At 36.2% G+C, this 105,727-nt stretch overlaps 6 protein-coding genes and 1 long non-coding RNA gene across 14 annotated transcripts; 3 read left to right on the top strand and 4 right to left on the bottom strand.

Annotated features, from left to right (window-relative positions):
* Window positions 1-2,892: 2,892 nt before the first annotated feature.
* On the bottom strand, window positions 2,893-23,369 carry LOC117420060 (tetraspanin-33-like). 2 transcript variants are annotated; one of them, XM_034033574.3, is made up of 8 exons: window positions 23,027-23,369; window positions 14,610-14,667; window positions 12,225-12,352; window positions 10,951-10,989; window positions 8,131-8,226; window positions 7,034-7,162; window positions 5,833-5,994; window positions 2,893-5,567 (listed from the first exon to the last, which is right to left on the bottom strand). In XM_034033574.3, exons 1-8 carry the CDS (start codon window positions 23,120-23,122, stop codon window positions 5,466-5,468), a joined length of 810 nt encoding a protein of 269 aa, XP_033889465.1. In that variant the 5' UTR covers window positions 23,123-23,369; the 3' UTR covers window positions 2,893-5,465. The 2 variants fall into 2 exon arrangements, with proteins under 2 accessions (XP_033889465.1, XP_033889464.1); XM_034033573.3 differs by having other exon boundaries at window positions 10,951-11,025; window positions 23,027-23,368.
* Window positions 23,370-33,994: 10,625 nt separating this feature from the next.
* Window positions 33,995-37,872, bottom strand: LOC131697426 (uncharacterized). Of its 2 annotated transcripts, none has more exons than XR_009307269.1 (3): window positions 37,674-37,872; window positions 35,800-35,887; window positions 33,995-34,225 (listed from the first exon to the last, which is right to left on the bottom strand). It is a non-coding gene; the product is annotated as an uncharacterized LOC131697426 (long non-coding RNA). The 2 variants fall into 2 exon arrangements; XR_009307268.1 differs by lacking the exon at window positions 37,674-37,872 and adding an exon at window positions 36,229-36,964.
* On the top strand, window positions 37,087-52,274 carry LOC117419867 (prestin-like). Of its 4 annotated transcripts, none has more exons than XM_058986133.1 (19): window positions 37,087-37,279; window positions 38,544-38,785; window positions 40,611-40,750; window positions 42,332-42,442; window positions 44,666-44,841; window positions 45,264-45,428; window positions 45,625-45,777; window positions 46,390-46,472; window positions 46,823-46,970; window positions 47,071-47,184; window positions 47,478-47,555; window positions 47,668-47,763; window positions 48,598-48,704; window positions 49,482-49,551; window positions 49,848-49,940; window positions 50,101-50,217; window positions 50,940-51,161; window positions 51,678-51,732; window positions 51,990-52,274. In XM_058986133.1, exons 2-19 carry the CDS (start codon window positions 38,631-38,633, stop codon window positions 52,118-52,120), a joined length of 2,214 nt encoding a protein of 737 aa, XP_058842116.1. In that variant the 5' UTR covers window positions 37,087-37,279; window positions 38,544-38,630; the 3' UTR covers window positions 52,121-52,274. The 4 variants fall into 4 exon arrangements, with proteins under 4 accessions (XP_058842116.1, XP_033889064.3, XP_058842117.1 ...); XM_034033173.3 differs by lacking the exon at window positions 37,087-37,279 and adding an exon at window positions 37,286-37,422; XM_058986134.1 differs by lacking the exons at window positions 37,087-37,279; window positions 51,678-51,732; window positions 51,990-52,274 and adding exons at window positions 37,286-37,422; window positions 50,328-50,353 and having other exon boundaries at window positions 50,940-51,057.
* A 3,804-nt stretch (window positions 52,275-56,078) lies between these two features.
* Window positions 56,079-61,968, bottom strand: LOC117419518 (26S proteasome regulatory subunit 7). The gene is made up of 12 exons (XM_034032312.3): window positions 61,754-61,968; window positions 61,217-61,254; window positions 60,743-60,824; window positions 60,227-60,326; window positions 59,917-60,048; window positions 59,445-59,517; window positions 59,259-59,354; window positions 58,745-58,909; window positions 58,460-58,547; window positions 57,722-57,924; window positions 57,417-57,513; window positions 56,079-56,399 (listed from the first exon to the last, which is right to left on the bottom strand). The coding sequence occupies exons 1-12, from the start codon at window positions 61,821-61,823 to the stop codon at window positions 56,242-56,244; spliced, it is 1,302 nt and encodes a 433-aa protein (XP_033888203.1). The 5' UTR covers window positions 61,824-61,968; the 3' UTR covers window positions 56,079-56,241.
* A 116-nt stretch (window positions 61,969-62,084) lies between these two features.
* On the top strand, window positions 62,085-81,671 carry LOC117420035 (dnaJ homolog subfamily C member 2-like). The gene is made up of 17 exons (XM_034033535.3): window positions 62,085-62,553; window positions 64,009-64,199; window positions 64,638-64,713; window positions 65,259-65,357; window positions 65,535-65,676; window positions 65,931-66,011; window positions 66,515-66,580; window positions 67,493-67,584; window positions 68,394-68,515; window positions 72,320-72,469; window positions 74,569-74,657; window positions 74,801-74,870; window positions 75,439-75,623; window positions 76,139-76,239; window positions 76,983-77,093; window positions 77,312-77,472; window positions 81,529-81,671. Exons 1-17 carry the CDS (start codon window positions 62,499-62,501, stop codon window positions 81,595-81,597), a joined length of 1,860 nt encoding a protein of 619 aa, XP_033889426.2. The 5' UTR covers window positions 62,085-62,498; the 3' UTR covers window positions 81,598-81,671.
* LOC117420036 (mitochondrial-processing peptidase subunit beta-like) lies at window positions 81,614-87,693 on the bottom strand. The gene is made up of 13 exons (XM_034033537.3): window positions 87,563-87,693; window positions 87,146-87,283; window positions 86,515-86,601; window positions 86,240-86,369; window positions 85,965-86,163; window positions 85,750-85,829; window positions 85,380-85,492; window positions 84,163-84,306; window positions 83,759-83,919; window positions 83,083-83,168; window positions 82,732-82,820; window positions 81,910-81,985; window positions 81,614-81,812 (listed from the first exon to the last, which is right to left on the bottom strand). Exons 1-13 carry the CDS (start codon window positions 87,647-87,649, stop codon window positions 81,748-81,750), a joined length of 1,455 nt encoding a protein of 484 aa, XP_033889428.1. The 5' UTR covers window positions 87,650-87,693; the 3' UTR covers window positions 81,614-81,747.
* Window positions 87,694-87,804: 111 nt separating this feature from the next.
* On the top strand, window positions 87,805-105,162 carry LOC117419443 (N-acyl-phosphatidylethanolamine-hydrolyzing phospholipase D-like). Of its 3 annotated transcripts, none has more exons than XM_058986132.1 (5): window positions 87,805-88,322; window positions 94,207-94,537; window positions 98,269-98,915; window positions 100,202-100,316; window positions 103,481-103,916. In XM_058986132.1, the coding sequence occupies exons 1-5, from the start codon at window positions 88,144-88,146 to the stop codon at window positions 103,544-103,546; spliced, it is 1,338 nt and encodes a 445-aa protein (XP_058842115.1). In that variant the 5' UTR covers window positions 87,805-88,143; the 3' UTR covers window positions 103,547-103,916. The 3 variants fall into 3 exon arrangements, with proteins under 3 accessions (XP_058842115.1, XP_033888077.3, XP_033888079.3); XM_034032186.3 differs by lacking the exon at window positions 103,481-103,916 and adding an exon at window positions 103,930-105,162 and having other exon boundaries at window positions 87,818-88,322; XM_034032188.3 differs by lacking the exons at window positions 87,805-88,322; window positions 103,481-103,916 and adding exons at window positions 92,012-92,148; window positions 103,930-105,162.
* The last annotated feature ends 565 nt before the right edge of the window (window positions 105,163-105,727 follow it).

Below are 105,727 nucleotides of genomic sequence, written 5' to 3'. Positions count from 1 at the left end.
TTCCGCCTTATAACGAGTATAAAAGGGCTACTGTAATGGCATTATGAAGCAAATGAGAGCCACGACTATCCCTGTGTTATAACCGATTCCGCACTATAATGAGGCGCGTTATAACTGCATTTATGTATTTTATGAATTTTCACATGTGGAAGTAAGACCTTTATTACATAGCAGGTATTAAGGTGAGCTTCAATAGATTAAGTAGTGTGTATAAACTCAGTATCAGTATATTACTGTATGTTATATGTCTAAAAAGGGCATTCACAAGTCACACCCAATCAGAAAGCTGAATTCTAAAATTTCAATTCACAGGGTGTCAGTTGAGGTTCATAGTGAATTAGCAGTAGCAGTTAGCATCAACTGTATTTCAATGGTCAGATTCCAAAACTCCATTCTGAAGGAACTGTCTGCCCAATTACTGTCGAAATTGTGTAGAAATCTGATGCACATATAATGTGTTCCTAGCTAGTGAAGCTATAATATAAAACATCTGAGACATCCAAGTGTTTGCTTGGCCCCTCAAGTAAGTTTATGTCCTGCTACAAGAGCAGTGTGTTTTATTTGTCCTTTATGAAAAACACATTCAGTAATGGAAAAAAAAGAACAAGCCATCACGGAAAATATTTTTAGTCTGTTAAAATACAACAGTTTGAGTAGTGCTATAACACTGCTGCCACACGTCCTCCTGTAGATTTTAAACCATTGTACTATGATAATGTTTTTATTGACTTTTGAGAAATGTTCGGTTTTCCAATTTTCTCTGTTTATTATCTAAATAGCGTTGGATCTTAATATTGCTGCCATAAAATGTGCAAATCTGCTCTGTCTCAAGGGAGGGGGGGTTGCAGGAAGGTGTTTTGCGAAACAACCACATCAGAAGCAGACCATAAGCAATGTACTATGCTTACCTTTTATTTTGTTATACTTTCACCTGGCTATACAGCAGTAAACATTTATAAAAAGCAAACTGTTATAACATTTATAAACAGCACTTCAGTCAGTTCAAAAAGATGAGGTTAGAAGGTAAAAGAAAAACATAAAAGGGCAAAACCAGAACTCCTTTTCTCCATTAGTACCACATATACATACTTATGCATATTTTTAGTCTTTAATACAGTAAAGATTAAATAACTATTTAAGTTTACACAGTTTTGTCTAAATGTGACCTCTGGGAACAGATAAAAAATTGCTGAATACATTAATCCAGCTGTCTAAAACAGACTTTGTTATGCTATGTTTGGTATTGGTTATTTCCCGCAGCATCAACATATAATTCGTCTACATAGGGAAATGTGATGATGAAAATAATCTCCCTTTGTTTAATTTAAGGTGGAATCTCAACTGCTTAACACGGAGTGAATTAATCAGAGAAAGAAACACCCCTGTGTTATATTCTTTTGGTTTATGGTTTATTGAACCCATGAGCCTGTACACCATCTTCAAAGAGGCTGGGGATCACGTTTGCAAAAATAATCTCTGCTTATGCTTCTCTTCAGAGGAATAGCACCTCCAACAGCCCAGCACCTCACATCTGATCCAGGATTTCCCCTTTGGTGGTTGGCAAATACAGAACCACAGAATAATCCAAATTTTTGTGGTTAAAAAAATAAACACTAATTAGGTTAAAGTATAATAAACCTTTGAGAAACACATTTGTGGGTACCGTCCTTCACCAATATCAGGGTTGTTGCAGATAATGTGAAGTAACCTCACAAAACGATGTGAAATAGCCTCGATTGCACACTTTAAAAGATTCCTGCAATACAATCCTTTTTTTGTGCCACAGTTGACCAGTAAACACAGGCATGTCGTGGATAATAGTGTTATAATAAGTTCAGAAAGCCCAATTCTCCACCAGTTTGGCCTGTGTAGTGAATTGCTACCTTAAATGTAGTTGCAGTTTGGCTTCTGGGGAATGAGTCACCCAGAGCCAGGCAGACAGTCAGGACCACACACACAGCAGAGACCCACCAGTTAGCTCCTTTCGGCCTTACTCTGCAAGGAGAGGCTTTCCCACACTGCTAAAAAATACTGGGCCCTATTCACATTTTAACAGCCTGTTGGGTACTCGTAACTCAAAACTTTCTCAACCATTTCTTAAGAGGGTTGTGTTACATTTCATTTCAACACAAGATTACAAATTCTCTTATAAAAAAAAAAACTTTAATGAAGCTGCTGTTTATTTTAATGTATTTAAACAAGGGCTTTTAACTGATTAAATGCTGAACTGTATACTTCAAACAAGTTAGCTTTAACCGATTAAGTTTTATAAATGCATTCATGCACACCAGTCATGCGACTACATGATTTTGCATTTTAAGTTTCAGACCAAAGATATCCCTAGGTAACCGATAATAGCTGGGATTTTATATTTAGGAAGTGGTAAAGAGTGTACTTCGATGTAAGATTCTGAAGGCAGACATTAGCCCTGGAGTTGCATTTGAATTATGTAGTGTGTAATGAGACATTGCTAACAGTGCATAAATGCCATAAACAAGCAGGTTAACTTTTCAGTTGTTGTTATCTGGTACATATTAAAAGTCACTATATAAGTATAGCAGTGCCATAATTATATTGTAATTCTAGGGTTAGTGGTTTCTTACTTGTTTATTCCATTGTTTCATTCCTCTCAGAAAATGTGCCCCTGCACATGCCTTTGTAAACAGAGACCTTGGAGTTTATCTTCCTGGGAATCTTCACTGATGATCTGACAAGTTTGTTATTTGTTTGTTATTCTGGTCCTTTTATTGCTTCTCCCCTTCACCACTCTACTTATTTCTGACCTGTATCAAACTAATATAATTACACTAAAAAGCTTTACCATATGCAAAATGGTACAGTATTGTGATGCAATCTGCATGTGCAAAAACCAATGTGCTGTGAAATAATAAATTATTTTGAAATACTTTATTGGTATGAGTTATGCCCTACACATTTAAACCAATAGGTTTTGAAGCACCTACCACAAAAATACTTTAAAAACTATGTAAAAGAAGAGTAAGCCATTGTTTAAAAAACAGACGACACATTAAATAAAATAAAAAATCTCAACAATCATTTACAATGAAAAACATTGTGTTAAATCACATAATGGAAAGACAACCACTTTAAATGATACCAAGTTTTTTATATTTTTTGTCCGTTGTAAATGTGGAAGACCAAACTGCTGCCAACTACCCTTCAAGCAGGCTTAAAAACTCACACTAGAACCGTTTCAAAATGCCCCATTGTTTAGTTATTACTGAAATGACCAGGTACCAGGAATTTGAGCAATCCGCTATCTAGTCAGAACCGATCACACATCACAGCATGAATAACGCCCCACCTGAGGCTTTACTATGAAATAGTCTTTACTATTTTAAAGGAATTAAAGGGGAGGAACAGTTTATTTAACATTTTCCTGATTGCCCAAAGTCCTTATCATTTAATGTCATTGTGGGAAGCAGAGCTGTGTGAGTTTCTAACTCTGCTTCAAGTGAATGAAACAAGAACTTTCATAACTTGTAAATTGTGGACAGACCCTTTTTCACAGTCCTTTAAAACATAGACGGTTATATTTTTTCTGGTTTGGTCCGATATACTATATAAAACTGCCAGATAAAAGTGACTTTAAAAAAAAAAAACATTTACCGACACACTCTGCTACTGTAGGAGGGCACTTAGTTTATACCACTGCACTGACACATGTTTTGGTGAACAACCTAATCTACAGGTTTCAGATGCAGACAATATTATGTTCATTAAGCCATATATTTCATAGATACAAACAGGATCTTTTTTATATACAGTGATCGATTTTCCCCTTTAATAATTCCACTTTAATACCAGATACAGACAGAATTACAAAAATAATCAAATTAACACCTTCTACAACACCTGATAACCAATATAACAGAATTCAAGCAAAAAAACAGTAAGATTTTACAATACTGTTGCAAAGCACATATATTTAATAGCCTTGTACAGATAAAAGACAGATGTACATCAACGACATAAAAGACACCTTAAATTAATAACTGAATTATCATTTTAAATCTATTAGGATTTCATAGTATTTTAAAATCTAAATAAAATCCTTATAATCTCACCATATGCATTTTAGGCACTTAAAGGAGTACTTGTTCTATAGAAAATCAGAAATATTGTAGCAAGTGCCTCTTCATTTTGTGCCCAGACTGTGTAGGAAGGAGCAAACTAAAGTACAATTTGCATTATTTATTTTTTTATGAAAGAAAAATCTGTCAATGTTACAAAATTACTACTCAAGTAGCAGGCACAGTTTTTAGTCCTTAAATTAACACTTTGGGTTACTTGTTACTGTACTAGTTTAGTACCATTAGCAATTTATTTTCTTTGACATAAAATGGACCCCAGGCCTACCAATTAGTTCATATAAAAGCACTAAAGATTATAACCTTGAAGAGGCACGTACTGTAAAGTGTCACAGAATAATACAATGCACTGGTCTAGTGCTTACAGACCCTTCCCTTTTCTTTCTTGCCCATTACAATGTTATTTGATTGTCATTTTCAATTTGTATCCACATTACATAAATAAGTATGTTCCCATTTTTTCCAGCTGAGTAAGGAAAGTAAAAAAGAAAACAACTTATCCATAATGAGCTGCATTATTTATTTTTTTAAACTGGGTCTTTTAAATAAACATCAGTGTAACAGATGGTTCCTCTTTTAAAATATCAGGTTTTTCAATGTTTTTATGAATAGACTAAGTATTAAAATATTCAGTATCATACAGTGCTATGTAACCCTTTTGGGAGTGCTGATATTTAATGGACCTAGGGTTCACAAACAACCACTATTCTAATATCGATGTCACACGGAACACAAGTAGGTAAACAAATCCAGACATCAAGAACAACTCCTCTCTTGTGTCATTGATCTACAGTGAATAGAGGGTCAGCACACGTTTGATATTCAGATCTCTGATCACCAGCATGCCTCAAATTAATATACTACATACATACACTTACTGTGTATGTATAGGTATACATATAAGCCAAATACATGTATATATAGTACAGGGTGAGGTAAATGTAAAACACCATAAGAACATTTTTACTTTTTAATTTACATTTCAAATTGAAGAGTTGAGAAAAGTGTCTGACAAACTGTATGTTGCCAAGCTTATTGAAATAGTCTTTTTGTGTACTAGGGTGGGAGATATTGTTCCATGTGAAATATCAACTACTGCCACCAACCACAGGTGCAAGTGCATCGACACCTACCAATAGCAGAATAGTGGCTTTGAACAGGGACTTTGTCCCCACCCTGCACAGCCTTCATAGCCTTTGTGACTCCGAGCCTTCAACACTGAATTTTAATTTCTAGGCATAGCCGAATGAACAAACCTCTGTACTGAAAAGTTAATCTTAACAAAAAGTACAGCAGTCTCCAACAGCACCCCCCTGACAGTGCTCACAGTGTTCTCAAGCAGCGCTCGCCACGTCAGCTCCAGGGATCCGATCGGTGCTGCAGGTTGTACCGTTGCAACTCTATCTGGTCTTTTATCTGGTTGATCAGTATTTGGGAGAGAAGGATCCCAACCAACTGTGTGGATAAAGAAACAAATAAAATCAAGGTTGGACTAGTTTTGGTGGTTTCGTTTTTCTTCAGATCAATGTCAAAACTGAACATATTCAAGGGGGAAAAGCTTTCTTGAAATGAATGGCATTCACCATAGGGTGACAAAACAAAAGTCTATATATTTTAAATACATAATACACTACAGCATAAATAAACCTGAAGTTCCCAAGGAAGGTAAAGAATCCTGAAGTTTGGTGCAATTGCTCTGGTAAGAAGCTTTCCTGTTTACCTGTGGAATGGCGAGGCCCAGCGCTATCCCTCCCAGTAGGAAGAGATTCCCATGGATCCAGTTCACCAGCTTGTCGATGCAGCCGTTGGTGTTGATGAACACTCCTGCCTTCAAGTAATCCAGGTCCTGCATTCCCTGGCCACACATTGTATTGATCACAGCCTGCAGAAAGAAGCACAGTGTTTTCTTTTTTTATAGATTTTTAAAAGAAGCACATCTTTTTACAACTGCTAAAACATTACAGTGCTACATGCTAGAAGAGGCAGGTACTACAAGTTAATACACTGTGATGACGCTACCACTGAAGCTATGTTATACACAGGTTGCCATCCTGATGTCTTAATGATTTTTTGAATGGTACTGATCTGCATGGATGTTAACAGCAACTGGCATTTAAGTACTGACCTCCAGTGGTTGCATTATACATAGGGCTTGAATTTTTTATTCTTTTATTTTTGCCGAGTAGGATTGAGGACAGAAAACCCAAGTCCCATTGCAAACTGAACAAAGGTAAACAGATCCCACGCAGGTAAACTATGTATATTTATGTAACTTTTCTCAGGAATTACAACTCTACAGTACAGTACTTGCATACTATTTCTGTCTTTCCATTTATGGTTTCTTTAACCAAATCCTCATTTTCCTTTACATACCAGCTAACTGATTTTGTTTTACACACCATTGTAGCTTCACAAAACACACGGTTCAGTTTTAAAATCAACGATAAGTACGCCTGTGTTTCCATCATATACAAACGTATTGTACCATCTGCACAATGCAAAAATGATGATTGGACTGTTACAATGCCTTTCCATACTGTCGGCCCGCTGCAAAAAATAGTATGATTACGTTTTTTAAAATAAATTGACGATACATTTCTGTGGTTTATCGTCACTGTTTTATCAGGGTGGGGTGGTTACAGGTTACAATCAGTTACAGTAAAACCAAAAAGTGCAAGCCCTAGTTATACATGAACCTTATAAACCAGGGAATGGTTTTACTATTGTGTGTTTGTTCCCTCAGCTTTCATTACCTGGCACAACACTACACCCACCTGGGTCAATGTTTCAGTGATGTGTTTTTGAGTACTGCTTATGGACTGGATAAGTGGAAACATGTCCTCCAAACTCTGTGCCGTTGCTCTTTGATTTAGAATTACAAGCATTACAATTAGGTAACTTATTTCAGGCTCAGCCTTTACCTCATCTTCCGGGTGGAGACAGCAGGAGTACGGGACAGAGCAGCGCTCCCTGCTGGGATTGTCAGGAGTGCAGTTGAAGTACATGTTCTGAGACCAGTCCTTGTACGATATCCCACCGCAGCAGCTGAACTGGAAAAATAAGTGAGCCCTGATAAGAATCTCAGACTGTAGTCATGTACATAATCTTATTCTCATTAATTATATAAAAAAAAGGTATCCAGAAGGCTGTTGGTCAGAGTTGAGAACTGGAACCACTGTTTTTATACCTCACCTCACCCATAAGTTGCAGAGCCTGCTGTGAAACTGGGCTGTGAGGAACATTTACTCTGATAATATATCTGGTACTTCACTAGGTTAAATAAATCTGTTTGCAACACTTCTTTAGCCATTTCACCTGGACAGTAATATTGCCTGCACCCCTATCAGAACTTTTTTCCCTGTCATTAACCAGTCAGATGATTCCTCTATAGACTGACGTGCTTTGCAACCAGAAACATGGTAGACTTCAAAGACACTGCTGGGTGAAATGACTAAAGAAGTGAAACAGTAACAGCCTTCCTGAAAGGCAGGGCAAGCATAATGTTAGCTACAGCTACTTCTTAGTGTTGAATCTTTGCCCTAGTTAAAAGAAACAAAATAAAAAATAAATAAAAATGGAAAAACCCTAATAGACCTGGACAAAGTCCTGCAAAGGAATGAACCGGAGGACCAAAAGTTGGCTGCCCCTGTTCTAGAAGAAGATATAGGTAATAAACTGTAATCAGCTAATTAATTTACTACTTTATGATCAATGGCTGTCATTTACTAGCCTAGTTACTACAAAGGAGGTCCAATAAAAACATGTTAGGCGGTCACTCCAAGGAAAGCAATACATTATTTATTGTATAAATGTTTTAACAGAATAAACAAATCACTTAAGAACTGATTTATAACATGATTGGAAATAAAAACTGCCCATTCTTGAAAATGATTTGTGATCTTTACATATCCTCCTGTTAAATGTGAAATAAATTGCATTTGTACAAAAATAAAACAATTGTAATATCAGCTTGTCTAATATTCTTTTCTTTGCACTGACTAATACATGGTTTCTTTACCTCTTGCTGTCCGTAATCAATTAGGTTTTGGAGATCAAGGTCATCCCTGTAATGAATGATGGCATTGTTGATAATCTCACTCACTTTCCCCCGCGCCTGTCAGACAGAATAAAGCAGCAGTTAATACACAAGGTAGCAAAGCCAAGTCATTGCCAAAATCACAGTTCAGACATAAGCATTTCAACTTTTAATATTAAGGAGGCATAACTCATAGACAGTGGTATCTCATTTGTGATAATGTTCAGTGACAATGTTCTTGTGCAAACTGTCTCACCTATGTAGTAAATCATGAATCCTGATGTCCAACTTAAATCAGCAATATGTGCAGTCTTTGATACAAAAGTACCTGACAACTATCTACTATCGGTCTTATACAGTCTGACAGATCTGTCTTACCCATGATGCCTACAATTTATCTTTCAACAGAGAGATGCAGATTATTTTCGTCACATATGTCAGGGATACCATTTGCATTAGAGCCTTTCTACAAGATCCGAGCCCGACAGACCCTGACAACAAGTGTTGGTAGTTTGTATATTATGGTTCGTGATCAGGTCGGGTCGGGTCGGGTTAGTGTTATCAATGAGTGGATTATAGCATTTTTAATTTTAAGTGAGTATTTTCTTTCTTTCTCTGTGTGCAAGTGCTTCGTAAAACTCACTTCCTGCTTCACGATTTTTGAAAAACCACTCGCCATACACCATAGGTTCTTTGAGAAATGACCTCTCTTAATATCATCTTATTCGTTTTGTGCAGCCTGTCAAATGTTGCGTTGCTGGGCTTTACTAAGTAACCACAGGATATAATTAATTTCCAACGCAACTAACAATCAATAATCATCTTGGCTGATAAACTGACATTTTGTGCAGCCTGTCAACAAATGCTGCGTGGGTGGTCTTAACAGGATACAGTTCAGTTGCAAAACACCAACGTTAACAAATTTTAATAGTCTTATACTAATGCTGTTTTGTTCCAGTTAATGATGCAAAATGTATTTGCCCTGTAGTAAACTATGCATTTGTTTAAATGTAAAGAATGATTAAATGTACAGTATTGAAACACGGCTCTTTAATTCAACGTTAGTTTTTTTTTCTTTTTTTCTCGCACTCGTAATGTGCTGTCATAGGCAAATTGAAACCCGGTTTATATCATGACCCCCTTTATATCACGAATTATGTCTGCATGACATCATGATATAAAGCGGGTTCATCTGTATATAGGCTGATGGAGTTTAAAAAAAAAAAAACTATCAACAGAAGAATGTGTAGCACTGGAACGTTCCGTTTGGAAAAATTACAACATTGTTGTGTTCAGCGATAATAAAAGTCCATGTGGCTTTCTACAATGCAAATCTTGCAAAATATTAATGAAATATGACTGCAAAAAGACAGGACATTCATCTCTGCAGAGGCACACTGAAGTATTCATCCTGTAGCTGTTTTAAAAGCCATAGTTGTGGTGTAGTATTTGTTGTTGAACGTTAATTTAGCGGTTTGATATGATATAGGCTTGTCCAAAATGAGTATGCAAGAAGCCTGTTGCTGTCTTCTTTTAAATCATGCAGTGTTGGATTACTAGGAAAAGAAGAAAATTAGATATGCTTAACTGAGAGTGATTTTTTCTTTATTTATTTACATTTTAACTGGAAACCAGGAATACTCGGTCTATACTGAAGGTACTTAGTTGCAATAGTGTATGTTAGGAATATATTTGTGGAGATGGCCGGGTTGGGTATGCAAATATTTCAAAGGTCTCAGACTCAGGTCGGGTTCAGATTTTGTTTGGTTGGGTCGGGTTCGGATCGGGTTTTAAATTTAAGCCAGAGCAGACCTCTAATTTGCATGATGAATTAAATCAGTAATATTGGGGACATCACATTTACAATAAAATGAGATTTAATAAATTTCTATTAAATCTCTCAGCAGGGGGCAGTAGAAAGCAAAGAAATGAGTTAATTGAAAACTCTTGTTCCCCTCACATGCATTCAAGATTAAAGAGCTAAAAGGCAAGGCAAACTACAGCTGACAATTGCAAACATTTCTTTCTTGGGGGACATATTGGAGGTCACTACTTTTCTTGTTTTCATTTAAAAAAACTGATAAATTACTTATTGTAAATAGTAAACAACATTTTTTCAGTATTACACAATATTACTTCTCAATGACACACTTTGCACTGAGACACAAATTGAATCGTATTACTATTTATAGTCAAAATATATACAATTACTTTTTACAAGATCTGGAGTTCCATTTTCCATTATTTATTACATTAAAAAGGTCCTGGTGATAAGCTGGTCTCAGTATTTAACTGATCTCAAGCTTACTACATATTTTTTGCAGAGAGGAAAACTAATGTTATGTTTGCTTTGTTATATACTAGATATCCAAGATGTAATAATACAGACAGTTTGCTTATACGTGTTAGCATTAGCAATTCAAGTCTTTGCAGTATTTTGACCTTGACGAACAGTGGACTGTGTGGATTTTTAACTAGCAAGCAGCACTCTCCAACCCCCTCTTGGATTTCACCAAATAAATATATGGATGCCACATTCTGTATAGAAAGTGTATAATAAAAGGATGCAACTAGGTCTAATCACACAAGTCTAATTTTGCGCAGCCACTGCAATTTCAGAATGCAATAGGATTGTCATCAGAGTGATATATAGTGAGGAAGCTAATTAAAAAAAATACATTCAGAGGCTGATGTTTCTGCAGAAGCAGGGACCCTGCAAACTTAATAGAGGCGTCCATTACAGACATCAACTAGGGAACAAGGCACCTTTAATCTGATTATGAGGGTAATGAAAACCTGTACCTTATCAGAGAAGACAAATCCCAGGACTCCAGCTGCCAGCTGCAGCAGAAAGATTATGGTCAAACAGATGGAAAACTGAAAAAGGAAAAAGCCTATCACTTAATAAGGATTTTTATTGTTTTAAGACTTTCAAACAGCAAATGTGATTTGTTTGAGCAAGCTGCATGGCTACAAAGTTGAGTTTCATTAGTGTTAAAGCATGTTAAAATTATCAGTCTCCTGTTTTGCTGAAAAATAACATTCATTATTTTGGAAAAAGAACAACATTGACCCACACAATTGTTTATGTAAGCATTACTAGTTCAGCTGATCACATAGTAACAGCCCATATGCTGGTCTTAGCTTTAAAGGATACACCCAGTTTGATCCTTTATTTATTCCTCAAAAAACATAATTTGCATATATTTGCTGCCAAATTCTATTTAGATGGTCTCCATTAGAATAACTGTGCATTAAAGGGCATTCCAGGAAATACTGAATGCAAGGGAGTACTCAGCTCATGTAAAATGCAGGATATATTCCACTGCCACACTGTAATGTGTTTAAACCCTACTGTCAATATACAAGGCATCAGAAATCTTTTGTCACACAGTCCTTTCTATAGGAGTACACACCATGCCATCTGCATAGCACAGACACAGTGGGTTAATTTAATGCAATTCCTGCAGAACACTTAGTGTTACAGAACCCCCTGCAGCATGAACCCCCTGCAGCATTTTTAACATGTTCACAATAGTTTTGAAAGTGTTTTATTCACACATCAGAGGTAAATAACCATGCCTTTTTTTCAACTTGGGGATGTTCACCAGAAGAGAGATATTTTCTACTAAACACCCCGGTGTATGTAGTTCATGCTGCTTCCTGCAACCCTGCTTGCGCTCTAATTGAAATGAGCAGCGTATCGTGGGAACAGAAAACCTGCATTGTTGTGGGAGAGAGTGTGATCTGGATACACTGCAGTCCTCAGAAGACTTTTTTTTTCTCCTGGCAAACACTGTGATGCGGTCAACACCGGACACAACAAAAGGTAACATACTGCAATGCATTTCCTGTAAACTTTGCAGAGTGTTCTGTAACACTTTAAGATGGAGATGTCTTTCTTTCTAAGGTCATGAAAGGCAAGCAGGGAAGGGTTTCCTATTGCCATTCTGACATGAGGACCTTGTGCTAACTTTACCTGAGCCACAGTGATCTGTTGGAGTGTCAGATTTGCCTTTCTAGTTCTAGTGATAATTGAATGGACTATCTGCAGTGCATCTCATTTTAAAACTCACCGTTTGTAAGAGGCAGATATTTTCTCGTACAGAGCCAATACACCCACAGAAAGTTATTAGAAACATTAATACTCCAATGACCATTAACATGACTGCAGGGTCTACAGCTAGACATGCCATAGCAGCTTCTGCAAAAGAAAAAAAAAACATATCTTTAGAATGAAAAGCAGAGATATTACTGTTCCAGTATGTCTTACCAATAACAATTCATTCAATTCAAATCATATAGTCTGCAATTTCCTCATTTGTTATTGTCTTATGATTCTCAACTGTTTGCCGTGCTTTCTATTCCAGGGAAAATTGCTTATGAAAACACTTCAAGGCTGATAGCGAGGAAGTAAGGTAGAGATGCATGTTAGTGTTGCGCGGTCTACTGAAGCCAATAGGTTGCCTGTGCAACATTGATATGCTTCCCCAACTCACTCTGGTAAAAATGGTTTTTGATTAAGTATCCCTTTAAGTCAATGGTTATGATGCCAAAATCCTAATTCCTATTCTTTGGACTATTACAGTTAATCATGCTGTCAAGTTTGTTTGTAAATTATATATGTAAGATGTTAAGGCCAAATGAATTTATGGAACACACTGTTATGGCTTTCAATCAAGGACAGGACAATAAGTGATTTCTGAAGCATTTCTATCCACCCTTACAAATCCCAAGCAAAATTTCTAATACAGTATATTCTGAGATATGTGGTCCTCTAAAAAGGCATATGGTACAGTACAGATAAGAATAACAGTATTTTGTGAACAAAATGTTTGAAAATGGATATCATGTACTGTATTATGTTGTGTCAATGAAACCAAATGCAAGAAAGAGGGCATATACTACTGTAAAATGTACTGTAGGAGAAGATAATGCCACTGTAAAGGCAGGACTTAGCAAAAAAAAGCATCCTTTCTGACGTGAAAATGATCACCTCTACTGTATATATCATTACATTTTATGGTGTTTAATTACTTGTTTATTTCTTTAAAATTTCACATAAACTCACAAACTGAAAAGGTTAGACCTTAACTGTATTCACTGTAAGTGCATGGTGTGGTTAAATATTTAGCACTCAGTCTGCTGCATCACATTGTAAATCTCCAAATGGAATTAGTTGGCTACAGAATCCCATTAAGGAGTGTTCTATAAACCTGTATCGAGTCAAAGAGCGAGCATGTCGTTTTGTGCTTGATTTCACAGTAAATCAAATCAATTCCTGGTAGGTTAGTTTTTCTAGGAAAGTGTATGAGTACAAATACATTCAATTAGTGAGTGACATACAATGTATGGGAAATGCAATCAACAAGCTAGGGGGGATTACAAAACCTAATATATTTGCTTTCAATTAGACTTATTAAGCACAAACACCCAGGTGAACAAAAAGGTATTAGGATATTTTTCTCCTGAGGTACATGTAATCAGTGAATCTGGGCATAACTGAAAAAAGCTATCCTATCCAAATAGGCCAGCAGCATTTTCTGTAATTCAGAAAATGAAGACTAAAAGTATGCAGACTGTACTGTATAAGTGCAGTTGAATATAATAAGGTAAAGGAAGTCATAGTTTAAATCTGGTAAACTCCCATACACCATGTAAAAGAGAACACCAGAGGCATGATGATGTCAAAATATATATTCACACCCTAAAGCTTCACATACCATTGATGAAAAGAAATGCTGCTTTAAACACCCCAAGGCATATGCGGTCTAATCTGTGGGCCTGTAAGGAAAAATGGTGCAGAATGTCCTGCCAAATTCTCAGTGTCTCTGCCCAAGGACTTCTGATATCTGTGCAAAGGTTTCTGACAAGAGAACAGCCAGAAATAAGCACGGCCCAGCCACATCAACATGATTGCCAGATAATACACTTTGCTTCAGCCAATAACAGAAAAGTCCCACTGGTCCTTGTTTAGACCATTACAATGGCACTGTTTATGCCACTCACTCTTGCCAACACAGGACTGAAGCAGCTACAGTATTCACCCACAACTGCTGCTGGCCACTGCCAAGTCCCTGCATTATAGGTCCAATAGGATTTATATAGTGAACTCCCTCCTTGTGATCATCTTGAAACACTAGCTTACCATAATGCCACTCCGTTAAACCTGAAATCTCAACTTCATGCTCTATTAGGGCCACTCTCGAGCATGGATATCCTTGTTAGTCTATTTGATGGTTGTAAGAGAGAGATTTCATTGTAACTTTGCTCTTGATTGTACTGTGAGTACATGAAGACGGCAGATAGATTACGCAACCCTCCAACAAGTATTGGACAGTGTTTGAGGGCTTTGTATTTGTACAGTAAGTATGATCTCTCAAGTATCAAATGGAACCTAGAAAAAAAAAATCATAACTAGTCTGATCATAACTACTGTTAATAAAGACAATATTACCCACCTGCATGCTTCATTACTCTGGCGTAAACTCCAATTGAAATCATGACCATTGAAATCACCTGTAAAGAAAAGAAGGCAACTATTATTTATACAGTAAAAACATGTGCTACCACATTTCCAACCATTCCTCTATCAACATTGGTTTGTTGCAGTTGACCTGATATATAAAAATCTGTTTCTTCTTGCCCTCAGTTGTTTTGGCCCTGTATCACCTTGTGTCAGAAATAACAGTATTGAATTGATGATAATAACAACGTCATACTGCAACTAATGGTGTGGGTGTAATATTCTTTATGCTTTATTGGAATTTGGAAACTGCTAAGCCTGTCAGAACCTGTCATGCAGCTTTCACTTATGACAGGTGGGTGCATTCCAAGCAAGACAGGGGCTGGAGCTTACTGACTTCTGTACACTTTGGAACCGACAGATACAAAGGCCTTCAGCTCAGACAGAAATATCCTGTTGCAGTGCAAGACAAACAACTGTTGTCCAGAATAGGGCGTGTGTCTTTTAAGAAACAAAAAGTAGCTATACTGTACAAGTGTTGCCTTGTTTGCCAAGCCCTGAATTGCTTTTTTTATTCACTATTCTGATACCATTTCTACTGTAAGGTGATGAGAATGTCATGGTATTTGTGGAGGGCAAAGGTTCAAAACTTTGTAATCACAATTCAGTTTTATTGACTGGTTATTTGAGACACATGCCACATACTTCAATAAAACCTATGGTAATAAAACATGAGTACATTCTTCTAGATCATTTGTTTTGCTCATCAATAGCACCTTTTATTCAGTGACATGGAATTACCCTTCAGTAGGTTAAATGGAAAATATAACCCCCTCTCTAAATATATTAGAGCAAGAATTCAAAGCAATACTAATACTACATTCTTTGATGCTACTGCAAGCAATTCTTCATACTTCATGTTGAGGAAATATAGCATATTGTTTTTTAATTTTATTTGCTTTGCAGTCCTATTATACTGAAAATGTTAAATGGTTATGCACAACTTGTACCGCCAATTTTAATGTAAAATGGGAACCATTTTCTTTGGCATCTTTTTTATTTGTCTGGTAACCTAAAGCCATTAAAACAGCACTTCATGTAGGGAGCTGTGTTGCTCATTCCTGTTTTAATTTTGGTCATGGTTGGTTGGCTGGTTTGCCCTAGACAGAATACTGGGTCTTTGTCTGTCTGCAAGTGAATACTGCTATACCATTTAAAATAAAAAGTGCACAGGTACTTCAATCTTATTCAGCTTTGCAGGGTTATCTTTAGTATAATGTAATTGAAATTGTACAGATCTGCACTGCTGTAGAATAGATGCAGTGAGTGGACGGACCCCCAAAAACAAGTTCTTAATTAAAACTAGCCAGACTGATTATAGAATGACACCAAGGTTTTTTGTACAGTAAACAACATGTCACTGTTAATTCGAGGAAATCTCTTAAAATTTTGAAAACTATCTCTGTACTTTTTGAAGGTCAATTTGAGTTTGTTCCTGTACTTTCCATTCTCATTACATTATCATTTTAACATGGAAAGGGTAACTTTTCCACTTTCAAACTGAAAGCGAAAACATAATGGCCACCAAAAAGAAATTTAAAACATCCTCAGAAAGTCCCTGGTGACAAAGTTCATATTTTATGTAACTGTAAATAGCAACTTGGTATAGGCATGGAACATCATAGTTATTGACACTAATGTATTATTTTTGATGTTTTTTTATTTCAATCATCACATCCTGGTCACCTTTTAAAGCACCCCTGTGGCATTAATACAGCCCTCAAAATGATTTCTAACCTTTAAGTACATGTGGTCTAAATTACACTAGTTACGACACCTCTGATTTTTCATATCCATTCCAAGTACCTTTTAAGTGCATTTAGAAAAGCTTTATCCAAATGCACAGATCGGTGAAGAGACTACATTAGGCCACAAACCCAGTCATCCCAGTCCATTCACATGGATTGAAGACAGAAGACTGTCTTCAATAGCTCATTCATTGCTAACCTGGAGCCACTGCAACATTTAGGTAAGACTATACATTTGCAGAAACATTTTTCAAAATGAACCAATAAAAACAGAAATACAGTACTTTTGAACCCAATTACAGGATTAGCAACTGGTCCATACTGACTTGGGGGAGCAACATATGTCGTTGGCTGTAATACAACCACATATAGACAGAACTGAATCATAGAATTGTACCTGGATAATATAAAACACCACGTATCCATGCAAATGTATTTCTATTTAAAAACACCAATATGGGTTAAGCTGTTCAACAGGGATTTTAAACTGCATTTTAACACTGCTACAATAAGGAATTATGCCTTTAAACAAAATAACAGGCTAATATAGGGTAATAAATTATAGATGAAAAGCGCCATTCATCATTCAGATAAAAGTATCATGTTGTATTGGCACAGTGTTACAAAGCAATGGTCCACCTGTGGTCCCTTACAAACAATACAGGTTTTATTTACTAAGGGCTTGGAGTTCATTGTTATTCCTAAAATCAACTACAGCCTAAAAAGAAAAAAGCAGACATTCAGACAACCCCACATTCAGACAACCTCCAAACTGGATTGCAGTGCATTGTAGTACCTACTGTATGGTTGTTTAGTTTTATTCAGATAGCTAGCGAATCACTACACTGAAGTGTGTGTCACCCGGAACACAAACACACAAATTGGATGTGACAGGCATCTGCTCTTCAACTGTTTCAGACTACCATAGGATATCTAATTAAATACTGTCCTTTTTCTGAATAAAATGGAAAAGATATAGATATCAGTATATTGGATTAGTTTACTTGTCTGCTGTTTTCAGTGGTTATCCTACCTACTGTATACTGTAGTACGAGAGTGAACTGTAGTTTTCAGTGGCAGGCTGGCATATTCTTCACCTGAGGATTCACTGCTAATTGATTATGAACAGAATTCACCTCCTTCTACTTCGTAATCGTAATTCGTAATCGTAATTTGAAAATGCCTGCTTCTAAGATGGCCAGTGAGGAATGTGAGCATGGAAGTCATGTTTCAAAAGCGAAAAGTCGGAAATATGACGAATAATATTGAGGTGGGGTTTACATATGTTGTATCCGTGACTGACCTGCAACCGTAGTGTTCTTTGTGGTGAAATACTTGCTCATGAAAATATGAAGCCTTCAAAAATGCGCCAAGAAACCAAGCATCCTTCCCTGAAGTACAAACCAATTTACTTCATCCAGAGGAAGTTAATGAATGTGAATAAACAACAGGATGTCATTTTTCAAGCAAGCAGTGTGAATACTAAAGCTTTCCAAGCAGGGGCGCTGGAACTAGGGGTGCTGGCTTTGCATGGCTTCCATCATATACAGGGGTTACAGTTGTTCAATGGCTTTCAGCAACCCAACTTTAAAAATTCTTCCAGTGCCACTGTCTCCATGCATCCTACGTGGTGGCTTTAAGGATAGCAAAAAACGGTAAGCCCCACACCATTGTTGAATCACTATAGCAACTATTATGTTGGGACCTGATTCCGCAAGTAAATTAAAAGTTATACCCCTTTCAAATGATTCGGTTGCACGCTGCATTCATGAAATGGCTGCTGACATTTGTGAACAGCTTTACATGAAAGTGAAAAACAGTGATCTTTTTTGCTGTCCAACTCGATGAATCGCATCGTCAGGGAATGCACAGCTCTTTGCTTTTGTAAGACAGATTTGCTAGTGGGGAAAGCATTCATGCCACTTTTTCTAAGACAGTTAAATATGCTGGACTGGACTGGGATCAGTGTATGTACTAATGGTGCCAGAGCTATGATGGGAAAGAACAGTGGCCTGGTGACTCGAATTCAGCATGTTGCACTCAATGCTTCTTGGACTCATTCTTCAGTGCATTGTGAAGCTTTAGCTGCTCAGAATATGCCTGCTGATCTTCACAAGGTGCTTGATGAGGCTGTAAAAGTGGTGAACTTCATCAAAGGTTGACTAATGCAGGGTTGTTTTCTGTGCTTTGCGAAGAAATGGGTTCTGAACATCAGCAATTGCTGTTTCATACTGAAGTACGATGGCTTTCCCGTGGGAAGGTTTTGACACGTTTGTTTGAGACGAGAAGCAGTGGTTTTTCTGGAGAAACAACAAATTCCTTGTTCTGGGCTTCTCCAAGATTCACAGTGACTTGCAATGCTTGCTTATCTCACGGATGTATTTGATTGGCTAAATGAGCTCAATAAAAGTATACAGGGATGGGATACAAACCTTCTTTTTTATGAATGACAAGATCGAAGCATTCATTCAAAAGCTAACTTAATACCTGGTGTTCACGTGTGCAGGATGGCAGTTTTGAAACTTTCTCTCTGATGATAGATTTCATCAGAGAAAATTAATTCTATGAGTTGAAGATAAAGGACATCGTCCTGTCACACTTGCAAGGCCTACAAAACCAGCTGCAGCATTATTTTCCTCAAGTTACAGCAACAGGTAGCCTTTGGATAAGAAACCCATTTGAAGAAGATGCTGTTAAAAATGCAGCCTTGATCCCAGCAGTACACAACAAGCTCGTGGATTTATCATGTGATAATACCCTGAAGCTCACTTTTCCAAAACAAATTACTTTGTGATTTGCATCAACATACCTTTGTGAGTCAGAATTTTTGAATCTGGTTGCAATCAAAAGCAAATAGCATAACCGTCTCAATGTTGAAGATGATCTGCGAATGTGTATTACCAGCATAGAGCCTCACCTGGCAGTCCTTTGTTCACTACTGAAAAGGTAGGATATATTATGTTTTTGCATTTCAATGTTTTTTGAAATTGAAAATGTGTAGATTACTAAATTAGTCTTTGACTGCCAATGCACCTTAAGTGTGTGATTTAAATGTTTTGAAAGCATTCATTAGTTTAAAAATATAGCTGTGTATGTTTAAATTTTACTTGCATGGAAATTGGGGGTCGCGAGTTCTTCCCAAAAAGGGGGGCCCAAACTGAAAAAGTCTGAGAACCCCTGTTCTATGGCAACATTCAAATCAAAATTTTCACACACCAGTAGTCACATATCAGATTTAAATATGTGTGTTTTTGTGAACAAAAACAAACCATACCCTATATCAAGATGGAAACAGTAGTTAAGCACGGGACTTTAATTTGCATACAGTGCAGTTTACAAACTAGTGACCTGCAACGGGAACTTGGTCTGACCGGCTTAAATTAGAACAAGTCCCCAGGGATCACAAACTGTTTCAAAAGAGGGCGTGTAGGAAAACACTGCAATGCAACAATAAGCATGTCTGACTCAAATGCAAAGCACAAAGCAAGTTTAGGCAACACCAAATTCTGCTTAGCTGTTCCGCACAACTTCAGCCTTTATTATTATTATTTGTTTATTTAGCAGACGCCTTTATCCAAGGCGACTTACAGAGACTAGGGTTTGTGAACTATGCATCAGCTGCACAGTCACTTACAATTACGTCTCACCCGAAAGACGGAGCACAAGGAGGTTAAGTGATTTGCTCAGGGTCACTCAATGAGTCAGTGGCTGAGGTGGGATTTGAACCGGGGACCTCTTGGTTACAAGCCTGTTTCTTTAACCACTGGACCACACAGCCTTTGGTTAAAGGATTAGGGTTTTGTGGGACTCAAGTACATTTCTTTAAAGGTGTATTGCTGAACTATATTTTCTATCAAAATGCATATATGATTAGTAATTAACTCAAATAAGTTTTATATGTTCGATGCCCATAACTGATTATTTAAAAAAAATTACAAATGTCTAATGGTACATATTTGTACATATCCGATGGACCCCTTGAACCAATTAAAACCGGATAGGATAGGTTCTACTGTAGCATGTTCTCATTAATCTGGAAACCCGCTAGCACACTACAAAACAAATGTTACCTGTCCCAAGGCACAAAACCTATTGTAATGCAAGTAAAAGAGTCTATCCTTAAGGGAAATAAAATAATGACTGGAATCATATAATACTGATTTGTAATACATGGATATTACCTCTACTGTAGTTATAGACTGACCCATGCAATCTGGCCATAGCCTAATTCACAGTTCTGCTCTAATTACGGTATCACTTCCCTTTAATAAAATGTAACACAGAATTTATAATTATCTTCTGTTGTAAAAATTACTAGCATGGTCCACTTTTGTCAAGATCCAAAGCAAGAAAACAATTAAACTGCAGTTCACACAGTCTAGTGTAACCTGATTATCATCATTTTGAATACACTTTGGGCTACGCAACAGTGGGTTTAAATGAAGTTTGAATGCCTGAGAACTGCAGAAAATGTCCAAAGAACACACAAACTGTGAAGCTCCCTTTAAATGTATAAACTGCAATTTAAAATGTTATTCCATTATTGTTTTTATGTTTGTGTATATGGTATATATTTTACACAAAGTTAGTAAAAATGTGTTTGGTCATACATCCTGTTTTCGTGCTAAGAAATTGCTGTGGCAAACTGCAGTCATATAAAAGAAACAGACATCAAAACCTACAAAAATCACAAAGACAGATTCTGATCTGCCTTACATAATGCTAGCCATATCGTTAACTGTGATGGTTTAGATCATAAGAACATAAGAAAGTTTACAAACGAGAGGAGGCAATTCGGCCCATCTTGCTCGTTTGGTTGTTAGTAGCTTATTGATCCCAGAATCTCGTCAAGCAGCTTCTTGAAGGATCCCAGGGTGTCAGCTTCAACAACATTACTGGGGAGTAGGTTCCAGACCCTCACAATTCTCTGTGTAAAAAAGTGCCTCCTATTTTCTGTTCTGAATGCCCCTCATTTTAGTAGCCTTCATAACTGTACAATAGAAGGTAGATATTTTATAAGGTTAAGCAGTTGGGAATATCATTACATAAACTGTTGAACGGAGTGCAATAGTTCTGCAATCTGGTCAGAAGAAAATATTATTACAAAAGCTGTATTTTGGATTTCAAATAAAAAAAATTACAGAAATCCCAAGCTTGCTTTGTTCCTCTGGCAAGTGTCACTGAAGCCCAGTTTCTCTCAACAGTACCAGACATTTTTCAGGTAATTATTACTAATGCCTGTAACAGTTCTAAATAATTGGCTTATGCATCATATTATGAATCACAAGTTCATCAAAACCAGACCAAAACTTTACTATCCAGTTTGTGAACTTATGATATCTTCCCTATCAAATGACTTTTTCGTGAAAAGCAGCACTATATATATTTCTTATATTTATTGTACAATGCATTATATATAGTAGTAGTATTTTTATATATATATATATATATATATATATATATATATATATATATATATATATATATATATATCCGTCCAGAAAAAAACCTCTGTTCTTATTACATTTCTTTTACCTCGCCTTATCCGATCAGCGGCTATGACAAAACAAACTCCACTGATCTTAGCCAAGAGGCTATGAAGCAGTACACCTTATCTTAGTAGTAGTACAGTAGTATTAACCTCTGGACCGTCATATTAATTTTATAATAACAAAGTTTACAATTCTAGACTATATGCCATTTCTGGGAATTCTCAAATGGTTCACCAGGCCCATTTAGAATGGATCAGATGAACATGAATACAAGGGACGTTTTTAACCCTGAGATTTAAGCGATAGCATTTGTTTTAAGTGTCATTTAAACAACCCTTGTGGTTTATCTTCAGTTTGGAAAATCCAAAACATAAAGTTCATCGGTGAATGTTTATACATTACAGCACATTTATTAACATGTCTCTAAAATACAGTACAGGTATTTGTGACAAGTTTTTGTTATATATTACTGGTTTTTATGTGTGAAACAAAAATATGTACACCCTCCTTCAAAAAAGAAAATCGTATGTATTTACGACTAATTCAATTAATTGCACGCCACTGTCATCAGCCTATATCATGTCTTACACCGTACAGTATACTCTGTATGCACGGCATCGTGTGTTCAGCACTGCTACTGTATTGACACTGCCTGCCAACTCTACGCCTTAACTCACGTTAAATATGAAGCGCGTACACTAGTTGCAGAATGCCCACAGTCATGTGGAACTGTATACACTGATTACAGGTAAAAAAAAAAAAAAAAAAGAAATGGGCTGGTAAGTGTACAGGAAACTACTGTATTGCATGTGAATCGGTAGCTTTTTACATAGAAACCACCTATTCATAATTAATTGTATTTAAAACAGTACTAGGCGGTGAATATAAACTAGTAGTTGCTGTGGCGAGGTTTTCTATTTTCAATCATCTTTTGTTCGTACCGTATCAGTACGGCATACCAGTGCAGTCCGTCATTTATTTACAGGTAATTTAAAACGTCAGGTCAAAGTTTCTTTAAATGCAAAAGCACTGACTGGTGTTTTCATTTCGAATGTGCATTACTGTATTATTCTGAACACATCTCAAAATTCAAATGGAATAAGACAACTTACCCAGAAGAGCATGTTAAAGATAAAGAGCAGATATTTGACCACGGGACTGACAAAGCTGAAGTCTTCACCGTATTCAGGTACAGGTCTTCTTGCCATGGCTGCATAAAATAATAATACAAAATTTAGTAAACAGGAATGTAACAAATGCCTCAGTCTCCGCTAATTCAACGAATATGACTTCTGGCGTTGCCTTCTTATTTCCAATATGTCAAAATATTAGCGTTACTGCACAAAAACCGGGATTCCCCGAAAAAGATCATTTCAATCTATAACACACCACTTCAAGATTGATTGAATTCTGAAACTGTAATGTACGGTACTTGCTTGGGTGCTAAAGCCACTGCTGGAAGATAACCGCCTTTCCCATTCTAATTGGAGAATCGTCAAAAGAAGGCGGTACATCTCGTTGTCATTGAAAGGCATGAAAGCCAATCCGAGCCATCGCACCAAACAGATGGGATTGGTTGCGTTGGGAACTGTTCCGCCCAAGGGTCGCTGCTGTCAGAAAACAACCATACCAATGACGGTCAGTAACATGGCGTTGAGTGTTTTATAGTTTCTAAGTGTGTGTATATATATATATATATATATATATATATATATATATATATATATATATATATATATATATATATATATATATACACCTAAACTATTAAACTCTCAATGGTATGTGGTAGGTTATACAAATATCGAAATGTCGAAACTTTCTTCAGTTCCAACTTTAGTCTGTAGTATTTCTGGAACATTCTATATTCTGCAGTGTACGACGACCCAATATATATAACACTTTTTTTTATTATTATTATTTATTTCTTAGCAGACGACCTTATCTACAATCGTAAGCAAATACATTTCAAGTATTACAGTACAAGTAATAATACAATTAAGAGCAAGATAAATACAATGACTTTGGTTCAAGCAAGTACAAGTGTGACAAAATACAATTCAATAATACAGCAGATAACAATGTCAGTGATAGTTACATCAGGATATGATTAAATACAAAATACTACATATTAAACACTTGGCAGATTACAGTACTCTGAAGTACAGGATTAAATGCAGTAAAATAGGGAGGCAGATGAAAGCAAATAAAAGCGCATTTAAGGAAGGGTGATAAGTGTCCCAGGGGAAAAACAGAGGAGTTCTACAGGTGCTGTCTGAAGAGGTGAGTCTTAAGGAGGTGCCGGAATGTGGTCTGGGACTGGGCAGTCCTGACATCTGTAGGAAGGTCATTCCACCACTGCGGCGCGAAGGTGGAGAAGGAGCGGGCTGTGGAGGCAGGGAAGCGTAGAGGAGGTAGAGCCAGTCTTCTAGTGCAGGCGGAGCGGAGAGGTCGAGTGGGGGTGTAGGGAGAGATGAGGGTCTGGAGGGAGCTGGGTGCAGTCTGGTCAAGGCATCTGTAGGCTAGTACAAGAGTCTTGAACTGGATGCGAGCGGTGATCGGGAGCCAGTGGAGTGAGCGGAGTAGTGGAGTTACGTGGGAGAAGCGAGGCAGAGAGAACACCTTTTACAATTTATTTACACCCTTTTACCAATATGGCTTGTGTTTGTGCTATTACCATTGAAAGGATAGAAAAAGATTATTCATGAGACAGAACGGAAATTGGAATCAAATCATGGGTAGTACATAGAAAATATGATACAGGCAATTGAAGAAAAATTAATATTTCACCCTATTTACTAAATATTCACTTATTTCATCTTTGTGATCAAACACATACAGTTTACATATTGATATATATTATTTAAGTTATTGGATATAGATTCTAGTTTCAATACAAGCCTTGCAACATCTATTATCTTGTGATATTACAAAGCAAAAAATATTTTGTACCAGCCTTTGTGTTCTGGTGGCAGCTACCAGCCAACTGGACATGGGCACCTTCTTTTGTTCTTTCTTTTGGAAAAGCAGAGCATGAAAATGGTGAACCCATCCCAACCAGACTGTGGTGTAAGAAGAGGATCTCAGTGAAGGTTATGCCAGAACAAACTATTCTCCAAAATGTAGGACTTTGTGAAGCTTATTGTGATTGTTGTTTTCGCTGCTGTTTGCCAGTGTGTTTGGTGAATTTGGTTTAAAACCGATGATTTTTGATTTAGTGGCATACTGTAATACCATCCTAGTCTAAATAAGGACACAGTTGTAAATAAGATGTTACCTCTAAACAGGAGATTTCTGTCCTGGTTAAACATCTTTGTTCATAATAAATACAAATGTGAACTTCTAAAAATGGAATAAACAGGAAATTAACCAAAAATGAAACTTATAAGCAATGGGTTTAATAAACCCATAGCTTCCTCTAAGTGGTGTATTTTTAATACTCAGCTGATTGTACAGTATTAGTGATCTCGTGTACCTCTGTACTGGTGCTAGGGGCTGTGGGCTGGGGGACAGTTCAGGGCACCAAATGCACAATAACAGTTGCTATGGTTGTCAGCTGCAATGCTTCATTTCCACCAAACTAGTCTGTAACTTGAATCAGCAGCTCAAAGTCTCTGGGATTTTTAATGCCCTCAAACACGTTGTATTGAAAGCTCTGTGCTGTAGCAACAGAAGGGGGGAGCTGCTTAGCCTCAGTAATTGGAAAACGTTATCAGTGTTTCCAAAGAGCAGAAATAACTAAAGTAAGTTTAACAATCCCAACTCTACATCTTAAGAACAAGCTACATCTAACATTCCCCTTAAGGATGTCATGTTTTTTTAATGTCATTTGTATTCTAAATAACTGAAGACATTATTTAGAATCCTCTTATACATTTAAACTGGTATTCTAATTACAATCCACTACCATGGCTAATGCTTACTGGTTCTAGTCCATATGAATATTTTCAAACCTTATGATTGGTCCTAATTGCACATCTACCAGCCATTATGGTATAGTTGAGTTGGGTGTTGTGTTAGTTTTAGTCTGAACACCTCAGCTGAACAAAGGGGGTAGAGATTGTGGAGTAGGTGCTGAACAAAAATTACTGATTTGATTTTAGGTTGCCTTCTGTCAAGGAATTTAGAATTTGCATAGTTTTAGCAAACCTTTTTTTTTTTTTTTTTTACATGTAGTTGTGAGGACCGCAGTTTCCCTAAACAGCGTGTCAAAAACTGCTGCATTGGTTTTTAAGATCATTTCCATTTTTTAAGATTAAACATTTTTTGCAAATGCTTAAAACTGGTCACTTATTGTGGTTGACATTACCCACATGTGTGTACTTCAATTGCTTTACATTTGTTGCGTGGTATATTTTCTAAATGAATTTTTCCCAGCTTCTATTGCTTGAGCCCAAGTCTATTGAAATCGTCACACCTCCTTACTATGACAAGGACAGTGGCTGTGGTTGTGCCGGTGCTCTGTCCCGTGGGGTCAGGCTGGCTGTCATTATGAAGGTCCACTGCTTGCACTGTGAGTATGTGGCTTTGCGCTCCCTGTCCACCAAGTTCAGCAGTTTAATCATACCTGATTACACAAAGGATCATTAGCAGTTAGGACAATGCAAGCAGTTTAAAATATAACCAGAAGACGAAATGCCAAGACTTCTTATAACAAAACATGGTTGGAATTGTGAGACTGTGAATTGGGAGTTTTATTTCACCACACAACAAAGACATTCTTGCACCAAAACAAAGTGGATCACAATGAGAGGCAATGCTAATAATGAAAACAACCCATACAGGTGGAATAAAAGCAAATGTAACTGGTTTACTAAACTCAGACTTGCAAAAAGTGGTGGAGAAAAACACATATGCAGAAAAAACTAAACTGCTGAGATTACAAAGTTTAAGGTGACCTATGGGTCTGGTCTGTAGTTTAGCCTTCCGTGTTCTGTGGCTTTTTAAGTGCTTTCATTCATAATACAGCACAGTAGTTTCAGCTTGGATTAAGAGGAGAGTTGAGTTTATTTATGCCTCAAATGCAAACACTGTGGATCTCATATTTAAAATGGCACCTAAGCCATTTTCAGGCATATTTTTTTTCTTGCTGGCATGGCTATATTACATGGTAAAGCAGATCCCTGGATCAACAGAAATGGGCTGTTAAGTTATCGGTTTTGAAAATAATGCTACCAACACCACATAAACAAAGCATGGGAGGAGAGTGAATGTAAAGAAAAAATGGATAAACATCTAGACAACAATGCAGGATAACAAATAAATAGGGTTACCACAGGATGACATTGTAAAGGCAGCAATTCCATTATCCTGGACTTTGACAAACAATGACAATTCTGAAATAATTGAGATTGTATGTGATGCTTAATGATGGTACACATGAACTGTTAAACTGTACTGTAAGTAGATTGGACAGTAGTAGTTTAAAAACATATTCAATCTGATGATTGAAAATTGAAGCAGAAAGAGCTGACAGTCATTAGTGCTGAATCAGAGATTAAAGGCACATTTTGTTAATTAAGCATTAATGTCTGATGCAGTGGTCAATTATCTACAGAAACACAGAATTCGGTAGTTGAGGAATAACCAAGACACAGTAAGATAACTGATAAAAGGTATTCATTTCTAAAAACATTGCATACTTTACACATCTGCCTAATATCCCAAGAACCACACATAGCACAAAGAAACTACTACTGCGAAAAAAAAATCATTTAAAAGTCATTTAAAATAAAAAATAAAAAATAAAGCAGAAATAAAATACACATATCATGGAATTAACAGCCTGTAATCTGTGGTGATTCACTTTTTTGCTGTTTTTCTATCCTGCAGGATGAAAGAACCAGTGCAGGATTTGGGGTTTGCTTTTCTGAATGCAGATACAGTATCACAACCTTCATATGAGATTTATGTTAACAGACAACAGTAACATTGATTTGACATAGACCGGAAAAGAAAAGGTTAATTTTCAAATATGTATTCTACTCACACTGAAAGTGCTTGACTCACATCACAGGCATAATGTTAGAGTGTGAAATCTCATCTGAGATTAATGGATGTTGACGTCTGAGGCCAAAATCCCTCATTCCCATTTCTATTTCAGCTGCAAAGCCAGTCTCCCAAAGAAGCTGGTGTACAAGTGCTGAATGTATCAACCAGCGTCAGTCCCAACGAGTAGAGAAAGGACATTTTTAAGAGATTCTTATGTAACCTGCTAATGTGCAGAATGAACATTTTATATTAAAGTGCTGAGAATCATTTGGAAGGTCTAGTGCAGGACATCTTTGGAGGTGGTCCCTTGATCTTCAGCTGTAACATTTAGCAGAAATGTCTGCAGGGAGAAAATAAAACTAAAGGAAGAATAGTGAATGCAATGAAGGGTTGTTTTCTGCTGGGTGCTAACAAATGAACAGAAGAGTATGATAGCTTCAATCTCCCTTCACTAACTTTCAGGCTATGTGTCCCTGTATGGCTTCAATAGCTGGAGCAGTGGGGGTGGTTTTAGCTATTTAAGAAACTACTGACATATGCAATATTAGAAGAAGGATTTAAAAAACAGTGCTGTGAGCTTCATTTTGGGCAATGTATAAAGAATTGTATATATCTGTTAGGAGGGAAATTAAATGAATTGGATGTGACTACTTAATTAGCTGATAAACACTCTGGAAAACAACAGGGATGTATGTCTTTGATTATTATTTTTAGTAATGTTAAACTAAAAGTAGCGAGAACCAAAGATACATGGAATCTAGGGGTGATGGCACCCTGTAAATTACTACAGTCAAAGGGGCAATGTTAAAAAAAATGTCCCTCCTAAAGTTGTGCCCAATTCCTGACACGTTCCAATGTTGAACTGGGGTAATGAAACATGGAAAAAATGTACAATCAATAAGCCACAACATCTATTTGTGATTTTGCCATTGGAAATGACGGTAGCTCTTTTTTAAAAGGACCATAGGCCCAACGTACAACAGGGATTCTAAGCCATATCAAGTCCCACATTTGATCTCGGCAGGCTATTTCCAGTATAACTAAAGATTTATTTTTAAAAGGCAAAGTAATAACATTGTTACGTTGTATTTTCAGGCTTAAGGTGTATCTGTAGTTTCAGAGCAAAATCAGCACATTTACAATGAGTAGATATCAGGTTCCACACCTAGTAAAACATCCAAAATCTATTTTGAAGCAGGGTGTTCCGCATCTATTGTAATGTAAGCTGACATTTAAAATGTGTAAAAAGATGTTTCCATATGAATATTTATATAGAGCCATGGTATTTAGATCTGTCTCGGTTTAGATAATTAAAATAGACCCCACAAAAAATCCATTGACAAAGTGGGGATCTGTACACAATGGAGCTTAATTTACTGGTTCCACTATGACTGTAAGGGTGACTGTGGCAGCATTTGAACCATTGTCAACTGCAAAAACTTCCAGTATGTACTTCCTCTGCATTGGTGTCATCATAGTCAAGCATCCTTGCTGTTGTGATTTTGCCTGTAACTGTAAGAACAATACACACTTGATAAATAAGTTCCTTGGTCTACTGTTTGCTTATTCTATAAATGTTGCTCTTTATTTAGTTCATACATTCAGTACTAGAGCTGTTTTGAATGGGATCTTATTTTGAACCATGTGAATCTGAAAAGGGAGGCTTGGCATTCATCCCATGAAGTAGTGAGACCATGCTAGACAGAAGAATGCTATCTCAGCAGTTAGCTATCTAAAAACCTGGGAGTTTAAAGGATGAATGGGAGGATATAGTTTCCATTATTTAGTTTTTAATGTGGGTTATGGTTGAGGTTGAAATTTATCCAAGACACTCCTTATAGACTCGATTGATTTTTAAGTCATTTGCTAATTTGTTAATCAATTAGTACGGGCTCAATGCACTTCTAAAAGTTGAATGGCTTTAATAAAATGCACCTCCAATACTTAAACCCGTCTTGTCAACATGGATTTGGCGGTTGCTTTGGTGCAAGGCACACAAATATAAATATGTATTATGGGAAGGAAAAACAAGCGATCCATTGAAAATGAAACAGCAGAGCTGAGGAGGATCAAAGGAGGAGCAAGATCAGTGTAAAAAAAAAAAGAATATTTTCTCATTCAAACACACCATGTCTGTTTTTGAGTCTGTTCTTGATTTTTAACAATAATTCTCATGAATATTAAGCAAAAAAAATCAACACAGAATCTTTAGAACGTTACACTATGCAGGACTCTTTGTACAATGTACGCTTTGAAACAATACTGTATGCCCGAATGAGAAGAAAAATTATATATATATATATATATATATATATATATATATATATATATATATATATATATATTATACACACACACACTGTATATGTTTTTTTAAAATCCTGCATATGTGTTTTAGAAGGTTGTTTTTGGCAGTAGAGAAAGATGGATTATGAGCAAAGTCACTTTCGTTGTTTGCAAACCTGTAAACCACCATATATCATTGGTATCTCTGTCTGTAAAATTCATCTGAGGTATATAGGGTTTGGGGGGCTGAAGCCATAGTAAAAGGATACAGAAAAAGACAGTATGCCCAGTGGTGCGAAGGCTTGATCGCTTTCTACTAACATTTGTTTAAACAATCATGTTGTCATAAAACTTTGACAGAAGCCAAGCATACCATGTACTATAAGAACAACATTTCAAGCATACTGGGATAGAGTCAGATTGACAGTGGCAGTGCCATCCCAGATATGAACTCTGATGTACCGTTGTCAATGAAATTGACTAGACCAGAGCGATTTCTCTCAGTCCTTAATCCAAACTCATGCCCAGTTCAGATTGCAGTGATATTTCTGTGCTGCTGAGGCAGACTAACTGGATTGATTTGAAACTGATTTCAGCTCAATCCCAGTGGTAGATGGATCATAGAAGTAGATCGGTGGCACTCACATGGCTCTTTCAGTCCATTCTGGCACCTTGTTCCAACCAAGTCCTTAATAATTAATTGAACACCTAAATTCAATTGAACCATGTATGTTAGTTGGAACAAAGTCCCTGTTCTGTTCAATTGCTCACTTCCACAGACCTATGTACATAACAGTACATATCTAGGCATACCAATGAAAATCTTTTCTTGAACAGGTTCATAGATTGATGTTTTTGGTTAATAATTAGTGGTGAAGGATGTATTGGTATGGCGTTTCAGCCGTGTTACACCACAATTTTTAGTTCAGTTAAAACCATGAACTACTATATTAATGTAACGGGGGCGGGGCAACAAAGCCAAACCAGCATAGGAGTGTGCACAGCTATAGCGGGGGGCAACTACGCTCAGGCTAAGCCACCACCATGCCGTGCAGTAATCCGACTACGCCAGCTCTAGAAAGAAAGAGCAACTGAAATGTAAATGTTTCACAATTTTGTCCTAGTTTAACAGTACAGGTTATTTTATTGGGAAGGAGCAATGCCTGAACCACAAGGAAAGTAGAGGACAAGCAAAATGGAGTTCAATGTTTTTATTTATAAGAGAAAATATGCTTTTCACATTTACAAAAATAAAATATATCAAATGGATCCTTTTCTCCCCAGGGCTTCGCAAAAACAGAGGCATATTTGATGGCCATATTAAAGTGTACATGTCCTTCACTGTATAAGAGCCTTCACTAATTATGTGCTCTGTGAGTCAGATACAGTAGTGATATAGCAAGCGACCACTGTGCTATATGTGTTTGGGAGAAAGATAATTTTTTATTCTCACAATGTTCATGCAGAGCTTTCATTACAGCCAGCCTCAAAGTCCAGTGATATAGTGGATTGCTTGTAGACAATTCCAGCAACAGGATCAATGCTGAAGAAACTCCCTCCAGCTAGTGGACTGAATTTTTAAGATTTCATATTAAACTACAGAGAATAAAGAGATGTTTCCTCTTTAAAATTTTACCTCCAGCCATCCAATACTCTTATTACTTGTATTAGCCTCCAGAAATACTCATGAGCACATAGAGAGAAAATTGTAACACAGTTCTGTGGGTTTACACAAAGGGTTGCAATAAAATGGAGACTACTACTACTTGTTCTATGTAGTTCTGGTTATCCTTTATCATTGAATGATAATATATTTCCTGAAAAGTCCTGGTGATGGCCAGTTTGTCGTTGGGAAGAGGTTGTCTCAGATTGCATTGTGAATGACTGACAAGGCTAGCGTTGGAAACATTACTTCCTGATTACCGGTCCTCATAATATCTATCATATGATTTTCCCATTATAGTTTTCATGATATGCCAACAATATTGATATCTGTGACTTTGATAGTTACAATGCCAGTGCAAGACAGACCCCAGACGGCAACATGCATTAGATGCTGCAGGACTGATTTCTGAAGTGTTGCATGAGACAGGCATGATCTTCCCCAACTTCAGCTGTGTCAGTGTGCTTTCATCAGTAACATGCTTCTATTGTAAATGCAAAAATCACTTTGAATTTGTCTTTCTAAATTTTAATAAACTGACTGACAAGCCAGTTAGCAATACAATGAATTAGATCCACACATTAAGATAACAGTTCAGATAAAAGGAAATGAGTATGTAGAATACAAATGTTTATCTACACAGAAATATACATATTACAAGTTAATCCACAGATAATCAAAGCATTGTACTCCCAAAGAGTAACTTACTCAAAGGAGAAAAACTAGAAATAAAAACAGCAGCTATTTAATTTAAGGCAGTTTAAAAAAAAAACTTTCAAGGTTGTGTTTTGGAATAAAATGTGGTTTGCTGTATATAAAAAAAGTGTGTTTCATATATTCACCACCATGTGTCACTGTTGCATGTTCTGCATTGTAAGCTTCTACCTCAGAGCATGTTTGCAGTTGAAATTTCTTTCTTTCTGTTTTAAGTAATGTAATGTGGAAAATGAATGAGACCTTTGGAAAATGCATGTTTATTCAAATTAAGTTAAAAGTAACTAAGGGTCCAATTCATTTAACTTTTAGCTAGAAAAAAGGTTTTAGGAAACTGAATGCATGCCATAAACAAAGTCCTCAGGGAACCATTCTAATTTTGATTTGCCATTGTGATGTGTCCATCAAATAAAGATAAAAATATACTTTTAATAATTAAAGCAAAGTGTAGTAAAGCATAAAAGGAGTCAAATTAAGTGAATGCCCAGAGAAGACATTTGCTATAATGCATTGAAAATAATAAAAATCTGAAGCTTATACTAGGCATATGCTAATCTTAAAGTTATTGCAGGTACAAACCCCAGAGACGGGACACAGTCTATAATGCTCCCTCATTGTTTCTCTATCGAAGTGATAGATAAAAAATCATGAAATAGTGCAAACAGTAAAGCACCTGCACAAATCACTGTCAACAATTTTGGTTGTGCCTTCATCATTGTGATGAAGTCAATACCAGTCCTTACTATATACTGCATTTTAACAATTAGAACCAAAATTGATTAAATGATTAGTATTTTTTAATTGCAATACTAGTCAAAAAAGATTTCAGAAGAACATCCTTCAAAAATGTATTTGTTGGTTATCTTCTTCGCATAAGCAATATCTTTTAGCCTAACACTACTTTATGGTATGTTAAATAAGTGTTAAAAGGAGCCATTGCCAACAAGAGCCTTTGTATTGAATCCTGATCTGAATGAATTTGAATTAATTCAGATCATAATCTTGCCATTTGTATTTCACACGATAAAGGTGCAGGAAATCTTCATACCCTTTTGAGTTGCATGTGTGCTTTTCTAATCTGTTTATTATGCCATGATATGTGTATTTATTCAATACTGTATTACTGTTTCAATTCCGGTACCCCCACCCCCCTTAAGCAATGACTTTGTTAGATATTTTCGATTGCAAATCAAATAATTATCTTCCTGGGCAAGGGGGCAGGGGGGAGAATATACAGAGGCACACTTAGTAGTCATTTGAATACCAGCCTCATTACATATATATATATATATATATATATATATATATATATATATATATATATATATATAGTGAACAAGTGGTAGTGTAGTGCTTGCGGTCTTTGGCGTTTCCCTCTCAATCACAGTGAATGGACAGACTCTGTAGTCAGGTGCGTACTCTTTATTTACAATAATCACCCATATATTTTCAGTAAATACTTTTATGCCCTGTACGGGCCATTAGCTATCTCACTTCTTCAGCCCTCACTATACTATTTCTTTCACGTTTAAACTCCCTCCGCTGGAGTACACTGGAAATGCTGGTAATCTGAAGGGTTCCCTCTGCTGTGGAGAACTGCAAACGCTGGTAATCTGAAGAGTTCCCTCTGCTGTGGAGAACTGCAAATGCTGGTAATCTGAAGAGAAAATAAAAACAAAACGTCTCATCCAGAGAACAGCAGCTCACCCGACACTCTTATCAACAAAATAAACAAATCGCCCTGCAAGCAGGTTACTACTCCAAGCGAGTTTCAAAACTCAATCAAACAACATCATGTACTTACTAAACTCACAGTTGAAAATACGAACGGCATCCACTAAGGTCGAACAGGACAATCCAACTGGTGCTCCCCACGATCACCCCGATTGTTCTGCCTGGACTCTTTTTTAAAGGCCTCTAACCCCACCTTCGAATTTAACCTCGGCCCTCTGGGCCATGTAGTTTTTATCACTGCGACGCCATTCCTTAAAGGCGCCGCTACCCCTATCTTCACAATATATATATATATATATATATATATATATATATATATATATATATATATATATATATATATATATATATATATATATATATATATTGCTGAGAGACTGCCCCAAAGGCAAAGTAAGCTGGTTACTTGATAACACATGCATTACATCCATGTGACGGTAATACATCATGCGTAACAACACATATCATAGAATAATAAACACAAAAATATATAATTAAATAGCAGATTCAGGTGGCATAAAGTATTATTTTTATTTAGACTGCATTGTTAATTACGATTTCCACAGCTCACCTACAAGGAGTCACTGTTCTGTGTGTTTTGTCATCTAAACAGTGGAAGATGCAAATATTGCTGCTCTTAAACTCAGGCTTATAAATGCATAAAATGAAAACCGTTGCACGGAAACTCTTGAAATTTCACAGTCGTAGACACCAATGGGAACAAATGTCCACAGCTGAATGAACGCGATTGGTTACATGGTTTGGCAGCCATTTGGGATTTCATGACAAATTTTGGACAATTTACAAACATCATCTTGTCGGAAACCACTTATCGCAGAGTTCTGAAACTTGGTATACATGGTTAGAGATTATCCAAGATGCACATGCTCGAAATTAAGCAGATTGGTTCAGTGGGAGGGTGGCCATGTTGGATAACCTAATTAACACACAAATGTCTTCTTCTCCAAAACCGCTAATCTGATCAAAGCAAAACTTGGCACACATGATCCAAGTATGGTTTTCATTAAAGTTTTCCCAAATGAAGTTGCTACAGTAAAAAACATGGCTGCTGTGGGCCAATCAAATCTCAGCATTGCTCAAGTTGCATATATTGCGCATAAAATGAACACCATTGAACAAAAACTCTTGAAACTTCACAGAGTAGTGGAGGCCTATGGGAATTAATGCATGCTCTATTAAAAAAATACCTTGATATTGACCTTGACTGTTGACCTCTCCTTAAGGTCAAATATAAAACTAGCTTATACCTCATTACAGAGTGTAGATAGAGTCATGGTTACTATGGAACACAGATACAAACCCATATGGGCGGTATTCAAAAATTACCTTGATCGTGACCTTTAAGGTCAAATATTTTGTTATAATTAATATCAAGTTTATAAAATAAAAAAAAACAATAAAAAAAGGCCTATGTAAAGTGATGTCTACAACTGACTGAATGGCAACCAATGGATGACAACCAATCAAAATGCTTACATTTCACTCCTTGGAAGCCGTAAAGTTGCTTGCAACTTTTAGTTACTCTTATTCGTCTCCCGTCCTCACGTTGTTAAATATGGAGGATCTGAAATGTACGAATGCTGTTAAATAATTAAATAATAGTAAGAAAAAAAAGTGTTGCTGGATTAAACAGACACTGGAATCAATTCATATATATATATATATATATATATATATATATATATATATATATATATATATATATATATATATATATATATATATATATATATATAAATGTTTGAATGATTGAGGGGAAAACAGAAAACACGACCGAACCTTTTTGAATCCATGAGCATCAGTTAAACATCAGAAATAAACTGTAAAACTAGCCACACACACTTTTCTGATACTGCTTTTTTGTGTAAATTATGGTGCACTTGATTTGGTTTCTTGTAGTATTACCTCTGTGCTAACGATTCGTATCCAAGGCTATTTGAGCAGGGAAGGGTGCGCAACACTGCATCGCTATGAATTAGTCCTTTTCATTGCCGAATCAGTATGACCATCACGTTCATAATTTTCCCAGGCGAGCTGCACACTGCTCTTGGTGTATTTCAGAAGTACAACTCTATAAGACAAGTGTGTTCCAGCAGACTGGTCCTTAATAGCTTAAACAGTTCTTGCCAGGAATTATATACGCTGTTTTCTTATTGTGAAACAAAGAATCATACTTTGTTTCACCCCATGGCAATTCAATATGTTACAAAGCTGTAAAGATTTTGCCTTTGTTGATTCTCAAGATAACAAGAGCTTGCTTGGTTCTGTTCTTACTATACTTAATTTATTTGGTGTTACTTTTTTTTCACTGCTGCTTTTTTGTCCACCTAAAGAAATAACATTATGTGCACAGCTACTCCATTTCTATGCATTAAAAAAAAAAAAAAAAAAAAAAGATTTAAAAATAAGAAACAAACATACAAACATTCTGGTTCTTACCGTTCTGCATAATAAGCTACAGGTACATGCAGGTACATTCTCATGCTAATTAACTACTGTACTGTCAAGCAGGTTTCCAGAGAGAACATCTAAAAATACCTTGGGATAACCTAAACAAACTAGAGTGAACACAGTGTCGTAACATTTTTAACATTAATCACGTAATCATTGGTACCACCGCACAAGCCGTATTACGACACGACAGAAGCACCATGCTACATTATTGCAATACTAAACTGCTGTTGTAACATATACAATACAATATTGAAACATAATGATAACCCTTCGACATGCGTCACACGCAAAGTAGATTTTAAGCTAAACATGTGTGGCTCTTTTCCAAGCTGCGTGTATTTCCTTGTTTCTATAGAAACTTTGGAAAAATACAGGCAGAGCGAGTGCGTCAGACACCCATCAACATGTTTCATTCTGGGTTGTGTAGTTCTTTGTGTACCCGATGGCTCTCCGTGTACAGGAGGTAGAAATACAAGGCCCATAATCCTCAGCGACTGTTTCGGTGAGTTTGCAACATGGAATGATAAGACTTCTTCCAGTAATCATTCAGTTAAGCTCATTTCAGAGTAAAACTGTAACTAGAAATTGGGTGTGCGGGTACATTTAATTCTTGTCGAGTAGTGATATTCTAGTACGTGAAAAAAGGTAAGGTAATATTTGGTGAACTATATTTTCATAATATTTCAATAAGGAAAGTGCTTACATGTATGTAGCACAGAGACTACTTAAACAAAACGATGCTTTACAGTACCAATTCTACTAGTTCTGTAGTGTTAAGAAATGGATTAATCTTATAAAAATTAAGTACTAATATATATATATATATATATATATATATATATATATATATATATATATATATATATATATATATATAATATGAAATACGTACTTACCCTGGTATTTGTCCAGGCGTTAAGCAACTTACCGTACTTGCTCACTTTTTCGCGGTTTCAGGGACATTGTAAGTTTAAAATAAGCGTAAACGAATGATGTTGTGACACTACCACAGCTGTAGTAGACAGTAGTTTTTACTTTAGATTGGTTTCACCCATGTCATTTATAGTGTTGTCTTCATTATCAAACCCTGTGCGAGACGGGCAACTGCATAGGTTGCTGTATTAAAGACGACTTTGTCTGGGCTTCCGTAACGGTTAATCGTATCACAGTATTATTACATGGTAATGCTTTACTTTAGGCCTACGCCATGCTTATTGTCAGGTTAACAACGGTTTTAAAAGTACTTTACCAGATGTATTTTGAAATGATTATGCTTAACTGTGCTTTACCCCTACTTCCCTATAATTATGCGATGTTTACCCTGAGTCACCTGTTTTCCAAATGAGCTTCAACCTAGTTATGTATATATTTTAATGTATATATGTAGTGTTTTGGGTTTGTGTCAAATCAGCCTATCAAGGCATCAAAACAATTTCATATTTTAATAAGTTATGTTTACATTTATGGCTCACAGCTTAGCCTACACCAATGTAAAGCTAAATACACATACTTTGCATAATACAGAAATACTGTACAGTACAACTTGACAGTGGTTCTGTTCATACAAATTAGGCCTAGTTCGCTTTTTGAAACCGTTCTTCATCTCATAAAAGTTTGTTGATTCAACAATGCATAGCCATTACCATTGAACGGTTTGACATATTGTAGTTGTATTATTATTATTATTATTATTACTTATTTCTTTCTATTCTCAATAACCTGTGAAATATAATCAAAAACATGTATCTTGTCTGCTTTTTTAACAGAATTACACATTTGATAGGGAGAAGTCAAAGTTCTGGTTCTCTTCCTTGTACTGTGTGCATTTCTGAAATGTACAGTAACTTTTCGATATGGAATACGAATCAGAAGCTGAGAATATTTCCAGGACATTAATGTACCACGTGGACCGACCTGTATATAATGAGGGGTGCATCGAAACAGAGCTGCTGCATAGGAAACAAAAGAAAACCCAGACAATAAAGCAAAAGTTATCTCAGAGTCTTCGGTATGTATGTCCGTATTTACATAACTTTACATAAAAAAAATATTGATATAATGCTCTTTCCAATGATTGCTATGCAGTAATGTGTGTGTTACACTATACAGATACTTAATATGTAATGTTCGGAAAGTTGTTTTTCTTTCTTGTATGCACTATGTGCATGACTCCAGATGCGTCCAGTTTACTACTGGTAAGTTGTTTTAATAAAAGTAATTTGCTTTAATAAAAAAAGAAAATGGGGTGCTATTTTGATTTTTTTATATATATATAAGTTCTAAGTTTTGAGAGTTAAAACCTGGCAATAATCTTTTCAAGATTGTTGGATTTTCTGATTGGTGGTATACACCTGGAACGCATGCTAAACAGTCAGTTAAAAAGAAACCACAGAACTTTCAAAATAGAGGAAGAACACATGGGGAGGGGGGGTCATAAAAAAAAAAGTTTTACATTTAGCAATAATTACCTCCACACGCCTCTATCTCTAGTATTACACAGTCAGCAGGGTGGTTGCTGTTACCAACAATGAGCTTTCAAATGTGTGTAAGATGTACACATACTTCAGTGGGTTGGTCCCTACAAAAGATAATGATCAGAACCAGATGGTTTTGTATTTGTTTAATACAATTTCCTGTTGTAATCCGGGAATTTTTTATTTTTTTTTAAATTCTATATTGGCACCCACATATTCAGTTGTAGTAATTGTTTGAAAGTGCTGTAGTTTAATATTAATGTATTAGAAATAACAGAAAAATCTATATACATAGGGAGTTGTACAGTAGTTTTTATAATGCCATAAATTCACCAGGAAGGTGTATTTTGGGCTACACCTTAGATGAATAAATATTTGTTTTCCATTATGTGGAAATAAATTAAAATCCATGTTCAGGTTGTACTTTGTCACACTCTTGTGAAATACATATTGTTTTAACACTGGGAAAAATGTTATAAAATTAAAAAAGTAACTTGCTCAAGACCTCTTTGCTGCTGATTTACTGACTGCCCTCTTTAGATTTTGTTATGTTTTGTAGACCTCCGGAATCAGTTGCAGTTTACTTAAATTAGTCCACTTGATGCGTCCAACAGGAGAATTAAATGAGTTTCATCTACTTGATTGGGCTAACCTTAGTACCACTGATGACCCCAGTTTCAGCTTACCAAAAGTTGATAAGCTCATTGTGATCAGGAGTTACACTAAGTTTGGTACTGATTGGAGAATACTAAACTAGTATTCTGTCACAGTATTCTGCTGTCACAAAAAGGTCCACTTTAAGTTGATTAAATGTAAAAGAAAAAATGTTTTAATGTATCTTTGTTTTTCTTGGTAGACTGTGTGTATTTTACACTGCTGATTCGTACACTGCAATTGGACCTCATTATTCTAGTCAAACCACTGCTATTAACCCCTGCAGTCTTTTTGGCAAAACATTGTACTGGGATGTAGGCAGCGAATAACAAAAACGTGTATTTTGCAATGGATGCCAGACAGACCTAACAAGAAAAAGAGAATAACAGATTATCTATCCAATGTGCCCACTTCCCTTTGAAATATTGCCCAGTGTCTAGTGACTTACGTGGTGTTGTGGGTGTCTCATGGATATCAGATTGTTATTCTCTCATACTCCATTCTAATGTAGTAGCCTTTCCATTAAATCCCATTATCCAATTCATTGCACTTAGGTCACAAAATATTTTTTTTATTGTATCTGTTTACTTAAGAAACACTGTTTTATTTGTTATTTGTACTGTAGCTTCAAGTTTTACAAGGTTGTCTGATGCTGGATTGAAAAGGAATATAAATACTGAAAGCTTATCATTTAATGTTTTTCAGCTGTTCTTCCAAGAAATTGCAGTCAGCTGTGTACAGTTTCTTACCGATTCTGACATGGTTACCCTCGTATCCAGTAAAGAAATATTTGTTGGGAGATATTATTTCTGGTTTGAGTACTGGAGTAATGCAACTACCTCAAGGTTAGTTGAAATTTACAAGAAACATCTGATTCTTATATGAAACAAGTCACTCAAGATTGTAAAGATTTAATGTATAATTTATAGCAGAAAGAATGAAAACAGGTTGCGGTTGTTCATATGGCACACACTTAGCATCTATTTCTATACAAATGTTGTATAGATGTTTGTGGGCAGAAAGTGAATAAACTAAAATAAACCTGCATTAAAGATCACTTCTCTGTAGATCACTCTGATTAATCTCTATGTATATGTGGTACATTACACTTATTAAATCGCCTGTAAGTAAAGGCCACCTGTCCATAAAGAAGTCTGGAATCACAGTTAGTTATTGAACTTCAAAAACACAATTTCACCATTTGTACAAACACTGTCAAAAGACCAGCTCAGTCACTGAGCATTCATTGTATTGTGTGGACAGAAACTAAGAACTCTTGTGTTACTAAGTATTTTACAACTCTTTATCCATGTTATATCTGTTAAACTGATACCATAAATTGCCTCTTGCAAAGAGATAACTAGCCCACGCTTTCGTACTGTAGCTGATAAGAATGTAGTTCCTGAAAATGTACGGCAGATTTCTCATCGAGTTGAAATGACTCAGGAAGAGCAAGTGTAACATTGGTGCAGTTTCCATGGAAAACACCAGAGAATGCAAAAAACGTAATTAATAGTAAATATGGGAGGGTATAGTTCCAATTTGGCCTTGCGTGACTATTAATATTGTACAGCTTTCTTAAACTGGTTTCCATTTAAAAAAAAAAAACAAACAAAAAAAAAACATTCCATAAGAAAGCGCAGCTGCCGTTGTATTATTTGCTAAACATTTTTTGACTGCATATATAATATATGTATGTATTATAAACCTATTATACACATGTATATGTAATGTATACAAGTTTTCCTACGGAGTCATATCTTCAGCAATTCTGATCCTTATAGTATATGAAAAGAGCTAAAACATCAGCACTTTAGATAATTTTTTTTTTTATCATTAACCTAAAGTCAAAATGTTCAGTACAGTACATTTTTTAAATACTGGTAGTAAATCTGCAATAGGCTACCCTACTCACCCACATTTCCCACTACTCCCATCAACTTTGTTAGCTCCCTCTTAGCTTTGAGGGTGTTAATTTGAATTTTTGCACCAGTTGTCTTTTGACAGCTGGTGAGGGACACCTATTGGTGTTTTATTGATATTTAAATAGGACTACTACTACGACTACTACTACTACTACTCGAGGGTGCTGCATGGAGCACTCACGTCGGGAGAGATCCTGCGTCACTTGACCGACTGACTTTTTTTTTTTTGTGCACCAGACAGCAGCCGTTCTTCCTTCTGCTGCAGTTCTGGCTGCATTTCTCCCCCACCCTGTTTATTTTTGGGCATCCTGATCATGGCTCCACCAAGAAGAGAGACCTAATAAATATTAATACTTAAATGCAACTGGTAGTAATCGCAATAACATTAATGTGGGTGTTGTTAATCTAGATGGAAAAAAATATATATTCTACATTTTATATTAAAAGATTTGTAATCTTTGTGAAAGTGATGTTAACAGTTTTTTTTTTTTTTTTTTTCAGGTTTAGCTTATGCAATGCTGGCAGCTGTGCCACCTGTCTATGGCCTTTATTCATCTTTCTATCCAGTCCTACTGTACACTTTCTTTGGAACCTCAAGACACGTATCTATAGGTATTAATTTGCAGCGACTAACTGTGTCTTTCTTTTTTTCTTGGTTTGTATCTTGCTGTAGGCTACATTATTTTAATTTGAAAGTAAGCATTGTTTATTTTGTGTGGCCTTCTCATATGTACTATCAATCACTTTGTGGGCTCCTGAGTATTTGAGTATTTGGTATGAAATTGCAATAAAAAATGTATAATCAAATAGAAAAAATATGAATCATTAGGTGCTTGGGGCAAAAATGAAATGAATTAAAGAATCGATTAATACAGCATATTTGATGAAAAATCAATGTCACAGGTAAAAAAAAAAAAAAAAAATACTTGAATTAATTTGTTGAATTGTTTGCATTACCTGAGAAATTATTCACATCTGAAGATTTCACAGATATATACAGAACTTGATCTATTTTAAAAAGTGTTGAAGAGGGTATAGTATCTGTTTTCATATGTATATGTGGCGGATCCTTTGTTAATGTTTTCGGTTCCCCTACGGCACTTCAGGAAAGGGATTTCTTTTAACTTAAATCATGTGCTCCTCTCAACGGCCCTCCCCCGTCTTCATTGCTCTCTTGCAATGGAATTTTCCAGTGACTCTGTATCACCTGCCAGCATCTTATAGGAGGCTGTGGGGTCCAGTGGTTAAAGAAAAGGGCTTGTAACCAGGAGGTCCCCGGTTCAAATCCCATGTCAACCACTGACTCATTGTGTGACCCTGAGCAAGTCACTTAACCTCCTTGTGCGCCGTCTTTCGGGTGAGACGTAATTGTAAGTGACTCTGCAGCTGATGCATAGTTTACACAGCCTGCTGATCCAGGAAATGGAATGTGCCCTGCTGCACATCAGCAGGGGTGTCCCCTCCACTGAACATCTGGGTGTGCCACCATATGTTTAACACTGTCTCTCAGTTTGCATTTTTTTAACTTGTTAATGTGTAAAAAACTCCATAAAAACTTTTAAACTTATATTTTTACCCAAAACAAGTTACTTATAGGGTTACCTAACAGTTGTATCCCTGTTTTTCTACACAATTTGAAATGCCCAACCCACTTCAGGATTCATTTTAGTCTCTGGTTGTATCAATGATGTACTACTGTCAATATTTCAGAAACACCTTGCGAAACATACCTTATAATTATAACATACTTCAAATTATTCAGCAATGCTATTCTCTTACTTTTTGCCTCCAGAATGCTTTACAGTATTTGTTCACAAATCACACATGTCTGTTTGTACATCAAACAGATTTTATTCTTTAAAACAACAGTGAATCAGCACCTATTACAACAGTACTTCCTACACACCAACCATGTCATCCATGGCTTGGCACCAGATTACCTTAAATGACCTTCTGAAGATACCAGGCATAGCTCATGCCATTTTATCTATCAGGTTTACATGAGTGGCAGCTGGGGCAGTCTGTTGCTTGGCACTTATGGAACTCCCCAGTAAGTGCATTTGTGTAAGTCTTAAGTGTTTTCTCTGGGTTTTTTTTTTTTTTCCATGGTTTTATTTTAATGTTGAGTTCTTTTGAGGAGCTGTTGCTATGCAAATAAAATAATCTATTGGCTCGTGAATGCTGACTGTCATTTTCAAATAAGGGATTGCTTCCTCTTGCAGTTCAGTGCTGCAGTACATGACTCAGCCCACACTCAAGTCTATAGTGCATGCTGTGACCTGTTCATGGCAATGTCAGCACTAGTGAGACAGATAGAAGTTCCATGTACCAGACATGGGGGTCAGTTATATAATTACAATTAGAGCAGAATTGAGGGTGGAAATTGCCATTACAATTACAGTTATACAACAGTAATTACAATTAGAATTACACTAAAAAGGAACATAAACAAGTACACACATTAACCAAGCAATAATCACAGGTACAACTACAGTAACATACTACAGTATATAACTATTTTCAAACACATGGGGTCACCAAAAGTGATTATAAATACAAGAATAATGATCAAATGACAAATAAATGTGTAATTGAAATGTAATCAATCAATTATATGGTATAATTACAAATCCAGTTATGCAGATGTGTGCCAAGGTTCAACTGCAATTACATTGTAATTGCAATTAATTACGAATTGCACAATTACAATTGTGATTGACCTCAGGTCTGCCCTGTGCTATTAAAGTTGGATTTTCTTAATCTTTCTTTACTGTTAGAGTTAATATATGTATATCTTGCTCTTGTGTTAAAATAGTCTGTTTTCTTCCCCTGTAGGCACTTTTGCAGTGATAAGCCTCATGATCGGTGGAATTGTGGTTCGGGAAGTACCTGATTCAATGTTTGACATTACAACAGTTAATGGAACCAATAACACAGACAATCAACTGGCACGGGATGCCATGAGAGTAAAGGTAGCGGTGGCTGTTACTTTCCTTACAGGAATCATTCAGGTAAGCCAAAAGTTTGCATATTTGTTTATTTGTTTGTTGCTATTTAAAGCAGCTTTAAAGATATGTTTAAGTACATCTGCCTCAGCGGCTGTCATAAACTATTTAAGATGACATTATGTAGTAGAATCTCTTTGGGCTCAGTCTATAATAGACAAGCTTTATTTACTCATTTAATTTCCAGTAATGAAAAATGGCGGGGATGCCTTGTGTTTGCTTTTTGGTCGGTATTTTCATAGTGCAGTTTGTACCTTTTATTGTGAAAGGAAAATAAACTTGTAACAAGATAAATAAGCCTTTCTGTGTAAATTGGAAAAGTTAGTTAACAGGTATGTATTGTACACACAGTGGAAAGGATGCCATGCTGCTTTCTAATGTGGTCAGTCTAGCAAATGAGAAAAACAAACCAATTCTCTCTGTTGCAGTTTTGCTTGGGTCTTCTTCGGTTTGGCTTTGTTGCCATCTACCTGACAGAGCCCCTGGTCCGAGGGTTCACAACAGCAGCTGCCGTGCATGTGGTGGTGTCACAGCTAAAGTACCTCTTCGGGATAGAAACAAAACGTTACAGCGGGCCTTTATCAGTCATATATGTGAGTGTCTACAACCTACTTCTATTCATTTCTGAGAAGGCTCTCTTCTTCACGAGAGACAAAAAGTTCAATTTTATTAATTTGCAGCACAGGAAATGTAATTCAAGATCCTAATTGAATATTGTTCTGTAAGATCACTGCTCTGAAACTGATTTCAGGATATTAATTTGTTTTTATTTTGCTCTTTCTTTTGCAGAGCTTCATCGCAGTAGTTTCGAAAATTACAACAACCAATACTACAGCAATAACTGTTGCATTAATTTGTATTGTGTTTCTGGTGGGGGTAAAAGAAATCAACGAACGCTTTAAAAAGAAGCTGCCAGTTCCAATACCTGGGGAGATCATTGTGGTAAATTCTTAATATGATCCGTAAAATATACAGAACCCTGAATACATTATATCATTTTGATCATCATTTTGCTTAGCAAACAGTGCTGTGAAACATGCAACTTACATAAGAAATAAAAAAAAAAACTGTGTAGCTGTAACTTAACACTAGATTTTGTAAATGTGTCTTAAAATATCTTTGTAATGTAAACAATCTTTTAAAGAATAGACGGGACAATCTTAAAAAAAAAAAATAAAAAAAAATTGGCATATTTCACTAACAAAAATAAAAATCAGTTACATTCTATTTACAAAGGCAACCATTCGTATGTCATACAGTTTTGTTTGTAGGTCAAGAACCGCTTGGGATGAAACTTGGTTTGGAAATATTATTATTATAGATGATGAGAATTAGAGATTCGTGGAGGAAACTTTGTCTATCTGTTCATCTCTACATATGTTACACTTATATTTTTACTTGATAGCTCTTTTTAATAACAGCCTTAGTGGGGTGTACATTAACATAATGTTTGTTTTAAATTAAATCTTTTAAACACATTTCAGTATACAGTACATGTTTCATAACTTGACTTCCCATTTTTGCTAAAGAGTACATGTTCATGATTTTGCACAGGTGATCATTTCAACTGGTGTCTCATATGGGATGAAACTCCATGAGAACTATAGGGTAGATGTTGTTGGAGAAATACCTGTTGGGTAAGAAAAACATTTCTAAATACCTGCATTACTGTTTATGAATACATTATGATTTCATGTTAATGGCAAACAATTGGTAAATAAATTGAAAAATTACCCTCTTTTTTATATGTATTTTTTACAGGTAGAAATACAAGGCTTAAATAATTTATTTTTCAGTAGTTTTTTTAAAATGCATTTAACCTTGACCCTTGACTCTAAAAGACCGGCTGTAAACAGTAGCGATATTTTGATCTGCAACTTTTAAGTACTGTACTACATTTTATACATTTCATGTGAAGCATCATTATTCTTAAACATCAAAACCAGTTGTAACTTTACAAATTAGGTTTTTTAATTCTATTTTTCAGGCTCCTTCCTCCTGTTGTTCCAGATTTCAGCATATTTGCTGCCGTAATAACAGATTCCTTCGCCATTGCAATTGTTAGCTTTTCTATGGCTGCATCAATGTCCAAAATCTTTGCTCTTAAACATGGCTACACTGTTAATGGCAATCAGGTACAATATTACGCATATCTATTTACTTATCAACAGCTCCCCCCCCCCCAAACGTTACCTGGGTCTGATTTTGTGTCTGCTTGTTTGTTTCTTAACCCAGGAGCTGATCGCTTTAGGCTTGTGTAATTTTTCAGGATCGTTTTTCCAGACATTTGCCGTCACCTGCTCAATGTCCCGTAGCCTTGTCCAGGAGAGCACAGGAGGGAAAACTCAGGTACGAATTGGAATTGAACTCCAGCTTGCTTTGTACTACAGTATGTTGACAAACTCAGAACCTGCCATTTGTATTGAGTATTTTGCAGTGAATATTTAAACCTTTAATGATGATTCCAAATTGAAGATTCTAGTCGGCTGGTGGCTGATTTGATGGGCCAGGTTTTGGGAGATATGAGAGTTTTGATACACTGTAATACAGTAACAACAAATGTTTGAGCACCAAAATTGTTAGATGGACTGCTAAACTACCCTAAAATCATCATTGTGTAAACATGTTTTTTTTTCTTGCAGATTGCAGGTTTATTGGCCTCCGTTGTGGTTCTCCTAGTTATTGTGGCTTTCGGTTTTGTCTTTGAAACATTACCTCAGGTAAGAAATTAGTGTAATTTCTTGAATAATACAAATACCAACATTTAATGTGTGTGTTTTTTGTTTTTTTTTAAAGCTAAATACATTTTTTGTTATTTCTCCCCCATTGTAGACGGTTCTGGCGGCGATTATTATGGTGAATTTGATAGGGATGTTTAAACAGTTCAGAGACATCCCTTTGCTCTGGATAACCAGCAGGATTGAACTTGTAAGTTACTTTTTGGTGCCCAACTGATTTTTTTTAAAACAAAGTTCTATTATTCCAGTGGAGATGGAGTGTCTTCATATCACAGTATGTTTATTAATCTGAAGTACATTTTTTTTAATCTGTTGTGAAATTCACACTTATTTGTGAAAAGGTAGAAGACAATGATGAAAAGGATCTACCAACTTCATTAGTCATTCTAATAGTTATCATTTTCTTTTGCAATATGATCATGGTCTTGACCTCCCTGGTCCTCTCGTCACAACACTAGAGTGATGGAGGAATTCTGGTTTGTACAAACCTCTACTGACAATATTCTGTGCATTGGGATTTCCATTTAGTCCTCTGATTGTGTGCAACTCAATAAACCTGCCCTGAAGATTAAATCTTGCATTTGTATAGAGTATGTGCATCATATATACATCCAATTTAAAGTATGACTTTGATCTAATACATACACACTTTTATATTGTCAAAAATAGTGGCAATTCCTGTTAATTTTGTGCTTGCTGGGGCTGGTTATAACAGGTGTAATCATTGCCTTCGATTGCTTAACTTTGTGTAGATTACATTTAATTTCTTTAACTCTACAACTGTAGTTAAACTTGTTTTAAGTTGAAAGTGCTCTTGCTAACAGATATTTTGGCATGCAGTTTGACAACTGTTAAATGTTTTAGCAAAACAATGAACATTTAGTTCTTCATTAACTTTTTAATGTTTAAACTATCCTAATATTATCAATCTTAATTCCATGTAGTTGAAAGGGTGATCAGGGTATTTTTAATGCTGGTTTATTGAGAGGAAGGATTGTTTAATAATGTTCTGCTTGACATCTAGGCAATATGGTTTGTGGCTTTTGTTGCATCTGTTCTCCTGGGATTAGATTATGGACTGCTTGTGGCTGTTGCATTTGCAATCATCTCTGTTATTTACAGAACTCAAAGGTATGTACTGAAGTTATAAAATGGGTTTATATACTGACTAGCAATTGTAATGCAATAGACAATTCTGCACAAAGTGCAAGATCTAATCTCTGATAAAGGGGAGGAGCTGCGTCACCAACAGATCCAGTCCTGTCCACCTCTCAATTACCTGGTGATTCAGTACAACAAATTGGAATACTTAATGTATTTGTAGTTAAGAATACATGTAAAGCAAATTGCATCTTGTACCAAGTGATTTACTTTTGCTGGCCAGAATTAATAACTAAAATTGGCTAACGTATCTTGCATTCTTTTCCTTACTTCCCATTGAAGGAACACATTCTCGACATACGTAACTTACTTCTGGGAGTTTGACGCTTTGTAGGAAAAAAAATTCTACCTGATTTGCATTTTTTCAAAATATATATTTCTCCATTCTAAATGTTTGCCATTTATTTTCATTAAAATAACTCAAAATCCCAGAAGCTAGGCGCATTGGCTCACATTTGAGTAACATGTTTTCAATTGCGAGTTAAGTTGACCGGGAGTACAACATTGAATTATCTGCTAGTAGTGTTCGATAAATGTTATTCTCCAACAGCAAATAAATTGCTATTAAAAAAATGTAATTCACCTTTACCATGTGTGTGCTTTTCATATAGAAATCTGAGACCAACTATTTTGTTAGCAGCATGTACTTTAACCTTTCTTGAAAAACATGCTGTGTAAAATACAAATTCTATAATCCATAGTAATTTGTTCCATTAAAAGAAGTGTGTTTTTTATTCTCTTTTCCAGTCCAAAATATACAATTCTTGGCCAGATCCCAAAGACTGATTTATACTGTGATACTGAAGAGTACGAGGAGGTAAAGTCTTTAACATTTTTCACTTAATGTTTCCTTTTTGGTTATTAATGTACATTTCTTGGTTAACCATGCAATTGCTTCAATTAATCAATATTGTAATTGTGTCATATTAATTAGATGCGTGAGATGTATTTTTTTCTATTCTGGGTCTGGCATTTCTGTTTCACTCGACTTGAACCAGGAAACCAAATGGACAAATCTTAAAATAGACACATTTTGGGTTTATTCTTTTTGTTTTTTACTTCAGTAAAAAGTATGAGGATCTATTATTTGTATTTGTTTGTCTGTTTGTTTAGGTAATGGAGCTTTCTGGTATTAAAATATTCCAAGCAAATAGCCCGCTGTACTTTGCCAATAGTGAACTTTATGTTAATGCCCTCAAAAAAAAGGTAAGCTGTATTTCAAAATTTACAATTGATAATATTTGAATTAGTGCGTACAAAATATTTACTATTTACACTGTATACAGTACTGAATAAAATCAAAACACAACAAAAAACTACATAAAAGTCTTGTGATGGCTAACTCTGGTCAATATGTTTACTACAGACAGGAGTGGATCCTGTTGCGTTACTAGCAGTGAAGAAAAAAGGTCAGAAGAAACAAGAAAAGGCAAAAAATCAAACAAAGACAACTAATAAGAAAATAAACTCGGTTGTTAAACTTGTGAGTAGATAAATCTAAATTAGAGATGTGGTGTTTTCATTATTTCTTTCTTTTGTATTCATATGTATAACTTGAAGTACAACTGATGTGTTTATTAATTTAACCCACAGGGCAAAGTGGCAGTACTGTAAGATTGGTAAATTAATCATTATTTTTATTTCCTGATATGTACTGTACGGGAGAGGGAATGGTACTCTAACTAGCTCTCTTTCCTGAGGCTTTGGTGGTATTGTTGGTATGTGGCACACTTTTTACATATAGCACAATAACAAGGGAGACCAGAAACAATGTTAAAGGTCAAGTTCATAACTGTTTCAATTGAATTGAGAGACAACCTATTGAATCAATTATCGCTGTGTTCAAGTGTCTTCAGAAGCTGCTAAAATGCCCTTGTTACATTCCCCTTCATTTATTGATATCAAAACTACCTGAGCAGTGATAGACACGTAAGTTACATGAAAACAACAAAACACCGTATATGAAAGAATAAGATTCAGTCCACATATTTATAGCTTATACTGATTGTTGGGTGTTATAAGTCTGTCTGTGTGACTTCCGTGAGTGTTTGGTGGAAGGTCTTGCCTTGCAGGTTTTAGTGTGGGAAGTTGAAGTCCACTGGTTTATGCATCCAGTATGTGTTTGTTTATCATCATCAGCAGCAGCAGAAGCACCGATTAATAGGAATGATGATAATGATTTATTGTGCATCTTTTATCAAACAGACCAACGGTCAGGAGATGGGTGTTAAACATGAGCTTATGGACGGAGAGACTCACACAGACTTAGTCAGGAATGGTCAGTTTGTAACTGCTAACGGAGATGGAGAGGCAGACTGCGAGCAATCCTTGAGCTTTTTGGACCGGCTGACGGGTGTTCACTCTATTATTTTAGACTTCACTCCTGTCACCTTTATAGATTCCGTTGGAGCAAAGGCACTTAAATCTGTAAGTATCATATTATACTACAAATGCATGCATGCATTCTGGATCCCTATATCACCCACATATGCTGTTGTTTGATGCTGAAATCAAATAAAAAAAGAAAAGTCAAGAGAGTGAGAGGTGCCCCGATGAGTATCCCACAACAGCTACTGTATGTGTAAGTCAGTTAGTGCTTTTTTATTCATTTTCTTATACAGAAATTCAAAGCTCTCAAGGATATTAACATTTTACCATATTTATGGTGTGTGTGTGTCCTCAAATATTCATAATTTTTCATCTATATCCCTTGGATCACTGCATGCACAGCAGTACCATGTTGAGTTTCCTATCTATGTATCTATTTTATAATGCATATATAAAAAATTCTAAAAACAAAAAACAACCAAAAAAAACTGAGCCAAAGCGGTTTTAAGCTCCACATAGACTCTAATAACTAAGTTGTCAGTACTTTCACATACGCCCAATAAACTGTACATATATACAAAAAAAAATGCAACAAATTCAATTTGCTTTCTGCAGATCATGAAAGAATATGATGAAATTGGAGTTACAGTGATTGTAGGAGCATGCAGCAGTAAGTGTGTTTTTTCTATAGCATCTTAATTGTTTTAATAATGTGAATGTTGAATTCTATTTTATAAAATGTAATGGTAAGAATCTTCAGCTTGCTTTAATAAAATGTTAATTATCGTACTGTGTATTGATACAGTTTATATATCATTGTGCATGCTTTTAAATAACATGTTTGTGTCTGCATATACAGCACAGAAGTACAGTTAAAGGGTTTGGAATGAACTGGATGAATGGTTAATGCCTCTTTTTAACAAACAGGAGCTGTAATGGAGGATCTCAGCAAACTTGATTTCTTTGATGGTTCCATCACCAGAGACCTTGTCTTCCCAAGTGTTCATGATGCTGTGCTGTACTGCCAGTATAAAGGACCTGTCGACCCCTTGGAGTAACTAAGATGGTGAAATGGAACTACGCTCTGCATCTAGTGCGACAATAAGACAAGAGATTTGTTAATCTGTTTAAGTGCAATTTAATTTTTATTAGGTTTTGGAAAATATATCTACTTTTTTTTTTTTAAATCAAGGTAATTTAATGTACTTAACACAGAGAGAGAGAGAGAGAGAGAGAGAGAGAGAGAGAGAGAGAGAGAGAGAGAGAGAGAGAGAGAGAGAGAGAGAGAGAGAGAGAGAGAGAGAGAGAGAGAGAGAGAGAGAGAGAGAGAGAGAGAGAGAGAGAGAGAGAGAGAGAGAGAGAGAGAGAGAGAGAGAGAGAGAGAGAGAGAGAGAGAGAGAGAGAGAGAGAGAGAGAGAGAGAGAGGAGAGAGAGATGTGTCTTTTTAATAGGGAGGGCTGTAAGGTTTTTATGCTGTACTTCCAGGCTGCTTCCTTGGGCTCTGTAGTCTAATTGTGTACTGTAGTGTTTCTAACAGTCCAGTCTTTCACTTCATTAGAAAGCTGCTTAAACTGAAGCTTTTAAAGTTTGGATTTTTATTTTGTGTTTTAAAGGAAGTGTGGTAAAGTTATGATCTGATTCAAAGAATGTACATTTTACATGAGCTGCCATACAGAATAACTTGGCAGGACTTTGCACTAATAGAAAAAAAAAATAGGTTTAGTTACATCTAAGAGTCAAAACTTTAACTGGTCAATTTAACTATATGCCTTGTTACAGTATTTGGCTTTTCTTCAGATCAACTTTTTTTAACTAAAGGTGCTTTTAGCAAGAAGACTAAAGCAGTTGGAAATAATATATTTATGTTTTTAAAGTCTCTATATTTGAATGTCCTGTATAATATCAGAAAAGTTACTTATTTTGGGAAGGGTTTAAGCACTGAAAACGCACTTCCTATGAATTTTGCTGTAGCTATGTTAACATGTACTGTATATGCCAGGCCCGACCCAAGCAATTGGTAGACTTAGTTAAGGAAACTTTAACACTGCAACAAATTAAAATAAATGTAATTATCAAGGCCAGTGTAACTATACAATACAATTTAGGGTCTGGAGTGAAAGATAAATGAATAATAATAATAAATATGGATTCTATTAATTTCTCTCAACTGATGAAACACATCAGTTTGGTTGATTACTGACCTTGCAATATTCTTTGGGTTGTTTTTTATTCGGGAGAATCTTTGTTTCAGTTTTGATTATACCTGAGGATTCATAGCTTTAACTACCAAATCATTAGACACATGGAAGTACTAAAGAATGTTTTGTAAACTTTTTGTTACAAAATCTTCATCAATAGCTTGTTGTTTGAGACAAAAATGTCATTATTTTGCTTACTGGAATTAATTTTGTCAATTGGGTAGTGCCATACTTAAGGATTTTAATATTTATTTATAATTCAGGGTTACCAAAGTCTGAGCTATGCGTGTGTAAATTTATACAAAAAGTTTTCCCTACTGCTGGTATAATGTGCAGTATTGTGTATTCTATTTTTGTGTGCGTAATGTGTGCTTACTGCCACAGAATTAATAAAATACTTTATTTTTGTAAAAACATATATATTTTGATTCAACATGCACCAGTATAAAGTTCAATTTAAAGAAAGTGTTTTGATAACTTGTTTGGTGTATTTATGTTAATATTAATCAAATAGTGTGTGGCAGCAAACCAAATAAAACAATTAAAAACTTTTGATTTACTGTTGTTGCTTTACTTTTTCTTTTTTAGGTTGCATTATTTTGGTAAATAAAAAATCATTCAGAGATAGATAGATAGATAGATAGATAGATAGATAGATAGATAGATTAGATGCAAGTGATACACAATTATACAATACTAAAAATAAACTTAGTAATAAGTTTAGACAAACATTTCAAAAATAGAAATTTACCTGACTTAAGTCTTATGGTTCATAAATAAGTAAAGGGAAGAAATGAACAAGCAGTAGGACCTGTATAAAAACTTACAAATATATAAAACCTATATAAAGTAACTTGTGATTTATGATATGGAATATATTACATGACTAAAATTGTTTTGCTTTACATTTTTGTATATTGTAGTAATGCAAGTACACTAACCATACTCAACAATTATTTATGCCCATACCATTATGAATGGATATTATTATTATGACAGATTTAGTGGTAGTATTATTAATATAGTATATTTAATATATATGAATCATAAATTACAAACAACTCAACTGAGTATGGAAAGGTGCGTGCTGGGAATAACAAGAAGAGACAAGAAAAGGAAGGAATGGATAAGAGCGCAAACAAAAGTATGCAATGTTATTATAAGAGCGAAAAAACTGAAATGGCAGTGGAACGGACATGTAGCAAGAAGAACAGACCATCGCTGGACCAAGTTGATACTAGACTGGATCCCAAGAGATATAAAGCGACCAAGAAGACGACCTCCAGGAAGATGGCAAGATGAAATTGAAAACACGCCGGAGCAACGTGGCTGAGGGACGCAGCAGACAGGCTTTTGTGGAAGAATCTTGGGGAGGCCTTCATCCAGCACTGGATTGAAAAAGGCTGCTGATGATGACGATGTACACACAGTCATAGACAAAAGTACTGGCACCCTACACTTAATATAAGATCATTCAAGAAAACATGTAAAATAGAGGCATTTAGTGGACATAAGTCACTAATTAATGACAGACCAAAATACACAATTTCTGGAGTGTTTAAACAAAACAATCTTTATAAGAAAAACAAAAACACTTAAGCTGATGACAAAAGTATTGGCGCCCCTCCTTTGGGTTTTACAGTTGGTGCCGCCTTACTGGGATGCCTCGGGAGAAGAAATATCCCGAATAAGCAGCTGTCCCAATTAAACTAGAGGCAGTTGAGCCAACCTTAGTCACACTTTGATTCTTAATGAAAAGAAAAATAATGAAATCACATCACATTATGATTAAATGTTAAATACATAATTTAAAATACAAGTCCATTTTTTTATCCCTAAACAAAATTAATCACACCTGCAACATTGACATGCCAACTTTCTTTGCAACAGCAGCCTGAGAAACCACAGGCGGCTCTTCCTTCTCAAGAGTTCAACGTGGTTTACGCAAGTCACAGCTTAATCATGTACTCCCTGCACTATGTTACGCGGCCTGTCTTGCCCTGAATATACTGTATCCCAAGTAAATGACATAAATAGCATTGGGAAGAACCGTCACCCAGAGTTGTATCCCATTTAAGCAGCAATCCTGATTATCAGAATTCCGATTAGGTGGCGCTGACTGTATTATAGCTTTCAGATGTTTGATAAGTCAGATCAGTCCATATATTTTAGACTCATTGGACCAAATAATTTTGTTGATGAATGCTTCAGATTCCTGTTCATATTTCTTGACTTATTTAAGATGTTGTGTTGCCTAAACATGCCTCTTTTTCTGGCTATTGACTTTATAACACAGCTTACTGTGTAATGGTTTTCAGTCAATCAATATATTTAATTTGTTCAATTAAATTTGTACAGCCTTTTAATCTAAAGTTGCCGATACTTTTGTCTCGAACATCTTTTTTGTCATTAACATTTATTTATTTATTTTTTTTACAAAGATTGTAAACTACAAGAAATGTAGTATTTTAGTCTTTGTCATTCATTAGTGGTCAATGTTCACTACATGCTTATATTTATATGATGTGTAGGGTGCCAGTACTTTTGTCTGCAACTGTATATTTGTAGTCACAAATTTAAAATGTGTGTAGCTTGAATAAGCAGTTTCTGCATCCACTATATGCACATGTACAAATGTGTGACGTACATCCAGACAGGATATATATCCTCAGACTCCGATTCTCTGAACTCACAGTAAAATTAACCAATTTTACCAGAATTGGATAAGCACTTGTATAACTGAAATATGACACATATGTACGTGCCCTCCTGTACATACCTCCACTATACCCCTAAAAAGGGAAAAATAACCTCAAGATTCACTGATCATTCGAAAGTTTTTATTTATATTGTATATATTTATTGGAAAACAAACTGAACATGTCATGACATTAAGAGTACAGTCTTTACTGTGATTGTTACAGAACAAGAAAAAGGGACAAGGTCATCCAGAATTCTATTTTTAGTGGCATCCCAACCATTTAGTTATAGGTCATGTATCTTGGGGTGGCACTGAATTTAGCATATGACTTGATCACTTTATTCACAGCTTCTAGGAAGTCCTTCTCTGTGGCAATTTTCCTACGAGCTCTAATAGCAAACATTCCAGCCTCTGTGCACACACTGCGAATCTCAGCACCTGCAACAAAAATACAATAAGTCTTGACACCCGATTTGTCTATACCTCCTAAAGTTACTGACAATATCAAAGAAAGTACACTGAAGTGCTTGGAAGAATTCACACATCCATGTGTAAATCTGGATCAAATAAACAGCTTTTTGGATACAGTACTCCAGATGCTGTATATGCAGTGTGAAATACATATTAGGTATGGGCATTCCATATATTTTAATGATCATATACACTTCATTTACTAAACCATTACACTTAGTTTTCATCAACGTGCCACTGGCAAAAAATCATACTTACATAATACCAACATTTAAGTAACATGTACAAAAAATAACAATAGCGTTACTAATTGACAATGCTTCAATAAGTAGCTCTTTTTATGAACAGGAAGTATAATACAAGTAAAGTATGCATAAAGCCCAACTTCTGTATAATTTCCAAATAGCAACTAAAGGCAACATAATGTAGAGAGTATAGTGAATTAATAAATTGTCTCTTCATTGGACAACAGTAAAATACAAAAATGTTTACATAAGTAACACCATATTAAATACGGTATATACCTCCTGATCCTGGTATACATTCTGCTACTGTACATAAAGTCTTATAAATAATGTAGTACAGGGTGTACATTAAATAACTGAATGTCATGAACTAAAGTAATTTAGTGTCATAGAAAGAAAGAAATGTTTATTTATAGTAATATGTTGTGCTGCAGCGGCAGGCTTAGCGTTAATGGGTCTGTTCAGCTCATTTGCAATACAAGATAGATTATACAATTAGTAATTGTATTAACACTTCTCTAATCGATTACTCGAATAAAGATTTACACGTGGCCATCCCTAATACATAAGCAGGTACAAAGTTAAATAAACATGTACAGACACCTCCACTATATCCCTGTTGCTGGGGCTATGCATTAAAAAGACTTAACAGGTCTTTTGTCAGGCAATACACTGACCAAAGGTGATCACATTTAAACTGCAATATTCCATCTCTGTCCTCATATTTACAGTACCCTACCTGTGCTGTTGGGGCAGAGCCGGGCCAGCAGCTCAAATCTAATGTCCCTCTCAACACTCATAGACCGAGCATGGATCTTAAAAATGTGAGTACGACCCTGAAAAAGAAAAACGTTTAACATAATAAGCCTTGCAGAATTGCAATTCAATAACAAAGACGATGTTACATTTAAAAAAAAAAAAATTATCAACCCCTGCATCTGAATGATGAAAAGTGATTGTTTGTTATTGCTGGTGCTACTCAATACCCGCATTAAAGCAAAAGGTCTTCCCTATTACTTTGCTAACAGCACTGGGATCACCCACCTCGAGGTCTGGCAAACTGAACTCAATCTTCCTGTCCAGTCTACCAGGTCTCATGAGAGCCGGGTCCAGTGTGTCAGGCCTGTTGGTCGCCATGAGAACTTTGATGTTTCCTCTGGGATCAAACCCATCCAGCTGGTTAATCAATTCCAACATGGTACGCTGGACCTCATTATCACCACCCGCACCATCGTCGAAACGAGCACCTGGGTATTACAACAAAAAACAGAAACTCTACATAAGAATACTTACCAGTATAGAGAGACACAGAGCACAACTGTATACCCGAATCACTTTGTCTTTTTACTAAAATTGCAGTAGATAGACCATAACTATTAACCACTCACAGGCGATACATTTAGAAATATTAAAACAAAATGAACACTTTTTTGTCGTTAAAATGTATTTCTCCATATCTTTTGAAGACTTCCTCATTGAATTTATTAAGTTTTTTTATTATTTCTAAACTAGAATTCCAGGACAAATGCATCCAGTTTGTTTAATACTGTATTCATACATTTGAAATGGATTAAAAGGTGCTAAATGAAATTGTACTTGGTGTATACTTTATTCTATTTAATTTAACCAAACATCATTTAAAGACTTCTAATCATTCCGTGGAGTTATACCGTTATTGCCATAAAATAAGCAATACTCAGTTAACATTTAGTAATTATGTCCTAAATGTTTCCACTTTCATATTGTATATTTTCACAGGATGAAACTGAAATAAGCACATACCTCCAATTGCATCAATTTCATCAAAGAATATAAGACAGGCCTTTTTAGTTCTAGCCATCTCAAACAGTTCACGAACCATTCTTGCACCCTGAATGAAAATAATAAGCAATGTAATTAAACTTTAGGAATGTATTTTTGGAAACCATAAACAATACAAATATGTCTTCTGCAATATTACAGAAATGAGTTTTTTCAACGATACAAGGACCCCCAGAAATCTAAAGGCATCTTTTTAGTTCCCCCACCCAATGGTCTACATTTTACATGAGAGAACACCAGTCTTACCTCTCCCACATACTTCTGTACAAGTTCTGATCCAATGACTCTGATGAAGCAGGCATCTGTGCGGTTGGCTACTGCTCGGGCACACAGAGTTTTTCCTGTGCCAGGTGGGCCAAAAAGCAGCACTCCCTTTGGTGGCTCAATACCCAAGTTAACAAATCGTTCAGGCTTTATGGAAGAAAATTAAAAAATGCATATTTGGAACACTGAACAAAATAAATGAACTAGCAAAGGATGACAAGTAGGCTTCCTGTTTGTTATCAGAGGGTTAGAAATAGTTTTAGAAATGCAGTCTGTAGCATAAATGTGCTGTTCCAAATCACTTTCTGATTTCAATTTCCCGCAGGTTAGAAAGTTATGTTCAACTGCAATTCCTCATTTTCCATATGCAATATTGATTTTATTTACATTCTTATTCCAAATAAGCTTCTTCAAAATGTACTGTTTTGTCTGTTGATGAATACACAATCTGCACTTAAGAACTATTTGAAATAATAAAAATAAAAGGTTGACATACATGAAGCAAAGGAGTCTCAACAACTTCTCTCAGCTTCTCAATTTGCTCTTTGCAACCTCCAACATCACTGTAAGTCACATCTGGTTTCTCTTCCACCTAGATGAAAAGGGATTAAGGTCAGCACTGTGTTATAAATCATGTAACTAAGTACAATATTATTCATGCCATCAAAACAACTGCACTTACCTGCATCATAGTAACAGTTGGGTCAATCTTAGGGGGTAATGGAATGTGGATCTGGTACTTATTCCTGTCAACACTAAAAAAACAATACACAGGAGGATTAGATTTATGTTATAACAAAATCAGTCTTATAATTCAAGCACTGGTCGGTCCCCCCTTGTGCAGGTAATACTTTTACTTTTTATTTTGATGACGACTTCAGGTGTAAGTTACATAGGCATGGCAAGACTTACAATGAAAACCATTCCAACATTTTTGGCCAACAGTTCTAGAAAATCCTATTTTCAGAAAAAATACACATTTGTATTCTATTGATTAGAGATCAGCAGAAAGGTTTATATTATTAATATATCTGTACACAACACAAACGGTATAACTGAAATTAGGTTTAGAATATACATTTATTTTACCAGAAGTCTTGTATGTAAGTTATGCACAGACCTACAATCTAAAAAAACTATTTAAAAATACTGACCCAACTCTCATCCCTTCTTCAATGTCAGTGGGGGCTACCTGGTCACTCAGGTCCACCACAAACTTTGCAAACTGTTTCACATTGATGATGTACTTTGGATCCTCTGAATCTGCGTTGATGATCTTGGTGCATCTAGGAAATGAGTTTACTTATGATTAGTGAGGCTAAATAGGTAATAGAGACAGTAAATAATTATGCAGTTTCTGCTGTGAACATTCACTGTGGAACGATTCATTTTCAGGTCATAAAAAAATATATATTTTAAAAAGAAATAATAAACAAAGCAGATTACATGTATTTATTTATTTACCTTGCTACTTGTAATGGTTGCTCACTCTGAAGTGTCTGTTTATCTGCCGCCAGATCCCAAAGTGCAGGTGGAGCCAATCCAGTGTCTGATTCTTTAATACCTGCACAAAGAAAGGATTTTCAGGGATCTAGGTATATTTAAAAACACCTGCTGCAGATTCAGGCTCAATTTAAGATTGACCTGCCCTCACTGCACTGCAGCCTATCCAATTTCCCATACTGTAATTCTGCTATTTAAACTTTTTATGTGGTAAATTTGCCTATCACAATAATTAATCTATTTACAATAATAAAAAAAAAAACTACAAGACATTGGAAATTGGGTCAGGAATGCGTTTTATTAATCTAGCCAACTTAAAATAAAACAATATTGCAGCCAGGCACAGCCTGAGGCTTGTGGGCATTTATTTCAACATGTCAGCACAGTACACAATCAGTTTAAATAAAGGTATTTTGCAACAACCACTGCATTGAGGTTTCAAGTGATACACATTAAAAGGAAATGTGTTTTTTCTACCAGTGAGTTCATTGATTTTCTTCAGCAGCTGCTGGATGTCATCTTCAACCTGTTTAATCTGTCTGGAGTAGGTGCTCTGTCCCTAAAAGACGCATCAGACAAAAGAATATAAATGTCAGCTACTCGCAAACTGCCAACAAAAAAATGTGAGACCTAATATAATTTAGTCTAACAGAGGACACTAAAAAAGTCTTCTAGTCGAAACATTTGTCATGTAATTTGTTTATTTTATTATTTCTAAATGAGTCCAACAAAGGTGCGTTGGCAACACTATTAGTTAAGAAAAGACTTATCATTATGTATTCTAACCTACTTCCTGGTTGGAATAGTAAAGTATTTTAGTACATTTTACATAGCTAGAATACACTATTACAAATGCAATATGAAATGACTGTTATGAAGCCCTAACGTTCATGTAAAAGCTAAATAGTAAAAGCTGTAGTTAAGAACGAAATGTAATAAATTTTAACTTACATAGGTCTTCAAAAGGGCAATATCACCTTCATCCAAAGCTAGAAAAATGCAAGAGCATACATTTTAATAAACAGATACAACAAATAAATGTCCAATGTATTTGCCTTTCTTAGCAATCAAAAAACAGTTTTTATAAATACTTTAAAGACGCGTAATAATCGGGCAATGTAATGAACACACTACGTTAAATTTGATTAAACAAATGTAAACACAAACACTCATTTCTTTAATAAAGTATATTTGTCAGATGTTGTAAATAACGACTGTCAGCGATTGTCTTTGCCTTACTCCTATGACATCAGCCTTGCTTGAGGCCTACTGTCAACAACGACAAACGTTTTCATAAAACGTCATATGCAGACAATGAGAATTAAACATCTTAAACATAACACAACATACGACAATACACACTCACTTTAAATGAAATAAAACCATTGTTTAGTAAGAAATCACGTTCTAGCATCCAGTCTCCCTGGACTCAGTACTACACACTTCTCAACATGTTTGTGACCCTGTCATAACTGCATTCATATGTACCTCTTATGGGTTTATCTTCCTTCTCCTCTTCTTTCACTTTACGCTGCTCGGTTCCTAAATAATCAGGCATGTTTTCCCCACGTTGTTGCACTTGTTTTTGATTTTTTTGTTTGTTTCTAAGCGCTTGATGCTTATGTATTCCCCGATCCTCCGTCCAATGACTCAGAACGATCAGGATTACACAGCAGGTTTAGGCGCTTCCGCTTCTCCCGGCATGCTATGCAACTCTAACAGGAAATTAGTTTCAGATTTTTTTTTTTTTTTTTTTTTTTCTGTGTATGCATGAGGTGTTGACATTTATGTTGTATGTCCGTGTGTCGTATTGTTAATGTGAAAATAATGTAATGACCAAAATAGGTTAATTTAAAAAACAAAAAAACAAAAATGTTTTTAAAACGATTGTATTTTAAACTGTCAATGTGATACATCTGTGTGTGTTTAAACTCTGTAGAAAATTATAGTAGTACAAATAGTAGTACAAATCTGCGTTAGGTTTGTGTCATGACAAAAACGGGTGTATTATTTAGAAACGGAACCAGAATCGAAGATTCAAGTTCCTTTGTGTTGCCGTTGAGACGCTGGAGTGTGTAACACACTCGCGTTGAACTGGAAGTCTGGGATTGAATGTGCCCATGTGGTACACTGTGAGACAGGAGGGTTCAAACAATTATAAATAAAACTGAAACATTAAGTCCAGAAATACATGTTTGAATGATCGCCTGCTGAAATCACCAAAGGACCGATAATGTTAAAAGAAGCACTTGAAGGGCAGGTTACAGCTGTTTGTAATGCCATTACAGGTAAGGAGGTAGTTTGCAGATGAGAACAATTCTGCTGATTGAAGCTGTACTATTTTGGTAACCTGGGATGGCAGTGTCGTACAAAGGAACGGGGATACATACCTAGATTGTTGTTGTCATTTGCCTTCTTAAACGAAAGGTGTTGCACATTTGGCATTACCATTTACGTTCAATCGGTCTGTTTTACTAAGTATACGTTATTTATGTTTGAATTCCAAATGCGTGCCAAAAAGACTGCATGCAGCCGCTTTTCCTTACATTTTTTGAGTGCCGCATAAAGAAGAGAGCTCTAGTATTCTGTGCTAATTTATGTATATAATAAATGTAACATGCGTGGTTAATAACACGAGCCGCCTGTATTTGCCTACATATGCCGGTTATTTTCTCTGACTCCGAGGCAGTCGAAAGTTCTGAGAAACAGCCGTTGCGTTGGCCTATGTATAAAAATCTATCAATCAATCAATCTTTTTTTTTTTTTATCACAAAGCACTTTGTAAGATACAGTAAAAAACACAATGCATAATATATTAAATACAAGGCTAGGATGTGAAAATTCTAAAACATTGTGGATGCTTGTCGTATAGAATCATGAGTAAAAAAGTTAGAAGTAGCAAAGACACAACCGCTAATAACAGACATCAGGCTTAAAGAGCATGGAAAGCAAGAGCGAACAAGTGGGTCTTGAGACTTGAGAGTTGATTTAAAGCGAGCGACTGTGGGAGCATCACGCACCAAAGCTGGGAGAGTTGCGGAGAGTCAGAGCCATGAAGCTAAACGAGCGTTCTCCACATGTGGTGCACTTTTGCTTGGGGATAATAGGCAGGCCAGAGTCGGAGGACCTCCGCTTGCGGGCAGGGACATAGCGGGTCAGCAGGTTGAAGAGGTACTCCTTGGTGAGCCGGAGCAAGACAGAGCAGTTTAAGTACTGTGATGCGACCGAAAGGCAGACTGCAGAGATTCAAGCAGAAAAAAAAACAACAACATATTTGTAAAACAATGTTGGCTGATATATTTACACAGTAATATGATAATCGAAGAAGCAGTATGGTACTGTGTATAATGAAGTGCATTGTCTTTACATTGCAGTATTTTTTTTTTGAAAATCACGTACAGCCACTTTCTTTCATAATTGTGGAGCATTACAACGACACTCTTTGAAATAGCCGTAGGTTCAAAACATTATGCCCAGTGCAAGGTTTTGATTGTAACTGTCGGCCATTGAGCTTATTTTTTCTGGTGTACTGTACAATGTACTGTACACCACATTACGTTATGAGGTAATGCCCATACCTCTGATAACTGGTTCTACTGTATAAAGGGCTGCCTTATAAATGGTAAGTTTAAACATCCTGGTAACTTGTTGTTTCTTGTAGTGATTGATCGCATTTTAGGGTTTTAAAAGACATACAGTTTTTGACTTTCCATGGATTGTAATGTGCATTGCTGCCTTTGCAGCTTCGGTGCAGTTTCAGGTGGAGCCGGTGGGAAGGTGGTTTGAAGCATTCTTGAAAAGAAGGACCAGAAATGTTTCAGCCTCTTTCCGGGAGCTGGAGGAAGAGAAGGAGCTTTCTGAAGAATCTGAAGATGAGGATCTGCAGCTAGAGGAGTACCCCATGCTAAAAACATTAGACCCCAAAGACTGGAAGGTAACGCCTAGGCACCAAAGTACTTACTATTGTTTGATACACTAGCTGGCTTTTTTGTAAATGCATTCATTTGGTATGGCAAAGGTTAGAGCTGTATTGATGTCATTTTGATGTTCACAGACTCCTTGGCTGTGGAGTTGATGATCTCTTGGCATTCCATTGGAGTTGAAAATTATGAATCGTTTAATAATCAAAGGCTGCTGGATGTGAGATTTTGTGGTGGGGTGGGGGAATCGTAATCATATGATTTATATACCATTTTTTATTACAAATATGTATTTTTCTTACAATAAAGTATGATTAGTAGTATTTGACAATTTCATATGATTTTTAGGTATTTATGTGGGCTGTGTTAATTTAAGGACATATTCTGCATGAAAGTTTTGTTTTCAAGTTTAAAAACACAGGTGCTTTTAGCTTTTTTTTTTTGTTATACAGAATCAGGATCACTATGCAGTGTTTGGTCTGGGTCATTTAAGGTACAAGGCAACACAAAAGCAAATCAAAGCAGCTCGTAAGTATCATTTATATTTTGGTTTGCTTTCACAAACGCTTCTGCTGTTAATTAATTAATTTTATTTATTTATTTTAAATTTTTATTTATACAGAAGATTTATCCATTGACACAAAGGCAGACAATAAAACAATTACAAATACAAGCAACACAATAAATACATGTGTTAATTAAATACAGTATAAAGCAGACCTGGGGTCAATTACAATTGTAATTTATAATTAACTGCAATTACAATGTAATTGCGGTTGAACCTTGGCACACCAGTGTAATTGTATTTACCATATCGTTGTTCAATTACACACCTTTCCAAGCTTAATCATTCACTTCCATGTTGTGTTTTACACTGAGCGAACATTTGTTTGAAAAAACATTGTATAGTATGTTTCTGTATTTGTACCTGTGATTACTGCTTAATGTGTGTAGCAATTTGTTACTTTTTAGTAATTGTAGATGTATTTGAACAAAATAGCATTTAATTGCGATTTCAGCAAATTATGCTGACCAACGTCTGGTATAAAGTGTATTGTTCTGTGTGTTTTCAGACAAAGCAATGGTTTTAAAACACCACCCGGACAAAAGGAAAGCAGCTGGAGAGAAGATAGTGGAAGGAGACAATGACTATTTCACCTGCATAACAAAAGGTACATTAAAAAAAAAAATACTATGTATAAATCAGAAGACAAGCACACCATAACATTTTTTTTAACTTGGTTAGAGATTAAAGGTAGTGTGGGTTAGCATGTGTACTGCTCTTGTTATATACACTGAAACCCACGCCAAAGATACATAACCTAATATCTTTTCTTTTTATATCTCAGCCTATGAAATACTGTCAGATCCTGTGAAGCGGCGAGCATTTGACAGTGTAGATCCTACATTTGACAATGCAATACCTTCAAAAAGTGAAGGCAAAGAAAACTTCTTCAAGGTTTATGCACCTGTTTTTGAAAGGAATGCCAGGTGAGAATTCGAGCTGGCTCAAAAAAGTGCTAGAATGTAATAGTGTACTACAATAATAAAGCTCAAGATTTCAGATGACTTTAAACTACACCACATGCTGTGCTATTGAGCCCCCGAGACAGTATCTTTGTTATTGTACTGGCAGTGTTGTTCCTTATAGGAGAGCGTGGGTGTTGGTTTTGTTCTATGGACTTGATTATTTATGTTCACAAAGATTGTGGTTTTTACTAATAAATCTATTTTCCATTAACAAGGTGGACAAATAAAAAATATGTTCCTAACCTGGGTGACATGAGTGCATCATTTGAAGAGGTTGATGCCTTTTATTCATTTTGGTAAGTGAATAATATTTAGTATTTAAGGTTGCCAGCTTTTTACAATACATGTGAGAAGAAAATAACAGTGTAGTTTATTTATCTTTGAAGGCATATGTCCTTAAACTGAAATCTAGTAGTATTAGCTTTTCAGGAATAAAGAGTTCATGTGGATTCACCATTTTAATACTGTTTCTGCAAGTAAATCAAAGCAGGATAGCAAAACATTGAACTATATTGTGATGTTTCATGTTAATGAGAAGCAAGTATGTTGATCAAAGTTGATTTACATGCCCATATGCTTAATTTAACATTGGCTAATTACGTTTTTTACCCCTCCTACAAATGTGAATGGAATAAGACTTGATTTAAAAAATAAATAAAAAATAAAATAAAACTTCAACCTCATGAAGTACACCAGCACTTTAGAATTAGAATAATAGTGATAAACATATTGTAGGTATGTTCTCTACATCGATGCAGGGAAAACAAACATTTATATTTGATTTATTTTTTCAATTCAGGTACAACTTTGACTCTTGGAGAGAGTTTTCTTACTTGGATGAAGAAGAAAAGGAAAAGGCAGAATGGTGTGTTATCTAGAGTTGGCATCATATAAGGGCTTGTAAAGTCACACATCTGAACTTGTGGAATACCTCTGATTTTCCACAATGTATTTCCTCATACATTTTATAAAGATTGGTGCTTAATATCGTATATACAATTGTAGTCAAAAATTTACATACCCCAATGGAAATTTATAATTTCTAGAAATTTCTCAAAAACAAAGAATTTTAGGAAAAATCTTTTGAAGAAGAAGTTTTACTTTTGAGGATGAGGAAAAAAACTTATCAGTGTTTTATTTGCAAATCTCCAAAAATACCAATTCAGAAGTATTCATACCCTTTGATGCTGTGATAGTGTTGTCTGCAAGATAGTAGTATTGTCTCTCGGCTCCTATCGGTCTCACTCGGCCATTGAATGGTTTTCTCATCTTTTTCTGGAGAAAAAACGATTAGAGACCTGTTTCTTACGTCTTTTTGATGTCGGACAGGGTCCGACATTGGACTGGAAAGGGAAAATTGTAATGTCGGACCAGGTCCAAAGGGTTAATTTCATTTTCTTTGTCAGGGTATGAATACTTTTAAATAACATTTTTGGAGTTTTGCTTAAATAATTGTACTCCTCTATTTCTTAACTTTTCATCATCCACAAAACCAAAACTTTTGCTACAAAAGATTATTCCTATAATTAGTTTCCAATACATTTCTAGAAATTATAAATTTCCATTGGGGTATGTAAACTTTTGATTATAACTGTAGTTAAGATATGTGTGTGATGTTTTTTGTCGTCCCCCCCCCCCCCCCCCTTTATCTCAATTTCCCACTAGTTTATTTATTTTTAAATATTGGAATTAAAATTGCTGTTAAATAGACCTGTATTGTCTGTCTGTGTGCTTTTAAAATGTAATCTTTTTATTTATTTATTTATTTTTGTTTCAGCCGGGACGAGAGGAGGTGGATTGAAAAACAAAACAGAGGGGCTCGAGCACAGAGAAAAAAAGAAGAAATGAATAGAATAAGGACATTAGTGGGTATGTTGTATTTGAATGAAGGCACATTCCAGGGTGAAATAGCAGTAAAGGGATCTTTGTACTAGGGATGGACAAATGTAATCAGTCTGTGTAACTCTCATCAATTACATTTGTACGTCTCCCAAAATTTGAAAATTGAAATTTTGGTAAATCACCATAGCTTCATTTTTTTTTTTTTTTCTCATAAAAAAACTGACATTGATTCAGTGGTTTGAAATTGGTTTGAAATTTGTGTTACTCCTGCTATAATACTGGAAAACCAAACAATAGTATAACTTTAAAAATACTTGCCATTTGTGTAATGAAAGGGTCACAATCGGGATGTACCATTAAAGACTATAGGCCCTATTATTGCACTTGTGGGTGGTTGAAGGCCTATGGCCTCGTGCCTCACACACACACACACACACACAGGCGTATGATGATAGGCCTATGTCTTGCCACACACCCTGTTGAGTCACTGTGACTTACTTTTTCTTATTTATTAATACTTATTAACACTATTTTTCATTAATGTAATTGCCGCAGAATTGGACACATTATTTACAGAAAATACATTTCTTATTGCAGATTTTAGGAAATGTTACTGTAGATTTCCGTGGGGACTAGTTATTATGTTGCCTTTTAATTGCTGTTAGGAAATAAAGCATACATTTTAGATATATTTTAGGAATGCTAGTCCCACCCGTCACATTTAGTTTTACTAACAGGTGATCAAAGGGGATGAAATGAGCAAACATGGTTTCAGGGGGTTATTAGGTCCTACTAAACTTCAAATGGTCCTGTCATTCATTTTTATTTTATTTTAGACACTGCTTACAGTTTTGATCCCCGGATAAAGAAGTTCAAAGATGACGAGAAAGCAAGAAAGGAGGCTGAGAAGAAAGCAAAAGTTGATGCAAAGCGGAAGGAACAAGAAGAAAAAGAAAGGGTAAGATAGTGTTTAGAATGATAACATTGTTTCTGTCATTACTGACTTTACAGTTCTTAGACCCATTTCTGTGTATTTTAGTAATCGTATACACATAATTTGCTAAACGAGTACACCATTATACTTTACATCAACGTGTCACTGGCTAAGAATAATGTTTACATGATACCCAAACTGAAGTAATACGAAAAGAAATAATTGCAGTACTATTTGACAATGTTTTAATAAGTAGTTATTTTTATTAACAGGAAGTGTAATACAAGTACATGCTGCATTAAGCCCAACTTATGCATTATTTCCAAACAGCAATTAAAATCATACAGATTTATAATTAACAATAAATTATGTCTTCATTGGACAACAATATTCAGATTTTCGTTTTAACAGATTAAAAATCATTAAAACACCCCAATACAAAACAAAAATGAAATCGGTATATATCCAAGAAACACTGGAAAAACACTGGAAATGGTTACTCAATTTGCACTGACTGGACCCCTTTCCCTGTGAAACAAATAAATAAAATACCTACAAAAACCTTTCCCAGTGCAGCTGGGCAGTGTCTCTCCTTCCTGACTTGTATCTCGCATTGATTTGTTCTGAATACTTTAAATCCACCGCAATTACTGAGTAGCTGCAAATTCCTACATTTTTATTGGAGGATGGTAACACACTTGCGGGAGTATTTGCACGCTCATGGAATTTAAGAAATAATTGCAAATTGTGGCGAAATGTAAAAAAATGCCTGAACACACAAAAACCCCAGAATATGCCCATGACCAGAAGGATTTCATTGTGGAAGACAACAAAGGAAAGAAGGTACAATTGAAGTGTGCAAGTACTGTTGAGTTACTATACATATTGTGACAGACAAACTGAAAATAACTGAAAACAATAATTTCATACAGTATATAAAAAGCAAAAGGCCCGGAAAAAAAAAAAAAAAAAAAGATTTCTCAAATAGCTAAGTAAGCACCAAAAATGTAATAAACAGTAGCCCTACTTATAAATAATGTACTAGAGAGTAGACCTTAAATCGCTGAATCAACATATCTCTAGCAATCATTTCAACTATTGGGTTTGTTACGCGCTGCTTTGTGGAGTGTCATTTGGTGTAGCAAGCAGTAATGATCTGTTGTGATTTAACCAGTACTTCTGCTGCTTGTGTAAGTCAATGAGCATGGAGCTTGCAGCTGGGACTCTCTTTGCAGGTAGGGGGACACGTGCTTGTATTGTAGGTGGTTGTTGTTGTTGTCCCTGTAGTGTTCACATAGCTCAGTCTCTTATTGCAAAGTGTGAATTTTACTGTTTTAGTGTCGTCTTTGGTAAATTGCCCCCCACCCCCAAAAAAGCTTTTTTGATTGTATTTTTTCAAATCAGACTGGAATTTTGAAAATGTTATTGGCTGCAGTCTTGTTCATGTTCCATTTTTGGTATCAGCTTGCTAATTGATGTTAACCACAATGGTTTAAGTATAAATAATTATACCATGACCACCGATACTACCGCATTGTATGATAGTGTCATCGTCACCTAATCAGGATACCGATAATCTGGATTTCTGCTTAAAAGGCATACAACTCTGGGAAACGGTTCTTCCCAATGTTATTTATGTTGTTTAATTGGGACGTCACTTCGTTTAATTGGGATACAGTATTTTCAAATCATGAGTGGACATCACTTTTCAGAGCAAGACAGGTCACGTAGCACAGTGCAGTGAGTACGTGATTACACTGTGACTTGCATAAACCACGTTGAACTCTCTCAGGCTGCTGTTACAAAGAAAGTTGGCGTCTCAACATTGCAGGTACCTTGCCCTGTGATTTAGATGTGATTTCATTCTTTTTCATTTCATGTAGAAATAAAAAACAGCATTTTTTTTTTGTTTAGGAATAAAAAAACATTGACTTAAACAAAAACATTTTATTGACAATTAAATTATGTAATTCACATTTATCATAATGAAGGAAGGAGACACGCACAATTTGCTCGAATCCACGGTTTATTGAGACGAATATTGCCGGCCCATTGGCATGGGCCACACCAAAAACAACAAACAGTCTTGCACTCTCACAGCAACACATTCACACAGCAGCTTGTCTCACTCCGCTCTGATGTGGGCACCCTCCTATAGATTTCATGTCCTCGCCTCCCTGTTGACGTTCCTGCAGAAACCAATCGAAATAAAGCAGTCTAATTCATTGTCTTTAGCGCAGCGCTATTTTTTTCTTCCTAAAGAAGCCCTCTCTGGAGTCTTATCAGAAAACCTCTTAGTTTTTCTTTAGTCTTTTAGCCATCCACGCAATGTAGATTCTGCAACATTTATATCTTTTGAAACTGCTGCTTGAGTTTCGTTTATCTGGAACGTTCACCCAACATTTGCGAGTCAGATTGCATTATGGGGGAAATAGGAGTCACGACCTTGCAGTGTTATAACCGATTTCACACTAACACGTTGCATTATAACAGGTACCTCTTATGTTTCTTGTATTAATTAAATGTAATAATTAAATATAGTTCTAATACATGCAAGGATGCATTCCAGCCACCTCCGTTATCCATAGCTACAGTATTGGTATCACCCTGCACTTTTAAGAACCCCTGTGTTTTTTAACACTAGAACCACCACATGGGTCATTTTGACCCATACGTTTTTAAACTGCTTCGTTATGAAAATGAAAAACATACTATCGGATACAACTCAAACGTTTTATTCATGAACATCATATCTGACATTTGCATCGCAGAAACACTGTATTTAAATGGAAAATGAAACATAAAAGGCTTTATTTCCAAAATGAGCGCATATACAGCACGACTACAGCAGTAAAAAAATATAATAAAATATACATTTCAAAAGAAACGGGTATGTACATATACCCGTGTACAGGTGTAAACGGGTATATGTACATTCAAAACTGTAAAACCGAAATCATTGTTTCTAATACTACATAAAAAGAAAATATAACACTACTTCAGGTACGACGGCTGCATTGTACTCTGGAGTGTACGCGTCTGCCTGCTGGCTGTCCTTTCAGTTTGCTGTGTGCATCTGAGTGCAGCTTGCCGTATTTCAATCAAAATGACTACTTCCTTCTGATATATTCCTAGTTGCATTTCTGGAACAAAACGAAGGATTGATGTCTCCCAGGTACATTGAGAAATAATAGGAGGAGGGGGTGTGTCTTGTTTGCTGCATTTGCAAAAAAATATATTTTATATAAAAACAAACAAACAAAAAAAAACACATTTACTGTAATGCATGGGTCAAATTGACCCACGTGGCGGCTCTAAGTAGAGCTGTTTATAACTTTATCATTTTTGCAATTCTGGCAATCAAACACCATCATGATATTTAATTCATATATTTAGGAAAAGTAAAAAACGGACATACACATACGATTTACAATGGAAGAGTAATTAACATTTAAAATCCAAAATGGGTCATGGCGGTTAATCTGCCTGGAGCTTGAGTAATTTAGAACTATAAAAAATAAATAATGATTATATAAATAAATAATATGTATTTATTTTAATACACTGGGCTGCAGCGGCAAGCTTAATGTGGTTAATGGGTCTGTTCAGACCATTTATATTTGTTGCAATACAAGACAGATTATACGATTTAGTAATTTTGTAACTGATTACTTGAATAAACGTTTACATGTGCGCATCCCTGATCCTGCCAGGCACTGATGTAGAAGTAGTATATGCTTGTTTTGTATTCTGGCAAAAGCCTTGTATTAAGGATCAAAGAAATCACTTTTCTGCTTCACTTGGTAAAATGTTCATTCTTGTTTCCAGGCTAGACAGGCTGAGCTTGAAGCCGCTCGCCTGGCCAAGGAGAAGGAAGAGGAGGAAGCCAAACAGGTGGCCATGCAGGCCAAGAAAGAGAAAGAAATTCAGAAGAAAGCCAGTAAAAAAGAGAGGCAAAAACTTAGGACAACATGCAAGGTAGACTTTCAGTGCATTTGTTCAGTGACAGCAACTACATTCAAAAATGCATATGTTACTTATGCCACCACCTGTTTTGGTGCCTAGTACATGGAAAAGTATGTGCATTTTCCAGACTGATTTGACATGAAAAAAAAAAAAACATCTTCTAGCTATCCTTTCAGTATAACTAAACATTACAGGGTTTTCTTTTTTTCTTTACTATAATGTCTCTAGTGACAAGAGGGCAGACCGTAAAACTGCAGCCTTGTGAGTTGTGCAACAAATAGCTACTGACTGATGTTAAAACTATAAACAAAGATGCAGGGCTTGAAATTAACTTTTCCACACACTAGCCACCAGGTTATATTGTCACACTCTGACTGAGGATCTCATAACCATTAACTGTTTTGCAAGTTTTAAAACAAGTGTCAGTTCAAGATAAATTTGATTCCAGTCATAGTAAATTCCAACTTTCACCATAAATACCAAATAAGAGTTAAGAGACTTTATCTAACGTGATTGAATTATGGTTTACTATTAATAATTTGAATCCTCTTTTCAGAGTTTGTAGGACATAAAATAATAATAATAATAACAGAATGCATTGGACTGGGGCACTTCGTAATACAATGTGTTTAAAATAGCAGTCGCTGTATTAACCTATTAGAATAAAATGACAATAGGATGTAAATTCTAACACAGAATACAATCCCATATTTCTTCTTTTGTAGAAGGGGCGCTATTGTATTTTAAAATTTTAGTGGGACGAACTCAATGTTGGTAGGCATAGTATAAGTGTGTTGAAGGTGTCAAATTATGAATTAAAAACTCTACACAACAGCATTTTACGCAATACAGATAACAATCCAATACTAACTCACACATCCAGACAACATCTGAGAAAGGTCTCCCATTCTTTCCAATTGCATGGACAGTCCTAACATTATTTGCAGCTTTTTAAAATGTGCCGCTTTGAGTGAAGCTAAAGCCTTCTCTGCTTGTTGATGGCACTTTGACACTGCAAGCTCTTTGACACTCTCCAACTTCCAGTAACTTGTTTGACATGCATCGATTTTTTTTTTTTTTTTTTTCTCTTTTGAATACAACCGGCATTCTGAGCAGTACATGTTCTGGTTGGTATTGTCGAGAACAAGCATTTCCCGAGGTTGTCCATTGTGATCAATTCTCAATTTTTCCTCAAACCCTTTTTATTTATTTATTTATTTATTTATTTATTTATTTATTTCTCCGGTTTTAGATACAGATGCACTCCACTTATAACGGATCCTGTTTAATAGTTTTCCTGTTCCACAGGCAGATGTTTTACGTTTTAATATGTACAGTTTTCCTGTTCCACAGGCATGTCTTTTGCTTTTAATACGTACAGTTTAATACATACAGTATAGTTTAATACGTACAGTTTTCCTGTTCACAGGTAGATATTTTGCACAAATAAGGTGCGTATACCATATAACATACAATTTTAATTACATTTAGCGAAAATATAAATTTGTAAAATGGTATTGCTTAATACAGTGTACGGCCCACAGGTGTGTTTTGTAGAAATAATAAACTCCAGTTGGTTCTTTGTCAGTTAAGCTTTCTTATATTGTTTACATTTAAGGTACTTGTTATGTGCAGTTACATACTGCTTTTCGAATTGTGTTTACTACGTACTTCATTTATAAAGTACTGATTTCCTTTCTCCCTTGGAGTCCGTTATAAGTGCACCTGTAATTGGTCGTTGTCCATTCTTTTTATTTCGGGGGACCTTTTTTGGTACCTTCAGAATGTCTCCACATGATGTGCATACAGACAGTATTTAACACAGATCGCTTGATTTGTAGTGTACAGTACAGTACAGTATTTGTATAAAAGATTAACACTAGAGGGCACAAAATCATTTAAACTCAAGCCAAGCACTGTGGTGTGTAAGTGAAATTTACCCGCCACAGACAAAATGAACCCGCATTTGGCTGGTGGGCAGGTGCTAATTTCAAACCCTGAAGATGTACTGTATATATGAAGCACTTGGGTGAGATATGTTTGATTATTAAAAGTTTGTTTTTGATTTGTTTGTTTCTTGACGAGCTCAGTAGTTTTCCTCTGTATTTTAGAACTGGAACTACTTTGCTGATAATGAAGCTGAAAGTGTGAAAATGATGGAAGAAGTAGAAAAACTTTGCGATCGCCTGGAGCTTTTGAGGTACTAAACATTTCAAAGCATTCTAAGAAAAAATGATATATAATATATATATATATATATATATATATATATATATATATATATATATATATATATATACACGCAAAGGGCAGGCTTTAAATGAATGTACACTCTTGTTTCAGTATGCAATCTCTGAATGAAGTGCTTGCATCAAGTACAAAGGAAGAAAGCAAGACTGCTGTCGAGAAAATGGTATGTAATGCGTTAATAGCAGTACATTTTAAAATATAATAATGCATGAATTATAACTAGACCCTTAATGATAAATTTGAATAAAGGAAAACTAGATTGATATAAACTTTTGATACCATATTAAGTGTGCTTAAAAAAACTAGACAATTTAATATTTGTATTTATTTTAAATGTTTTAGCTGGTTTCACAGACTCAGATTAGCATTAATCTTGGACTACTTTGCTTAAGGTTGCATTGGGTAGTCCAAGATCAGTCTGTGAAATCAGCAGTATATGTTTTAGAAATGTAACCTTTTACAGTGCTCCTCTTTTATAAGGCGGCCCTTTTTATATCGCGGAACGAGATATAAGGCGATATGGCCACAGCTATCTTTTGCCTCATAATGCCATTCAGCACTTTTTCTTGTTATAAGGCGGAATGCAAATGGAACAGTCTCTGAGCTATGGCTCTTGGAGCTCTGTCTTTATAATCTAAATAATGAATGTGACGCAGTGCTTTCATATGAAAAAAAGATATAAATCCATTTGTTTGTACCATTAATGGGTGCTGTTTTAATGTACCCTGAAGATCCAGGAGGTGAATGCCCAGCTCCTGAAAGAGAAGGAAGAGGCAGAGGCCCGGGCTCGCCAGTCTTCAAAGAGTTCTGAACAGTCGAGTAGCGGTGCTGGAGGTGGGAGTAAAACCTGGAACGAGGATGACCTGCAGCTGCTTATTAAAGCTGTCAACCTTTTTCCTGCTGGAACTAATGCTAGGTATTGAAGTTTATTTATTGTCAGTATTTGGCACTCAAAATAAATGCTGTGTGTGCACTTTGATTGATCTACAGTACAAAGCAAGCTCTAAGGTATGTAGGTGGGTGGTGGTGTCTAATTAAATTACATTTTTATTTGCCACTGATTTATATGTACACACCTGATATCTTCAGGGCAAGAATAATTCTTAATCCATTTAAGTGTTGTAGGGGGTTTCCTTTCCGGATAGGAATGTGAAATCAGACAATGATTTTCTTATTGCTAAACTGGCTTGGCATCACTGGTGGATCATTTTGACAGCTGAGGTGTGGGAATACCCTTAACTATATACAGTAAAACAAACCTAACTGGCTTGGTATATGTTATGTTTTAAAAATACAGTACATTTAAATTTTGTAGGAAGCTGGTGCTACAGTAGTAATGTTTTTATACGAAAAGCAAAACTAATTGTACTTGAAGAGTAGCCATCCAGATTATGGTAGAATGTTATGGTAAATCTGTGTTTTGTTTCCTAGATGGGAAGTAATTGCCAACTACATGAATTTGCACTCCACTAGTGGAATCAGAAGGAATGCCAAGGATGTCATAAATAAAGCCAAGAATTTACAAAAACTTGGTATGTTTGAGAGTTGGATCTTTATTTTTCAATTTATTTCCACCATTTTGAGTACAATTTAAAGTGTAAAGTGTGTGTGCAGTGTCTGCTATATTTAATATGCATGTCTCAAGAATGATCAAGTGATTTATTCTAACCACAAATGCTGTACTTGGAAGCAGACGAATATAAAGACTGCACGTTTCATCACAATAGATTTTTGTTTTTTGAACAATTATTTATTCATTTTTCCCCCAATATTTTGGAATGTCCAATTATTATTGAACCTGGCTCACCACTGCAACCCCTGAACTAATTCAGGGGAGACAAGTCCGAGCACACGCGTCTTCTGAAACGTGTGTCGTCAGCCATCCGCTTTTTTTTTTGCACTGCAAGCCCACCATGCAGCCATCTCAGAACTTAGTGTCGGAGGACCATGCAGTTCTGAATTGCATACAAGCCAGCCTGCAGGCACCTGGACAGCCACAGGGGTCTCTGGTGTGCAGTGAGCCAAGGACTCCCCTGATGACCTAACCCCTGCCCAGGCAGCGCTTGGCCAATTGTGTGGCGCCCCCTGGGAACTCCTGTCCACAGTCGGCAGTGGCATAGCTTGGATTCAAACCGGCGATCTCTAAGCTATAGAGCGCAGTCGCATCTATAGCTGCGACTGGCGCATCCGGGGCGGAGTACCGGATGCGCAACTCGGAAGCCCACATACATTTTTGCTTTTGATTAAAACTGTTATAAATTATTTATTTTTCTAGATCCTATTCAGAAAGATGAAATCAACAAGAAAGCTTTTGAGAAGTTTAAAAAGGAGCATTCTGTTGTACCTCCAACTGTGGACAACGCAGTGCCTTCAGAAAGGTTTGAAGGTAAGTTTATAAAATGAGTTTTCTAACTGTCCCACTAACTGATCTGTTCAAGTGCCTTAAGAAAACCCATACACCAGAAATGGATAGGCAATACAAGTATTGTAAACCCAGCACTTTAAAATTAGTACAGTATCTAGCACAGCATATACATGTGTACTTTACATGAGTCTCAACTCAAAAGCCACCAATTTTCTGATCTAAGTTTAATTTTTTCCCAGGTTCAAGTGCAGATGGAACTGCATCGCCTTGGACAACTGAAGAGCAAAAGCTCTTGGAACAAGCTTTAAAAACGTTTCCAGTCAGCACTCCTGAGAGATGGGAGAAGATAGCTGGGGTTGTTCCAGGCAGGTCTAAGAAGGAATGCATGAAGAGATACAAGGTAAGTTATCCAAGGTTTCCATTATTACATATTTTATTGCTTAAATCCATGTTACATTGCGGAAAGACTTCTAATTAGCTGCAGTGTCTTATATGTACAAAAAATAATTAAAGGGGACTAGATATAATACATATTATGATTTCCGTTACATGAGATTAGGTGTTAAAACTTCATGCTGATATTGGACCCAGCTCTCGCCAAGATAAGCACCAACTGAGACATAGCTTCCTTTACTGTAAACTAATGTGATCCATCTGCCTATTTTGCCTCCCTGGCGCATCAGCACACACAACGGCTGTAATGCTGGCTCCAGGGATCAACCACAGTAGGGCCTCCCTAGCGCATCAGCATTACAACCATCTGGGGTCTTCAAGTGGGCATCTTCCATCCTTTGGTGTTTTGTCAACTAGCCAACGACACCTTAAGAGGGCTTGACAGTTATTCTGGCATCCCAGCATCACCCCCCTCCGTCCCCCACTCAGCCAAGCCCAGCTTACCTTCCTTTACATCAACGTTTTTTTTATTTCAACTATGCTTGAGATCCCCAACCATAATCTTTTTATCTCAACCAGAGCCGGTTGCTGCTCCTCTCTGCTGCTTTAGATAAGTTCTTCACTATGCGTCGCAACTCTTGACCAGTGAATCCGATGTCTCTGAGAAACCTGGTTGTGGAGTGTGCCACAAATCCTCAACAACCCACCTCCACTGGGTAAACCTGGACTCTCCATCCTCGCTGTTCCACTTCAGCAGCTAGTTGAGCGTACCAAAGATTTTTCCTTTCGTACGCCTCATGCACAGCATCCTCCCATGGCACTGTTATCTCTACCAGGTGAACAAGGCGTGCTGATCCAGACCACAAGACAAGATCAGTTTGAAGGTTAGTGGTGGCAATCTCAGGTTGGAAAATAAGCTGTTGTCCAACGTCTGCCAGCAGCTTCCAGTTGTCCTAGACGAATTTTGGTTTTAATACCTTTTCTTGGAGGTTGCTCCCCTGAATGGAGGAATGTTGTTCTTCGTGTGTCATATATTGCTGGCATTGGTGGCAACCTGTTGGTCATGCTGTGCTTGTCTTCCAATGCTAAGGCCAAACATCGCAGCACCTGGTCATGATGCCAAGCAAACTGCCCTTTGCTAAGACCCACCTTGCATCCTGTCAAAATGTGTCTTAATGTAGCTGGCGATGAACACCAAGGACACCATGGATCCTCTCCTACTCATAGATTAAGGTTCTGTGGTGATGGGAGAACATCATCTGCTGACCTGATGAGGAAACTGATCCTGCTCTGTTCCATTGTCCATAGATCTCGCCAGCCGATCTTGTGTTGTTCCACACTCTCCCATCTTGTCCATTCTCCCTGCTTGGCCTGGAAAACTGCCTTTACGCATCTCATTCTCTCCTCCTGCTTTTGCACCTTGTTGACTACCAGCTTCCTCCGTTGAGCTGGGGCTGCTTTGTGCCATGTAGGAAGTGCTGAACTGAGACCAAGTCCTCCTTTTCCATGCTGTACTTGCCCCATGATATCACTGATGTTGTAGGCATGATTGTCATGTCATCCATATATGCTCCAATGGGTGGCAGTCGCATTCCAGAAGCCAAGCATTCTCCTCCCACTACCCATTTTGATGCCCCAATAATTACTTCCATTGCCATGGTAAAAGCCAGTGGAGAAATGGTGCATTCTGCCATTATTCCAGTTTCTAGAAGTTGAAAAACCAAATTGCAAATCTCCAAAGTAGGCTTTCACTAAGTTTGTTATTGTCCTCAGTACACTGAAAAAATCAAATGCTGCCCAAAGAAGCACATGTGGTACTGAACTGTATGCATTGGCTAAATCCAGGAATGTCACATGGAGCTCCTTCCTCTCCTTTTTAGCTGTTTGAATTTGCTGCCAGATCACACTGATGTGCTCTAAGCATCCTGGGAAACCTAGAATACCGGCTTTCTGTACTGAAGTGTCAATGAAGCAGTTCTTCATTAGGTAAGCTGACAATCTCTGAGCAACAATGCTGAAGAAAATCTTGCCTTCCACGTTTAACAGGGAAATAGGGCAAAACTGACAGATACTTATAGAATCTTTTTCTTTGGGTATAAAGACCCCACCTGCTCCGCCATGCTGTTGGTACAACCTATTGTTCCCATGCTACTTTCAGCAGTTTTCACAGGATTCGTCGAACACCAGAGGAACTCTTGTACACTGTACGAAACTCCATTAGGGCCAGGAGATGATGACGCCCTTGCTTTTTTCACAGCTTGCTCTACTTCTTTCCACTTAGGTGTGCAGTCCTCCATTTGGTATTCTGGTGGATTGATAGGTGGGATGTCTGAAGGAATTGACATAGGCTGCTGCCTTTTTTAATGTTTGCGTTTCCTCAAGATATCTCTCCAGCTCAGACTTAGTTGCTTTTAGTGTGCCATTTTTCTCCCTGGTGAAATAACTTCTTTGCACATTTGAATGGGTCTTTATAAAAGTTAGTTCTCGCACGCTCCTTCTTTTTGCAGCGTTTCTGTAGGCGCTCAGCTCTGTGCAATGTTGCAAGCTTATCTTTTATGACCCTTTGTAATAGATTGAGTGCCGCCTTCTGACTTTGTTTTGCTCTACTCCATTGCCTCCTCAGCTGCCTCCTTGCTCTAACTAAGCGATCTATCTCCTGCTGCCGTCTAGACTTTACAGGAAGTTTGTACTTTCTTTTTTCAACTTCCATCTGCATAGATGGTATCCCCAAATTTATCCAGCTTCTTTTCGACTGTTTCAACTAACCTTTCCAACGCAAAAACAGAGATCTGTGTTTACTGTGTCTCTCCAAGCTGTCGCAAGGTCTTTCCCTCGTCACCAGCTGCACTGTTCATAGCAGTCACTGGACATATCCAGATCTTCCATTACATGAGAGTAGGTGTTAAAACTTCATGCTGATATTGGACCCAGCTCTCGCCAAGATAATGTATCCATATTACCAAGTACAATAGAACCTCTGTTACGAACACCTTGGGAATTGTTCGTAAATCTGGAGTGTCTAACTCTGAAAATTAGTTTTCAATGGTTTTAATAAATGTGTAAATCTGCTATCTACAGCCTTAATCTGGTGATTAAGACAGAGATACAGCACAGTAATACCATACTCCTTGTTATAGTTCTAAAGTCTTTAGAACTGTGCTGTAAATGGGGGGGGGGGGGGGGGGGGGGGGGGGAACAGCTAAATTTAAGTTACCATTGAAATCAGAACTGTAGCAAAAACAGATTTAAACTAGTAGTTACTTGTTTTTAAACAAAATGCATCTGCAGCTTGCTCAGTCATTTAAACCCGTGCTTTGTTTAAAACTAAAATGTTCCTAGTAAAATTGCCTGTGCTTGCTTTGAAATCTGCTTCACCTTTCTGGATACATTTGTTGGTACAGTAATTTTGCCTTCACCATGACCAGCACAGCGCTTATGGGAGTGCCTATCTGGTTGCATTGCACACAAGAGTGGGGTGTTCAGTAGACCAATCGATTCATAAGTTTGGTATTCGTAACTCTGGGGTTCTACTGTATATTTAGATTAGTGGTCTGTGGTTTTGAGCGAGTTCTTTTTCCTATACCAGCCTGTTTTGAGTGCAGTACATTGAGTCATCACACTTCCTCAAATGCATGATCATCTTAATTGTCCTGATTTCAAGATGTGTTTCTTGTGCATTATTTAGATAATGCAGTTAGGCTAATAATTCAAAGCAATAAACTGATTATTGGTGCAACCTTATGAAAAAAACAAAATCAGCAATCTAATAATTAAATGATAATGTGGAGAGCCTTGTTTTTCATGTTGATGTTAATTTCAAAGCTTTTGGAATCCATGCAACCCCAGTACTTGGACTAAAGAAGTATTACAAAGCTTTGCCATGTCTTGTTTTTGGTTGTCAGGACCCACTTTGTTCTCTCAATATTTCTTTCCTTTACACATTTGATCTTAATTTAATCAAGTTAAACTGTGATTATGTAGGCTTGTAATGAACATGGTTGTTTTGTGTACTGCAGATTGATTAATACATGTGTATTTAACATCTTTACTTTTCTCCAAACAGGAACTAGTAGAGATGGTTAAAGCCAAGAAAGCTGCCCAAGAACAAGTTTCTACTAAAAGTAAAAAGTGACAAGTATAACCACCTGTTATTTTATTGTTGTGTGTTTGTCTTTATTTTATAATAAAAAATACAAACAAAGTGTACATGGCTATCACTGACAAATGCACATTATTATTTAACTTATTAATATACATACATTTTACTTTAATAGATTTTTCTTTATGTTCTTAGCCAGTACATTCCACTTCGGATCCTGTTGTAGTCTGGCAGCTGTTCAATCGGACCTGTAAGGGAGATATATTTGTTGCAATATTGAACCACATGAATAGTTTTCAGCTCTTGTAAAATGTACTACTGGTATTAATACAAGTCTTAACATACCAACAGCAGCCACAGCAGGACATTTGTCGTAGATGTATCTTGTACAAACGTCCTTAATCGTTTTGGCATCTATTGCCTAAATAAAACAAAATGTATGATTAGAGGTCGTCCAAAATTATAATCAAATACAGCAAGCACACAGAGTGTACTCTTTCAAAAAGCTGGCCTTGTATTTTTAAAACAAATGTAATTACTTTTTTTATTAAACCTAGACCTTTTTAAACATGTATTTACCGATTTAAAAAATGTAACTAATGATGCAAAAGTATTAAAAGAAAATAACTTTAGTATAGGTCCCAAACAAGAGTGAATCTGGACTAGGCAGTGAACTGTGCAAAATTGTAAAATAAGTGAAAGGAATGCAACTGGTATAAAGGGGTGCTGCAGTCTAACATCTGGAGCCTTAGTGCAAATATCTGGATGCTACTTTACAGTAAATGAGATGTTTCTGTGAGCAGGTCAATTTATTTTTGTTGAGCTTGGTCATTCAGTTTACTATGCATGTACTGGACACATGAAACTAGTTTTGTTTATCTGATTACTTTGTTGCTGCTTTTTATCAACAGAATTAAGTGTATGGGCATTATTCATAGTCCTAGTCATACAATACAGTAACATGCTAGAATAAACCAGCATACTAGCATTTGTGCTAATGGGTTTGTGAAGCCATCTGTTAAATTTCATTTCATACAGTAGTAACTTTTGTTCTGATGGAAACAAGTTTTGGTGCTGTATAATTTACTTAAACAAATGTTACCATTGCAGTGCATCACCTTACTGCTACAGTCTATATGAAGACAAGAGCATCAAACTATTACTTACATCAATTCTTGCTTCAAGTTCAGGAAGTGGAATTCTACGGCTATAGCACAGCATCTGCCTACCAATGTCCTCGCATATAGGTGTGGAACCTGTAACAGTTAATGGTTAAATTTTACCACCGATTAGGGTAAGGTTCATTAAAAAGAAAAAAAAACTTATTGCATTTTGAAATGCTACTATTGTACACACTTTATTTTTAATATTTACCACAAATTGTAATTATACTATTATTCTACAGCGAGTAGAAAGGGAAATCATACCAATGTTTTTTCATAGGGTATGGGGTAGGAAAAAAAAAAAAAAAAGATTTAATAGAAATGAAAAAGGGAAAACAGGAAATATACACTGTACCATCAAGTTGCAACAGCATGTTTGTTTTTAGAAGATTCTTGGCCCTAATAACCTCACTTTCAGTAACACTTGTGCAAAGCCTCATCCTGAAAAGAAGATATTACAGGTAGTTCATTTGAATTAAATCTTGTAGTAGGTAACAGATATGATGTGGGAATACAAATTGACCGATTTTAAAACCTTGCTTAAGGCACCCTTAATATGAAAAGTCAAACCAACTGATCTGGAAAAAAAGGCATTTACCCACAGAAAAACATACTTCCTCTCTCAATGGCTTCTGTTTGCTTGTAGTTGTACTTTTTGCTTGTTATCTGGATACTATTAAAAGCATTTTGTAAAATAAATGAGGGTGTATTCCCACCATATTAAATAATGGTGTTTAATATTGTGAAACATTAAATGGAGATCAAGCTATGTCCAGCTTTGGATTAACAAGTATTAAAACATTTATCAAAAGCATTGTAAATTTTTTATTTTTTTTTTTCCTCTCATCACAAACCCAAAAGTATAATGTTACTGTGTATACATGTCATCAATATATATATATATATATATATATATATATATATATATATATATATATATATATATATAACCAGATTTGTTCTGCATGCAATTACCAAGATATTTCAATGAATCTTATTAGCTATTTGTTCTTTCAATAAATGTAGTATACCATTCTCTCTGGGTAAAGTGCATCATGTCCTCAATGGTGTTTGGCTCACAGACCATGTAAAGACCCCAGAGCCCAGTGTCAGTGTAACAGGTGTTGAAAGACTGGAAACTGTGACACAAGTTCCCCTGGCAGGTCATCTGAGCCAGCTTGCTAGACAGATTCTACAGTCAAATAATGCAAACACACAGTTAGCAAATCAGTGAAAACTAAAGCCAGCTGGCAAAGATGGTAAAAGAAAGGTTAAATGGTTTGTATTATATTTATATAGTTTGCATATTTAAAAAACACACACACACACACATATACTGTACTCTAGATCTGTGGGTAACTTTGAAGTACTCTTACATTTACTGTTTTTGATCTTAGGCAAAGAAAGGAAAAGCTAATAAGAATCAGATGCTTACCACACCACCTCCGAAGGAGCGGTCCCAGTTACCGATCAGTGTGTTCGCCACCATGAGGGGAATAGTGTCTGGGTGAGACCAGCCAACTGCCTCTATAGCTATAGCGATGTGGGCCAGGGGCATCTTGTCATCTCTTACACGTATCTTGTAGTTAAAAGAAACATATAGTATACATGATGATTCAAAACTATGCACCATAGAAAAAAAAACATTTTCATTTTGTTTCAGGTTACAGTCATGGTGGACTTAGTGTTCATGTATGAAAGTTTTGTAGTGCAGCAGAGGCCTTCCATAAAAAGTATTCAGACAAGTCTCAACAGTGTCCCATGTAGTTGCATTTTAATGCACATGACCACATATAGGGTAATAGGTCAGCTCAATTCTAACTTGTTCTGGAACAGTTTGATAATTCACTTTTAAAACCATAATGTGTACAGTATCACAGCAACGGAGCAAGCACTGCTGGGTGCAGCGCATTATTTAGATATAGAGATAGAGCAATGATTCCATATGTGGACGCACACCCAACAAGCATGAGGCTATACCTTTAACTTCAAAATATTTAGCAAAGTAGAACATTTCCAGAGAAGAAAACAACACTAATTATATATCAGTCCTAAGAAATTCAGGCATGTAATTGGTTAAAACCTCATCATATGACCAAAAATAGATTCAACTATTGCCCAGTGGTGCTGATTTCGGTTAATATTTTTTTTTTTTTTTACAAACTCCCTCAAATTACATCATGCTGAATGTCCTCCCTTCTTCACACAAAGCAAAATTACAGCTATTTTTTGACATTAAAGAACATTAATTACAAAATATATTGCATAATATGCTGCAAACACTAAAATCATGATAAAAATGCTTTCAGTGTTTTTCTAAAATTCGAACAAATCCAACTCGATGTAAATAAATACGCGTTCACAAACTCATCGGACTCCGAGAATTGTATGCCGCAATGAGAAAGATATTTGTTCTGTAACAGCTATATTTAAACAAAATATATAAAATCATATTTAGTACACAACCTCACACTTTCTTGACTAAGTCATTAAACAAACAAATGTATTTATTTATATATATATATATATAGAGAGAGAGAGAGAGAGAGAGAGAGAGAGAGATAACACACACACATCATTTGTTCATTCATTAATTCAATTTAAGACCATTCAAGCTATAGAAGAGAGGTAGTAAAACATGGGTATACATACTTCACTGCCTGTGAATCTACATGGAGGCATGGCTGGAGCACCTCCTTTGTAGGTAGAGGGCAAGTTCCCAAAATGGTGCTTTGCAAGGTCAATCAGCTGATTGTGTGATACTCCTAAATCAAAGCAAAATACAAGCTGGCATCATAGACAAGCACAGCGAATGTTACACTAACAAATTATCTCATTTTTAACAAAGTTGTCTATACTTTTGGTATATTTATAACATGAAAAGTTATCTATCTTTTTCTGGCAAAAAACATTTTTAAAAAAATCAATAAATAAAACTGAACCACTTAAATTAAAATTGTCTTATAAATCCATGCTTAACCTTTATAAAAATAAATAAATAAATAATAATAGAAAAACTGACCTCCAGCAGCTGCCAGTACTATCCTGGGCCCCTTATAATGTGTGGTGATGTATTCCACAAGATCATTACGGTTGATAGATCTGCAAACAAAGTCAGTTGCATTATTTTATTTATTTATTTATTTATTTATTTTTTAAATACGGGCTTTAGCCCAGGATTAGTGCTAAGCGGGGTCTGTGAAACCAGCTATTAGTGTATAAAGAAGAGGGACACACTTAATGTTTTCAGTTGGCCCTAGGATTGTGCGGCCAAGTGCTGTGGCCTGATAGGCTGTAGCATGGAGATAGTCAAAGACGACTTCCTGTAGGTTGGTCTCAACTTCCTGCATCTCTCGGAGGATGACCCCTCGCTCACGCTCAATCTCAGCTTCTCCTAGTGTGCTGTTTTGGACAATATCAGCAAGGATTTCCACAGCTGGAGAGATAAAAACACACGTTAACTAACTTGTTATGAGCAAAAACATATGAAAATAGGTGCATTACCAAATTACCTCTGGGCAAATCCTTAGAGAATGCTTTAGCATAATACACAGTCTGCTCCCGGGAAGTGTAAGCATTCAGGTGAGCTCCCATGTTTTCAATTTCCAGTTCAAGGTCCAGTTGTGAGCGTTTCTTAGTACCCTGCATTGAAAAAAAGATGCACACTGTCTTCATGACACAGAAATTGGACTAATGGAACAATGGTCAAAGGTGCTTTGGACGGTTGATGGATGGACAACGACACCACACATACCAAACTAAATGTACGTGACAACATTAAACTTACCTTGAAGGCCATGTGTTCCAGGAAATGTGCTGTTCCATTGTTTTTTTCATTTTCATACCTGCTCCCTGCATCGATCCAAAGTCCAACCTGAAATGACAAAGTGGCCCCCTTAGAAAAACTGCACTTCGCTGGTTTAAATATCTGCTGGTGTGTTGAATAGAGATCCTTGTTGTGAAGAATGTAAATCTAGTTATACTTTGACTTCCATTTCAATGACAAAATGTACAGAACACAGGTATATGTTTATTTACAGGCTATACAGTAATATGTTATGGGTAGGTATTGTTTCTTTTATTTGTCTAGTATAATTCTTTGTGTCAGTTTTTCATGATAGCATAAATCCTCCACCTTGTCAATGTGTATATTTCCTCAATGGTTTTGTACAGAGTTGCACATTTCATGGCCCAAAAATGCATAATAAAAAAGCTAATAATGACCCTTTTTGTTAATATAGAAATTCTTAAATGATAGCGTAGAACTAGGTTAGTCAGTCCTTGTTAATAGAAAAACTGGATTACCAAACTACCTTCTATTCACTTTGTATTTATTTACAATAATTATGCTTAATTTTTTCCTTACTTCACAGTTGAAGGCAAAGTTATAGTCGAAACATTTTTCATTGGATTCTTACTGTGCACGTTGACAGTCCTGAATCTTCTGAAGCTACCCGAAGTCCATTTTCTAGAGGTGTTACCTTAGTTTCTGGTACATTTAAAACCACTTGACTTGCTGCTTGTGAGGCTCTGTATCTGTTCAATCCTAAAATAGGCTAAGAAAACAAATAGTCAGTCAGTGTGTGTTAATTTTTGTATTATAAAGCAGAAGATTACAAACTGATCCGTAAGATGGGGTTACAGCAAGTTTACAACCGTCTAAATCCCGATAGGTCAATGTTCCGAATCCAAGACATTTTCATAAACACTGCAGCAAGCTGGCTGTTGCCTATCACGAACAAGTTACAGTAAGTGGAACTTTAACACTAACACAGACAGGTTTAATTATATACTCATTTTCAAAGCAGATCATTCGGTTTATCAACAATACTCACCTTGCTTGTGGCTCTTGTTTTTAATAGTTTTTGTCTGATGAAATGTCTCCCAGCAAAACCAAACAGACACCACAAGGACGCCGCCATGTTGCTGAAACTCACGTTACGTAACGCAACACGTATGCAAATCACGTAATGTGCGCAGTAACCCTTGCCGAACAGTTATGTAATATCGATTAATTTATGCGCACTTACTGTGAATGAAACATTTTCAAATCATTACATTGTGGGTGTATGTGAATTATTTTAATAGAAGACTTTATATTTACAGCACAAGGTTTAAGACGAAAGTGTAGTTAGGAGCTGATTAGATAAAAGAACCGAAACACTGTAAAGCAATACACATAGATTAATTTATTTACTTATAGCAAAGTGGCCTTGTGTGTAGATTGTTACCTTAACAAGATGGCTACGTTTTGCGTACACAGAGCATACCATGTGACTAACTTGTAAGTGTGTAATAGTACAGTAGGCAAGCATAATGTATAAGGCGCTGTATTCCATTTTATATCCCTCTTCGCTTCTGTAAATCAGTAAGGACTTCCTTAATGGTGCTAAAGTTAGTTCAGCTATAGCCAGTTATGGTCAGACACAGGGGGGATATATGGAGTTCGATTGCGGTACTCATACTTTCAATTGATACATCAGTTGTCGGCGTGTGTGGTAAAGTCTTGAAGTATTTGCAGACTTCCTCCAGGTGTTTTTCTGGTACTGCCTGTGCCAAAAAAATCAACATGGAAAAGGAAGAGACCGAAGAAAGGTGAATATCTTATTCATAAAGAAATATAACTGAGTTTGTAACATAAATAGGTGCTAATTTAATGTAGCAGCAGATGATTTCGTTGGTTGATACTGGAGGCAAGTTATATTGTTTGAGATTGCTGTTTAATCAGAAAATACAATTACAGAACTGTATTATTATTATTATTATTATTATTATTATTATTATTATTATTATTATTATGATTATTTTAATGTATTCAAGTCAATAGACGTGTCACTCATGTAATTGTCTTAGATTATTATTTTCGTTTTTTAAGATTCCAAGTTTGGTCTATCTTGTTATGGATTGGTCAATGTAACAGTGTAAGCAGCAAGCAACTGTAACAAATCCTGACATTCTGGGGTACAGAAGTCATTCTTCCCCAGTTCTCTACCTTGCAGATTGTGTCTGCAACAAACAAACAAAAACATGCTACATATGTGAAAAACTGTTGTGAAGTTTTGACTAAACTTGAAAATGTTATAATAACATTTTTTAAATAATAGTCCATTTTCATAAAAAAAGCCACAGAGGTTAAAGCAGATAAAGAGAAGTACATTTGCATGATGAAACCAGTGAGTGGTAAGACAATGCTTTTTGACGGAAGGGAATTATCTATAATATAAAGCAGCCTTCCACTGCACAAACCACAATGCAAAAAATCATATCATGTTACATGTATACAGGTCATTCCTATGAAAACACACACCAGGGCTCAACTTTTCTGAGTCACAGTCTCAGATTCTGAATGTAAATACCAATGGTGTTTCAAACATTTAATATATGACCCTTCCATACATATTTTTACAGATAGAAATGCACTAAAGCTACCACAAGAGCACTATTTTAATTATCTAAACAGTGGCAGTATTTAGATATTCTGCTGTTTTTAGATATTCAGATTTTGTCAAATTAAAATACAGATGTTCCTTCCACTGAAATGTAAAACCTTGAGAAATGTGCATGTGATGCTTTAGTAAAACTGAGGGATATTGCTGGAATTTGAAGCTCACTGGTCATACAGTGTTATGTAGTAAGTAGATTAAGCATGTGTTGAGGGGGCAGTGTACTTACTGTACACTGCAGCAACATTACACTTCAAATGTATTATGAGTTCAGTCAAAGTAATTCAGTCTGCATGCTTAAGATTTTGCAGTCTGAGTTCTGTTCTTTTTGTAATGCTAGTTTTGAATTAGGCAGTGTTAGTAATATTGCTGCCGGACTACATTCCTTTCACGTTAGATTTGTAAAGCCAGCATCAGAATATTATAATTGCTGTTCGCACAGGGCTGGGCCATACCCCCACACATTATCGTGAGGATAAATAATAACCCTGTGTGGAAGCAGTAATAACCTAGCCCCACCATTAACCTTAAATTGTGACTGAACATTACCAATAAGTATGCTGAAACATAATCCAAATAGCCATGGTTCCATCTCTTAGTCTAAATGTTTTAAAGTCCCAGTTTTAGGAATGGTAAAAGGATGCTCAGTAAAAGCAAATGGAATTCATAAGGATTTTATACAATCACAGTTTTGGTGTGTTTCATTCCCCCTTGTGTAATGCAGTGGGTTCTTTCTGTATTGGATCCCTTATAAAAGATTGCTGCGGTACATGTATTAAAGTGTAGTACAGATAAGTAAGGTAAAGTATGGTAAAAACCACAGAGAATCATGATGAATGGTAAGCTTACGCATGGGACACTGCAAAATTACTCAACAAATTTATCATGGGGACCTTTTGTATCGGACACACGCAATATGAAATTTAAATTCAATTTCAAGTTTTTTAAATAGTTTTCCATTACATGACTTTCAAACACATATGCTTTGAGGTAATAACCTTAACAGCAACTGGTTTACATGAATTGCCTTTTGTTGAACAATATTTGTTATCACTTCTTATGTCTATGCATTAGCAGTGCAATATGTCATATTCATAAACAGTGCACATCGATGTAGTACATGAATGGCATTGATGTCATTTAAAGTCATTACATTCTGTATGGAATGAATTATGCATACCTTTTTCAAACTTGCTTCAGGCTTCATGTGTTATTGAAAGTTACAGCCAAGGACATTTCTTTTTCATGATTCTGAATTAGGAAATTGAAGATCTATAAAAAAAAATATGTCATTTGGGGTCCCTGAGTGGCTCACCCAGTTAAAGTGCTGCCTCTGGGAGCGCAGGATGAGTCAGAAAGCTTGGACAGTGCCAGTTCATGTCCAGGCTGTGCAAAGAGGTCGAACTTTGCTGGCGACCCCGAGGGGTGCGTCACATTGGCTCTGATGCTCCTGGGGTGGGGGGTGGGAAACCGGCAGGGATTCCTACTCCTCATCACGCAACAGCGAACCCTACTGGCCAAACACAGAGCAAAAAAGGAGGGCTGGTCTCTGTTCTCCGGGATCGGTAGCCTGTCCACCTCTGCTCTGGATTGCTAAGCCTAAAAGCGATTCTGGCTTTAGGCTTGTGAGATCGGAGGACGCTCACACGCCCTCAGAACGTCTAGGCTGTGTGAGGAGAAAAAACATAATTGGACATTCCAGATTGGGGGAAAAATAATAAATATGTAATTTAATACAAATTTAGTGTGTATTATTTAAAAGTGATCTATAGTATTTGAAAACCTTAAGCTGTTTCATAGTGTTTAGAACATGAAACAAATCATTTAGAAACTACTGATATATATTTTAAGGACTATAACAAGATGTATTATTTGTATTGACTGGTTAACAACCACTGTTATTGAGCCACAGTAATCATAAAAGTATAAGAAAAAATATATACAGGTATTTTGATCTTAAAGACCATAGTGATTCACAGACCACAGCAATAGAAAACTGCCACTGATGCATTGAGCTGTGCTGAATGTTCACTCACTGCACATGTTCACTTACATGCACATGTACTTGCCTTGTGACAGAGGGATTTTTTTATTATTATTATTATTATTATTTAAAGACGTACAGTTTCTGCATATTACCTTTCTAAATTGCACTAACAACAAGAATAAGGATGCTGAGAAAATCTCCAAAACATCCTAAAAATAGTAATTTCATTCAAGCTTTTGGGCATTAAGATCATATAAAACTGGATACACTATATTTCTATTCTATTTTATTGTATAATTCTCATGTTATGATACTGTGAATGTGTAGGTCATAGTAACATATTTGTGTACTTTTTCATGGAAATTTGTCTTGCCAAAGTTGACTCAATTTTGCATTGACAGTTATTATAAATTACCTAATTTTTCACAGCACTGACACACGATTAGTCTCGCAAATTAAGGCAATATCTTGGTAACCCAATTAATCACTACACTGTCACAGGGGTGCTTTTCTATTAGCTCACAGATACATTGGCAAGATGCTTCAGCATGATTATGCTACTAAAAATAGTTATAACATTGAAAAGATAACAAAGAGAAGTTTATCGTGGTTGCGCAGTCGGTGTTTAAAATAGAACAATGCTTCATTGCTTGGAACATAACTCCTTTCGATATACTGGTACTCTACTACATAACAAACTTGTGTTTTTATTTTGGCTGTATCGAAGCAGTATCTCTAAAAAGCACGCTATTTGTCTATTGAAGGTATAGTATTTGAATAAGGTTTGAGTGGGCTCCCATATAAGGCACTGTCACATGTAGCTACAGAAGAACAACGTCAGAGAAAATCGTTTTTTTTTACTTTGTTATAGAATCAGAGGCAAAAAGCAAGAGAGGTCGGTCCGGGCTTGAACAGCTCTTGCAAATTTGATGCAGATAATAATAATACAAAAATCGGAATTATAGTGAGCAGTTGTACATGCAGATTTAAGGTACAGTAAACTTTTTATTTCCACGTTCGTTCGTAGTACAGGCTGTCTGATTTAACGCTGACAACATATTGTCACTTAATCACGATGCACATTGATAAAGTCTCAATTGACCAGATTGTGTTTTTTTCTGAAAAGGGGCGTATTGTTTGCAGCAACACGTTTTGTGTCTGTTTTTATTGAGATTGGATAACAGACTGAAACATATGTATCTTTGTGCATCCTTTAGTTTTGTCAAGGTACATTGTCAAGGTACATTGTTTATATACAATACTTACAAAGTACTTATACTTTTTCGGACTAGTGCAGTGTATCCAGCTTTTAACCAATGACTAAAAACACTTCTGACAAATAGTGACATCGTCAACATCGGATTACTGTATCGGTGAATAGCAGTGCTAACACCAGTTAATGATTAAAAAAAAAAAAAAAAAAAAAAAACCGTCGCCAATAGCCTTGTTTGTTAATGTAGCTAGTACGTTTTTGAGTATATATGTATTTTCTACTTACAGTAAAAACGGAAAAAGCAAAATACCTTTTATTAAACCCCATAGTGATTAATTTTAGCCAATTTACAGGTTTGTCTTTTTTGTTTTTGTTACATTATCATCAGTTACGGTGTCTGCTGTCTGTTGGAAATGTCTTCATTGTTAAATCTTATCTTCATTCCCCACCTGAGCTCTTTCGCACACTTTTTCTTTTTAATAAGCAACATTTAAAGAATAGTTAGTGAATTACGCTTTTAGACAACGCATCAGTCATAATTATTCTATTCCTTTTTATTAAAACAAATTTATAGTGACACAGTACAGTTCTATAACTAAATCAGAAAACTCAATTAGTAGTTTATATTGTATTTATTTTTTTCTTTAGAACAAGGTTAATGTACGATATTTCTCGAAAATACCTATTAACAACAGTAGTTTAGTAAGGGGTAAAACAGGGGTTCTCAAACTCCTGGGGACCCCCTGTGTCTGCTGGTTTTCATTCCAACCAAGCTCTCAATTACTTAACTATATCCTTAATTGAACTAATAATTTGCTTAATTAGACCTTTTCACTTGTTTTCAGCTCTTAAACAGTTGCAGTTCAAGTTACTTATCAAATGTTATAGCTAACTTGAAAGGTTCTCAGCAAATGTCTACAAGTGTCTGGTATGCCTGGTGCCCACCAGGGATTTGAACTCTGGCTTCCTAAATTCATTGTAACCCATGTAAGGGTAGATTGATATCTCCTGCCTTCAGATGCAAAATTGAAAAAAAAGAAAACACCTTCTCATTATTATCTCAGTGGTGCACAATTGTTTCCAGTGCTGCACTTATCCCACCGCTGTTACTAATGCATGCTGTCCAGGTAATCAAAAATAAGATTTCAATTACATAGCAGTTTTTGCGTTATTACAAGATTCAATAATAAAGGCACAGGCTAACTATCTGATGCACTTTATTCATTTCTCTGGCTTGAGTATGTAGTTATTATGGTAAACGGGATAGAGTTTGAATAAAGACACAGACCTGGAATAGCTTAAGATGATATGCAGAATATTTATCATTCCCATACCAGCTGAATACTGTACACAATTTTGCAGATTGTGGCAAATAATTGTCAGCTGGCTCCATAGTATACAAAGTAATTTAAAATATATATATTTTATTCAGAGTTGCCACTTGTTTCGGTGCTATAGATGTACTGTAGTAACACGAGTATACAAAAACACAATTTGTAACTTTTCATACTATACATTTGCTTTAGTGCCATAAATGCGCATCTCAAAACTGATGTTTTTGGTTTTGACTGACCTTGTTTTACTGAATAACAGAAATAATTGACAATGGTTAATTGCTGTTATAGAGGACAATTTACTATGTGTGTGTGTAAGTATAATTATAAAGGGACATTACTATAGTTTATTTATTCCACACTTGTGGCAATGTGCACTGAATAGTATTTATATTTTGGGCAATGTATTTTCAGTTCAGAAAATAAAAAATCAGTTTGCAGCAAAGTTAATCTAGTCCACTGACACAGAAATTAAATTAAATAACAAGTGCTTTGATTGCAGCCCCAGATCCCTATTGGGTGAGATGGAAGAGCAGGTGAAGGAGGAGCAGGCCGGTAGCAGCAGCAGCAGCACAGAGCCAGCCAGAGGGGAGGAGGTGGTGAAGAAGCGTGGGAGCTCCACGCAGGACTCGAGGAGGAGTAGCTCCTCTCGCTCCTCCAGGAAGAGCTTCCGCCTCGACCACAGGCTGGAGGAGGACGTCACTAAGTCCAAGAGGGACAAGCACGGCCGCTTTGTCAACCCCTGGCCCACGTGGAATGTGCCTACCTTGTACAACGTGCTGAAATGGCAGTTCACAGAGAAGGACCACAGCAAAGTTCCCAGCTCTAAAGAGGTACTCTTCATGGTCTTTTAAGTATATTTCCATTCTACCATACTGTGAAATAAGGTCTACCAGTATGTCCCATGTTGTCTCATTGAATGTGTGGCTGGCAGCAGCAATCCATCTTATTTCCTGTCAGGCCAATGAAACATATAGTGAATATTTATATAATATCATTTCTTAAGCATTGTTCTAAATTTACCAGCTGAAGCCTAAAATGCTGAATGTCTAAATGCTATAAACTGTTAATAGAAACATTAGGGACTGGATTTAGTTCCAGAACAATTGTTTAGCAGTTTTATTACAGTTGGGTACAAAGGTGAAAGACAGATAAAGAATAAAGATATTCTCTGACTGAGATTTTGTCAGCTATGATCAAAGAAATATTAGGATAGTCGGTTGGTTGGTTAGATCTGATCTAGCATAACTTGAAAATGTAGACAACCCCCCCTCCCCCCCAGACATTTAAATATTTTTCATTATGTTGTGTATGGTGTTTGTGAAACACTCATTTACTATGTAAGGTTTTTAAACCCAAACATATTTTTCACTACAGTACTTAACGTTTTCAGGACTAAAATTGTATTGGTTTTACAGCTTAATAGTTTTTCAGTTCAATTTAGTGATTTCATGAAAATTGTGCATCAGCTATCAATGTCACCGGCAGAACAGACAGACTTCATTTCCAAACAAAGTGTTTCTATATTTCATTGTGCATTTGTTTTTTCTTGCCACGAAGCTAAGTACATCATATTATGAGAGGTTAATACTGGGTTTTAAAAATGGAGAGATAGGCATCCAGTAGAGACAGGTGTTGCTGATAAAATCTAATGTGAGATTTTGTTTTGCTGCTAGGAGACAGCTTTCAGGAAACATAATTTTGTATAAGCAAAAACGTTGCCTCCCATTACAAAAAGGGTGTGACTGTTGAATAATTTGTATGGCATTGTTTTTAAAACTCAACAGCAATTAAACAGATTCAGTTTCCAGAGCAAATAATGAACTCACAGAGACGTACACTTATCACTAAAACATGTTTGCAGTTCCATTACAAAATGTAATTGTATAAACATGTAACTTCATTTAACTCTGACCTTTTGGCCAGCCTTTTTTTTTCTGTTAATGCAACTGATTGTGCAACATGAGGTTATGAAAGCCAGGAACTGATGATATCGACCTTTCCCCTGATGCAAACAGGAAGGAGGATTGGAACAGATACAATGCCTCTATTGAGCCTGTAAATGGGTCCCTTTGTTTGTGCACAAGGATATATGGATATATTGGAGAAACTAGTGTCAAGTTAATCAAAATGTAAGAAACAGGGAAGTTAATAGGGTCATCAATTTTATAAAGGTACCAGATATGTTTTTTTTTGTTTTTTGGGGTTTTTTTTTTGAGAGATGACATCTGTAAACAGGATAAGATGTCACTTTTGGCCAATACTTCAGTGTGATTGGATGAATTCTGATATGTGATTTATAATTAGGCTTGCTACTATTTTTTTGCCAAATCGACAATTAATATCAGTGTTTATTTTAGAAAGAATTTACCTTTGTTTTTCAATTCAAGCAGAGAATGGGTGAAATCGACCTTTATACTTGAAAAAGTCTAATTTAGCAAAACCCCTTTATCATATTCAAAATGCAACAAAACCATGGTTACCAACATTCTAATTGAAATCATGTTTGGTCACAGCGGAGCTATACCTTGCACAAATTTAAAAGTTGTCTCAAATAAACCTTAGAAAACGCAGCATATAAAAGTGTATTACACAGACTTTTATAGCATACATTTATGAGTAAAAATAATACGCACAGAACAAAACATTAGATAGTTGAACAGAACTAACTTGCACTTATTATTCGGAGTCTGAGCTCCACCCCTCTCCTGCTTCAGCACAGCTGGACTCAGAGTCACTGGAAGGCAAGGCAGACAGGCCTGCTTCATCCTGCAGCAGAGACTTCAGCTGTCGGCCAGGGTATTGTGCACAATATTCATTAAGTGTTTTTCTCTTGCCCAAATCAAACTAGTAACTGTCACCGTATACCTAAAGCAAAAGATTACGTACACCTTAACCCACTAATTTCAAAGTAGGCGCTTTGAATGACAGGCGCTGTAGCTGGCAAATGAAAGTGCACAGTCGGTGCAGGTCTTGATGATTGACAGTCATTTAAACAAATGAGTGCATTCTAGTGCTGCTTCAGTAAACGATGTCTGTCAGAACAGGGTTATGGACCACTGAGATGACTTTCCAAGTAAAAAAAAAAAAATATCACACCTCATTGAAAATCAGACAGCTCTCTCCTTGTAAGACATGGCACCAAGCCCGGCTGTATCAGCAGTGATTGAGTCAAAGCAAAACTCCTCGGTGCTTAGACAATGGATCCTGTTTTCGAAAGATTTTATTCCAAAAGTCTAATATAAGAATTATATGTGCCCCACCGTGCGAGTTGAAAGCCCTTTGAAAGTAGTCCAATTTGTTTCAGGTTTGTAAAAAATCTGTTTCTCCAACTTGGGACTAGGACCTTGACATGCAGGAAAAAAACAGGGCTGACAAATAATTTTACAATCTTGGAAATAATGGTGGTTGCCAGCTTAATTACAAAAACATAATTCATATGTCTGACCTTATTGCAACGTTCGTTTTTACAGTCAATTTCATGGTGTAGATTAATTAGTTAAAACTGTAGTTTTTCATGTATTCAGTGGGGGAAAAAAAACAGAAACGGATGAATCAAGTACTGTAGTTGTTATCATTTGTTATATTCCAGGTGTAGGTCTTCTACAAAGATACTTCTCTTTGGTGCCAGGCTTTCCTGGTAAAATATCTATTACATAAATTCCAGACAGTTGGTTTGCATACAATCAACACAAGCAATTGTCCTGTATGGAACACCTCCAGTCATGTGAATGGCTTGGCTTGGCGCCTAATGATTTAAACTGCTGGAAAATTGCTTTTGCATGCGTTGTTCTGAGCTCTGCTGCGGCCGTGAACTTTTGCTTTCTGCATTCTGAACTTGAAGGCACGCTCTTGTCAATTTATAAACTCATTGTCCGATATTCTTTTGTAAAATATGTAAAACAAAACAATACGTACAGCTTAAAAAACCTTATCTGCCTGAACATGACGTGACATGTACTGTAACAGAAACCTTTCAATACTCCTGCTTTATGATTGCTTTGCTAAACTTGGAAGCTTGTGCTTACAAATTATATTACCAAAAATGTTTTGTCTATCACAAACATAAGGTCAGAGATCTCCAGATTACATCTTGTGTATTTTGCTGTGTATTTAGATGGTAATTGATATGCATGATGTGTAATCATTAATTTTGGGAAGGCTTCCATGAGTGTAGCACTGTGTAATTTGAGCCATAAACAGCCTTAGGTCGATCTTGAGGAGAAAAAATATTGATCCATATAGGAATTAACTGAAGGTGTAAATCAAGATTAGCACTTCTGTTTGCCTTTCAGTTTCAATTGTGTGTTACCTGTGTACTGTATGTTTAATGTACAATTTGTTACAAATAAATAATTGTTGTACCAGAAATGCATAGTGCTGTGAATTATGACACTTGCCACTCAAATGAGTTGTAATTACTTCTACAAAGATTTGCAAAATTCTGATTTCGAATCGCTTGCAAAATGTTGCCTAATTATGTTACTTGCAGATTACATACACCTTCTCTCTCTCTCTCTCTCTCTCTCTCTCTCTCTCTCTCTCTCTCTCTCCCTTTCTCCAGGTGCTTGATAGAGAGCTACCAGTGCAGGAGCCCTACTTCATTCAGAACCCTCAGCTGGCTGGCAAGACAGGTGCAGGGATGAGAGCCACATGGCTGGGACACGCAACTGTCCTGGTAGAGATGGACGATCTGACCTTCCTGACTGACCCCGTATTCAGCCAGCGGGCCTCCCCCTTACACTTTATGGGGCCTAAGCGTTTCCGGGGCCCCCCTTGCTCGGTGGCCCAGCTCCCCAAGATTGACGCCGTGGTCATCAGCCACACCCACTACGACCACCTGGACTCCGGCTCAGTGGCCAGTCTGAATGAGCGCTTTGGCAGTGAGCTGCGCTGGTTTGTGCCCCAGGGCCTCATGGACTGGATGCAGAAGTGCGGCTGTGAGAATGTCATTGAGCTCGACTGGTGGGAGGAGAACTGCATCCCAGGCCACGATGAGGTCACCTTTGTGCTCACCCCAGCACAGCACTGGTGCAAGCGCACTCCCACAGACGATAACAGGGTGCTCTGGGGAAGTTGGTCCGTCCTGGGACCCGGAAACCGCTTCTTCTTCGCTGGGGACACAGGTTACTGTTCAGCCTTTGAGCAGATTGGAAAACGGTTTGGTCCCTTTGACCTGGCAGCTATTCCCATTGGAGCATATGAACCAAGGTGAACAAAAAAAACCTTTTCGTTTTCATTTTTGTAAATGAGGAAATTCAGAATGTTATCTGTTCATAATCGTTTCCAGTTCTGATTGCATTTGGTTTAACAAGTTTACAATTTTTTGGATGGGGTGGTCATTGTTTAACAGAGTTGTGCCCTGGCATAGTCTTTATAACCAGATGACTTATTTGAAGGCTATGAAATGAATAAATAGAAGGGAGATGGTTTGTTCAAATAATAAGCAAAAAAAAAAACTCCTTTACAGTGTAAACTAGATGTGTTTTTGAATTTCTACAGTGGCATACTGCTTGTAGAATGTAACACTGACATAGCAGAGCTACTGTATAACCTTCTGCTTTTGTTCCACATGCTACTCCACACACCACCATTATAATATATAACAAAAGGAGAGTGCGCTGAGATTACATCTCTGCACCGCCATCATTTTTTTTATTTAACTACTGTAACTGATTGCCAACATAAAGCGGAAAGATAATATTATGCATCCAGGAAGTTGTGTAAAAACCACCATAAAAACCATGCTGCTTTAGCAGAAGATGTGCTGTCTTTCTCTGCCTGTCAGACCTGCCATTGAGAGGTACTGTTAGTTGTTTGAATAAGGAGTGTTGCACCTTTAATTTTAAAAACTGGCCTTTTGATTGTACCATGATCACAGTTTTTCAATTCAGTACCAGAAAGTTATGTTCTACTAATCCTGATTCTGCATATTATTTTCTGTACTGGGTATAGCAGACTTCCAAAAAATAAATACCAGTAACCTGCATCTGCAGATTAATTGCAACAACAAACAAAACATATCCTGAGAGGTCCAGTTTTACACCTGGGGAAGCTAGTGTAAGAAGGAAGTCAGTGGCTGAGCAGCATTTAAACCTAGGACATCTTAGCTAGAGCATCTAAATGCAAATCTAGGAATAAGGTATTGTGTTTTCATCCACTATTGTTCCCATTCTTTTCTGACAGATTCTTGTTTGATTCCAAAGCCTCGCTGGTTGGTTAGGTGGGATACCTGGAGTTTCCAATTGCTGTCATTAGTTAACACATGCTTTGCCTCATTTGTTGGGAAATATCAAAACTATACTATAGTACATTTACAGTTTATGACCATTGGCACTTGCTAAGCAGTCAAGATCCAGTAACTAAGAGCTATGTAGCTTGCTAAATTTAGTGCTGTGTAAACTGGCTATCTTAATGTCATCCTAATGTGTAGTTGGTTAGTGTGCAACTGATAGTGTAGCATATGATCACAGTGCTACTTTTCTGTTTTCTGCAAGGTGGTTCATGAAATCCCAGCATGTGGATCCAGAGGAGGCAGTAAGGATTCACATTGATGTCCAGGCAAAATGTTCGCTCGGCATTCACTGGGGAACGTTTGCTTTAGCTTATGAGGTATGTGTATACTGCATTGCCAGGAAACAACCAAATATAACTAGTGTATTAATATGTGAGTGCATATTTTTTGAGATACAGTAATAGATCTTTGTACGACAGATCCCTTTTTACTCAACCATGTTTTTTTTTGTTTTTTTTTAAATATGTGTGTACCTGTGGGAAAAGGAGATGTTGTAATTAGTCAATACTGTGCATCAGCAGTGTTTAGTGTGCTGGGTTGAGTTTGTCTCCTCCCACAGCTGAGGATGGAACCCCAGCACCTGTCTGATCTCTTCAATACATATTCTTACAACCCCCATAAATGCACAAAACATCCCAGAAAACAACATGTTGCATCTCAGAATCTGTCTTTTAAAAATGTAGAAAAATATAGACAAGCCAAGTGAGTGAACTGAAATCTCTAAACGTCACTGGTAATGTGACCTGTTTGTATCTATATAAATTTAACATCCTCAGTGAAGGTGAATATTACATTGTGATCATATATCTCTCAAAACAGAGTAGCATTCTGGCATAGTTTGGCTCACAATAAACTAGAAAAAAAGGCTGTCATGCTGTATTTAAAAGTTAAATGCACATTTTTCCAACCTCACTGGCTGCTACATAAGTTGCTAAGAAAGTGGAAGGTTGACCAGATGTCTGTTTAAAATAAACCTGTGACGTTCAGGCTTGAAATGGGATCTGCCCAAAGATATTTCCAAGAAGCACATTTTGTTTGACGGTTAGTACAGTGAAATTGTGTTGTCATAATGACTTTTGGACAAAAAAGGCTGGTTTATAATAATCCTTTGTTACATAATTGGAATGCAGTAGGAGATTCCTTAAAAAAAAAAAAAAAAAAAACACCTATTAAAAACTGTTAGTATAGTGTGTGTGTGGGTTTGGGCTGTATTTGTTTCCTTGCTCTGTGGGCTGACAGTGCAGGGGGGCTTGGAATGAAGTGCTCTCGAGGTCATTGAGAGGGCAGTCCAGTGAAGTGTCCTCCCTCATAGATTACTGAACAACTCCCACAACAGGGCTTGCATTAAATTAGAAATAGTTATTTCACAACTAGGGGAACATGAAGAATTAATCTAAAATATATTATCAACAATCATTGTTTCATTTGTTTACACACTACCTTTATGACAACCACACAGGTCTCTTCACCAGGACAGCCTCTATCTGACAGGTTGCACTCTCAAAAAACCACGGTGATTCTATATTTTAAAAAGTTCTTATAAGTTTATTCCATTAAAAGCAAATAACATGTCTTTGTCAGGTTCTCAATTGCCGAAACGCGTTGTTTGCTGTGTTCTTTTTGTTTGCTTTTAATGGAATACACTTGTAAGAACTTTTTAAAATATAAAATCACAGTGGTCCTGTCCTGTCTTGGTGGACATAACTTAAAAACTGGAAGAAGCAATCGTGAGTCCATATAGACTTCTTTCTTTTCTATATACCGTAGCCTTATCGTCAACACCTCGCCGAGGCTAAACATTGGAGTGCACAAGATGCCTTTCTTTGTAATATATATATATATTTTTTATACACACACATACATACTGTAGTGCACATGAGGGGCAGCAGTGTGGAGTAGTGCTTAGGGCTCTGGACTTTTGACTGGAGGGTTGTGGGTTCAATCCCAGGTGGAGGACACTGCTGCTGTACCCTTGAGCAAGGTACTTTACCTAGATTGCTCCAGTAAAAATCCAACTGTATAAATGGGTAATTGTATGTAAAAAAAATAAAAAAAATAATGTGATATCTGTATAATGTGAAATAATGTATAATGTGATATCTTGTAACAATTTTAAGTCGCCCTGGATAAGGGTGTCTGCTAAGAAATAAATAATAATAACATGAGGCATACTAAGGACCTGCAGCAGTGTTGATATAGAGGTTTCCGCAGGTTATCCAACAACAGAAACAGCTATGCAATGTCAGTGTCACAGGATAAATAGTTACTGAGTTATGAGTCCCCAAAATGTCAGGCCAGAAATGGCATCTCTTTAGCACCCCATAACTAAAAAGAGATTCCGATACACACTTGTGCTTTTAGTATGTCATGAATATACCGTATTAAATATAGTTCAAATTAAAAACACAATAGCTACAAACTCATTTTCTTCCCCAAATCACCAATTCCACAGTTAAATAGATGCATTAACGTTTTCCCTCTTGAGTTCTATACTTTATATACCTCAAATTGCAAAATGGAAAATACCAAACAAGCAAAGAACGAAACAGAAAAGAACAGACAGCTTCTTCGGTCTTTGAGTAAAGCGATATAATCAAATTGAGAAATGTGCTCAAAGCAAATGCACAGTTCCGGAACAGCTTTTGAAGATGCTGCTCAATCTGCGAATAGCAATCAATTGCAGGGTGTTAAAAATGCAATTTGATTTTATCGCTTTACTCAAAGACCAAAAAAACTGTCTGTTCTTTTCTGTTTCTTTCTTTGCTTGTTTAATATTTTCAATTTTGCAATTTGTTCGTTCTTTGATCTCGATAAGCAAACCACATTTTATACCTCATTATTATTATTAGTTATTTATTTATTTATTTAATTTTGATCACAGGAATACAGTTGCCCTGGAAAAAGGCAGACAGTTAATTAATGACCCAATTCATACAATAATGCCAGCTATAGCTTGATCCAATTAGAAACATTTTTTTTACAGGATTGTTCATCAAATTTTGTTGAACAACAAACGGAAAACTGCTCACAGGAGTCTGATTGTTGTTAAATAGAGGGAGAGTCTGTTTGTCTAGATTTCACATTTTGAATTTAAAACACTATTTCTTCCTTATTCAGAGGTGTGTTCTTTTAGACCTGGGTTGTTTTGTTTGATTATTATAATACATCAAACCCTTTTTGTGAGTTTAAAATTACACAGCAAAGTGTAAAGCGATATCACAGGAAACACACCGGAAATTGTTATCTGTCTTCCAAAGCTGTGAACCCCTCCCCTGCACTGGTTTTAATAGAACATTTAATACAGATTGCCAAAGAGATTAAAAAAAATGTGTGGATGAAAGTCATCTCTATCTATAACATTGTAATGTAGATAGTCAAGTGTGGGCTTGTAGCATGTTTTTGTCCTGTTATGTTTGAACAAATAGCAGCTAGGTGATTAACACGCCAGCCTGGTCTTATTGTCTCCTGTTTTTGCTTACAGGTGCAGTATTGCATTCAGGCTTCAAAAGCAGATTCAGCAGCTTTCAGAAACCTCATTCACCAATAGTTGTTATATACAAGGAAGGGGAGAATGGCACTAAACGACTAACAACAACAAATTAAAACCTAAAGAAAGACCTGTACAGTGTGCAAGCAGTTACATTAACATTGTCATTTTTATCTTTCTGTTTTATTGTCAGTAGAATAGAACCATCCGTGCTGGTCCAATCACAAGAAGTACAACAGTTGTTTTTTTTGCTGATACTTTTTGATGTGATCAGTTGAGCCTTTAAATAATGCAAAATAAGTAGTGGAGGGGATAATCCTTTCAAATCCTAAACAGCACTACATTCCTCACATAACTAGGGGGTTTATGTTTAAAATGTGCTAATGTGCTAATGCACTGTATTTCGCCAGGGTTTTAAAAATTGCCTTTTTTTTCTTTTTTAGTTTTACTTGGATCCACCTGTTAAACTTAAAGAAGCCATGGATAGATACGGACTGAACCAGGACAAATTCTTTGTTTTAAAGCATGGAGAATCTAAAGATTTGAATGTTGAGGAAGACGCGTTTGAGTGAAGAGATGGCACTTCCTAGATCTAGAAGTAACATGAATAGTTTTTAAAACTATCTTCACATTTTTACTGTTGAGAAAGGAGAAAGTCAATAGTAACATTTAATACAAATATAAAAAATCAAGGACAATACAAAATGTGTTTTTGAATTCAGCTGATGTTCAAAGACAATGTTAAACAGATGTGTACTGTACTTTGCCATATATTTGCTACATGTTTGCTAACAAGTTTTGGACACTTCTCCTTCATATTGATTGCATCAGATTGTGAGTGAAAATTGCTGTAAGTTGGGGTGGGGTGAGGAATGAACCAAGAGCAGTGCAATACAAATGATTTTTACCTTGATCTTTGTAGTTCAGGAATGTCAGTATGCTGATTCTTTGATACTAAATGTTGTTGTAACTCCTAATGAAGCAGCACAAATAAATTTTCTTTGTGCCCTGTATATGTAAAGAACAGCTAATTTAGAAAAACAGAAATGGGTTTAAAACATTAACCCTTTGCGGTCCTATGTCGGACCTGGCCCGACATTGCAATTATTCCTATCAGGTCCATTGTCGGACCCTGTCCGACATCATCAAAAAAACGCAAAAAACGGGTTTCTAGTCGTTTTTTCTCCGGAAAAAGCTGAGAAAACCATTCAGTGGCCGAGTGGGAGCGACAGGAGCCGAGACAAGCCGAAAAAAACAAAAATAAAACAAAGGGTGTATCTCATGAATAGTCATACTTGCCCCTGGCATCAGATAACGGGGCGGTCATAAGGAAACAAGCTGGCTGATACTGCATCAGCGCACAGAGAACATCACGGACATTTGCAGAGCTTTTTTGAGATGTTATAGTAATAAAATAATGACTTGGATCGCATTATTGAGGAGTTTGGTGATAAAACGAGTGATCAGGAGATGATTGAGTTAGTGATTGCCAGTCCTGTATTTCCAATGCAAAAGATGTAAAATGCAGGTCAGTTTTACTGCAAATTGTCAACAGTGTATTTTTGGAGTTAACATGATGTGGTAATCGTATAAACCTTGATTTTGCCTGTATTCACAACTGCTCTTTTTCACGTGCATATCTTTTCTCATAGGCCAAATAAATGTCAAATCTGAAAGACGAGATTTCTTAATATGTACTGTTGAGAGTTTAACTAAAATAATACCAATGCATTGCACAAGTAAAAAGCTCATGTATTTGTAGATGATATTGCCCTATTCACAAAGCTTTCTGAAAACTTTCTTGAACTGGAAATATTGCTGATCTGCACCTGCCATGGAGCTCTTATTATTAGGTCTTGGTACCTCCTTTCATCAATGCATACCAATATTCATACAATTATGAGAATGATATGCCCTAAAGGAGGTGTGTCAATGGATTTTGGCTTTGAAAACTTGATGAAAAATAAGTCTGATTATTCTCATGATATAAAACAAAGTGGAGTTTGAGGAGCTTCTGTACCCTCACATATAAGGTAAAATGTTATTTGTAAAAAAAAGAAAAAGTTAATTTTGGACAAAAGGTTTTTAAAACATTTCACATAGAGCACCACCTTCTATCCAAATTACAATTACACTGCAGAACTATACAGTAGTCATTTATGTGGCCATTTCTGACGTCCAAGGTCTGTGCATACAGTAAAGATGGCTGGATAGGCACAACCTTATATCCCCAAGTATAGT

Source organism: Acipenser ruthenus, chromosome 14 (assembly GCF_902713425.1).
Source record: "Acipenser ruthenus chromosome 14, fAciRut3.2 maternal haplotype, whole genome shotgun sequence".
NCBI lineage: Eukaryota > Metazoa > Chordata > Actinopteri > Acipenseriformes > Acipenseridae > Acipenser > Acipenser ruthenus.
This window is presented reverse-complemented; position numbering and strand designations above follow the sequence as displayed.

Bases quoted from the DNA above. Each gene is read 5' to 3' on its own strand.
- LOC117420060 (XM_034033573.3), bottom strand. From the start codon at position 23,122: ATGGCAAGAAGACCTGTACCTGAATACGGTGAAGACTTCAGCTTTGTC. The intron at 14,668-23,026 runs GTAAGTTGTCTT...TTTTCTTTACAG, and splicing joins TCTTTAACATGCTCTTCTGG to GTGATTTCAATGGTCATGAT. The intron at 11,026-12,224 runs GTGAGTTTTAAA...TTCCTTTTTCAG, and splicing joins ATATCTGCCTCTTACAAACG to TTTTCCATCTGTTTGACCAT.
- LOC117419867 (XM_058986133.1), top strand. From the start codon at position 38,631: ATGGAATACGAATCAGAAGCTGAGAATATTTCCAGGACATTAATGTAC. The intron at 46,473-46,822 runs GTAAGAAAAACA...TCTATTTTTCAG, and splicing joins GTTGGAGAAATACCTGTTGG to GCTCCTTCCTCCTGTTGTTC. The intron at 48,705-49,481 runs GTATGTACTGAA...TCTCTTTTCCAG, and splicing joins GTTATTTACAGAACTCAAAG to TCCAAAATATACAATTCTTG.
- LOC117419518 (XM_034032312.3), bottom strand. From the start codon at position 61,823: ATGCCTGATTATTTAGGAACCGAGCAGCGTAAAGTGAAAGAAGAGGAG. The intron at 61,255-61,753 runs GTACATATGAAT...GCATTTTTCTAG, and splicing joins GGAAGATAAACCCATAAGAG to CTTTGGATGAAGGTGATATT. The intron at 56,400-57,416 runs GTAGGGTACTGT...TTTTTGTTGCAG, and splicing joins GCTCTGCCCCAACAGCACAG to GTGCTGAGATTCGCAGTGTG.
- LOC117420035 (XM_034033535.3), top strand. From the start codon at position 62,499: ATGTTAAAAGAAGCACTTGAAGGGCAGGTTACAGCTGTTTGTAATGCC. The intron at 68,516-72,319 runs GTAAGATAGTGT...TCTTGTTTCCAG, and splicing joins AACAAGAAGAAAAAGAAAGG to GCTAGACAGGCTGAGCTTGA. The intron at 76,240-76,982 runs GTATGTTTGAGA...TTATTTTTCTAG, and splicing joins CAAGAATTTACAAAAACTTG to ATCCTATTCAGAAAGATGAA.
- LOC117420036 (XM_034033537.3), bottom strand. From the start codon at position 87,649: ATGGCGGCGTCCTTGTGGTGTCTGTTTGGTTTTGCTGGGAGACATTTC. The intron at 87,284-87,562 runs GTGAGTATTGTT...TTGTTTTCTTAG, and splicing joins AAACAAGAGCCACAAGCAAG to CCTATTTTAGGATTGAACAG. The intron at 85,493-85,749 runs GTCAGTTTTTCT...GCTTTGATTTAG, and splicing joins AGTACTGGCAGCTGCTGGAG to GAGTATCACACAATCAGCTG.
- LOC117419443 (XM_034032186.3), top strand. From the start codon at position 88,144: ATGGTCAGACACAGGGGGGATATATGGAGTTCGATTGCGGTACTCATA. The intron at 88,323-94,206 runs GTGAATATCTTA...CTTTGATTGCAG, and splicing joins AAGGAAGAGACCGAAGAAAG to CCCCAGATCCCTATTGGGTG. The intron at 98,916-100,201 runs GTGAACAAAAAA...GTTTTCTGCAAG, and splicing joins ATTGGAGCATATGAACCAAG to GTGGTTCATGAAATCCCAGC.